Source organism: Lactuca virosa, chromosome 4 (assembly GCF_052849685.1).
Source record: "Lactuca virosa cultivar CGN04683 chromosome 4, Lactuca_virosa_CGN04683_v6, whole genome shotgun sequence".
NCBI classification, from domain to species: Eukaryota; Viridiplantae; Streptophyta; class Magnoliopsida; order Asterales; family Asteraceae; genus Lactuca; species Lactuca virosa.
The window spans coordinates 197,425,045-197,569,223 of NC_136429.1; the positions used below are offsets into that span (position 1 = coordinate 197,425,045).

At 37.0% G+C, this 144,179-nt stretch overlaps 10 protein-coding genes across 13 annotated transcripts; 7 read left to right on the forward strand and 3 right to left on the reverse strand.

Annotated features, from left to right (window-relative positions):
- Window positions 1–26,169: 26,169 nt before the first annotated feature.
- Window positions 26,170–29,810, forward strand: LOC145107877 (DEAD-box ATP-dependent RNA helicase 15-like). Of its 3 annotated transcripts, none has more exons than XM_079044830.1 (12): window positions 26,170–26,346; window positions 26,425–26,571; window positions 27,228–27,328; window positions 27,603–27,775; window positions 27,863–28,094; window positions 28,186–28,304; window positions 28,414–28,470; window positions 28,661–28,845; window positions 28,938–29,082; window positions 29,202–29,285; window positions 29,405–29,468; window positions 29,573–29,810. In XM_079044830.1, the coding sequence occupies exons 2-12, from the start codon at window positions 26,456–26,458 to the stop codon at window positions 29,581–29,583; spliced, it is 1,287 nt and encodes a 428-aa protein (XP_078900956.1). In that variant the 5' UTR covers window positions 26,170–26,346; window positions 26,425–26,455; the 3' UTR covers window positions 29,584–29,810. The 3 variants fall into 3 exon arrangements, with proteins under 3 accessions (XP_078900956.1, XP_078900957.1, XP_078900958.1); XM_079044831.1 differs by having other exon boundaries at window positions 26,446–26,571; XM_079044832.1 differs by lacking the exons at window positions 26,170–26,346; window positions 26,425–26,571 and having other exon boundaries at window positions 27,488–27,775.
- Window positions 29,811–39,204: 9,394 nt separating this feature from the next.
- LOC145107878 (uncharacterized) lies at window positions 39,205–41,456 on the forward strand. Its single transcript, XM_079044833.1, has 8 exons — window positions 39,205–39,440; window positions 40,198–40,310; window positions 40,404–40,475; window positions 40,591–40,626; window positions 40,701–40,746; window positions 40,824–40,911; window positions 41,038–41,095; window positions 41,236–41,456. The coding sequence occupies exons 1-8, from the start codon at window positions 39,362–39,364 to the stop codon at window positions 41,284–41,286; spliced, it is 543 nt and encodes a 180-aa protein (XP_078900959.1). The 5' UTR covers window positions 39,205–39,361; the 3' UTR covers window positions 41,287–41,456.
- Window positions 41,457–41,969: 513 nt separating this feature from the next.
- LOC145107879 (uncharacterized) lies at window positions 41,970–44,419 on the forward strand. The gene is made up of 8 exons (XM_079044834.1): window positions 41,970–42,472; window positions 42,948–43,060; window positions 43,234–43,305; window positions 43,412–43,447; window positions 43,551–43,596; window positions 43,675–43,762; window positions 43,914–43,971; window positions 44,113–44,419. The coding sequence occupies exons 1-8, from the start codon at window positions 42,394–42,396 to the stop codon at window positions 44,161–44,163; spliced, it is 543 nt and encodes a 180-aa protein (XP_078900960.1). The 5' UTR covers window positions 41,970–42,393; the 3' UTR covers window positions 44,164–44,419.
- A 12,551-nt stretch (window positions 44,420–56,970) lies between these two features.
- On the forward strand, window positions 56,971–62,457 carry LOC145107880 (V-type proton ATPase catalytic subunit A). The gene is made up of 20 exons (XM_079044835.1): window positions 56,971–57,297; window positions 58,158–58,284; window positions 58,405–58,460; window positions 58,542–58,598; window positions 58,727–58,838; window positions 58,927–58,964; window positions 59,070–59,171; window positions 59,271–59,327; window positions 59,428–59,499; window positions 59,585–59,686; window positions 59,804–59,866; window positions 59,965–60,097; window positions 60,174–60,280; window positions 60,352–60,546; window positions 60,632–60,718; window positions 60,816–60,920; window positions 61,017–61,114; window positions 61,723–61,801; window positions 61,881–61,969; window positions 62,113–62,457. The coding sequence occupies exons 1-20, from the start codon at window positions 57,220–57,222 to the stop codon at window positions 62,225–62,227; spliced, it is 1,872 nt and encodes a 623-aa protein (XP_078900961.1). The 5' UTR covers window positions 56,971–57,219; the 3' UTR covers window positions 62,228–62,457.
- A 27,256-nt stretch (window positions 62,458–89,713) lies between these two features.
- LOC145105478 (uncharacterized) lies at window positions 89,714–90,187 on the reverse strand. Its single transcript, XM_079042572.1, has one exon. It carries the CDS (start codon window positions 90,185–90,187, stop codon window positions 89,714–89,716), a length of 474 nt encoding a protein of 157 aa, XP_078898698.1.
- A 2,984-nt stretch (window positions 90,188–93,171) lies between these two features.
- LOC145105479 (uncharacterized) lies at window positions 93,172–93,795 on the reverse strand. The gene has a single exon (XM_079042573.1). The coding sequence runs from the start codon at window positions 93,793–93,795 to the stop codon at window positions 93,172–93,174; it is 624 nt and encodes a 207-aa protein (XP_078898699.1).
- An 8,984-nt stretch (window positions 93,796–102,779) lies between these two features.
- LOC145107882 (uncharacterized) lies at window positions 102,780–104,624 on the forward strand. Its single transcript, XM_079044836.1, has 5 exons — window positions 102,780–103,044; window positions 103,325–103,582; window positions 103,693–103,844; window positions 103,985–104,121; window positions 104,309–104,624. The coding sequence occupies exons 2-5, from the start codon at window positions 103,329–103,331 to the stop codon at window positions 104,477–104,479; spliced, it is 714 nt and encodes a 237-aa protein (XP_078900962.1). The 5' UTR covers window positions 102,780–103,044; window positions 103,325–103,328; the 3' UTR covers window positions 104,480–104,624.
- Window positions 104,625–105,295: 671 nt separating this feature from the next.
- Window positions 105,296–109,811, forward strand: LOC145107884 (uncharacterized). Its single transcript, XM_079044838.1, has 2 exons — window positions 105,296–105,717; window positions 109,565–109,811. Exon 1 carries the CDS (start codon window positions 105,427–105,429, stop codon window positions 105,697–105,699), a length of 273 nt encoding a protein of 90 aa, XP_078900964.1. The 5' UTR covers window positions 105,296–105,426; the 3' UTR covers window positions 105,700–105,717; window positions 109,565–109,811.
- A 45-nt stretch (window positions 109,812–109,856) lies between these two features.
- Window positions 109,857–110,500, reverse strand: LOC145107883 (uncharacterized). Its single transcript, XM_079044837.1, has 2 exons — window positions 110,240–110,500; window positions 109,857–110,143 (listed from the first exon to the last, which is right to left on the reverse strand). The coding sequence occupies exons 1-2, from the start codon at window positions 110,407–110,409 to the stop codon at window positions 109,936–109,938; spliced, it is 378 nt and encodes a 125-aa protein (XP_078900963.1). The 5' UTR covers window positions 110,410–110,500; the 3' UTR covers window positions 109,857–109,935.
- Window positions 110,501–111,830: 1,330 nt separating this feature from the next.
- Window positions 111,831–114,806, forward strand: LOC145107885 (protein SHOU4-like). 2 transcript variants are annotated; one of them, XM_079044841.1, is made up of 5 exons: window positions 111,831–112,112; window positions 112,842–113,741; window positions 113,823–113,978; window positions 114,064–114,275; window positions 114,361–114,806. In XM_079044841.1, exons 2-5 carry the CDS (start codon window positions 112,860–112,862, stop codon window positions 114,551–114,553), a joined length of 1,443 nt encoding a protein of 480 aa, XP_078900967.1. In that variant the 5' UTR covers window positions 111,831–112,112; window positions 112,842–112,859; the 3' UTR covers window positions 114,554–114,806. The 2 variants fall into 2 exon arrangements, with proteins under 2 accessions (XP_078900967.1, XP_078900966.1); XM_079044840.1 differs by having other exon boundaries at window positions 111,833–112,112; window positions 112,833–113,741.
- The last annotated feature ends 29,373 nt before the right edge of the window (window positions 114,807–144,179 follow it).

Sequence of the window (144,179 nt, forward strand, 5' to 3'; positions counted from 1 at the left end):
TGCAAAAGGGGTGACGTGGCACAATCTTGGCCATTGCTTTCTCCCCAAGGCTTGCCACTAGATGGTGACATGTGGCACCAACTTCAGCCATACTCCACCCTATAAATACAACCCCTTCCACCCTCATTTCTTCACACCTCCACCCTTCTCTCTCTACTCTCTCTCTAAACCTCCCAAAACTCCCCTAGCGCTAGAAGAAAGCCCTGGAGCGCTCGACGGCTTCGAGAAGAAGAGCTTTCAGCTCGGAAGTTCTGCCCCTGCAGAGCACGGCTTCTAGTCAAACCCCCTCGTAGGTAACATACGCCTACCTAATTTTTAATATAGCTATTTTTTAAATATAGTAACGTTATTATGACCTTATAATAATTATTTGAGCTATTATTATGGGTTATATAAGTGTCGTTATAATATCTTTTTAACCACTCGCGGTACGGGGAATCCAGTTTGAAGGGCCGCCTGGGTTGTTGGATTTCAAAACTGCTATATGCCAAAATGATCCTGCCCTCCGGTGTTTTATGTCTGGCCCCTGTCTGTACATAGTGGTTGAAAAATATTGTTTAAACGCTTATATAATAATAATAATAATAATAATAATAATAATAATAATAATAATAATAATAAGACTAATAATTAGTCACGGTAATTATTAGACTAAAATCTAGTGGTAATAATACTAGGTATTGTCGAAGGAAATTGTTTTAAGAGTAACGAAGTGTTGTCCAAGTTCGGAATCCCCACCTTAACAAGTGAGTGCATAGTTACTTTCATCTTACACATAGATATGAAGTATTTTATATAAATTACGTGCTATGTGTGCATATTATCTGTATACTTGTTATCTATGTTGGATGAACGATTTTATACATGTTTTAAATGATTTAAACTGTATATGTATTTTATATCTACAAAATATGTTGGGTAAAACATGGGTAGATGAATGATGAGGGATGAAATCTGATATAGAGGAACATTGGCAGTATGGACATAGTGCCCTATAGGTAAACATTGGCAGCAATGGACCTAGTACCCTATAGATGAGCATTGGCAGCGGCGCCACAACCTGTAGATGTTGTTGATCTACGGTAAACATCCTAGCAGTTGCGCTCTAAGGATAGTATCGGCAGTTGCGCCTAATAGATGGACTTCGTGCCGTTTCCTTAGGATGATCCTTAGGAATGAATGAACGAGGAGTAGCTGATTCTTAGGGTAAATCCTTAAGAAGATAATAGGGATGGGTAATTGGGTTGATTGTTTGATGTTTAAACATAATAATTATATTATTATGGGTTGAAAACCCTATGTACTCACCAGGTTTCCCAACCTGACCCACTCAGTTTATTTGTATCACAGGTGTCAATATGAGGTCACATTACACTGAGGGATTAAGGAGATATAAATAACTAGTGATAATTAATGTAAGTTCTGTTTATGCTTATGTTTCTGTATTGACGATGACATCCCAATATTTTAAAATGAATAAAAATACATTTCTTCGGAAATGCTTTGATAATGTATTTATCATGTTTTTCTGGGAACAAATTCCGCAACACTTTTCTTCAAAAGGATACTCTGATTTTTAAACAAAGCATAAGCAGAATCGGTCTTTTCTGGCCGTGAAAATGGGGATGTCACATTACCCCTTGTCAAGCATATCTGGGTGCTCGACCTACCCTGCCAGGCATATTTGGGTGCCCGACCTACCATCCGGTTATTTCAACCGGCTACGGGGACTATTTCACCCCTACCACTAACACATAATAACATAGCATATCATACTGTCAGACATATGTGGGTGCCCGAACTACCATGCCGGTATATCTCAACTGGGTCCGGGGACTAGTCCCCTCCTACCACTATCACATAACATCATAGCATACTAACTCAAATAGCATAACATATAGTGGCATCCCAGACAATTATCACAAAGACAATCATCTCTACTATACTCAATCTACTAGTGGGTCGGCATTGGTGCCTTAGACCCACTTCTACAGGAAGGTAACTCACCTCAATGTCGTGAAGTAGCTGAACTGTCCTCGGTGCTGGGATCAACTCCTCTCAAACTCCTACACATAACAATCTCCTTTAATTACCTTATCACACTCATAACCCTTTAAGGTTCAACTCTGGTCAATGGTCAAGTCAAAGGTCAACACTCTGGTCAAAGTCAACCTTCTGGTCTAAGTCAACATTCTGATTGACTCAACTCATTGAGTTGGTCCATCAACTCGTCGAGTTCCCGGGTCCATAGAACTCTGGAGTCTCGATCCTACTCGTCGAGTTCTTCCATGAACTCGTCGAGTTCCTTTTCATACAAGTCAGGGCATTTCACTCACAACTCGCCGAGTTCATCCTTGAACTCGTCGAGTTCTTCTTTATATCAGTTGGGACGTTTTGCTCTCAACTCGCCGAGTTCATCCTTGAACTCGTCGAGTTCCTCTTCATATCAGCGGGACATTTTGCTCTCAACTCGCCGAGTTCATCCTTGAACTCGTCGAGTTCTTTGATATTCAAGTCCATAAACACATCCAACTCGCTGAGTCATCTTCTAGACTCAACGGGTTTGCTCAGTAACAGAAAAGGTTGGGGAACCACGACCCAACTCGCTGAGTCGTATGAACGACTCGTCGAGTCCCCCAAAGTCCAAATCTATCCAGTCGATTTTAATCGGGCTTAATGCATCCAAAACGTAGATCTGGCCTCCTAAGGTCGATATAACATGTAAAGTTACAAACTTTACGTTCATGCATGAGTTATTTAGCTCAAAAGGCCCTAAAAAGTGGTTCGTATGATACATGGGACTCCCATGGCCATAAAGTTGGCACCTTTATGCCATGGAGTCCCTTAAAGACTCTGAATCTGAAGTTATTACCCCAAACATGCTTGCATCCATGAATGGTTCCATATTATGCTCCATATGTCCCTAAACTACCCCATGAAGAGATCTAGTAAACAAACAGACAAGGTACAAACTTTATACCTCTACTAAGTCAAAAAAGCAGCACAAACTTTGGATCTACTTGCCTCCTCTTGAATCCCCAAGCTTCCTCTTCCTTCTCAAGCTTCAAAATCACCAAGAACACACAACTATGGCTCAAGAACACTCAAAATGGATTAGGGTTTCGTGAATAAGGCTTGGAGGTGATGGAGGTTGAAGTTGAGGCCAGAGTTAAAGTGTTTAAATAGGGTGCAAGCCTTGAAAATTAGGGTTTCACTCTGGCAGCCCTACTCTTCGAGTCGAGGCTCTTGACTCGTCGAGTAGGCTTCTGTTAGAACAATGTTCTAGTAGGATCGATTGATTCTAAGCAGAAAAACAATAAATTACGTAATAAAGAACACAGGAATGGTTTACCTGATGTCGAATGATTAAGCTTTAACACCTCAGAAGAGCTCGATTAAGAACTTCGACTGTAGAGGTGTTTAGGGTTACAAAGCAATAATAATAATAATGACGACCGTATCTAAGGCATACATGCATGCACTATATATAGCTTAACCCTAATTAATAATCACGGATGGACAGGCCCAATCCGGATATACAAAAACTAAGGCCATGACGCAACACAAAATACCCAACAATCTCCCCCTTTGCGTCAATGGAGCTGAGAGCTCAGTTTGGTTGAGCTATAGAAGACTTCTTGACAGTCTTGAACACCTTCGGTATAATGGCCAGTAGAGAATGACGAAAAGTAATATACCACCGAAGCATGTCAGCGAAGTTCTTCTTGTATGACTCAGTGTTGTGCTTGCATCGATGGATAATATTGATTATATGCTCCAAGCAGTCAGTTGAGAACAGATGCTTATCAACAAGAGCGAAAAGAAATCTGTTAGCTTCGCCTCTTGTGAACATCACTGTGAGATGTGTAGAATCAATTTGACCCAGCTTCATCTTGTTCACATCTCCAGGCTTTGCGGTTGGCTTCACAGTTGGCTTCTTCTTCAAAACATTAGCAATCTCCTGATCCATTATAGCAACTTCATGGACATAGGAAGCCAACATCCTCTTCAGATGATCTAGGATCGGCTCATACTCCTTCGCATTAGTGAGCAAAATGTTGTACAATAAGATCCAATCATGAGGATTCAAGTTAGGAAGATCTGCCAGGGAAATCACTAAAACCGAGTTGTCTGAACCTCGGGTTATCTTGAAATTAACATTAACAAACTTCCCTGCAGGCGAAGGTTTCAACACCTTGACTGTTGTAATCTTTTGTGCACTCCAAGTCAGATACTGAGGCTGACCGAACTTGAGATAAAAATCGATAAGTTCACGATCAACTTGAGGATGAGGTGAGGGAACTTGAACTGTTGAATCAAAACAGTGAAAGGTAAATGCTTTTCGTGTTATAGGCATATCAAACTGTGAGTCCCTCGTATTCTCACAATCAAACGAAGCTACAGGTTCCAGCCAGAACGTGCTTGGAAACTCTATTGCTTCTTTGATCAGCGTTTCCCTAGTCCAAGGAGGAAACAAAGCCTTCTTGCAAATTAGAGCATCATGCTCTTCCTTCTTCTTTCGCTCCCTTTCTTCAGCTTCCTTTGCAACCCGAAGGGTTTCATCTAACTCTTGATCCCTTTTCTTCCGTTTCAGGGCATCAGTAATAGTTTCTTGATCTTCATCGCTATCACCAGCAATACCTTTCTTCTTTTCTTGATTGCCAGAACCCGAAGCTTCATTACCCTTCGGTTCTGTTTTGACAGTGACCTTCGGTTGAGTTTTCTGAGCACCTTCTCCCTCTTGTTTTGTAGGTACGAATCGCTCCGAAACACCCATCATCTCATGTAGAAGTTCAAGGGCAGGAAGAAGCTTGGAGGTCAGGTGATTCCGGATGGTCAGTGTAAGAATCGGATCATGAACATTAAGAACATTGTGCAGCATATTCTGAACGTCACCAGCACAACTCCGGAAAACAGCACGCTCAGTTTTCAACAATGAAATCTCCCACTCAGCTTGAACCAATTGAACCTTCTGGACTTCAATGGTAGATGTTCGACGAGCAAGATCCTCCCTTAATGCGCTGTCCTTTGCTAAATCAGCATGGAGCTTTTCAAGACGAGAATTCACTGAGCTAAGAAGAGAAGTGTTCTCAGCTTGAATTTCAGAACGAACAGTCTCGAACTTGGCTTGCTCCCCTTGTAGTGACTTTGAGAGAGAGTCAACTGAAGCATTCACTTTAGCTGCATTCGCATCAGCATGACCCTTAAGGGATTCAAGAAAGATCTGAGAACTGTGAATGAGTTCAGCAACATCTGTAGTAGCCTTCTGACATGAAGATGTAGATGCTTCAACCGCCTTTGTGGATTTATCAATTGCTCCTGTATACTGTTCAAAAGCAGTGTCCAGGAAAGCCTTCAGCACAACATCATTATACTTCGAAGAAGAAGCGAGCAATTGATCAAGATTTTCATCGAGACTTTGCACTTGTTGTCTGGTTACTGGAGCCTCTTCATCTTCATCAGTGGGAAGTCTATAAGGACTGTAATAGTTTGAGTCAAACTCAAGATTGTCACCACCGACAGTAGCACCAGAATCAGTTGAGGGTGAGGGTGAAAGAGGTTTGGATGTAACAGGGGTTTCGGTTTCAGTATTAGTCCCCGTATCAGATACGTTGACGTTTACTGGAGGTTCGGTTGGAGTGGTGGAAATAGGTGTAGTTGTGGTAGTTGCTTGTGAAAAGATGGGAGGGGGTAAAGGAGTTGTAGAGATTGGTACAGTACTAACCGGTGGTGGTGGTGGAATTGGAGCAACCGAAACTGGAACAGTAGTCTTCGGTGGAGATAGAGGAGGAGTTGGAATTTCGTCATTGAGTGGTTCAGTGGGAGTTGGAGAACGAGGAGGTGTATTACCTCTTGGTGAACCGTGATGCTGAACCTCTTCTTCCTCATCAGCCGATTTCTGCTCAGCATGATCTGAACTTGAAGGAGAAGGACTCTTTGATTTCCTTGCCATCTTCTTAACTTTCTTTGGAGCCGAAGAATTAGCCTTTTCAGCCTTTCGCTTTTTGGACTTGACAAGCTTAGAAGAAGGACCTTCGGTTTCCACCTTTTTAGGATCTGACCTCTTCCCTCGCTTTGCTGGCTTTTCCACAGCATCTAAGGCAACCTTCTGTTCAGGAGTCAGTTCTCTTGAGCCCTTGGGAGTAAGCTTCCGGTAGTCAGCCATCACATTACTTTCGCTCGACACACACCTGTACATTGGTTCAGGTATCGAACCAATGTGAGAAAACTTGGTAGCATCTGAGAAGATAATCTTCTTCGTATGAAAAGTAGCCACAGAGGAGACCAATGCATCTTTCATAACTGGAATCTGTAAGTTGTCAATGGCCCGTCGGGTGATGATGGTCCAGAAAGACCACAAGAAATCTCTGAATGTCTAGTTGAGGTGTTGAGACTTTGCACTAGTTGCGACCAAATAATTGAGCCATAATCCAGATTAATACCATTGTAGAGACCATAGAGAATGGTCAGAAAACCCTTACTCGTACCATCTTTCCCAGCTACCATTCCGCTAAACCTTTGTTGATAAGAGTAAGCAACCCATTCCATTGTGGCAGCAAACACGACTTCTTAAACTTCGTCACTGTGGTAAGAACATCAGTATACCCCATCTCATAAAGCATCATAAACAACTGGGTTGTAGTGATGAAATCAGGAGAGATGACAGAAGCATCGACGGCAAGCCTTAACAGGGAACAGAATCGACCTTTCGAAATTGATGTCTTGTGAGTGAAGATTTGAAAATAGATCCTCTCCTTGTTCTTGTCGTAAGACGCAGTAGAGTACACTTGAGACAACAGAGACATGGGAACAGATTCCACCTGCGTAAGAGCGATAACCAGTGGGGAGTACTTGAGACATTCAACAACGTGGAGCATGTATGAATCATACAAAAAGGGGTTCAGTTGAATGATCAAGTTCTGATTAGGTTTGATCACAAGCAATGACGATGAAGCAGTTTGATCTTGAAAAGATGATGATTCCGCCATTGTTGATGTAAGGAAGAAGATGAACAGTTGAAGATCACCTGTTGTATTTGAGAGAGTTTGAAGAGGGTAAGAAGGTACAATTGGTGTGAGAAACCCTTTATATACCATTGCCAGGAGAGAGAAAGAATCTTAGTGATGATGATACGGTCACTGAAACGTCGCCTGAAAAACCGCGATTTGACAGCGTGGTTTCCCTAGATAGACGTCATCAAGCGTGGGTCTAGAAACCGTTTCAAATTCACGCGCCCAATATGAATGATTATCCATTGACATGAGTCAAAATCTTATCCACATCGCGTCTTTTCAAATGCACTTTCGCTCTATATGTCAAAAGAACCACTTTCGCTCCAAAAGAAAACTTTAAACGGGCCACAAGGAACATTAACCAGAATTTTTGGAAAATCACAAATAATTTGCGTGTAAGAGTGTGCCAAAAATAAAGAAATAAAGCAAAATGTGTATAGGATGTGAGTGATGTCTGTAATAAGACATGAAGCAGATGATTCCGAGCAAGAATCTCTTCCTTCAAAGTCAAGAGAGACTTGAAGTGCTTGTGTGGTTCCCCGAAAAAATACAATCGAGTATTTGTAAAGAAACACCGAAAGGCTTCTTTTCAAATAATGGGTCTAAAGGGTGGCTTATCTTCAACCGAACATCGATACTTAACATAAGACCGAACGTTGGATGAAGTACTCGTGAGACCGATGTGGTCTGTTGAACAAGTAGGTTTGATAGAATTTGTTGTGACTAAAGATGTTAGAAAAATCTCAAAAACAAAAACCAAAATGGATCTTTATGGGAAGAAATGCCTTGGTGTTAGACAATTTCATAAAAGACCACTCAAAAATAAAATGAGATTTCGTTAGGTAACAAGTGAGATCTTGAATATAAATATTCACCGTCAATTCATTATTGGTGTTGGATTTTGGGTCTCACTTAGCACGTGGTGTACGCATCTAAGATCATAAACACAGATTTTGTGTAACCGTAAACCTCAGTGGTAATATCTGAGAGTCTCAAGGGTTACCTTGGTGAAACGAAAGTTGATGGAGAGTGTAGAGGAGGTGGTTAAGGAACCGAAAGTACCCCTGCTAGATAAAAGTGACAAAGCAGAAAAATCTGAACTCTTTTGAGAAGAGTAAGGTAGCTCATGACTTGAGTGGATTTAGCAGCCTGATTGGGAAGAAACGATAGGTATAGATCAAATCATTAAGGCCTGACTCATAGTCTTATAGGCTTCGGTCTACATGCAGCAGCATGCTTCTAGGGACACTTAACTAGTTCAAATTAAAATGGTCGTACATGCCCTAGCTCCAATTGATGTACCAACGATATACTTGGTACCTAAAGAGAATAGACAAAGACAAACAAACCACACACACAAACAAAACAAATAATAATAAAAGCAAAAGAGAAAATTAAAAGATAAAACCTTTTGGAATTTTGAATTTTCTGAAAAATAATAAAAATGAAATATTTTTGGATTTTTGATGTTTTCTGAAAAATAATAAAAACAGAAATAATATTTTTGAATTTTGAAATTTTCTGAAAAATAATAAAAACAGAAAAAGAAACGAGAATAAATGAAATGAATGTTAACAAAACTCTAGGAATAAAGATAAAACATAGCAATAAAAAGATTTAAAAGAGAGTTTACAAAGTATACAATCGAAATCAAACCTTAAAAGAATGAAGTGAAATAAGCCGAGCGATCGGTTCATTTCGGTCTCCAAAAATTCCGGAGCCGAAATAGACCGAGCGTTCGGTTCATTTCGGTTCCCTAAAATTCTGGAGCCGAAATAGACCGAGCGTTCGGTTCATTTCGGTTCCCGAAAATTATGGAGCCGAAATAGACCGAGCGTTCGGTTCATTTCGGTTCCCGAAAAATCCGGAACCGAAATAGACCGAGCGTTCGCTCTATTTCGCTTGTCTAATTTTTAGAGAGAGATTTGAGGGTTCGGTACCGACTCTGCTTCCATCATTCCCAAACCTTGTAGAATTTTATTGAAGCTTGCTTCTGGTAAGGCTTTAGTGAAGATGTCAGCCAGTTGATCGGAGGACCGAACGAAATGTACTTCCACGTTTCCATCTTCAACATGGTCCTTGATGAAATGGTATCTTAGTGCAATATGCTTTGTCTTTGAGTGTTGCACTGGATTGTGACATATTCTTATCGCGCTTTCAGAGTCACAATAGAGAGGTATTTTCTTCATACTCAGTCTGTAGTCTCTTAGTTGGCTTTGTATCCATATCACTTGTGAGGTACAAGATGTTGCAGCTATGTACTCAGCTTCGGCTGTTGAAAGAGACACACAGGTTTGCTTCTTGGACTACCAGCTAACAAGTTTACCGTCAAGGAATTGGCATCCTCCAGTTGTGGTTTTTCGGTCCAGACCGCATCCTCCAAGATCGGCGTCAGAAAAGACTTGAACAAAGAATCCGGATTTAGCAGGGTACCAAAGACCGAGAGAAGAGGTTCGCTTCAGATAACGGAAAATATTTTTCACTGCCACCATATGAGGTTCTCTTGGATTTGCTTGAAACCTGGCACAATAACAAACAGAGAACATAATGTCTGGTCTACTAGCTGTTAGATACATAAGAGACCCTATCATTTGACGATAGAGTGTTACGTCAACAACAGGTTTTTCCAGAGATGGTGTTAACTTTGTGCCAAACACCATGGGAACCTTCACCTTCGAATCTCCCATCATACCGAACTTCGCCAGCAAGTTCTTCGTGTAGGCCTCCTGGTTGATAAATATGCCTTCCGGTCCCTGTCTTATATTCAATCCAAGGAAAAAGTTAATTGGACCCATTACGCTCATTTCAAATTTAGTCTCCATCAACTTCCTGAATTCAGTCGTTAAGCTAGGATTCGTGGAGCCGAAGATGATGTCATCAACATAAATCTGAACTATCATTAGATGTTCGCCTTCTTTCTTTCGGAAGAAGGTTGGGTCAACCGAACCTTGCTTCAATTTCGACATTTTAAGAAAGCGAGTTAATGTTTCATACCAGGCTCTCGGTGCTTGCTTCAGACCATATACATCTTTATCCAACACATAGCAGTGATTAGGGTATTTCTCGTTCACGAACCCAGGTGGTTGCTCGACATACACCGTTTCTTCTAGTTCTCCATTTAAGAAAGCACATTTCACATCCATCTGGAAAACTTCGAAGTTTTTATGTGCAGCATATGCCAGAAAGATTCTAAAGGATTCCAACCATGCTACAGGAGCGAAGGTCTCCTCATAGTCTATCCCTTCTTCTTGGCAATATCCCTTTACCACCAACCGAGCTTTATTGTGAATTACGTTGCCCTCTTTATCCAACTTATTCCTGAATACCCATTTTAAGCCGATCACAGAAACATCCTTTGGAGTGGGAATCAGTCTCCAAAATCGATTACGTTCAAACTCATGGAGTTCATCTTGCATTGCTTGTACCCAATCAGCGTGATCAAGTGCAACATTAACCGTCTTTGGTTCGATTTTCGAGACAAACGAATTAAACATGCAGAATTCAACATGAGAGAATAAGGCAGTTTGTTTCACTTTCAATTGAGAACGTGTGAGAACTCGCTTAGATGATTCACCAATTATTTGTGTTTTGGGATGATCCTTAGTCCATTTCATTAGAGGAGGGTAATTTGGGTCATAGACAGGATCCAACTCTGCATTTACCTCTTCTTCAAATTCTGATTGATCACCTTCGTCATTTGTATTATCATTTAATCAGTCTCCAAACTCGATTACGTTCAAACTCATGGAGTTCATCTTGCATTGCTTGTACCCAATCAGCGTGATCAAGTGCAACATTAACCGTCTTTGGTTCGATTTTCGAGACAAACGAATTAAACATGCAGAATTCAACATGAGAGAATAAGGCAGTTTGTTTCGCTTTCAATTGAGAATGTGTGAGAACTCGCTCAGATGATTCACCAATTATTTGTGTTTTGGGATGATCCTTAGTCCATTTCATTAGAGGAGGGTAATTTGGGTCATAGACAGGATCCAACTCTGCATTTACCTCTTCTTCAAATTCTGATTGATCACCTTCGTCATTTGTATTCTCATTCTCCCCCTCAAATGGCGAAGCATATCCCATGTCAGGTTCAGGATTTTCACCATCGGTTGGAGTTGGATTCCCCCCCCCCCCTCGATTGGACTATTATGGGTTGAGGTCGGAGTTGGATTCTCCCCCTCGATTGGACTATTATGGGTTGGGGTTGGAGTTGGATTCTCCCCCTCGAAAGACAAATCGGTTGTTTTTGGTACAGATGAACCCTCCCCCTTGAATGTTGAGCTGTTGTTTGGAGGGTTAGTTGAGGGTTGACCACCAGTCGGTTTAGGAGGTTCATTTTCCATTTCATTTGCAGCTTCATCCATGATCTTTTTCAGATTGTCAATTTTGTTGTCTGCTGCTTTCGCTTCTGAGTGTATGGCCTTTTCTGGTTCATCAAATAGTCTTATGTACTCTTCAAACAAGTTGGAAATAGGAATTGAGACTTGTCCGGATTGTGGAAATATTTCCCCCATGGTACTTGTCACACCCCAAAACCAGAACGGCGGAAAAGTTCTGGGGCGGAGGACGTCATGCGTAGTATCACAACAATTGTATCATAGCAAGCATAGTAAACACAACCAGACATTGAATACATATGTGAAAAAGGTTTACATTGTTTATTACATAGTTTTGTTCATAGCAAAAGTACAATAGTAAAGACGTGACTCTAACACTCCAACTTTTCCGAACTTCTGGAAGTACCCGTCTACTAATGCCCTGAGAATACAAGCAGTTTAAAATATCAGCAAAAAGCTGGTGAGTTCATAAGCGTTTAATTTTTGGAGGAAAATGTTCTTTGATCCTTTGAAAAGTGCTTCTCAAGAAAATCCTATATTTTCTTATAAAAGATGTTTGATTATCCATTAGTTGTATGTTAAACAGTCTGTTTATGTAAGGTTGAGTTACTCCATGAAAATCCTATATTTTACTTAAAAGTTGATAGTTGGTTATCTGTTCTTGTCTGAGGTGTACAAGTATCTACCATACTTGCATCGTTAGACGTAGTTTTCTTGAAAACCCTGTTTGCTCCCTGTGAGGTGTATTAGCCTTATTACATAAATAAAACTAATAAATAAGTGGTGAACTAAGTCCTAAGGGTATTATTAATACTTTCTAGTAATCCAATCGGTTATTACTTTGCGGTTAATTCACTTGTTTCATTATTACACATGTATGTTGCTATTATCTAGGTTGTGAGTGTCATAACCGTACTTAGACTTGATATGGCACGTAACAGGGCTAGTATCTTTTTATGACTTTTGTCACCCTTGACCTGACGGTTCCACTGTAGCTAGCAGCGAGGTGCGGGATAGTCAGTCCCGTATAGATCTATACACAACAGTCACGCTCTCCCTACAAGAGATTCTGGTTACAAGTGGTAGTCCTACACTCTCAAATACGGGGGAGTGTTACCAAGGACGTGTCTCCAACTTTAGACTAACAATTTGCATGTAATATTACTAAAAATCCTGTTTACGTTTTGTATGAATCCTTTATAAAATAACACATTTTACGATATGATTCACAAATTTGTTGCTTTAGTTTTAAAAAACTGTTTCTACGAGTTGATTTCTTAATCGTTTGGTAAAACTATTTTCTGTGTTAAAAGCATACTGAACATATAATTATTTTAAACAAAATAATGTACTTTGAGCACAAGTTTCCTTGTACTTTTGCTTGTATTCCCCCTGAAAACATGAAAAACTTGGAAAAAGCGTAGGGGTACGAACTCACTGTTTGACGTGGGATTCGAGTGTAATTTGCTAGGAATTGATGAGTGTCAAATAAAGCCTCGAGCACAAACGGATCCTATTTAGCATGTAAAAGTACATATATGCATTAGGTGAGGGCTAACACTATTTGTTATGGAAGGAAATTATCCTAGGGACCAGGAAACACTTAAAACTAAGTGTTAGAATCGCATGTGATTTGAAAATGGGGAGTTTACGGTCGTAAAAGGAGTGTACGGTCAAGGGTTTGCGGCCCAATAGGGTTTTCGGCCCATATGTTTACGGCCCAAGCATTTGCGGTCCATGGGTTTACGGCCGTAAACACTTGGCGAAAAGTGCGATTTTCGGTGTTTCAAGGTCCTTTCTAGCCTTCTGGAAGTGTCCTAAGTCTCGTGCCCAGCTCAAGGAAGAGTTTAAAGGTCAATAATCGACCAAAAATGGAGTTTATGGTCATTGAAGGGAGTACGGCCGTAAACCCCTATGTTCATGCGTTTCAGGTCGATTTTTAGGCGAAAATCGATGGTTTCTAGTAGATAACAAGTACAGATGGTAGTTACTTACTGTTAAGAAGCTTGAAATAAGGTTTTTAGCCACTAAGAACTAGTGTGTGTTCTTGGTGAGAGAGAAAATCTAGAAAAAGATGAGATTTAGGAGATGAGACATGGATTCATCACTAGAATAAGGATAGAAACACAATCAAAGTGAAGAATCACTTACATTCTTGAGGATCCTTGAGCAAATTCGAAGTTTGTAGAGAGAGAGAGAGAGAGAGAGATAGTAGAGAGAGAAAGCTCCTGAGATGTGTAAAGTGAGAAATGAAGGCCACTCATCCCTTATATAGGGGTGAGTTTACGGCCAAGGGGTGGGGTGGAGGGTTTACGGCCGTGAACAGGGTTTACGGTCGTAAACTGAGTTTGCGGCCGTAAACTCCTCTCGAAGGGTTGTTTGGCCCGGATGCTATGCTTTGACTTAGAAAACCTCGTTTTTGAATCCAAAACTCGATTGAACTGAGCTTAGAATATTCCGTTAGTCCAAAAATAATACTAACGTGAACGAAAATAAATCCGAATTGATTTATTTAAAACGTGAAGTCCTTCCCAAATTAAGAAATTTGACGGAATTAAATAAAACCCAAGTTTTATTAACGGAAACTGGGTAAGGATAACGAAAAAGTTTCGGGTTGTCACAGTACTTTCGCTTGTTTGAACTTTCTTCATGTAATTGTCATCAAAGGTTACATAGTAGGATTCTTCAATACGTTTGGAGCGTTTATTCAAAATCCTATATGCCTTTGAATTGAGTGAATAACCAAGAAAAATTCCCTCATCGGCTTTGACGTCGAACTTGTTTCGGTTCTCTTTAGAATTGAAAATGAAGCATCTTGAACCAAACACGTGGAAAAATTTAACGTTGGGCTTTCGATTGTTCAGAATCTCATACGGAGTGATGGATAATCGTTTGTTAAGTAAGGATCGGTTATGAGTATAGCACGCGGTTACAACTGCATCGGCCTAGAAGTATAGCGGAAGAGAAGCGAAGCTTAGCATGGTTCGGGCTGCCTCACATAAGGGGGCCGAGAAGTTGCGATATCCTCTTTTCAGCTAGAAAATCTTCAAAATCTTTATTCTTGAATTCAAGCCCATTGTCGCTTCTAATATTCCTCACCAGCTTTCGCAGCTGCAGTTCCACTTGCTTGATAAACGCCTTCAACTTGGGAGTCGCTTCTGATTTCTGTTTAAGAAAGAAAACCCAGGTGAAGCGTGAAAAATCATCTACTATGACAAGAATGAACTTACTACCACCGATGCTTTCGATAGCAGAAGGTCCACATAAGTCAATATGCAGAAGTTCAAGAGCTTCAACAATCTTTGAATTGATACGTGTAGGATGGCTCTTTCTGCTTTGTTTGCCCATCTCACACGCTGCACACAGGTGTTCCTTATCAAACTTGAGAAGAGGAAGGCCTCGAACATGATCACCAAGCACCAACTTATTAATGTCTTTGAAGTTCAGGTGCGATAGGCGTCGATGCCATAACCAGCTTTCATCAGAGTTCGCCTTTGACAACAGCCATATTGCTGGTTTTCCTCGAATTGGGTTGAGATTTAAAGGATACATCTCTCCCTTGCGTTCAGACTTCAACAGAACTCTTTTGGATTGCTTTTCAATAATTTCTGATCCCTCATCATCGAATGAAACTTTCAAACCAGTTCCCACAACCAATTGAGATACACTGATGAGGTTGTGCTGCAATCCTTCCACGCAAGCCACTTTTCGAATTGTGAATTCTCCGTTGGTTATCATTCCATATCCTCTAATTGTGCCAAAAGAATTGTTTCCATACTTCACACATCCACCATCCTTAAGGGACCGAAACTCCCTCAGTTCTTCCCTCCTTCCTGTCATGTGACGAGAGCAGCCACTGTCAATGTACCATTCGTCATCGAACTGCTCGTCACTTATAACCTGCAAATTCAAGCAGATTTAGGAACCCAAAGTCTCTTGGGCCCTGGTGAGTCTTTTACAGAAAAAGGAATAGCAGCAGAAATATCAACCAAATAAGTTCTTTTTATTAGAGTGGTTTTGTCTTTTCTTTTGATGGTATACACCTTGATTTTGTTTTTATCTTGTTTAAATTGTGGTGTATCAGATGGTGTGTTGTTAGATGGTTTTGGAATATACCTTTGAATCCTAGGGTTAGCTGACATTTTCTTATTATTGATATCAGAATTCGAATCAAGCTTTCCCTTTCCTTTGATGTCCTTCATTGAATTCGGCTTTTGTTGGTAGCAAGAAGGACGGAAGCTTGACTTTCGGTTGTTAGCCTTGACGTTGTGACCGAAACTTTATGTTCGATTCTAAGATCTGGTATTGTAACCGAAACTGGATGTTCGGTTCTAAGCTTTGGTGTTGGAACCGAAACTGGATGTTCGATTCTGAGCTTTGGAATAATAGGAGCTTGGACTAAAACTATCCTTTCGGTTTGGCTTGTCATTTTCTTTGACGTTTGACTCTTTCTTGGAAGGAATGTAGTTAGGGTTTTGAGACTGCCAAAACCGTTTTCGCTCATTCAGATTCTTCATGTATCTCTGATTTCTTTGGCGTTTCTGTTCAGCCAGCTGTTTTTGAGACTTATGAATATTGAAGCTTGATTTTGGCTTCTCCTTTTGAGTTTCGGTTGTCTTGGAAGATACATTAGATAATTTTATTTGGTTCTTCTGGTATCTCTTTTGTTCCACTCGTGCTTGGTTTATCAAAACTTGAGGGCTTGTTGATGGATTCAGCAACGTATCTACCTCTTACCCTCCACGAGGTTCGCTCTGATAAGCCGACAGTTTCATCTGCATTATCGATAGGGGCAGACCAGAAGTAATCTTCGCATCCTTCAGCATTGTTTGTGTCGACCAAGATTTTCAATTCTGCTATTTGTTTTTCAGTGACCCTTGTAACAGCATATACTTGATTTGGCACTGTTTGAACTTTCTGATAGACCAATGCTTTCTTTTTGAGTTTCTGCGGCTTGTCCTTTGACAAGCGAACATATTCAACCGAGTTCTCAGATATGAGTGGTTTTTCATTCTCGGTTTCGCTCTTCATAAATTCAGAGCAATCAACCACATCTTCCACCGAGATTTCGCTCATCTCACTTTCCTCATCAAATTCAGACGTGTTTTCTATATTCAGTTTATGTTCTGAAATTAATTTGGCGTTAGATGAGTCAAATGTTTAAATGGTCTCGGACTTAATTTTCAACCTATCATTTTCATCTAAAATATTTTTGAGCATACATTTATGTTCCTTAGAGTCAATAAAGGTCTCTATCTTGTCCAGTCCGATTTTATAAGTGATGGAAGTCTCTTCTGAGGACATTATGGATTCACACTCAGCGATGACCTCATCCTCCTTAAATTCAAGGAAGGGTAAGATCATCTTGTAATTTTTTTTTTCCTATTTCACAATTTAAGTGCAACTGAGTAATATTCGTATATAAGCGTTTAGCAATCAAGCAAAAAACATTCCGTTGTTTCAAAAACTTTAAATTGTCTCGTTGCAAATAAATAATTTCATCCCTAGCCCTAGTTAACTCCGTCTCGTTCAGCTCAATCCACATCCTTCTCTCCTCACTCTTCGAAGACACCCTGCTGAGTTGGTTAGTTAGGTTAGAGTTCGCTAAGCGAGTTTGCATGAGACTACCACTTAAGTTAGAGAATTTAAATTTTAGTTCATTTAATTCTTCTTCATAATTTGTTACGGGAACTTTAAGTGATTCAAGGATGGATTGTACCTTTTTGATCAGCCGATCACAGTCGTTGATCTTCTCACTCACGGGCTTGGCTGCAAAGCACTTGTCCTCAGTCAGGTTCGACTCCTTAAGCTCACCTTCGGTTGGTCTTCCAGCAGTAACCATCAAACATTTTCCAGCCGAACCAGTATCTTTCGCCACGTAAGCTCTTCCATGTGTGGGTTTTCTCACTTCTTCATCCTCAGAATCGGTTGACCAGACTTCAACGCCACCGAACTCATCTTCATCCACATTTTCATGCACAATCAAGGCATTCATTGAACTATTAGTTGCCTTTTTTTTCTTTATTTCTTCCAACTTTCGCATGTAATACGTCTCATCATCTTCATCGTCCCTTTTCTCAGCCATCTTCCTCAACATGCAATCTTTGGCAAAGTGGTTCTTGCCATGACAGTAATTGCAGTCGAATCCAGAGTCTCCTGCAAGCTTGCTTTCTTTCTTGTCGTCATCCTTTTGAGAGGTGTTCTTCGTTTCTTCTTTCACCTTCTCAGAGTTGTAACTTCCTTGCCAGTTTCTGTTCTTATTGACAGGGAACTTCTTTCGTGCAAACTTCTTTGGGTTGGTGACCATCATTGCATATTCTTCGCCTGTAAGGTCACACTCAGACATATCTGAATCCTCCTCTTCTTCTGCAACATTTTTGCCTTTTGAGACAAGGGCCAGCGATCCCACACCCGAAACTATCTTCGCCTCCTTGGTTACCACGCTTTCATGGGATTTAAGATTACCCACCAGTTTCGCTAGCGAGTATGATTTAAATTGTTCATGAACTTTCACTGTTGAAACCACTGCCATCCATTCTGGTCTTAAACCATTCATGAAGGTCACCTTTTGCTCAATCAATTTTCTTTCAATACCATGCTTGATCATCTTGCTAAGGAGACGATTGAAGCGATCAAAGGTTTGTATCAGTTTCTCTTCAGGTTTCTGCTCGAAAACTCCAAATTCTGAGAGCAACAAGGTTTGGATCAAGTGTTATAGATCCTCATCGGTTGAGTACAGTTCTTTTAACCTATCCCAGATTTCTTTAGCCGTCGTGCATGAACCGACTAAACGAAAAGTGTCAGATTGCAATGCGAATCTGATCATTCTGATGGCTTTCACATTACATATCACCTTGTCCTTTTTATCCTGTGGCATCTTATCTACGTCCGCCACAAGCTGATTATATTCTTTTTGAGTCTTCACTGTCCTGTTCGTTCCAGAGTGAATAAACGACCCAATCGTGATAGCTTCCCAGATGAGATAACCATTATCTTCAGATCCAACTATGTAATCTTCAAAGTGATGCGCCCACACTTCATAGTCTTGAGTGTAAAGAATGGGAACCCTTGTAGTGGATCCAATGTTGTTGGAGATGTTGATGGGATTAGTTTGTGAATCGTCGTGAGACATGACGAGCCTTTCCTTGGAACTGCTAGAATCAGACCTGTAAACTTGAGATTAGGGTTTTATCAAACACAAGAGTTACCGTCGACAGGAAGAAGACGACTTCTTTATATTCGATAAAAGCGGAAACCCTTAAGAATTCTTCAAACAGAAGGAATGTGTACTGATTACACAGTCTCCTGCTCTGATACCAATTGTTAGAACAATGTTATAGTAGGATCGATTAATTCTAAGCAGAAAAGCAATAAATTACGTAATAAAGAACACAGGAATGGTTTAACTGATGTCGAATGATTAAGCTTTAACACCTCAGAAGAGCTCGATTAAGAACTTCGACTGTAGAGGTGTTTAGGGTTACAAAGCAATAATAATAATAATGACGACCGTATCTAAGGCATACATGCATGCACTATATATAGCTTAACCCTAATTAATAATCACGGATGGACAGGCCCAATCCGGATATACAAAAACTAAGCCCATGACGCAACACAAAATACCCAACAGCTTCAATTCCTGCGTCCAATCATTCGTTCCTACTCGACGAGTCTGGGGCCTCCGAATCGTCGAGTCCCTTTGCAAAAATGAATGTTTTAATTTAAAATACATACCGGGATCCGGGCGTTACATTTATGGGAGGAAGTGAATGACCCCTATATGTTGGGGTGAGGTCAGTCAGCGGGTCATGGGGAGTACCGAAATGGTACTCAAGACTACCGAGTTGATTCAATGGGTTCAAAATAGACTTCAGATAGCTCATAGTCGGCATAAGAGCTATGCTGACAAGCGTCGTTCATACCTAGAGTTTCAGGTTGGGGATATGGTTCTCCTAAAGGTGTCACCTTGGAAAGGTGTGATCCGATTCAGGAAGCGGGGCAAGCTGGGCCCCAGGTATATCGGTCCTTTCAGGGTTGTAGCTCGGGTGGGCAGGGTAGCGTATCGTTTGGATCTTCCGGAGGAACTCAGTTAGATTCACAGTACTTTTCACGTCTCTCAGATGCGGAAGTGTTTGGTTGATGATTCCGTAGTAGTTCCACTGGAGGATATTCAGGTGGATGACCGCCTGAGCTACATTGAGAAACCGGTAGCGATCCTCGACATGAAGACGAAAAACTTAAGGAACAAGGTTGAGGGGTTGGTGAAGGTGTAATGGCAGCATTCGAAAGGTTCAGAGTGGACTTGGGAGCCTGAGGATGAGATGATGGAGCATTACCTAGAGTTATTTACGACAATGGACTTCGAGGACGAATTCTGATTCAAGTGGGGTAGAATTATAATGTCCAGGTTTCCAGGTATGAGCTTTAGCCTTATTTCAATTAACCTTGGTCTAGGCATGAGTACGCTAGGCGTACACAAGGTACGCACGACATAATCCCCCTTGCATGAGTGTTTTAGACTACCCCTACGTACGTTGGCCGTAATCAAGCAGAACACAAACCCTAAATTTTAGGGTTGTTGCCCTATATAATCATCATTATGAGGATTGAGGCTGCTTCCTCATCGGCCCCCTTCCCTCTAACGGTTCCCCACGAAACCCTACCCTCCTATAGTGTGTTGTTGAGCTTTGGAAGTAAATTTGTGTTGTTTTTGTGTGCATTAAAGAATGTGGTGCTTGGTGATCAAGCTTTAGTTGGACTTGAGGTTGTAGATCCAGAATCTTCATCACATTTGCTAGCTCCTGAAGGTATAAAGTTCTCATCTCGATACCACTTTGTGTTAGATTTAAATTAGGGCTTGATTTTGAGCTTATTATGGTCTTATGAGTCTCCTTGTGAGTTTGAGCCACTCCAGGAGCTAGGAATGCTAGATCTTAACCCCTCTAATGTTCCTTGTGTAAAAAAATGTTATCTTGATGAATCTTAGTGGACCATGCATGAGTTAGAGCCCTTATTATGGGTCTTAATGGACAAAATCGGGTTTTAGGTCCCTTTAAGTCATGCAAAGTGATAAATTTTCCAACTTTATGTGTTAATACCTTGAAATGAAGTAGATATGAGGTTTGGACGTTAAGAGCTTAAGTGATTAAGACAAAAATTGGACAAATGGGACTCCATCCGGTATGCGGGGCGTAATTGCTAGTACGCTGCACGTACTGGGTCAACTGCCTGTTTTTGAGTCAACACTCGTATGCCACGCGTACGAGGAGTGCGTCGTGCGTACTCGGTGAAGTGGACATTCAACGTTTTGGGCCCTTTTTGGACTTGTGATTCTTTTGGGCTTTGGGCCTTAACTGGGTTTTGGGCCTTATATCTGTTGGGCCGTAGTTGGGCAGTAATTGGGTCGTAGTTGGGCCTTAGGTTTATGAGTTAGGCCATTTTGAGCCTTGGGTCATTATTGGATTTTTGGGCCAAGTTAGGTGGACCCAGTAAGGGTAGGGTAAAATAGTCTTTTACCCTAGGAGTGAAGTTGAGGAGCAGGGACCCCAGTTAGGTTTATTAACCTAATTATTAATTAGGGTTTTGTTTGCTTGGTTAGTGAAGTGATTACCAGTTGCAGCAGTCCGATATTTTATCAGAGAGATTCAACAGATTGAGGTGAGTTTCCTTCATTGTATCCGTGGGTCGAAGGCACTAATGTCGGCCCACTAGTTTATGATGTAGTATGATGATTGTCTTTGTGACAATTGTCAGTTATGCCTGTATTTTCTTGATGACTATGTAATTCTTTTGTTATGATGTTATGTGGTAGTGGTAGGGGTGAAATAGACACAATATCCGGTTGAAATAAACCGAAGGGGATTGCAAGCACCTAAATATTCTTGGTTGTATCCGATTGAAATAGACCGATGGGGATTGCAACCACCCATATATGTTTGGTTGTATCCGGTTGAAATAGACTGAAGGGAATGGCAAGCACCGATATATGCTTGACTGTATCCGGTTGAAATAGACCGAAGGGGACTGCAAGCACCCATATATGCTTGACTGTATGTTTGCATGGTATGGGGTATTTTAGGGGAACTCACTAAGCTTTATGCTTACGGTTTTTAGTTTATGTTTTAGGTATTTCCAACTCTAAGAGGAAGGGCCTGACCTGATTGCACTGCATCTACCTATGATTTTCCGCATTATAAGATTTTGGAGAATTTGTACTCTGATAAAATGTTGTTATGATACACTTTCGACTGTTTTGATATGAATATCATATGTTTTGAATGAATTTAAAAACAAAATTTTATTTGTATTTTTGAGATGTTACATTATCCATCTAAACATCATTTTGATTCATATCTAAAGGTTGGAAACCTGGACCTAATGGATTAAGTTGAAAAAAACGCACTTTTGGTCCCTTTGAGACTTAACGACTAGATCTTATTTGTTGGGACCATTCTAATGGATAAAGTTGGAAACTTTATCCTTTATGAAGCTATTAGGAACCATAAAAATGTGATCTTGGTCCTTTTATCCCCTCCCATGCAAGAGTTGTGATGTCTTAATGGATTAATAAGTTAGGGTTTTAGCTTTTGGATCTTCCCTAGCCATGGAGAGTCGTAAAGGTGAAAACTTTATGACTTAAGACAATGTTGTGAGGCTAGATTTGAGTTTGGGTGAAAAGTCCTTAAGGGATTAACTGCTTAATGAAGGAGTGGTATCAGGCTGCGTATGTTGGGCGTACTCAAGTGCCTTGGACTTTGACTTTTGTTGACTTCCGTTGACCATTGACTTTTTGACCAAGTTTGACATTGGGTCAAACTTGAGGATTTTGGGCTATTGATTAAGATTTTATCTGGTTTTGGTGTTAGTGGATTCGCGGGAGCAAGCAGTGCAGAAGGGATCATATCGCAGTGTTTCAAGGTTCTTCGATTCAGGTGAGTTTTGTCTCACTGTACCCGTGGGTCGAAGGCACCAATTTCGGCCCACTAGTTTTAGTTATCTTTAGTAGAAGGATGTCATAGGGACTGTATATAGTCATGTAGGATAGACCGAGGACTATTGATCTAGGCTATTTTACCTGCTCCTTGTTTGGTTGTGGTTCCAAAGTAGGATCACTTGTCCGTAGGGGTAAGCAAAAACCGCACCGCAACTAAAATTAACCGCATAAACCGCAACCGATTAACCGCAACCGCAATAAAAACTGATGGTGATGTTTTCTGTTTTTCAAAAACCGCAAATTTGCGGTGCGGTGCGGTTATTAGTTTTCAAAAAATCGCAAAAAAACCGCACCGCACCGCATATATTATATACAATTTTTTTATTAATTATTAATATATTAAATATTAAAAATAAGACAAGTTTCATGGATGAAAGATTGATATAATACTAGAAGACAAAAGTGTTGGTTTTTTGTGATGTTTAACTTTGAAAAACGGTGAAATTAGACAATTTTAAGATATTTACTGTTAATTACTATTGATTTGACGTTTTTAAGATATTAGTTGTTTGTGATTTAAGTTAATTGTCTTATACCTTATGATTTTTTTATTATTACAAGTAATATGTTTGAACTCTTAAAGCCGTTTGAGCTCCAAACTATGGTTAAAAACCATACAAAATAACCACACCAAATCCATGCGGTTAATAACCGCAACACAGTAAAAACAAATCCGCACCGCAAAAATAGCCGCCTAACCGCACCGTAAAAATAACCGCACCAAGCGGTTTTGAAAATGGATCAACCGCATTTGCGGTTAGTGGTGAGGTTTTGGCTAATAACCGCACCGCGCTCACCCCTACTTGTCCGGGTGTCTATCTCACCTCTGAGTATATATGGTTATGCATTCCTTGGATTGTTGGTATTTAGTATGTTGTTATGTTGTAGTGATATGTTAGATTTGTATCCTGGTATATAGGATGTTGTTATGCGGTAGTGATATGTAGATTTGTATGTTTACATGTACTTGATGTTTATCATCTAGTGGAGTTCCATAGGGACTGTATGTGGTCATGTAGGATTGCCTGAGAACTCTTGATCTAGGCTTTCTTGTCTGTTCCTTGTTTGGTTGTGACTCTAGAGTAGGATCATCTGTTCGGGTGGCTATCTCACCTCTGGTTACTTATGGTTATGCATCTCATGGAGGATAGCTGGTAGCGGGAGAGTGTGCGGTGTGAGGACCAGTATGTGGTAGTGTGCTGTATGATTGTTGTTTGCATGTTTTATGTGCCTACTTTATCCTGATTGTTTATATGCCGACATATGGTAGTAATGAGTTGAGGTGGTCCCACTTTGTGTTGTAGGCCAAGATACCCCGGTGCGGGTCGACTGTAAGTCGTAGGCACAGAGGCTCGAAAAAAGCGGTTGGGTTGAGGCGGTAGGCCAACAAACCTTGGGTATTCCAGCCCGATGGCTGAGTGGACCCAATGCATGCTTGTATGTTTATCGTATGGGGTATTTTGGGGGAACTCACTAAGCTTTGTGCTTACTTAGTTGTTTATTCATTCAGGTATCATCGGTCGTCATGGGAATGCGAAGGCGTGCCTTACACATTCATCAACAACAATGAAGATTCCACGCTTTAATATTACTCTGATTTCAATAAATGTTTTTGGAATAAACAGTTTCCTTCAAGATGGATTTATAAATGGTAAGCTCTACTTAAATAAAATGAAAATTTTTTGTTGTGAAAATGGGAGGTTACAAAAATGGTGATAGTTTAAGCTTGATTATGTCTCATGTTCATGTAAATAAGAGAGCTAGATCAAAGTCATATCGACAACATATAGTAGTACCAACATCACGTACATGTTCTCGTGAACAACCTAGGACCTTAGGGTTAAAATCCATCATCAACCTTCATTATTTGGGGTTCTTAGACCCAAATTCAATGTTGGATATTCGTAGGAGACACATCAGGTAGAATAAAACTAATTAAAGACGGTTTAACTATAAAAAATTCAAAAGAAGGTCCAAAAAAGAAGTACTTATGCATCAAGTGTGAGTCGCTTCATTGAATAAACATGCAGATGATAAGTTTTTGATAGCACGACAACCATGGCTAGCAATGTCGCGGCGGTTGTACATCGGAGTTGAGATCATCAATAACAAGATCAATCTCCACCGTCAGTTTCTCCTGCTGTCAATGATATGCTTCACCACACTAATTTCATAGTGGATGATTTAGTGCACTATATAGACGGTGACTGAAGAATCGTAATAGAGTTTCGAACAACAAGTTGCCTTCAAGATTTACATGAGGTGGTCAGTAGGTTAAGAAAGCGGAATAATAGATTATGATGATTGAGGGTTTGAAAGAGAAGAAGGGTTTGAGAGTGAGGTAGCATGAGGTGCCAATGACATTGTAAGAATCTGGAAGTCTGTTATAAGTGGGAGAATCGAGCTCACAACATAGTAAGGGGAGGTGATGGTGGATGAGCTCACGACGGAGGAAGGCGGTGGATTCCGGATTGAGGTCGGATCTATGGGATACTACAGTAAGTTTTGATGGATAGATTTGAGAATTAGATAGTGTACGTGGTGGTGTAGCTGTGTAGACACATAAACCCCATTATGCCCTTGGGGTTTGTGATTCCATGTTATGCATATGTAATTTTATCGCTACATCTTTTTTAATCAAATTAATTCCCATACCGATCCAAATGTTAAAATGTAGTTATTTGGTTATATATATATATATATATATATATATAACTTATTTTTTTTAGAACCGACAATAATTAGAGGGTAACCCGACCCGATGGATCAGGAATACCTCGCGGGCCACCAAGAGGGGCACCACTCATCTCAAGAGGGAACGAATGATCGAACCCACACCAATCTAGGGAAAATCCCACACATATGCTCAGCTAAGGAGTCGAACTCATGATGCATCACAAACAGCTAGGCTGGTGATCACTTGCAATTAATGACTTATTTATATATCATTTTTAATTTTTTACTTATAAAAATATAAAATTGAATCGGGTGACAAAAAATATATAAATAAAATACATTTCAATTTCAATACACTAAGGGGGTGTTTGGATTAGCTTATTAGCTTATTTGTGGTGGGAATAAGCAATAAGCAATAAGCATGTGAAGAGATGCTTATTAAAATTAGCTTATTTAACTTAATAAGCTGGATTTTATCCAAACACTCAAAGGGGCTGTTTTTTTTTTTGTGCAGATCTGCGCAACCACTTTTGTCTGCGCCGCGCAGACAACGCGCATACATATGTCCTCGCAGAGTGTTTGTTTTTTGGAAGTGCGCAGATCAAAAAACGTCTACGCAAGGTCTTCCTGGCGCAGACATGAGCCACTGTCTTCAAAGGTCTTCAGACCTCATTTTAACATAAACCAAAAAAAAAAACGTCGCCTATCTTTTTTACCTTTTTTTTTTTTTTTTTTTTTTTTTGCTGAAAATGCATTTTTTTATGTTTATGACATTAAATTAATTTGAAAAATCAGCTTATTTCAGTACCTACAGATGTTAAAAAACAAACAGACTTCTAATTGCAGACTGCAGACACTTGGTCCACCTCTTCTGCTGCAGAAGCTTGCAGATATGGTCCGCAGACTGCAGACATTTTGACTTCAGAAAACAAACATCACCGAAATTAGCTTATTATGGGAATAAGCAATAAGCACCTCTTTTTTTCCTATCCAAACACCCCCTAATATTGTCAGACAACGGTATAACCCTAGTTGGATTAGTTTTTGTACGAAGTATGATAGGTGTGACGGGAGCGGCCACTTTAAGGGCATGGATGTAATTTACCGGTACACGATAACTTGTCTATAAATTATTCACTGTAGCCGTTAACTGTATCTGCCTCTCTAGTCTTCGTCTCGTTCGAAAACCCTAGATTTTTGTTTAATCTCTTTCAGGTGTTCTACCCTCAATCTCTGCTCTTAACACAACGCTTGTTGTTTGATCTCGATCTGTTTCAACGCGCTTCAGCCGCAAGCGAGTTTAGTATTTGGTCGAAGAAAGGTAAACATAAACCCTAAATCGCAGATTTCTCTCTTTTATTTTGAACATGGATTGATTGATCTTTATAATTGATTATAGCAAAGTAGTATTGCTGTGCAGAGGAGTTGTCATGGGGGAAGTAAAGGATAACGACGCTTACGAGGAGGAGCTTCTCGATTATGAAGAGGAAGATGAAAAAGCCCCCGAGGCCATCAACGGGAAACCTGGTTCCGAGACCGTCAAAAAGTAAGCCGCAGTACTTTGATCTAGGTTTTGTTTTTTTTTTTTTTGTTTTTTTTGTTTTTTTTGTTTTTCAGAGTTTGTATGACGTCTTGTTACTTGTTAATTTAAATTGAATCCTTTGTTTGAACTCGAGGAACTGTTTAGCTGGTAATTCATTGCAGAATGACATTTAGGGGGGATTCTCATTAATTTAATCATATTTGACAGTGAGGGAAAAATATTGAGAGTATTATTATTTAACACTAATGATAACCGTACTTGGAGAAAGTGTTAAACATGCCATGTCTCACGTACATTACCTGTATAGTTATATGAGTTATTTACAAGTGAGTTTTATTGGCAAAAGTATAAAAATTGGTATTACTCTACAACATAGTTGAACACAAGATACACTTCCGTTATCTTAGATCCTTGCATCAAAGAAACTATTCATCACTTGATTGTGGATCTAGGTACCACCAAAAGAATTTCATTATGAAACTTAAACGTATCACTCTCACCTGTTCAAACAAAGAGAACTAGAACACGTCTATGTTCCTCTTATTTATACATGCTCAACAGTGTTGAGATTTTATACTATTTCATTAAGGCTTTAACCTTCTTCTATTTGATGTGGCCTTCCTATATGTGATTTTATACTACTTCACTTGATATTTCAGGGGCTATGTTGGAATTCACAGTTCCGGGTTCCGAGACTTCTTGCTGAAACCAGAGCTTCTTCGAGCCATTGTAGATTCTGGATTTGAACACCCTTCAGAAGGCAAAGTCTTATACTTCTGTTTGTTTTCATTCATTAGTAGTTATAGATTGTATACCAAATTACCAATATGCTCCTGTTACTTTTTCTCCCAAGTTTCTTTCCTTTATACATGTGTCTTTCAACTAATTATACTTTTTTTTATTCTTTCCTTCTTTTCAGGTAAATATTACTTCCATGCTCATCATTTCAGCCAGATATCTGGTTTGGTAAACCTTTCCATTTTCGGGAAGAAGCCGTGATTTTTACTTACGAAGGATTTCATTCGCTTCATCAGTGCAACATGAGTGCATACCACAGGCTATTTTAGGAATGGATGTCATCTGTCAAGCCAAGTCTGGAATGGGGAAAACTGCTGTTTTTGTTCTGTCTACACTTCAGCAAATTGAGCCTGTAGCAGGTCAAGTTGCTGCACTTGTCCTTTGCCACACCAGAGAACTAGCTTATCAGGTCAGATTTTCATTTGTAACCCTTCAACAATCTGAAAATGTTAATTTTCACCCATGTCTTACTTTTTTTTTGTTTGTGGTCATATAGATCTGCCATGAGTTTGAAAGGTTCAGTAGATACTTGCCTGACCTCAAAGTTGCTGTCTTTTATGGAGGAGTCAACATAAGGACCCATAAGGAGCTGCTAAAGAATGAATGTCCTCATATTGTTGTTGGAACACCTGGAAGAATACTAGGGCTTGCTAGAGATAAGGATCTTGGATTGAAGAATGTGAGGCATTTCATCCTTGATGAGTGTGACAAAATGCTTGAGTCACTTGGTAGGTTGTTTTTTTTATTGCTGTCTTATTACTTATAGTGTATGCTTTAGTTTTTGGCATGTATGTTTAATTCTGTTTTACTTGTGTACAGATATGAGAAAAGATGTGCAGGATATTTTCAAGATGACCCCTCATGACAAACAAGTGATGATGTTCTCTGCAACACTAAGCAAGGAGATTCGACCTGTTTGCAAGAAGTTTATGCAAGATGTATGTAATACAATACAAATACATTGTTGTTTGTTTCTTGTGTAATTGAACTCTTTGTGTTTTGTAATTTGCTTAACAGTTTCTTGATTCCTGTTTTTACCATTTTCAGCCGATGGAAATTTATGTTGATGATGAAGCCAAGTTAACTCTTCATGGATTGGTCCAGGTATACAACTCTATGAATCCAAGTTAACTAAAAGAGCTGACTCATGTTTTAACTTTTTCACTTACTTTTATTTCCTGAAAATGACATGATTGTATTTACATGAAAATGTAAATGATTTCATATGAAAAATCATTCAACCAAACCTCATTCCTCTCAATCTGTTATTTCCTGTGATGTGATGTGATGTCAGCATTATATAAAATTGGGTGAGATGGAGAAGAATCGGAAGCTGAATGACCTTCTAGATGCCTTGGATTTCAACCAAGTTGTCATTTTTGTCAAGAGTGTGAGTAGAGCAGCAGAGCTTAACAAATTACTTGTGGAATGCAACTTCCCATCTATATGCATCCATTCTGGAATGTCTCAAGAAGAAAGGCAACCAACTAAACTAACTCACTGGTTTTTATAATATGTTTTTTTTTTTTTTTTTTTTTTTGTTGGAGTTGACTTGACATTTTTTGTATTAGATTGACACGCTACAAGGGGTTCAAGGAAGGGCTGAAAAGAATCCTGGTGGCAACTGATTTAGTTGGAAGAGGGATAGACATTGAGCGTGTTAATATTGTCATTAATTATGATATGCCAGATTCTGCTGATACATATCTCCACAGGGTTCGTTTCTTTCATTTAATTTTATATAAAAACAAGTAAAGACTATTATTATTATTATTATTATTATTTAAATTAATGTAAACTGATTTCTTAATTGATGATGCTTTGTTTTGGCACAGGTGGGAAGAGCTGGCAGATTTGGTACAAAAGGTCTTGCTATCACTTTTGTATCATCTGCTTCAGACTCTGATGTTCTTAATCAGGTATTTATTTGTTGCACTTTTGCACCCTAACATAAAAAGTACATTTTTTATTATTATTTTGGTGGACTGAATATCTGTCTAATTTTATATCATAATTTTAATTTTTATGTTGCTTGCAGGTTCAGGAAAGGTTTGAGGTCGACATAAAGGAGCTTCCGGAACAAATCGATACTTCAACATACAGTATGGCCTTTTTTGCAATATTTATGATTATTATTTTTAATTGTTTTTGTTTTGGTGATTATGTTCTAAACAAGCTCTGTTTCTGAATCCTTGTTTTGTAACAGTGCCGGCATAAGAAGTGGTTGGTTAAGTATGCGGATGGTTATGAGAAAAATTTCACATTGTCTGAACGACTGGTATTTAATATTTTCTTGCAGACTTTGAGTTTTTGGATTGGAATTTTAAAAGCAGTTGAGATTTTGGAAGTTAGTTAGTTGTTTGTGCTTTCTCTTTCTCTTTCACTTTTCTCTTGTACAAGTGGTATTATTAGTTGGTAATTGAATTTTAAAATGGGGGCATCAACTTTGCATCTTTGTTTATGGGGTAAAAATTACAAGCAGGTGGAACATGATCTTGGTTCACGATCCAGATCATGTTGTTAAAACAAATGGTTGATCACATGTTAATGAGTTTTGGCCATAGAGTCATCTCATCTTATGAAAATTCTAATAGAGTGTTTGTATGGAAGTAGATATCATTGTGAGTTTATATTTTTGGTTGTATGACTTACAATATATGAATTCATTAATTTATTAGTTTTAGAAAACTTAAATATTCTCGTATCCCTTGTTCCTCCTTATATAACATTACGTCGTGTAGAATCCATTAGGTCTCTTTCTTAATTTATTATTTTGATTTTGATATTTGTCTAGATTTAGTTAGTAGGAAGAAATAGTAAAAAAATATTTGATTTTTCCTAAACCGGTGTGTGTGATACCACATTTTTGGCATGTCACGTCAGCAATACATCATTATTCCATATCTTTCTTTCACTACACAAAATTGATTATTCCATATCTTTCTTTCACTAGACAAAATTGATTAAAGATGGTCTTACCGCATCATCTTATTTTTTTAACATATATATATATATATATATATATATATATATATATATATATATATATATATATATATATATATATATATATTATGTTCAATTTGTAGGGAATTGAAAACCATAATATATATTGGCAGAATTTTATATATGCTTTTGCTAAACATCTAAATATCGTATTCTATCGTATTTACCCTTAATGTTATATATATATATATATATATATATATATATATATATATCTATTTTTTGATAATTTTTATTGATTTATAATATTTTTTACCATTTTAAAATTATTAAAACTTTAACAACCAAATGGACAATATTGCCCTTAGTTTTAAATTGCAATACAAGATCACGTGTTTGAAGTTAATTACGATTGCAGGGGCTTCTTTCCCATTGTAGTCTGCCTTCATCCCAATTGCAGCCTCTTAATACATTTAATTACATCATCCAATATAAGCTTGAATTTTCAGGAACAAAACCAGCCAAAGCTCCATAACTTCAAAAGTAAAACACATCAGCAATGAGTTGAAACTGTTGAAGGATACTCTAGGCATTTCAAGTTATTGGTTGATGGAAGTTATAATCAGTTAGTTAAGTTGGATATTAAAGTTAGTTAATTATGCTTAATAGGGGCAATTGGGTATAACAGTCAATTAGTGCATGAAACTTTGCAATGTTAGGGTGAGAAAAAACCGAACCGATAAAAGAAAAACCGCAAAAACCGCAACCGAAAACCGAAACCGACGCAAAAACCGATGGTGCGGATTTTATTTTTTTGAAAAACCGAATTTATTGGTGCGGTGCGGTTTTTATCTAGAAACCGGACCACCAAAACCGAACCGCACCAAGCTTATTAACAATAAAATAAACCACTAATTTATATTATACATTTATACACATTATTTAAAAAACTAATAAATTCTAATTTATACATATATTATATATTGAACTTGACGGTAATTAGTAATTAGATATTAGGTTTAGTATTTGAGTTTGTCACTTTGTGTTTGTGACTTAATGATTATGTGTAAGTGTAAACACTATGTGGGCTACAAGTTGCAAGCTTGTAACTTCTAAGCACAAATTGAATAAAAAAATTAGTTTGGGAATATGGGTTGCAAATGAAGCGATCAAGTAAACAACATAAAAAACTCAAAATTACAGCTTATAAATGTGAGGAAACGAAATGATAGCATGTCATACAATCATAAATCTTCACATGAACACCACGGTTCAAAAAATTGTACCAATGAACATAAAAAAACGCACCATATGTTTGAATCGGTTTAAAACCGACACCGAACCGGTACAAACCGAAACCGCACTCAAAAACCGCAAAACTGAACCATTAAAAAACCGCACCCAACGGTTTCTAGAATTTAAAAACCGCACCTTGCGGTTTGCGGTTCGGTTTGACCCTAAAACCGCACCAAACCGCACCATGCTCACCCTACCTTAGTATTCTCTTTGTAAAAAACTGATGGATGGTTAATAAAGTTTGCATATATGCTTCATCGTGTATATATGCCTTAAGTGTCTTGCATCAATTCATTTTGATCCAACAGAAACAAACATTAGAATTCAACTTTAAAGAGCAAACCAGAATTATCCATCTACTTTCAAGAATAAGCAAACACCAAAACCAACATTTTTGAAGATGATAACCAAAATTCCAAATCGATTTACCCCCCAAAATCCAATCGATTTATCCTAAATATCACTTTCAGATAAACACTTCCAAAAAGCAAAACCGATTTAGCCCTCAATCAATGCTATGAAACGAAGAAGAATCACATACCTTAGATTAGATTGTGGTGACGAACTGGTGTCACACCTGAATAAAGAGTGTGTTTGCGTTGGATGTGTGTGTAGAAGACGTCAACTAGATCAAAAGGGGGAATTGGAGGCTACACGTAAGTATTAAGAGATTGTGATTGGGAAGAAGACAGGTTGTGATAGGGAAGAAGCCTCTGCGATTGTAATTAAATTCAACACGTGATCTTGAACTGCAATTTAGAACTAAGGACAATATTGTCCATTTGTCCATTTGGTTATTTTTAGTTTTAGCGATTTTAAAATGGTAAAAAAAATTATAAATCAACAAAAATTATCAAATAAATATATTTGAATATATATGCTATTAAAAAACGTTGAAAATGACAAATACGATATTTAGATGTTTAACAAAGACATAGTGTATAAACAAATATTATCAAAATTATTATCAAATGTATACAGGACATTATCAATGATGATATGAAGACAAAAGACTTTAGAAGATGCTCTATGATTACATGAAAAATGATGGTAATTATAAATGACAATTTTTTCAATATATATCTCAACGATGCTTTTCTTTGGCTTGCTTTTCGAAATTTCATTTTGGCCTGCGGTAATGTAATCAGGATTTTCATAATTTTTTTCTATGAAAGCAAGAGATGGAAAGTTTTGTTTTAAATTATGCCTTATTCCATGAGATCTAGAAGCACTTTAACAACTTTATCTCTCTCTATTTCCGTAACTTTTTGTTACTTCTTTAAAAGGGGAACGAAGATCAAGATCTTTCTTAGAAGTCGGCAATATTTTCATGTGGCAAAAGATGACTTACTAAATAATGCAATTGGATGCAAATGGATAGTTGAGAATTGAGATTTTGTGAAATTTGAGACAAAAAGCTTTTTTATTTCATTAATCCTTGAATATCACATTAAATAGTTAAAACAACAAAAAAAACCATTATTTATATGTCTTATTTTGTTTTAACTTCTATTTTTTTATGAGACTAATATTATAAAAGCCCTAAATTTTTAAAGAGTAATTGAAAAAGCCCTAATATTTTTTTTACTATTGCTATGGTCACAACTTTCTTGCAGAATTATTACTCTAGCCCACTTAACGAGTTTCATGGTTAATTTTTTTGCAAAATCAGTCCTAAAAAGTTCAAATTTGGTCCCTGAGGTTTGCAAAAAATTACACCACATGGTTTTTTAACTTTATTTTTCGTTTTTTGTGTACTTTATTTATTTTCGGTTTTTTTATAAATATATATACATTTTTTATTTTCTTTTGTTATATATACTTTATTTATTTTTATTTTTTTTTTTAACTTTTCAACAATGTGGTTTTTTTACCTTTTGTTTTCTATTTTTTTAGTGTATATATAGAGTATATTAGAGTTTTTTTTTTCATTTTTCTTTTCGTATTATATTTTTAATTTTTTGTTTTCCAATTATTTGTTTTTATTTTTATTTTTTTGTATTTTTAACTTTTTATTGACCTTTTTCAAAAAATTTAAAATGTATTAATATATTAGAGTATATTAAAATTTTGATAATTTATAGTTTTTGTAATTTTTTTATTTTTATTCAAGTAAATAAAATAGTTATGTTTATATTTGTAATTTCGGTCCAACTTATTTTTTCTTTTTATTCTTTTTTTTTTCTTTAGAGCTATTATATTTATGTTACGAAATAATAAAAATTAAAAAAAATTAGCTTGTTTATTGAGAATTAGTGTTTCAATGTGTTATATAACTTGCAAATTAAATCATATTTCTATATGTGATATCAATAGTTAAAATTCAAGATAATATTTTTAAATTTGATAATAGACTAAAAGAAAGAAAAAAATATATAATAATAGTCGGTCTCTATAAAAAAATTTGTTATAGTAATTTAAATTGAATTAAAGTTTGTTTACTTGAATCAAAATAAATAAAAAACATTAGAAAAACAATAAATAACTAAAATAGAAAAAAAATAGAAAACAAAAGGTAAAAAAAAACAAATTGTTGAAAAATAAAGTTAAAAAAAAGAAAATAAAAAATGTATATATATTTATAAAAAAAACCGAAAATAAATAAAGTACACAAAAAACGAAAAATAAAGTTAAAAAACCATGTGGTGTAATTTTTTGCAAACCTCAGGGACCAAATTTGAACTTTTTAGGACTGATTTTGCAAAAAAATTAACCAAGTTAACCATGAAACTCGTTAAGTGGGCTAGAGTAATATTTCTGCAAGAAAGTTGTGGCCATAGCAATAGTAAAAAAAATATTAGGGCTTTTTCCAATTACGCTTTAAAAATTTAGGGCTTTTATGTCACACCCCCAAACCAAGGATGACGGAAACGTCCGGGGGTGGAGGACTTCATGTATAGTATCACAACAACGAATATAATAGTGCTCAAAGTAAATACAACCATCATAAATATAATTGAAAATGTTACACCATGGAATAAGTTTACATGTTTCAAAATCAATTACATTATGATGACAAAATGAAACGTTTGACGATTTATCGTCCCATCCTCAAAATGCTGTTGGTTTTCCTGTTTCACTGATTTCCTGAGAATACAAGTAGTTTTGAAAAAGTGTCAACAATTAAGTTGGTGAGTTCATAAGAGTTTTGTTTGAGAAAGAAACCGTTTTCCTTGTAAAAGCGACAAAGTATGTTTCCAGAAAATCCAATATTTTCTTTATTAAGTGAAATGAATGCTTCTATGTTATGCGATAATGAACCCTAGAGGGACCCATAGATTCATTCTATAATCGCCAAGTGTATATAAGTTATATAAAATTTAAGTTGAATAAACTATTGAATATAATGGGTCTGCCCTGGGTCCACAACCAAACAAGGAACAGGAGATGAGGCGGACCCACCAATTCTAAGTCGATTGTGACTAGATTCTTATATAACTCTATCATATACACTTAACAATTATAACTGAAGTCTAACAATTCTAGCTTTATGTAGTTTTAATAGAAATATGTTCCAAAGAAAATCCTATATTTTCCTTATAAAAGTTAGGTAGTCCTAAATCCCAGGACCGAAAATAAACAAGTATTTTTCCATACTTAAAGATATAAAAGCGATTTTAAATCGGCATAAACCCTTTTTAAAGTTTGGTAGTCCTAAATCCCAGGACCGAAAACAAGTATTTTTCCATACTTAAAGATATAAAAACGATTTTAAAGGTGGTCCTAAATCCCAGGACCGAAAACAAGTATATTTCCATACTTAAAGATATAAAAGCGATTTTAAATCGGCATAAAACCCTTTTTAAAGTTAGGTGGTCCTAAATCCCAGGACCGAAGATAAACAAGTATTTTTCCATACTTAAAGTATTTCCTGTGAGTTAAATCGACATAACTCGCTAATTTAAAAGTAAGAACCCGTAAATCTTATGATTTGTTAATACCACATGTGAGTTATTATAACCATACTATGACTCAGACGGCCTCGTAATACGACGTTCTTCAGGCGTCGCAAGTTAAATGACACTTGTCACCACAGACCTGCCGGTCTAGCTGTTGCATGCAGCTCAGGTGTGGGTTTGTCAAACCCAATATAGATCTATACACAACTATCACGTTCTCCCTACAAGAGACTCTGGTTACAATTTACCGGACTTTTGACTTTGTTACCATGAAGGTAACACGAAGCGAATGTCTCACAAATTTATTCATTAACAGATTTACGTGAACTTAACTGAAAACCTTTGGTAAATGAGTTTGAAATGTAAATGATACATAAACTATACCTATTATAGTTTATCCAAAACGTTTGTACTGAAAAAGAACTCTTTTATGAAAATACATTAGTGCTATGAATCCATAAACTATGCTTATTATAACTTATTATATGTGTTCGAAATGAATGAAGAATCTTATCATGAATGACTAAATTTCAGTTTATGATGATAAACTAACAAGAAATTACATTCAATATTTAGAACTTATTGTTATACACTTTGCTCAACATAATACAAAGTGTTATGAAAGTTAAAAGCTATTAACTAGTTTTTAAGCTTTCTGCACTGTTTTAGAAAAATCATATAAAAATCATACGAAGTCAAAAACTAAATCCGTAAATTCTGAGAGTTCATAAAATGTGTCTAGTTTATTCATAATTTTTATTATGATTTTTCTAAGTCTTTAACTTGTGTTAAAATGTTCATATTCACAGACTGGTCCGAATTTGTTTCTGAAATGATAGGCTGTTTTGTAAAAATCACCATAAATCATAGAAAAATCGTATGGTGATGAGCAAGTAGTCATTTTAAAGGTTTGAACCTGAACTATTTGCACCTAATACAGTTTTGAAAACTAAAATGTTTAAGTTGACCAAAACAGTCCGTGAATGGAGTTGAACTTTTCTGATGAAGGCTGTTAAATGAGTTTAGTTGTGTTCTTGGTGTTTTAACTTGTATTCCCCCCCTTAAAACTTAAGTAAAACATGAAAAGATAGGGGTATGAACTCACCTTGAGTGATTACAGTAGATGGATGATGAAGAAAAGAAGTGTTCAACTCAAGAACACTTAGATGATGCTTGAAGATTCGAAGATCTAACAACAAATATGACGATATTTGTGTAAGGAACTCACGATTTGAGTGAAGAAGTGTAAGGAAATCAAGTGTGGGGAGAGATTTACTTACCAAGGTAGGTGAAGAACTTCAAAATCAGCCTTGAATCTCGAAATCTAGAGAGAGAAGTGAGAGAGAATGAGTTTTTGCTTCTTAGTGAAGTGTGAGTGAATGGGAGGAGAGACAAGGGTTTTCTTACCCTTGAGTCAAAGTACTTGGCTGGAAAGAGGGGGAAAAAGGACAATGAAATGACCAGGTATGGTGGAAGGACAATGGCTGGTCATTGAGTGGGCATGGGTGGTTGCTTGTGTCATACATTAAAGCAAAGTCAACACTCCACCCAAAATATCCTACCCACTAATCTTGGATAAGATTTACACTAAAAAACGTGATTAATTATGAATTTAGGGGTCTTATATGTTAAAATATAATTTTGGGTGAAAATCCCGCGTTAAAATTATGTAAAACGGGCCTAAAATGAAGTCGTAGTCGAAAACCGGGAAGGAAAGGGCTATCTGCGAGACCTCTCGGTACTGGGCCGAGGTTCGGTCCTTGTTGCTGCTGGGCCCGAAGGCGAGGTGGAGCGAAATAGCCTAAAGGCGAAGGTCAGGAGCGAAAGCGAACTTTGGGTTCGGATCATCAGACTTCGGTTCGGTCCTAATGGTTTCGGTTCGGAAGGTTCGGTCCGAAGGGACCTTCGGGTTCGGTTCGCTGGCAGCTTCGGGTTCGGTCCGACTTAGTTCGGTTCTAAGCACTTTCGGTCCGAGAGGCTTCGGTCCTTAAAGGAGGGTTTCGGTTTGTTTAGGCTATTTTTCAAGAATTCTTCCCGTTTTGCGCCGTTTTTCACCAAGTTAAGTGTCGGGATGCCCGAAATGATTATAAGAAGTTAAAGGAACTTTTTGAGAGAGATTTGGGAGAGATCACACATACTTGGAGAGATTTGAGAGAGATTTCACATTCTTGGAGAGATTTCTCATATAGAGAGAGATTTGGGAGAGATTTCACATTCTTGGAGAGATTTCTCATACAGAGAGAGATTTGGGAGAGATTTCACATTCTTGGAGAGATTTCTCATACAGAGAGAGATTTGGGAGAGATTTCTCATTCAGAGAGAGATTTGGGAGAGATTTCTTTTGTGATTTTTTTGAGTGTTTGGCTCTGTAACGCAAGGTTTGTAAACCTCGTTAAGTCTTGTTATGATTGTTATATGCCCCCGAGGGTTAAGGAATAATGTTTTATCGAGTAGAGTCGTCACTTACCCTGATTAGGGTTTAGAATTTCCGAACACGTGAAAACTCTAAGTGATAATTTGTATGAGGATTGCGAGTTGTACAATAAGAAACATAATGGAAACCCTAATGTACAAGGGTTAGATGAGTTGACCGGTTTGACTTGTTGACTTTAGTTGACTTTGACTTAGCAAAAAATTGACGGTTGTCACATTTTATAATATTAGTCATTTTTTATGTCATTATATTTTGGATTTTTTTATTATTATTGGGTCATTGCCGTTAACCAACATGTTAGTTTATCCGTTCTTTTTTCATTTGATCTCAACATTTATGTCTCCATTTGTGTTTTGCCTAAACATTTTATTTGTTTCCTATATGCCATTATTTTTTAGAAAAAATTTCATTTTTAACCATAAATGTTTTAAAACTAATACCTAGAAAAAAAAAAGAAAAAAAGAAAAAAAAAGGAGATGAATATAAGAGTCAAAGTACAACTTTTTGAGCGGCGCAACATTTTAGTTAGTAAGCCATTAGCTCTTTTTCTTTGTATTATCATCGTTTGTTGTATTTAATTTGTTAATTCATTCGTAATTTGTCTAAGAAACAATTGACTACTTATAGTGATATATTTGTTGAGAAACCAAAAAATGAGATGGTGGTACGCATAATTTTAAGGGTTAAATGTAATAAATAAAATTATACATTTTTCATTTTTCCCTTTTTTTCCCATAATTATTAATTCTTAGATGTCATATTTGAGACTTACACTAGGGTATTGTTTGTTATTTAATAGGTAAAATATTTGGAGTCTGTAACTTATATTTGTAGACATATGCAGAAGAATATATGGATTAAACTTCTGTAGTAAAAAAAATATTGTTTTTTATAGTTTGCAAGTTGTTAAAATAAACTGATTATTTTGAACTTAAAAAAGTTTTTCTAACACTAAAATTTAAATAAAATATTTTTCCGTATATATGCTTTATTGATTATAAACTAAATAATCAGTAACCGACTTTTAATAAATGTTACTACTTTAATTTTGGTTAAAAGAACCATGACAAAAAAAGTAAAGTAGTTATTTTAACGATGTCAATATTTTTCTTTTTTAATTTGTAAATCTTTTTTAGAAACTGACATCTAAATATCAGGGTTAAATGCAAAAAAGATGTTAGAAACAAACAGCCCCACAAATATTATTTTTTTCCCAAAATATAGCAAGATATAAGGAAAAAAATGGGGTTGAAACAGAATAATAACTCTATAATCTAAATATTAAAAAGAACTGTTGGAAGTTTTGTTGAGAATTCGATAAACGTTCAATCACGCTCAGTCCCCTAGTTAAAGGTTGATTTTTGAAACCGGAGTCAAAGTGAAGTCGCAAGTAGATTAGAAAGATCGAAACTTTAGGACGATGGGTTTCATCGGAGATTCGATTGCTTCGTTGAAGTCCATTAAAGTCAGACAAGCCTTAGAGCAGGCCATCACTCTGGGTAAGCTACCTATCTCTGTCCATTAAATGTAACCTAGATGTATAGCTTTACTGTTTGATTTCTGCTGCATATGATATGAGAATTCTGTTATCCCCATTTTCATCATCTGGATTCTTCCGTTCTCAAAATATCGATCAGATTTTTTATACCCTTTGTTGTATCAGTGTAGAATGTTGCTTCCGAATTAGGGCTGGTTCTTATCATCCCGAAAATGTGCAAGGTTAATATGAAAGGGAACGTGGATGAAAACTTAACTTAGAAAGAATGTATCAAGAGGAAAGGATTTTAATTTGTTTTTTGCGTTGAATTGGGAAATGCAATCAACCCTAGTATCTTAATATATATCTGTGAAATGCAAATCCTTACAAGCAATCGACATTAGAAGTCAAGAAACCAAACTTTGGTTTCATCGACTAATTTCATTGAATCTGTTGTATCGACATCATCTGGTTTGAGCTCTTTGGTTTTCAAACTTATGGAGAAAACCTAAATTTGCATTAAAGGAGCAGTTTCAGAGCACTCTTTGTGTATAACTCACAACTTTAAGTTTTTATATTTGTGAGTGGGATTCTAGTTCCAATCAAGATTGTTTCTTGAAATAACTTGAATTACTATTAGTTGTTTTTATTAATATGGTGTAAGAAACGACCTATTAAGCTTAATGGTGACATGCCAATGTAAAATAAAAAATGTGACTTGATATATTGATTTTTTATCAGATTAGTTAAGTTAAGATACATTTTGGTTTTGACTTCAGGTATGATTGTTTCATCTGCACTAATTCTATGGAAGTTTTTGATATGTGTGACTGGTAGTGAATCACCTGTTGTAGTTGTTCTTTCTGAAAGCATGGAGCCTGCATTCCAAAGGGTAAGTTTGTCCAATTCACTTGGTAAGAATTCTTTAATTTCTTCTTCATATATTTTCTTGAAACTGATGTCCAATTATATTTTATATTATCAGGGAGATATTCTATTCTTACGAATGGGTGAAGACCCTATTCGAGCAGGTGAAATTGTTGTGTTCAACATTGATGTAAGACTTCCAATTTCTTTTTGTTACCCTAATATTTTATCACTCTTATCACTTTTTTTTTATTAATCTCTAAGCTTCTTCCTTTTTTTTTTTTTTTTAAATAAATTTCATTCAGCGTCGCGAGATTCCCATTGTTCATCGTGTGATCAAGGTATTACATTTTTATAAGTTTCCACCAAGTAACATGATGTTTCTTTAACTGTATATTATTGATTCTTTTTACAGGTTCATGAACGTAATGATACAACAGATATTGATGTACTTACAAAAGGTATTATTTTGTATAAATTTAGAACAATTTTCATGCAAGTGTTCTTTTATGACAATCTCTTTCTCAATCTTTCTCAGGGGATAATAATGATCAGGACGACCGAGTTCTATATGCGCCAGGTCAGCAATGGCTTCAAAGGCAGCATATCATGGGTAGAGCCATTGGGTAAGACCAACACGTTTAGATTCAGTAATATATTTGGAAGTCATACTATAAAGTCAACCAGTCAACTATCTTTTTGGCTTTTGATACTACTTTGTTTCAAAATCTAAAAGCACCATTTATTTGCAGGTTTTTACCTTATGTTGGTTATGTAACAATAATAATGACTGAAAACCCCATTTTAAAGGTATGTTATAGTAAAATGTTGTGACTTGTTATAGTAAAAAACGAGTGTATAACTACAATGCTATAAAATGGAGAAAATAGAAAGTCCATTGCTATTTCTTGGTTTTAGACCCAATTCTGATTGATGTTGGCTTCTTGCAGTATGTTCTTATTGGCGCTTTGGGTTTACTGGCGCTCACATCCAAAGATTGATAACCAAGATTCCGGAAGTTGCCAGAAACGATTCCTTTTATTCACACTTTTTTTTTTTTTTCCATACCCATATTTATCAGAGGTTAATTGTCAATTGAGAAATAGTGGTTCTGAATAGATTCAATCCTAACGTCATGAAAATAAAAATTGCAGCCATTTGATTTTGGACATCACCTACAGTGAAACCATTAAAAAATTACTGGTTACGATCAAAAGGGGGATGAATAGTTTACATTATGTCGATATAGTATAAAATAAAATTACAAAAATGGTCTTTAGATAATAGCAAGGAATATAAAAATTGCATAAATTAGCCATGTATAATAGTCAAATTATAGAAATGGTCCAAGTGTGTAAAATAAAATTATAAAATGGTCCATATGTAATAGTAAAACTACAGAAACTGTCCATATATCTTTAATCTTTGTAGGAAATAACATTTAGTATTAGTTAGTTAGTCAAAAATAACTTTTTGCACCTATAGAATTTATGAACTTCCACTCCAACATACATGTTTAAAACCCTTGTTTTGCATAAGATCCTACATCTCTTTTAAAACAAATAGCAAATAATTAATAATGAAAAAATAAAAATACTATTAATCTTTAATTAAAAATAGACAACTAATGGTTACTTGATTATTAATATTGAGTTCGACAATATACCAAACTGATAATAATTTATTATACGGTCATATTTAAAAAATACGAATTCTAAATAATAGCACAGTATTTTGAAAAATTGGCGAAGTGGGATGCCTAGTAGGCAAGCCCGTGAGCAGTACCTACACGTGGCAAGATATGACTTGCTGAATGATGCAACTGGATGGCAGCCCGGTTAAGGTTGAAAACTGAAGCAAATGGAAACTGTTGTGAAATCTTAGACAAAACTTTACTGTGACTTTTATAGTTTTATTGCATTAAGTCGTTTAACCCTTGATTATTATATTAAATAAAATGTGTAATTTAAATATTAATATTAAAAGAATTGTTAAGAATTCCATAGACGTTCAATCACCCAACCCTGTGAAAGGTTGATTTATGAAATCGGAGTCAAAGTGAAGTCGGAAGCAGATTAGAATTTAGAAAGATCGAAAGTTTAAAAACGATGGGTTTCATCGGAGATTCGATCGGTTCGTTGAAGTCCATTAATGTCAGACAAGCATTAGAGCAGGCCATCACCCTGGGTACGCTACCCTATCTCTTTCTACAACATGTAACCTAGATGTATACCTTCACTCATTCATTTCTGATTTCTGATTTCTGATTTCTGCATATGATACGAGAAATCTGTTATCCCCATTTTCATGTATTTCGATTCTTTTGTTCTCAGATTTTTTATACTTATGGAGAAAACCTAAATTTGCATTGAAGGAGAAGTTTCAGAGCATTCTTATTGTATACAATTAGGAAGATAAAGCATCAACACTCTTGTATAACTCATAATTTTAAGTTTTTATATCTGTGAATGAAACTCTGGTTCTAATCAAAATTGATTGTTAAAACAACTGAATAACTGTTGGTTGTTGTTTTTTTTAATGGTGTAAACAACAATCTAGATTTAAGCTTAATGGTGACATGCCAATGTAAAATGTGCCTTGATATATTGATTTTTTTTTATCAGATTACTTAAGTTAAGATACATTTTGGTTTTGACTTCAGGTATGATTGTTTCATCTGCACTAATTCTATGGAAATTTCTAATGTGTGTGACTGGTAGTGAATCACCTGTTGTGGTTGTTCTTTCTGAAAGCATGGAGCCTGCATTCCAAAGGGTAAGTTAGTCCAATTTATTAATCTTCTTTTTGACTTGTGGATGTACAATTTTTACAGAAATCTTTATAAGTTTCCACATCAAGCAACTAACTTGGTAAGATGTATGAATTCTTTAATTTCTGCTTCATATATTTTCTTGAAACTGATGACCAATTATATTTTATATTTTCAGGGAGATATTCTGTTCTTACGAATGGGTGAAGACCCTATTCGAGCAGGTGAAATTGTTGTGTTCAACATTGATGTAAGACTTCCAATTTCTTTTTGTTACCCTAATATTTTATTACTCTTATCACTTTTCTGATTAATCTCTAAACTGTTTCATTTTTTTTTAAATAAATTTCATTCAGCGTCGCGAGATTCCCATTGTTCATCGTGTAATCAAGGTATTACGTTTTATAACCCTTGAGTTTCCACCAAGTAACATGGAGTTTCTTTTTATTCATTTGCTAATTTGAAGTGTATATATATTATTGGTTCTTTGTACAGGTTCATCAACGTAATGATACATCAGATATTGATATTCTTACAAAAGGTATTATTTTGTATAAATTTAGACCAATTCTCATGCCAAGTCTTCTTTTATGACAATCTCTTTCTCAATCTCTCTCAGGGGATAATAATCCTACGAATGACCGAGGTCTATATGCGCCAGGTCAGCAATGGCTTCAAAGGCGCCATATCATGGGTAGAGCTGTTGGGTATGAGCAAAACATCTGTCACATGCTTTAGATTCAGTACTATTTGGAAGTCATACTATAAAGTCAACCAGTCAACTATCTTTTTGGCTTTTTAAATTATTTCCAATATATCTATTTTGTTTCAAGAACTAAAAACACCATTTATTTGCAGGTTTTTACCTTATGTTGGTTATATTACAATCGTAATGACTGAAAAACCCATTATAAAGGTATGTATACTTTCTGATTTTTGAAAGTATAAAGTTGTAATAATAAAAAATGAAAGTATAATGCTATAAGACATAGAAAATAGAAAATACATTGCTATTTCTTGCATTTAGTCAATTCTGATTGATGTTGGCATCTTGCAGTATGTTCTTATTGGTGCTTTGGGTTTTCTGGCTCTTACATCTAAAGATTGATAACCAAGATTCCAGAAGTTTCCATTTCTATACACATATTTATCAGAGGTTAATTGGCAGTTGAGAATAGTAGTTTTGAATAGATTCAATCTTAACATCAAGAAATAAAACCAGTCATTTGAGGTTGGATGTTATGTTATAGCTGCCCATTTTTTCATTCAGGTAGAAGAAAACTAAATTTGTTGGGTTTTAGGTGTCATTTATAAAGATTTTTTAAAGTTTTAGTTAACAATCAAATATTTTTATTCAAAAACAATTCCACTTGGCATTATAGTTTGTTCAGAATACATGTAAGAAGCGAGTTTCTATATGCTAAGACTACTTTTAGTGGTAGCTTTTGGCAAAACTTTTTACTATTTGAAAAAGTTTTTAGATAGTTTTTAACCATTGAAAATGAAAGCCTTTTTTAATAGGTCAGACCGTTTGGTAAAGTATTTCTTTTATAATTTTGTCTTTTTTGACTTTTACATTTAATAACATTTCATTTTCCACCTTACTTATAACCCGATACTAAGTTTTTTCTTAGTTAATCTATTTAATTAAATGAACAAACTAGAAATAAAAAATATTTATAAAAAGTTATATAATTAAAAAGTACTAGTCATAACTTTCAAAATAACACAAATAGAAAGATTAAAAAACATTGTGCTACATTGATTTTTACATTTATTTAGATATTAATGCCAATTAATATTATTTTTCGTATGTATAAAATGACAAATTATTTGAGAAACTTTATATAACATTTAAATAGATAATGATGAATAAGTTAATTTGTGAAAAAAAAAAAAAAAATTTGAAAAGGTGTAACCATTTGTGAAGGTTTGTGACAATATGTTTTTATTAAATAATCTTCTAAATATTTACAAATTACTCCGCCCTTTAATCTTAGAAAATGTAAAAGGATACTAATATAGCCTTAAAATGGGTGTTAAGCCCCAAACATGAAACCTTGATTTGCTCAACATCTAGTTACGATGTTCTTGAATCGAAACTTCAATGCATTTAAGTGGTTATTTTTTTTACCCATTAAGTTTTGTATTTAGCTGAATTAATAATGTTTGTCTGGTAAACATGTGATGTACATGATGTCTATTTCTTTTTCAGGCTAAATGAACTCAATTGTCAATATTTAAGTAAATGTTCATTTTACCATCGAATTTAAAAATAATGGTACATAAAAAATGACTTGCAAATAAACAATACACCATAACCTATTTACATATCGAAAAATACAAAATATCAAAATGTTAAAAAAAAAAAAAACTCATATCAAGTCATTACATGTGTCTAGTTATTTTAAATCAAATCATAAAAAGTAAAAAGTAATACATATGACGCTTCCTGAATTTGGATTTTTAGAAATGCATCAACATTGTAACATGTTATCATACAGTTTGGATTTCTTTAAAAGTAATTTATAAAATATTTGCTTTTCAAAAATGCATAAAAATATATTCATAAAACAAATCAAAATGTAAAAACAAAAAACCAATCTACACCAAATCAATCTATCCAAATGTGTATGCAATGAAAACGGTTTAATATGCTTTTGGTGAATGAAATATAATTATTAATAAATTAGTATATTATATATATTCATACTTTATGAAACAAACATACAGTTTAAAATATTATTTTTTAAATAATAAAATAAAAATCATAATTCAAAATTAAAATTGCACCATAAAATCGTTAGTATTGATCGCATGTTATATTGGATCAAGAAATTATATAATTAAATAAAAAATTTAAATAACATTAAATAGTATACATATATCTTTATATATGTTTTCACTTTTCGTATTAGTGATAGTGAATGCCTCCACCTATGATAGACCCGGTAAGTATAAATTTATAAACAAAACTGTAAAATTAATCATCATGGTTTGTAAAAAATTGTGGAAATAGACCCAAAAAGTTTTCAACTTGCATGAAAAGTCTAAAATCAGAAAATTATCATGATTTTGGTCCTAAAAACCTAAAAAGACTGTTTTAACCTTACTGTTGTTTTTACATTTTCTTTATGTATTTTAGTATTTATATACATATAAAAAAATAAAAACGAAAATACCACCCACCCTTCTCCATCTACCCCCTCCCCCGCCCCCATTCTCTTCCTTTTTTTCTTTTCTTTGACTCTCTCTCTCTCTCTCTCTCATCCTCTTTTTCCTCATCTTCTTACTTATTAATCAACATGCAAATCAAATGAAAAAATCCAGATCAAAGAGACAAACTCTTATAAAAAATGAATTCAGAATCAGGAAGCATCAACATCAAATTGCACATAGCGTACATGCAACTCGAAACCCGAATGAAGAAAAAACCCATATTGTATATGTGTTAAGCAACCTTCATGTGACATCTCCATTTTCACGGCCAGAAAAGACCGATTTTGTTTATGCTTTATAAAAATCAGAGTATATTTTTAAAGAAATATATTGCGGAATTTGTTCCCAGAAAAACATGATAAATATATTATCCAGTCATTTCCGAAGAAATGTATTTTTATTCATTTTAAAACTTTGGGATGTCATCGTCAATACTAAAACATAAGCATAAACAGACCTTACATTTATTTACACTAGCGATCTAGATCTCCTTTAATCTCTCAGTGTAAAGTAGCTTCGTATCGACACCTGTGATACAAATAAGTTTGAGTGGATCAGGTTGGGAAACCTGGTGACTACATAGGGTTTGCAACCCACAATAATATAATTATTATGTTTAATCATCAAACAATTAACCCAATTACCCATCCCCATTATCTTCTTTATTCCTAATTACTTTCCCTAAGGATTTATCCTAAGGGTCATCTCCTACATCCTATTTACCTCTCATCTCCTTACATCGCATTTCCTTATATGTTTGTTCCTAAGGACTTTTCCTAAGGATCATCGCCTACATCGTATAGACAGTACTGATTCGGGGATTACTCCCTCAATACGTGTCCAGTAAGGGTTAGGGTATCATCGCATGAATACGTAGTTACAACATCGCGTGAACTCGTAATTCATAGTAAGGGCTTAGAGTATCATCGCATGAATACGTAGTTACAACATCGCCTGAACTCGTAATTCATAGTAAGGGGTTAGAGTATCATCGCATGAATATGTAGTTACAACATCGCCTGAACTCGTAATTCATCACCTAAAGGTTATGACCCTGCTGGTGTTTCCACATGACTGTCTAGAATAGTCAGTGGTCGCCATCTATACTCTGGTAGATGACTACATCGCCGGTCAAGGTTATGGTATCTCCTCTCATCTCACATCACCTATTTATCATCACCTATCTATCATCACCTAATCATCATCACCTTTCTATCATCTCCTAATTATCATCACCTTTCTATCATCAACTAATTATTATCACCTTTCTATCATCACCTATCTATCATCACCCGTTGCTACCCAATATATATTTATAAGTATAAAAATACGTATACAGTTTAAATCATGTAAACATGTATAAATCGTTTATCCAGCATAGATATCAAGAACACAGATAATATGCACACATAACACGTAATTTATATTAAATACTTCATATCTATGCGTAAGATGAAAATAACTATGCACTCACCTTAATAGCGTGAGTCGATAGAATCTAACTAAAAACGGTCAGCGGTTCATAATCGTTGGGCTGGGGATGCGAAATGCCTTCAGCAAACGAGAGAGAGAGAGAGAAAAGAAATGGTGTAAGGAATGAAAGGACTGAACTTGCTATTTATAGGCAGTTCTGGGCCCATTCACGTCATGAACATGATAGGTTCATGTCGTGAACTTACATGAGTCACCCCGTAGCTTTAACACGTGTTTTCTAGCCTCGATTAGTGTCCTTGACACATTTCACGTAGTGAACTTCATGTTCACGTCGTGACTTAAGGCGACTAGGGTTTCAGCCACGTGTCATGTTCTCAACAAATGCATCTTCGGAAGGCCATAACTTTTGCATACGAGCTCCGTTTTTGACGTTCTTTATATCCACGCGAAGGTGGAGACGTAATCTACAACTTTTCTTTAGAACCCTAAGGCTAAAAAGTATTCTATCATAAACTCACTTTTTACGATTCCTGGTGTCGTGCCGGTTTTGGCGAAACTTCGACAGGTCATAACTTGTTCGTTAACTCGGATTTCGACGTTCTTTATATGTACGGAAACCTTATGACATATACTAAAACTTAGTTAAGATTATTTATTCTAAATAATCCTCTATCAAAAAGTCATTTTTGACGCTTATCGTCTCTAAATTGACTGCCGAATCTGCGGGCGTTATACTTCACCATCTTCAACCCATATTCTTAAACAAATTGTATACAAAACCAACAAACAGAAGGAGAAAGGTTTTAAACTTGCAAACAAAAGAATGAGATGGGGTTTTAATTTGAAGGAGGAGATGTGTTTCTCATTTAATCTCCATGAATTAGTAATTGATTTTTCTGGGTTGTTAATCCATTTTTTGAGTTTGTGATGAACGAGTAATGAAAGTACAACACCTTTATGCCAAAGCTTAGTGAGTTACCCAAAATACCACCACACAAACATATAACAACATGTGTATTGGGTCCACAACCATCAGGTTAGATTACCCTAAGCCTAAAACATGAGTCTGGATTGCCTTTTTGGCCCACAACTCATGTCTAGTTTGCTCCCGAGCCTACAACATAAGTCTTGCTTTCCCTTTCTGGACCACATCTTTTGTCTGGCTTGCTTTCGGGTTTGTTGGCTTCCGCACAGAGAAGTATTGCCTCAACCCAACTACATTATGTCAACATATGAAACAGATAAAACATATAACAACAAACAGATAATCATGTAACTCTTAACATATCACTATAGTATAACAACATCCTACACCAGGATACATAATCTACTGGGTTGACATTGGTGCCTTCAACCCACAAGTATAGTAAGGAAACTCACCTCACAGTCTGAAATGTAGCTGAACATATCATAGCTCTAACTGCTGACTCTACAAGTCACCTATACAACAAACAGTGACCTAATCTCAAATTACTGCTCAAAATACCCAAAATACCCCTATGTCAAACTTAGTCAAAATCCTGGTCAAAGTCAAGGTCAAAAAGTCAAAGATCCCACTTAGGTTGAGTACGCCCTGTGTACTCCCCTCTACGCCCAACGTAGTTGATGCCTTTCATGTTACGGGCTCCAAACCTAGTACGTGCAACGTACCTCCAGTTATGCCCAACGTACTAGCGTTGAATCCAAAACTCAACATTAAGTCCTTATTGCATAAAGCCAAAACACTAAACTTCAGATCCAGGTAAAAAGGGACGTCTTAATGGATAAAGTCTCCGACTTTACCCATTTGCATGCATACAAGAGGGTATAAACTCAAACCCTTGGTCCAAAAGTCGTCTAAAACTCCAAAACTCTTGCATGGCTTAATGAGAGTGTCCAAGCTCTCACTTTTATGAATCCATGAGCTCAAAACTAAAGAAACTACATTTCAAGGACCTGTAGTAGCTCATACTCCATTAGATCAAAACTATGGGACCAAAAATGTACACAAACTCTAGACTAGCAAGATCTAAGCAAATAACTCATCAAGTTCCAAGCTTTATACCTTCAAATGATGCTTGAGGGTGAGATACTCATGGATCTAGGTTGCCTTGAGCTTCCAAGATGATTCCACTTCTTTTCTCCTTCCTTCAAAAATACAAAAAATGCACTCTCAAGCTCAAAAAGGCTCATACAAAGGATTAGGGTTTGCAAGCGACGATTTGGGAGATGGAGGATGATGAGGAAAGAGGTCTTGAAGAGATAATGATGTTTAAATAGGGCTCAAACCCTAAAATTTAGGATTTGGACATCTGCCATGTACACCCAGCGTACGCATAAGTATGTCCATCGTACACGTAAAAATACGCGTCCCATATAAGGGAGCAATGGGACCAATTTGCAAGAAAATTTCACTTTGGGATAAAAATGTAAATTCACCTGAACAATGAATGTTACATGGAGTACCTTCGAAGGTATTTGTTGACTTTTAATCCAATGATGGCAGATCATGATGGGGTTCGTATTAGGAGATGTGGTGCAATGGAGGAAAATGGGTGGTGGTGGCTGCTGGTGTAACTGGAGTGTGTGAGAAAGGGAAAGTGAGAATCGACTCATGATGGGGGCTTTTTTCTTGTTTAGTGTGTGTGATGTCTGGTGGTGATGATGGAGGAAACTTAGGGTTAGTGGTACATGTGAACGGTGTGACGTTGGCGTTGATGGTGGCAGTGGGATGGGGTTAGGGTTTCTCGTCTCGATAGAAGGTAGAAATGGGGTGACATAGGGGTGATAGATGCCGGTGCCAATATAGGTAGACTTCCGGGGGGTCGATTATACAGTTGAAAGGGAAGAACACCTGGGTGAGTATGCAAGGGTTAATGGGGTACCCTCTTCTAGGTTGTAGTGACGTAAGGTGAGTGATGGTAACAGAGGGCTGTCGGAGGGTGGAGGTAGCGATGGTGTCAGGAGGGTGGAGATAGCGACAACTTCAGGAGGCTGGCGGTTACGGAGGTTTACCGGAGATTGAAGAGAGTAAGGAGGGAGACAGAAGATAAATGGGAGAAACGACGACTGAAAAATGTGTAGATGATTTTAGGGTTTTCACAAAAGGAAATCTACAATAAGCTACAAATGAAAAGCGTATATGATTTCAAGTAAGTAATAAGCATAACATGTTTGTATATGATGTATGAGTTTTGTACGTCTTAAATTTCAAGAAAAATGTAATATGTTTTATATAATAGTAGAGATTACTAGTGCTTATTCACCATCGTACTACGACCTTAATCTAATAATTACTCAAGATTTGGTGCTAAAGTTGTTGCAGATGAATGTGCATTTTCAAACAAAAGAATCATTAGAAGTCTTAGTGTCCTAAACAACCATAACAATCTCAACAACAACAATGTAATACACAAGTTTTATAAAGTTGGTGAATTTATATTTGGTTGATAGATATTGAATATTAATGGAGTTTCAAATCGGAGTTTAAATACAAGACCCTCTAAATGCTGACACACTTTGAATGCCTAGGTGTGTATGAATTTATAAGTATAAGTATACATGTGATGATATGAATATCAACTTGTAAGTGTTGGAACTCAATACAATGTAAAAACATATCAAATTGTACTATATCTTATGTGTATGTGTAGGATTATTAGGTTGTATACTAAATGTTTTAAAAAGATCCAGAATAATGGCGTGTTTGGAAAAAAAAACTAACTGGTAGCTGGTAGCTGGTAACAGTTAGCGGGTAGCAGGTAGCAGTTAGTGTTTTGTTAAACGCTACGTGAGGTAACTTTTAGATTTGGAGCGTTTTGTTTAAGTTAAACGCTAAAAACTTGTAATACCAAACGATGTTTTTTGTTCTAAACGAAACGTTTTGTCAAACGTTAGAAGCTAGAACCTCCCATATGTTCCGTGCCAAACAGGCCTAAATAATAAATATTTATTTGATAAAACTTATAATTTATCATATTTAAAACGCATAAAAAAATAAATGATTATTATTTTTTCAAAAAATTTAAATAAAAAAGTTATTTAATGATTAATACAAATATTTTGATTTTGGTTTTGGACTTATTATATATATATATATATATATATATATATATATATATATATATATATATATATATATATATATATTAAAGCGCATGACTCATTCGTCATTTCAACAGTAACATTTTCTAATTCATAATTTAGCCACTAACTTTTTCTAATTCATAATTTAGCCACTACACTTTTACTTCTTTACATTTTTGCTAAGTAACCTTTTCTAATTCATAATTTAGCCACTAACTTTTTCTAATTCATAATTTAGCCACTTTATTTTTATTTTTTTACATTTTTGCTACTAAAATTTTATTTTTATTTCTTTACACTGATTCTTTATATTACTGCCACTAAACTTTGACAATTTACAATGTTTGAACAATAACCTTCTTCATTTTTTACTTTACTCCCATGTTTTTTATATTTTCCCAAAAGTGCTTAAAACTTTTTAACATTCAGACTTTCACCACATGTTTTTTAAAAAGTTGTTAAATTCAACTCATTTTCTTTATCTTTTTTCATTTTCGCCTGCCATATTCTTCTGCCTTTTATTTTTTTTTTCTAAAAAGATTTATTTGTGACTTTTATCATATGTTTTTTACATTTTCCCAAAAATGCTTCGTTTCTTTAATCCATTTACAGTTTAGTCTCCCATTTTCCAACATTCTTTTATTTTGATATTTTTTCCATCTATTATCAACCCGAACTTTTTAACATTCAGACTTCCGCCACATGTTTTCTAAAAAGTTGCTAAATTCAACATCTTTTTCTTTATTCTTTGTCATTTTCGCCTAGCATATTCTTCTGTCCTTTATTTTTTTCCAAAAAGAATGACTCGTGCAACGCACGGGCCTGTTCCTAGTTATTATTATTTTTTTACTATTAAAATGCTTAATAAGTCTTGTCCAAACTAAAATTATATGTTAAAATAAATTAATAGTATCGATTCCATATTATATGAATTTTTTTTTATGGTGTTATTTTCGTTTCAATATTTCACAAAGACAAACATTAAAATTTGAGAAAATGACTTTGACTTTCACTTTCAGTCCCTAAAGTTTTTTTCGTGCCTTTTAAGGGAACAAACTGTTTTTTGTCGGGTCGATTTGGTCATTTTGTAAGAACTGGAGGGGTAAACCCGTTACTATCTGCCACATCATTAAATGAATTGCCAAATATGTTTTCCAGCTCATCATTACTTCTATTTCCTATCTTGAAAGATAATAAATACAAATATAAAAATAAAATGAATGAGTATAACTTTTCCAAGCGTAAACAAGCCATGAAAAAAGTAGGGCCTTTTAGTTCATTTACCATCATCTTTCAGATATGTTCAAGATACTCCTGTAAATCCAATTTATACTCCTCTTATATGCCATACGACAAGAGCAGCAAGATGTCAGAGGTTTTCAGTTGTCGTGAACGAAATAGAAGGAGGAGGATCGACCAAATACAAAGGATCTGCCGGTTCCTGGTTGGGATTGTGGGTGAAACATCCCAAAATACGACCCAAAAATTTTTGTTTTAATATTACTAAAATCACATCATCCAGTGTCATACATACTAAGAACCATAGAGTGAGTAACTCAAAAGTCAAGTAATTGTGTCAAAACAAATACTGTATCAATCATATCGAAATATCTGAATAAAACTCCCAGGATAAAACTGAAGCTGTGGTGTGTGCCATGCCATCATCCCGAGCTCTTCCCCTTACTTGCGGAAGTACCTGAAACCAAAAACTGAAACTGTAAGCACAAAGCTTAGTGAGTTCCCCAAACTATCACATACCATACAATGACATGCAAGCAAATACTGGGCCCCGCCCGACATCGCACTGAAATCCGGAACTAGCTTTGGGCCCCGCCCACTTCATCAGGCCCTGCCCGGCATCGGACCGAAGTCTGGAACTAACCTGGACCCCGCCCACTACATCGGGCCCCGCCCGGCATCGGACCGAAGTCCGGAACTAGCTTGGGCCCCGCCCACTACATCGGGCCCCGCCCGGCATCGGACCGAAGTCTGGAACTAACTGAGCATAGCATAGCATAATCATAACTACTGGCATAAACACATATACTACATACTGCATCGGACCGAAGTCCGAAACTCATATCACAAAAACATGCTTGAATCACAAAGACATCAAGCACACTGAACTACTGCATTGGACGAGGTCTGGAACTACTGCTAACTAAACGGGCCGGCATTGTGGCCGTAGACTCGTTCCTACTGGAAGGAAACTCACCTCGTAAGCTGGATGCTGAAAAAAGCTACTCGGGAACTGTCTGCTACTGCTCCGGTATCTCCTCGGCTACAATTCCCATAAATATACTCAATCAAATACTGATAACTAAACTGGGGGTGAAATGACTATTTTACCCCCGGTCAAAGTCAAACTTCCTGGTCAAAGTCAACCTCCAGTTGACCGGACTCGCCGAGTTGGGCCGCCAACTCGCCGAGTCCCTTTCATCCGTTCTAGTCCTCTACTCGCTTCTACTCGTCGAGTTTGGCGAAGACTCGACGAGTTCTTCTTCGATACATACATCGAGTCTAACTTCATCCGACTCGCCGAGTTGTATGAACACTCGTCGAGCCTGAAGAACAACTCGCCGAGTCCCAAGCATGCTATTACTATACAGTCGATTCTAATCGATTTCAGTGCTTCCAAATCATAGATCTAGGCTCTTAGGGTTGGTTTTACACGTAAAGTTTCCAACTTTACGTGCATGCATGAAGAGATGAGGCTAGAACATCAAAATAAGCTAACAATGGGGTCTTAGGGTTTGGAACTCGACCTTGGGTGCATAAAGGCAGCTACTTTGAGCTCCTACAGCTCAAATATACTCAGATTTATGATCTATTTCCTTATAGGAGTCCCAATCTCGAGTTTGGATCCAAAAAGTCCCAAAAAGAAGCACATCTAAGCATACAAGACTATCAAATGGAAATAACAAGCAAGGTACAAGCTTTAGTACCAGAATGTGAGGCTGATGATCAAGAGACTCTGGATCTTCTTATTCTCCTTTGGATCCTTCCTTCTTTCTTTCTCTTCCAAAACCTCCAAACTAGCACAAACACACTCAAGCTCAACAATGGGGGCTAGGGTTTACAGGGGAAATGCTCTAAAGGTGCTGGAGGCTGGGGTGGGAGGCTATAATGACGTTTATATAGGGTACAAACCCTTGAAATTAGGGCTTCATCCAGACAGGCAGACTCGCCGAGTCCTTTCATATGGACTCGCCGAGTAGCCAACTTAAAATGCGTGAACATCCCGTCTCTACTCGACGAGTTGGGCTACAGACTCGTCGAGTATCCCTTAAGAAAATGAAAATTACTTTATTTAAATCACATACCAGAAATGGGGCGTTACAGTGGGTACAGACGAAGCGAAACATGGTAGATCAAAAGCTTCCATTGTTTTTCTTCAGAACTATTGGGGATGAGTGAGGTGGGGACACCAAAGCACTGTTTGAGATTCAGAAAGGTGGTAGTGACGGCGAAATTGAGATGTGATGAGCTGAGGAAGGATGAAGATGACAGGCTGCGTATGAAGGGAACGACGATGACGGTGAACTTGGTTTCTAAGAAGAACACAACTTTGTTGACCAGCCACCGTGTTCGACGACTTCCTCATCCTTCCTCCGCCGCCGCTACCTTCCTCTGTCACCACAGATGACGACCCTCCTTCCCACATCACGATGAATTTGCCAGTCCTCCAACTTTTGTGTGTATGTGTGCGACTTCTATGTGTGTGAAATTTCAAATTGTATCATTGATTCATAATATTTGGTCCTCAAAACAATTTCGATAGGAAATACACAAAATTGATTAAACTATAAAAAATAGAAAACAATTTTAGGGTATAAAACCAGATTCAATCGATTTCATAAGGTTAGATTTGAGTGAAATGTGAAATATGAACCAATAACTCATCAATGGAGAAAACCCCAAAAACTAGGGGTGAGCAAAAACCGAACCGATAAAAGAAAAACCGCAATAAACCGACAACCGAAAAACCGAAACAGATGAAAAAAACCGATGGTGCGGATTTTATTTTTTTGAAAAACCGAATTTATTGGTGCGGTGCGGTTTTTATCTAGAAACTAAACCACCAAAACCGAACCGCACCGCAAACTTATTAACAATAAAATAAATCTCTAATTTATATTATACAATTATACATATTATTTAAAAAACTAATAAATTTTAATTTATACATATATTATATATTGAACTTGACGGTAATTAATAATTAGGTATTAGGTTTAATATGTGAGTTTGTCACTTTGTGTTTGTGACTTAATGATTATGTGTAAAGTGTAAACACTATGTGGGCTACAACTTGCAAGCTTGTAACTTCTAAGCACAAATTGAATAAAAAAATGAGCTTGGAAATATAGGTTGCAAATGAAGTGATCAATTAACAACATAAAAAACTCAAAATTACAACTTCTAAATTTGAGGAAACGAAATGACACCATGTCATACAATCTTTAATCTTCACATGAACATTACGGTTAAAAAAAACATACCGGTGAACATAAGAAACCGCACCATATGTTTGACTCGGTTTAAAACCGACACCGAACCGGTACAAACCGAAACCGCACTAAAAAACCGCAAAACCGAACCATTGAAAAACCGCATCCAATGGTTTCTAGAATTCGAAAACCGCACCTTGCGGTTTGCAGTTCGGTTTGGCCCTAAAACCGCACCAAACCGCACCATGCTCACCCCTACTAAAAACATGGGATTCTCATGAAGAGATGAGGTAACCTGGTATATTAGGTCGCACTGACAAAAAAAAAAAAAACAGATCCACATCAACTTTGTTCCCTTAAAGGATTTTAAGGATTGAAAGGGTAAAGTCGAAATATATAGTAGAGCCGTTGCGTTATTTTCCCTTAAAATTTAAAACGACATAATATATCAATTTTATATTCAATTTCTTTTTTCTTTTAAAATTTCGTTTCTATTTTACAAATACAAACATTTTAATGATTTAATCTAAAACGTTGGCGACCTTACCTTACTCATTAAGACAATATATTAATAATCAAACCAATCCCGTCATGTTTTTAGTTTCTTAACCGTTTAAAATATTAATAAGGTTAGAACGAGACGATCTTACAAAACTATAGGGGGGTGATTATTAATTATCAGTGATTCAGCAATTACGTCATTCGAAAATATGCTCCATGCGGCAGCGATTTAATCGCTACAGATCTCATATGGTAACTACCCCAGACCCAGAGACCCAAGCAAACAGAGCAGATTCATATCCATTCACAAATCACACCACACGTTCATCACGTTGTTCGTCGTCTTCTTTGCTGCTTCGCATACCTGAACCCCCTCTCTCTAACCCTAGTGCGTTTTTCTACCTGATTGGATTTGTCGTCAAAGATTTGGATTATACCCCCTGCATTCAACCAATCATAGTTCCTCTCATCTGTGATCGCAACCACGATCAAAGATGCCATCGGCGTATGGAGCTCGGTTGACCACCTTCGAAGATTCTGAGAAGGAGAGCGAGTGTGGTTACGTCCGCAAGGTGAGCCTTCGTTGATCTGTTATGTTTCCCCATCTCCCATTCAGTTAATTGTGGTCAAACCATTTATTAGTCTTTTTCCACTTCGATCGGATTGGCATGCTTTTTTCCTTACCATGTTTTATCTGCTCAGTTACTTGATGCCATCTAATTTGCTGGATTGGATATGTGGATTTGATTGTTCGCTAACTTATATGTACTCCGATTCTTCTTCACATTTCGCGTTCAAGCACTATCTGAATTCTAATTTTCTATGTTAAAACCTAACCCTTCAGACAATTAATCGTCTACTCCATCCCTCAGGATCTCTGCTGCCTCACCTGACATGATAATTTAGTACTTTTCTGTTATTATTCTTTTATCTCGAGTGGTTCTTATTAGTAACTGTATTTTCAAAGAACTACAGACCTAAAAGATAACTTAGTAAGGATTCTGTAGCCCGACTGTGTTTTTCTCCACGACATTTTGAAAAAGAAAATGCAAAACAACACTTATTTTTTGGAAAGCTATTTCTTTCTCGAGCAAATTTAGTGGTTACATATTTTAATTTGGTTGTATGCCTGAAGATAATCCACCTAGGCTTACACGAACTACCATATCCTAAAACAAAATAGTTTCACATATCAGTAAATCTTTACAATTCAAGGCTACCTTCCGTCAGTTAGGATCATTCTGGTGAGTTTTTCTTGTCATATCTGATTTTTGGAAGAGTGTGAAAATGGGCAATGGGCATGGTTATGTTCTTTATGCACAGTGCTTCTTACTTCAAAAACAATGCTATTACCAAGAGCAAAGATTGTCCATGTCATGTGCTTTGAGGAGTATCTGATAATCCTAATCTTAAGCTGGTTGCAATGTGACAGGTATCAGGACCAGTTGTCATTGCAGATGGAATGGCTGGTGCTGCTATGTATGAACTTGTTCGTGTTGGACATGACAACCTTATTGGAGAGATTATTCGTTTGGAAGGAGATTCTGCTACAATCCAAGGTATTTTGGTCTTCTCTCTCTCTCTCTCTCTCTCTCTCTCTCTCTCTCACACACACACACACAGCATGAAGGATCTTTAAGTGTCTACACATTGAGAATAAAGTGTCCATTGTATTTCAGTTTATGAAGAGACAGCTGGATTGACTGTGAATGATCCTGTTTTACGGACACACAAGGTATTTATTGCATATTGTAACTTGCTTAAAGATGTTGATAATCTGGAAATCAATTGCACTAACCTCTTCACTTACCTTCAGCCTCTGTCAGTGGAGTTGGGTCCTGGAATCTTGGGGAACATATTTGATGGTATTCAGGTTTGTAATAGTTGTTTGCTCTTGTTGATGATTTGAAAGTTGTTACACTTACTGCACAACAAATCTTTAATCTTTCAAACAGCTTTTAACTCTACTCATATATACCTTTTATCAACTCATATCTTCAGAGGCCCCTGAAGACTATTGCAAAAATATCAAATGATGTGTACATCCCACGTGGTGTATCTGTCCCAGCACTTGACAAGGACATCCTTTGGGAATTTCAACCCAAGAAATTAGGTAATTTACAGTTATAAAGTTTCCCAGAGGTTTCATGTTCATGTTCATGCAGATATTTATTAGTTATAATTTGATGTTTTGGTGCCAGGTGAGGGAGACCATGTGACAGGTGGCGATCTATATGCTGTAAGTCATTCAATATTCTTGATTGTTTATAGAAATGCAACAGTAATTGTATACATATACTCAAATCGTTGGGTGTTTACTTTCTTCTCATTTATTTATGTGCAGACTGTATTTGAGAACAGTCTAGTGGAACATCACATTGCTTTACCTCCTGGTGCTATGGGAAAGATAACCTACGTTGCACCAGCTGGTCATTATTCATTAAAGGTCTATACTTTACAACAAATAACATGATTTGATTTATCATCCAAATTCTATAAACTTGTCATCTTGAGACTTGTTTCAACTAACACATAACTTGTTCAGGACACTGTTTTGGAGCTTGAATTCCAAGGTGTCAAAAAGCAATTCACCATGCTCCAGGTTTTCTATTTCTCTTTCTTTTTTTTCTAATGATTAACATTTTCTTTTTAAAATATCAGTTGCCCTGTTTTTCTATACTTGATGCACCTTTTATTTGCAGACTTGGCCTGTACGTACTCCAAGGCCTGTTGCTTCCAAGCTTGCTGCTGATACCCCTCTTCTCACTGGACAGGTAAGTTTCAAATCTTTTATGTTATTGCAGATTAGTCCCTGGTGGCATCTTTTTGTAATTTTGTAATTTTTTTTTTTTATGTCAGCGTGTCCTTGATGCCCTTTTCCCTTCGGTGCTTGGTGGCACATGTGCCATTCCTGGTGCCTTTGGCTGTGGGAAAACTGTTATCAGTCAAGCTCTATCCAAGGTATATTATTTTTCCATTGCTCATTTTAAATATTATGTTCTGAAACTATTATTATTATTATTATTATTATTATTATTATTATTATTATATTCATTCCCACCATTAATTGTTATGCAGTACTCAAATTCGGACACTGTTGTTTACGTTGGTTGTGGAGAAAGAGGAAATGAAATGGCAGAAGTATGATTTCCATTTCCATTTTTCTTTTTTAGTGTTGTATATATATATATATGGTTTATGATGTTGAGAATTTTTATTATTTATACAAACTGGTGCAGGTTCTGATGGACTTTCCTCAATTGACAATGACATTACCTGATGGGCGTGAAGAGTCTGTGATGAAACGTACAACACTTGTGGCCAACACATCTAACATGCCTGTTGCTGCTCGTGAGGCTTCAATCTATACAGGTAAAATGAGTTCTTAGAGGTTAATTAGTTGTGAATTTGGTGTTTATGATTCTAATTAAGATAATGTTACTTTCAGGAATTACCATAGCTGAATACTTCAGAGACATGGGTTACAATGTGAGTATGATGGCAGATTCTACCTCTCGTTGGGCAGAAGCATTGCGTGAAATTTCCGGTCGATTGGTAAGTTTCCAGATAATATTTTAATTTTTATGAGTTTATCACAAATAAAGTAATATTGTTTTTATTTTTAGGCAGAAATGCCTGCTGACAGTGGGTATCCTGCTTACCTGGCTGCACGTCTGGCATCCTTTTATGAACGTGCTGGCAAAGTAAAATGTCTTGGTGGGCCCGAACGTACTGGCAGTGTCACAATTGTTGGTGCTGTGTCGCCTCCTGGAGGAGATTTCTCTGATCCTGTTACATCTGCCACCCTCAGCATTGTTCAGGTGCTTTCTAGATCCTTTTTTTTTTTTTTTTTTAAATAAATAAATAAATTTGTTTTCAACAATGCTAAGGTGAATGTTTTGTCAGGTTTTCTGGGGTCTTGATAAGAAACTTGCCCAGAGGAAACATTTTCCTTCTGTTAACTGGCTTATCTCCTATTCAAAATACTCAACGGTAAGCACCATATCTGCAAATATTGTCTCTCACTTGCTTTTTTTAAAGCTTAGTTGTATTTTTATATCTGCAAATAAAAAAACTGTTTCTTGTTTAGGCTCTGGAATCATTCTATGAGAAATTTGATTCGGATTTCATCAACATTAGGACAAAAGCTCGTGAGGTGTTGCAGAGAGAAGATGACCTGAATGAGATTGTCCAGGTATGACTATGTTCCTGCTTTTATTATATTACTAGTATATATGTATATGAATATATCATATGATGATGATGATGATGATGATGGTGGTGGTTGTAGCTGGTGGGTAAAGATGCATTGGCTGAAACGGATAAAATTACCTTAGAAACTGCTAAACTTTTGAGGGAAGACTATCTTGCTCAGAATGCTTTTACACCGTAAGTACTGTACCTTTCATAAACCATATCATATCATATGTTTGTTTGGTATGGTAAGATGGAATGGAATGTAATTAGTCATTCAAACATGTTGTTTGTTATAAAACAAAATGACATTAGTTTAATAAATAAAGAAAAATATTGGTATTGTTTAAAAATAAGCTTTTGATAAAATAAAGATATACCTATAGCCATATTTCATGTTGTTGGAAATATATACCCTGTATTTTAAATAGCCTAAGAAAGTTTATTCACTACTTTAAAAAGTTGTCTATAAAAAAAAGGCAAACACTTTGAAATCTTAAAACTGAGTTATAATATAAAAAAAAAAAATAACTATTTAATTGATGGTTTAAATCAATTGAAAAACATCCATCGAATAACTATTTATTATTTATTATGATATATGATTCCATTCCATGAAGTAACGAAAAAAACAGTTTCCCAATGGAATGAATGAAAATCAGCCTTGGAGAAGGAATGCATGATTTCATTCCTAATCCTATTCCTATGTGGCAAGCAAACATAGTTCCTTTAGGTTACTGGATATGAAACAGTAGGTAAGTGTTATATGATGAGATTGTTTTGGTTTGGTTTGGTGATGACAGATATGATAAATTCTGCCCATTCTACAAATCTGTGTGGATGATGCGCAACATAATCCATTTCTATAATCTGGCCAATCAGGTATATATATCTGCTACTAGTGTTATAATAATATCTAAATAATTATACTTATTTATTTCACATATAATATACAATACAGTCGGTGGAGAGAGGAGCTGGTATGGATGGGCAGAAGATCACATATACATTGATTAAGCATCGGTTGGGTGATTTGTTTTATCGTTTGGTGTAAGTCTCCTCCTCCTAATGGGTTTTTTTAAATAATATGTTTTTTTTTTTTTTTTGTTGTTAATAATATATTGTGTTTGTTTAACTTAATGGTGGGTGGGTGGGTTTGATATGGATATGAATATGAATATGAATATAAACAGGTCTCAGAAGTTTGAAGATCCGGCTGAAGGAGAGGATGTGCTAGTTGGGAAATTTAAGAAGCTATATGAGGATTTGACTGCTGGTTTCCGCAACTTAGAGGATGAGACCCGGTAAATGGACACATACACAGACACAACACAGACGCACACAAAATTTAAGTTATGTGAAGAGTAAAGCGGCATGGGAATGGGGTTGTGTTGAAATAAGCATAGAGCACATGTAGAAATTTGAATACGATTGTATTATTACTGCTACTACTACTTTTGCTAGTATTATTGTTACTATTATTTATTTTTATTTTGTATTTTATGTTAATGGAATAAGAATCGAGGCCTTTTGTTGGATGGGATGGGAATATGAGATTTCCACATCAGTTTCAACTTATTGGGTTTTGCTTAAGGTTATCGTCAATAACTGAACAATTTTTTTAGAAGGCGTTTGGCACATCTGGAACAAGAACAGAGTGGGGATTTGACCAAGTCCAATGGTACTAACTGTTGAATTTTTAGTCCCGTCCTTTTGGATGGAACACACCGGAACAAAAACGAAAATGACTAAAATACCCAAAGCCCCATTCATCTTCCCTGGTGACCCCGTCTCTTCCCCATGAAGCTTACTCATCCCCTTCCTCGATAAAACTAACCACCACCATCTCCGGTGACCGTTGTTTACCCTTTGCACCACCCACGAAATCCTTTCAAAATCCTGCTCCTGCATACTTATCACGAATCTGAATTAAAAAAGATATACAACTCTTTTTCTAGGCGTAAAATTAAGAACGAGATTTGTTTGTCTCCTGCAATATTCATCACTTATTATGAGCAACACTAGGAGGAGAAATTTTGATCTCGAATCATAGTGTTTTTCTTGTATAGTGTTTTTCTTGTTTTCTGCACCCGATTGTGTTCCCCCTTCGAGTAGAGTTTCTTTTCTGGATTGAACGATAGACACTTCAGTGGAGGATTTAGATGAGTATCAGGTTGAGAGGATGGAGTGGTTAAAGGTAGAGAGACGAGGATTCATGGGAAATTCTGTGTGGATAAAGTTTCAGACTTTCAGTCTATTGAATGAAAAAGAAATTAATCAAAAGGATGAAGGTTAGAGTACCTGTGGAGGAGTTTAGCCGGTGAGATAATATAGAAACAATAAAGTGGGTCTCTTCAATTTTTACTTTCCCCATGAAAGGTCACAAAATAATTCAATTTCCCAGAACTATATTTTATCCCATGATTTATTATTCTTATGTTTAATTTTTTATAAGACGCTTCTAGTTTTGATTTTGTATTGTTTTTGGATATTTTATACAAGATTCTTATTATTAGCTAATTATGTAGAATCATTAGATAAGCAAGATATTTTAAATTAATTTTTTTATCAAGGTTAATATGGTAATTTAATATTCTGTCCATGTTTGTTCTAGTTTTGCCAAACGTCAATTCCAATAATTTGTTTTATCCAGTCCTGTCCAGTTCAGTCCAGTCCATTACTGACTTACCGTTCAATCTTGTTCAGTTCTTATACCAAACGCTACCTAAACAATCAAGAGTCAAGACCCATCATTTTATGTTTTTAAACACTTTAAGCATCCACTATGGAGTTTTTAAGGTCCATAATTTTCTTAGGGAAAATGATCTATTAGGTAATCCCCTGTCATTTTTGTTCACATTTGGTTATATGTTCTTTTTTGTTATACATCATTTGCCATTGTACTATTTGATATGTGTTAAAAAATATCTTTATGACCGACAATAACCGTTATTGTCCATTTCACCTTCCGAAATCGAATAAAAGTATTACATGGATCATTATGTGGATCATTACGTGGAAAACAATCGTTGCAGCCAAACTCCTAATCCTTATGGCAGATTAGAGTTTAATTAAAGCTAAAATCCTAACTCGTAATGCTATCGATGGTACAAATCGTTAAGACTATGTTTGACATAGTAGCTAAAAAACTAGTTGTTAGCTGAAAAGTTAGCTGATAGCTAAAAAACTAGTTGTTAAATAAAAAGTTAGCTGACAAAAAATGACGTTTGGTAGAACTAGCTGAAAGATATAAAATGACATAACAGGATATTTAAAAGAATGTGTTTCTATAAGTAATTAAGGAGTATATTTGAAATTTTTTTAAAAAACTTCTAAAAAAAACTATTCTAAGTAGTTTTTTAAAAAGACAAAACTGCAAGAATGATCAATATAGTTAGCTGGAAATTGCCACTTTGGTCCAAAAAGGTTTGGACTAGCACTAGAGGTCCAAAACTTTTATTTTATTGTGGTTTTGGTCCATTTTTTTAATTAAATATTTAAATGACAAAATTGCAAAAATGGTCCCTATAGTATGCATTTTTTCCGGGTTTTAGTCCAAACCCCGACTTTTTTGGCGTTGTGGTCATTTTGGCCTAGTTTGTATGTGGAAATGGTCCCACGACTTAACTCCCGTTAAATTGTTGTTATTAACCCCCTCATGTGCCTCCCATGCGAGGGTATATTTGTTTGTTCACCTTTTAGGGACCATTTTCGCAGATGGAATGCCAATGCCTAATATAATATTTTAACCCTCATTACGATCCCAAACACACGTCAACTCCTCACCTCCCCCACTCTTTCTTTTGCTCCATTAGAACCTGCAAAAAATCCTAATCAAAGCAACAAAGAAAATGTGATTTCATACGTTTCAAGTCGAAATGGTGTATGTCAGGCCAAAAAATGAAGTTTTAGATGTATCATCCATAAATGGTAAGTTGCTATGTTTTCTTTAATTTTTCTATAAAGCATTTCCCATTGATTTTCAGACTCAAAAATGCAAAATTTGGACTTTGTTATCATGTATTGTTTATTGTAGCGTGTCCACCCACATGGTTTAGTATTAAGCTACATCACGGTGGGAAGTTTACTAAGTTACCTGATATAAAGTAAATTGGAGGTGAAGTGCATTATGTTGATTATGTAGATATAGATGAGTTGTTTGTACATGAACTTGATACCATAATGCTTGAGCTAGGTTACCCAGACCTACGGATGAATGAAGTTGATGTCTTGGACTCCCTAGTCATATACTACCATTTTAAGATACCCAATGGTGGCTTTCAATTTAGTCTTAGAGATTTAGGGAATGACCAGGATGTTATCAATCTATCTAAATACATTCCACATAAGAAGTTGATTGAGGTGTACTGTGACATCCCCAATTTTCTCGGCCAGAAAAGACTGTTTTATTTTATGCTTGTTTTAAAACATAGTTTATCTATAAATGCAGAATTTATCCATAAAAGTACTTTCGAAGAAATGTTTTTCATTAATTATTAAAAACTTGGTATGTCATCATCGATACGAAAACATAATCATAAACTTGACAAGCTTACAGTAATTAAACTAATGGCCTAAAACTCCTCGAATCTCTCAGCATATTGTCTCTTCGTACCGCTACCTGTGATATAAAGAAGTTGAGTGGGTCAGGTTGGGAAACATGGTGAGTACATAGGGTTTTCAACCCACAATATTATAAATAATTTGCTATAATTAGATAATTCACATCAAACAATTAACCCGGTTATCCATTCCCGTTATTCTCATTCCCTGATCCTAGACCGATGATCTCAAGGGATCTATCCTAAAGGATATATAAGTGAACAATACTACCTCGGGGATTCCTTAGAAATATAGGCTAATAAGATGGCCATAGGGTGAACAGAATACCCACATGAATAACTTATTCATATCTACAGGTCGTAATCTTGTCCGTATGTGGTTCTTTAACATTTACAGGTCGGGGACATGCCAATGTATAGTTCAATAACACCTACAGGTAGTAGACCTGCCCGTGTACAATTCATCAATGCCTACAGGTCGTAGACCTGACTACAAAACGATTTATTAGCACCTATAGGTTGTAAACTTGCTTGTGTATGATATACTGATACTTACATGTAGTATACCTGTCCATATATGGCTTATAAACATCTACATGTTGCAAGCCTGTCCATGTTTGACTCGACTTGTCTAGAATGGTCATCATCAATACCCTACTAGGTAACTACATTACTAGTCCGATAGTACTATAAAAGTATCGGCCTCTCATTATTATTTTCATCTCTTTTTACCCTTTACTACCCCATATATTGTAAGTATAAAAATACATATATGATTAAATAAAATCAACTCATATAATTTTTATTTAACACAAAAGGTCTTGATCATAGATAATAGGCACACATATCACTTAACTATCTAAATACTTTATATCTATGTGTAAATGAAAGTAACTATGCACTCACTTGTTAAAATTGGATGCCTCAGAATTTGAGCAACGTTTCGCCTTAGCACTTTGACGTTTCCCTTGACGTGACCTAGGTATGATTATTAATAAATATTAGTATGATATTCCTTATGACTAATGATAGTCTAGATTCTTCAACAATCCTAATGTCTACATCAAGATCTATCAAGTAAAGATAACCAAGTAGGAATATGGGAGGTAGGTCCGTTTGGTATACATAGTATACTGTTTGAAAATCCCACTTTAAACATATCACTAAATCCATCCTTAGACATTATCCCCGTTAGTAGATCAATCAGTATAATAACTTGGAGTCACTGATAAATCTTACTTATAGGTTCATAATAACGACTATGAACATAAATATAAGTTACACTTGAAATAAAATAAGTGTGTCTTAACTTACAGAGATTTTAGCGAAAACCGGAAAATTGTGCGGATAGAATCCCAACGTGAAAGCTTCTATTTGTCAGACTCCTAGATATGCTAGAGCCCTGCTAAAATTACCCAAGAAACCCAATAAAACCAGACTTAATAAACTGGGAGGTTTTAGAGAGTTTTAGGAAGTTTTGGTGTGGAAATGAAGTTAAATCGGAAGGGGTATTGAACTGCCAAAAGCGCGTCGCGCATGGCCAAGAGGCGTGTCGCACACTCGGGCCTTGTTGATTCCTCTCCCCCTTTCTCCACGTGTCCGGTTTCCATTGGACCACCTCCTATTCTTCTAGAACATGCCACATGTTAGCTTATTGTGGCGACATGTGTCATGCCCACGTCGTGCCACATCACTCGGTCTCAAGAAAGGGTCGGCTACTCGACATGGCCAGGTGGTGCACTCCGGTGTTGCCACGTCATCAACCTAGTGTATTTCTCGCAGATATTCAGACGCCCATAACTTTCACATACGAGCTTCGTTTTCGACGTTATTTATATCCCTAGAATCCTCTCGACGAGCTCTACAACTTTGATTAAGGTCTCAACTTCTAATTCTTGCTCTAACAAAAATTCATATTTATACCGGTTTAAATTGTTAAAGTCCATGCGAAATTCATAACTTCTTCATACGAACTCCGTTCTCAACTGTTTTTATATCGACGGGTTCATATTTACGAGATTTTCAATTCTCGTTTAGATTGTTTCGGCTAACAATCAACCGATTAGAATTTCGATTGAGAAATATGAGCCATTTAATGATGAGCCTATTGGTGAGTACATGTCTTTGATACTTTTTGGGAGTAAAATTGATGATTTGTCACCAGAGTATAGAACGGGTAGAATTAGGAACTCCAAAAATAGTGAAGGTTCTTGTAGCAAGAGGCTTAATTTAGATGATATTGATGAATTAAAGGAAAAGATTGTTGATCAGGATGCTACAACATGTGTTATGGATAATGAGGGTGTTGAAGGATGCTACAAGCCAAGTACTTCAAATATTGATAATATTGGGGAAAAGATGAATGGTGTTCAGGATAATGAGCATATTGAAGGATGCTACAACACCCCATGCTAATGATGATGAACAATTTATTGAGTTGTTTGATAACCTTATAGACAATTTAATTAGAAGTGAAGAGGATGATGCAAAGTATGAAGAGGATGATGTTGAGTATGAAGACCATGATTTTCTTTGATATTTCCTCCGAAAAGATAAGGTATGAACCCAAACATGCTCGATGGATCCCTTTCGTTGAGGGGTTCACCTTCATGGTGAAATATAAGGTCAGGATTGATGATGCATAGTATGAAGATGTGGTTTCAAACTCTAAAGATGATGAGGTTCCAGAGAAAGTGAAACAATCTAAAGATGAAGATCAAGTAGACTACATAATGGATGAGGAAAACAATATCCAAGATGTAGATGTGGACATGGAAGACTTCATTCTCAATGTTGACAGTTATGTGGAAGGAGGATGTATTAATGATGTTCATGATGGTGATGAACCTGAAGACATGGAAGTCATAAACAATGAGGATTTTGATTCTTTGGATGAAGGATCAGACCAAGATAGACAAAGAAGAGCTCTTAAAAAAAATTTGGGAAAAGAAAAAAGGTGCAGTCTTAGGGAAATACACAAGTTATCTTTCACGGTTGGTCAGAAATTTAAATGTAAAAAAGATTTGAAGGGGCAAATTTATGTCCATGCACTTGAAACAAGAAGGAATCTGTAACACCTGGATCATGGAGGTATTTAATTTCTTGAAGTTTTAGCTTTGGAAGAAGGTCACAACATGAGACATGGTGGTCACGTCGTGAGTGACCATTGACTAGTCGACCCGTGTTTTTGAGTCTCACGGCGTGAGACTTTGAATGCTCACGACGTGAGAATGGCCTGATGACCAAAACGCTAATATTTCGGGTATTTAATGGAATGAGAGGGCTAAGGTTTCCCATCCTTAGCCTCCTGAAAACCCTAATCTCGACCCACTTGAAGTCCTTATCCATTTTTGTGATATTTGAAGCATTCTTTGGTGGTTTTTGACTCATTGAAGTGGAAGAAGACCTTGGTGGAGTAACCTCTTGGCATTTCAGTTTTTACCTTACCTTCTTATTGAGCTTTTGGACCATTGCAAGTCATAAAGCTCATACTTTTTTACCTCTTGCATGCTATATCTAAGTTTTAAGCTCCTTTTTGCATGATTGTGATGGATTGCATGCATTGGATCCATAAAGTTGGCAACTTTATGGATCATTAAGTCATTCTATGTGATGTAGTCTTTAGATCTGAGTTTTGGCATAGTTTGAGACTCCAAGCATGAGTCTAGATCTCATTTTTCACACTTTTGATCTAGTGAGATTTTGATTCATGCATTATGCATGACTAAAAAGCTACAATTTTTATCATCCTTTGGGTGAGGGAAGACCCTCTGGAAAGTCCTAAGTTATGTCTGTAAGGAATAAGAGCTTAATGCTCAAAGCTGGTCAGTGCAGCTCTCACGATGTGAGGATTAAGCCTGTCACGTGGTGAGGATGCTGGCTATTCTGACTATTTTGTTCGGATTAGGTCACGACGTGACTCAGGGAGAGGTCACGACGTGACGATGACCTGAATCAAATTGATGGGTTGAGTTAACCCGCTGAGTAGGGACTGGGTCGAGTTGATACTCACACCATGACCATGAGCTAGTCACAACGTTAGGACCAGCTGTTGGAGCTTGGACTGTTGACTTTGGGCCCTTGTTGGTTCGAAAGCATTTCTGTGATGGGCCTTTAGGGCTTGGGCCCATTTTGGACATAGATTATCTTTTGGGCTTCGTAGCTAGTAGCATTTGGGCCTTGACGGGATAGGCCCAATAAGGCAAGGAATAAGTAAAATTTTCCCTTAAGGCCAAGATTTGGGGTTTGGACTCATGGGTTGGAGTACTGACCTAATTTCTTATTATGGTTTTATACTTGTGATCTAGTGTGAGGATTCCGCAAATCAGGAGCCAAGTGTGATATGATATCGTCAGTATGAGGTGAGTTTCCTTCATTGTATTTGTGAGTCGAAGGTACCAATGCCGAATCACTAGTTTATGCTTGTAGTATGATGATTGTCTTCGTGATGATTGTCTGTTATGCATGCATTTGCTTGATGTCTCTGTAACTCTTTCGTTATAATATTATGTGGTAGTGGTAGGGGTGAAATAGACCCGATACCGGTTGAAAGAGACCGAAGGGGTTGAAATATACTTAGTACCGATTGAAAGAGACCGAACGGGTTGAAATATACCCAGTACCGGTTGAAAGAGACTGGTGGTTGTCGAGGCCAACAAAATTAATAACCCTAAATCTTTTACACTAAAATAGTGTATAGTGGTAAAGGGATCGAATCCACGGAGATTGGTTCAATTTAATATCTCTATGAAAAATCTCTTTGTAAAAATACTTGGAAAATGAAAATAAATTAAAAATGGGGGTTTTGGTGTTTTGAAATACTTGAAACAAACTAGAATTAAACTATGATTCAAATGGACAATTTAACAAAAGCAAGATTTTGATGTAAAATCAATAAGAGAAAGATGATTGACTTTGGACTTTCATTACTTGAATATTTGGTTGAATAATCATGAGAATACCAAGGTGCAATACTTGTGTTTAAAATCTAACTTGGCTAATTTATAAGCATAACTTGCCTCAACTCTTCTTTTGTATTAAAATGACTAGAGAAGCTCATAGTACATTTCCTAAATCAAAGTCACAAAACTAATGAAGAATGTAATTTTGTGAAAATCAATTAGCATTAGGTTTTAAGAGTCACCAAATCCAAAGAGTAATCTATTGCTTTCATTACCACTATGGAGAAAATATTTTCTTAGTCTAAATGAAATGAAAACAAACATTTAAACTAATTGTTGCTTGTTAAATTGAAGATCCATTACTTAGCCAAGAATTTAACCAACAAAAATGACATTCACATATCAATATTCATGACTAGAGATATATAAACATGAAGGAAGTTTTCATAGAAAATATAATCATAGATATTCAACACAAATTCATGGAATTCTTCAAAATAACCAAAACATTCAAGCAATTACATCCAAGTCAACCAAATGAAAATCTAGCCAAGCATGGCCAAAATAAGAGAAATGCAAGATAGTTTAGTGGTACCAAACATTGTTCTAGTTGCAAGATGGAAAGAAATTACACTAATCTTCCAAAAATCTTCAAATCTTCCAAAACCTCCTTGAGAGAGAATTGTGTGTGTTCTTCAAGTGATAATCCTCTTCAATGCTCCCAAACTCCAGCAGATAAGGTTTAATTCCCGATTCAAAAATTTGCCCAAAAGCTACCTACCAACTTTGCACAAGTAGAGTCAACAAGTCAAAACTCGGAATCAAGTCAGCACATTTCACGCGGACCGCGTGGGTCACGCTGAATGTGTGACTTGGGCCATTTAACATGCAATCTAGCCCAATATTCTCATTCACACTTCAGACCACATGCATAATTCTTTAGAACCCATTTGTGCCATTCCAAAGCCTTCTTTGATTGATCCAATGCTCCTTAATCTTCCTCAACTCGAGTCTTCGTCCAATATAAAATCCAACGCACATCCCGCTTGTACTGACACCGAGCCCAATTGCCACACTTCAAGTTCACGAACAAATTGCAAGCCCCTTGATGAACCAAAGAATCGAGTAACGAATTAATCAGAGTATGAATTCAAGTAAGAGTGCGAGATTTGAACACGAAATGTAAATATGATCTGTTATGCTCTATTACGCTTTCGAATTCTTTACAGAGTGCAAAAGACAAGTCTGTAAAAGTTCTTATCTAACTCTAGTAAATAACCCTATTTATAGGGAACTGAAAGCGTACAAAAAATATACTAAGGCATAGACACTAAAGCTTCGAATATAAGTGCCCTAGTAAAATACATTACAAATATTCGAAGAGTCCAAAACATACTTCGACTAATTACAACAATTCGACCCTTACAATCTCCCGCTTTGTAATCATAGTCGAAGTCTTCAATTTGTAAGAAGCGTGATAGAATACAACAACACTCTTCGAATCTCCGTGTACCAGGAGATAATCTTCTTCAGCTCTTTCTTGTCACCTTCGTTATTCTTCTTGAAATGATTCATACGAACAATTAAGTTCGTATACTGTGACGTTGAATACCTCTCCACTTCACTTGCTTGGAATAGAAACCGTTTAGACTTTCCAGCTTTGTCTTTTCCTGCGAAGACCAAACCAAAAGACTTTAGGCAAATTTCACCATCAGCATACTTCTTCAAATCCGCCTGAGTCTTCGTAGGAGCCATCGGTGCTTTTATTTCCATTCCCTTGGCAGTAGCTAACTCCACATCTGTTAGTGCCAAGCACTCATAATAATTTTCGATAAAAATCTTGATGTGAGCAACTCCAAGCTTGAATTCATCCGGTTCAGTGTTTTGAAGGAATGAAAATGATTTGTCTTTTAAGAGCAAAGCAACTTGTATGAGATCATACAAGTTCATCAAAGGAAAATCAGCAATCGTAAATTCGCAAATCTTTCCATTTGCCCTGGCAACCACATACTTAACATTCTGGACTGTGTTTTCGAAAATCACATCCTTCTTCATACTGATTACTTTCTTGATTTTAATCAATGACCATACTTCCTCAGGGGCTTTTCCAAGAACAGCATGAAAACGAATTTTTATGTGTGAAGCTTCATCTTTATTTTTAAAATTCCCTTCTGCTTTGAACTGAGGCATGATAAACATCATTTCGTTTATAGGGAAATCCAGCTGGCTTGCATCAGTGTTTGTGATCAAATAGCTCTGCTTTCGTTTCTTTTCGAATGTATACATGTGATTGAACGCAACCTTGGCCTCGATTGTTTCGTAATTATAATGTTTGGCTGGATCACCTTTATCCCTTCCCTTCGGATCACTAGCTCGTTGAGTCATAATACTTTGGATAATCCTCAGTTTTTCAATTTCAGCTTCTGCTTCAGCTTTCTTTTCTTCTTTCGATTTTTCCACAAGAATTGATTTCCCTTTATCTTTCATGGCTGGATTATCAATTGTTTCTTTTGGATTCGAACCACTCCCACCAGTCTCCGAAGATTTACCAATCACAATTCCTTTCGAAATTGGTCTTGCAATTGGTATTGTTGTTACGACTGTTGAAGTCATCTGTTCAGCAGAAACAATTATTGGTTTTGTTGTAGGGATTTTTGAAGTAAAAACTTTTCCCACAACTTTCGCATCCTCACCACTAGCCTTCGACTCAGTAGTTTTTCTTTCTCCCCTTTGCACCCCTGTGAAAACAGGCGGGGCATTTGTTGTTGGAAGAAGGCTTGATATGCGAAAGAGATGAGCAAGTTGTTTGTTGAGAATGGCTTCGAATTGTACAAACTTCTGAGATAAGAATTCAGGAGTAATCAATGAAGAAGACATTGGCCTATCAGAAATCTCCTTTAACTCCTTGAGCAACTTAAGCACCTCCTCAAAGCTTGCATTTTCGAATGTTGAAATTTGAGTAATTTGAGGACTCAAATTTTCATACAACTTAACAAACCTAGTGACTGCATCACAAATGATATCAACTTTTTGATGCAATGATGCATAGTCATGTTGAACTGTTGCTATTTCTCTTTTCATATCTTCACGAAGTTCGTGAATTTACAAGTTTACATCCTCTCGAACTTTCTTCACATCTTGAATAAAAAGAACGTGTCTTTCCTTTGCAACATTCTTCAACTCTCTCAGATCACCAGTAAATTTTGAATTTTGAGAATTGATCCGAAGTTCATTGTTTTGATCATTATGATCAATCTTCTCCAAGACTCGAGATTCAGAATCTTTAAGCATCCCCGATACTTGACTGATGATTCTGGATTCAAACACCTTCAGCAATGAATCAACTTCAAGACTTGAAACAGACGAACCAACCCCTAGATCTGCTTGGGATTGAATGACAGAATTCAACTTTTGATTTAAAATCTTGAACTGCTTCATGGTCATCAGCATGTGATCTGGAAACTGCTCTTCTTCTTCCTGAAACTCCAAATCTTCAAACATTCCGCCAAACCTCTCATTATCAGTCTCTGTCTCCATGCCAACAGTTTCTTCAACAGGTGAAGTTGGTTTGGGTGGCTCAGTAGATTGAGAAGAAAAATAGAAGTAAAGGGTTGATCAAGAATGTGTTCGAATGTTGGGGAATTTGTTGTTGAAGTAGGAAGAGCAGAAGTAGATAGACATGTAGCTTCATTCTTCGAACCTCCTTCACCCATATTGACATGTGCATCCGTATCAAATACGTGTGCAGGGATGCCTGAAGTTCGAACCTCCTCAGGAACTGATTTGGCAATTGAAACTTCGGGTGGTATGACGACTGTCTTCTCAGGAGTAGAACTTTCTGTGATAAGAGTAAACTCTGGAGTTTCTGGAATTCTTTCACCTTCATCTTCGGTTGACTCAGTAGAAATCACAAGTTTGCGAGTCTTCTTCTTCTTCTTCTTCGACAAACGTTTTGCCATATCTTCAGTCCTTCGTTTCTTTGACACAGGAGAAACAGGTGCTGGCACTTCCCTAATTAAAACGCCTTGATGACTGATTTGAGGCTTTCGAATCATTTGTTGTGTGGGAGACTTGCGTTTATGGGAAGACTTCATTTTAATTCTTCGAAACATTCTAGTCTTCGAAGGAATGATAACATTTTCTTGTGTTTCCTCAAGAATGGACTCAACCACTTGAGTCTCAGCAACAGATACTTCAACAGTTTCAGACTTCTTCTTGGGAGATTTTGAAAATTTTGACTCAGTTTCATTCTTCTTCGTCTTCTTGGATTTCGTATCTTCTCTATCCAATAGTATGCCAGTTTCAATTGTTGTATCGATGGTCTGCAAATATGCCACCAAGACAGAGTTCGAAGGATCAACTCTTTTAAGCATTGCATCGGGAATACGAGCCACTGATGGAAAAATATCAGCATTGTCTGTAACATCCTTCGGATAGTGGTATGGTTGAAAAACTACTCTTTCTTCATCATCGGGTACTAAAATACCTTCCTTATTGTAGAAATGTTGCAAGATCAAGCTCCAATATCTTGCACACGAAATGTCATGAATAGCATTCGTATGTTCTACTCCCTTTTGAAATTCCTTCCATAATTGAGTAGAATAGTCCACTTGAATATCATAATATATGCCAGCAACCATGGCATAAACTTCCATCCTTCCTTTATCAAGACCAGCGGATCGCCCAGTCAAACATCTTAGAAAAATTCCAAATAAGAAATTTCAGATTCGTGGAAGTCTAGATTTCTTAAAATCACTAATCTTGGACAATGGTGGCTGATATCCCATCTCATTGAACATGTGAACGATTTGTGGAAAAGTACATGAAACATATGGAGGCGAATTCGGAATATCAAGAATTTGACATAATAGTTTCTTGGTTAGCCTGACCTTTTTATCGTTCACCAGATGAAACGTAATCGTATCAGATGCTTTGTTGTATGTTGCAGTCGATCCTGCTTGAGAAAGCCAGGACAATGGAACAAAGAAAGAGTTGAACATTGCTTTAGCCAAAACCGAGTTCTTCAAAGCAACTATGAGCATCTTTAATTCTTCCGGATACTGAGAAACTTCACCCTCCAAGTAGTAGTTTGTTGCTTGAATCTTCATTAATGGTAATGAAGAGGCATCTTCAGTTGTATGAGAATCAACATGAGCAGAAGTCGCCATTGTTAGGGTTTGAAGAAGATGATGAATAGAGAATTTTGGGAAATTTGCTTTTTGATCGCGTAAACGGACAATGAACCCCTGAATCCCCTTTTATATGTAACCCTGAAATTTGAATTTGAAGCGGGATGTGTATTTAATGAAATCCAACGTGGCATCTTGAAAGTCGGACCATTACTGCTGAAAAGTATCCATGCGTCAAAAAGTAGTTGTCACATCACCTTGAAAACCGGACAGAATACCATACGTCATATAAAAACAGTCTGTCTTGTGATCACCAATAGTATTGTAACCGTCAGAACCCTTCGAATGGAAGCAAGGCTCTTTCACTTTTGGGATGAAAAGCGAAGTCATACGCCAGAAGTTCGAAATCATCAGCCTGAGTTGGTATTACTCAGAACCTCAAGGATTTCGTGAGTGCTGTGTTCCAAAGAAAAGAGACGTGAAACAAATATAAGAAAAATATGGGATAGTGTGATGTCAAATTATTGACACAAAAGCAAATTCAATCCCGGGCAAAGATTACTTCATTAATCATTAAGAGAAATGATCAATAGCTTGTGTGGGTTCCCGTGAATTACAATCGAATACTTGTTGATAAGTATCGAAGGGCTTCTTTTATAATGCTTCGTGGGTAGTTCAAAAAATTTCGTTACATGTCAACCTAAACATAAGGTGAGAAATTGTAACAAAAATTACTTGTTTGACCAGTGTAGTCAGTGACAAGTTGGCTTTGAAAAATTTTGAAATGACTAGGACATTCGAATGAAACTCACACGAAAATCATATTCAAGAAAAAATTTATATGCTGGATCTTGTTGGGTAACAAACATCGTGGGTTTCGAATGTTTGATCAAGACCACTCATGCGAAATGAATATGATTTGGAGTTTCGAATCTTGGAACAGAAACAAAAGTTTCGTGAAAATCTGGAACTTAGTTCCCCGTCAACTCCTTAAAAGTTAATGAAAATTGGGTTTCACTTTCATCACGGTCTCATGATGTCAGATCATAAACACAGAGTTTTGATATATCTAAATCTCGATGGGTTTGATCAGAGACCTCTCGGACATATGTCTTCGTGTGTGATCGTGTAAGAACTTTATGGATGAAAAAGATTAATTTAAGACACGAAAAGTACCTCAGTTATGTTTGGACCAAACAGTAAACTCTTAACTCATTTTGAGAAGAGTAAGGTAGCTCAGAGACTAATGTGAATATAAGCCTGATTGGGAAGAAATTTTCGTATGAATAATTTTATTAAGGCTTTCGTACACACACATTGAGTCATGGAGGCTTTGGTCAACATGCAGCAGCATGCTTCTAGGGACAACCTAACTAGTTCGAATGATGAAAAATTTATCAATTCATACGAAAAATGTACCTTACCCTAGTACTGCAATCGTAATTCCTTCTGAATCTGCATGATAATCTACAACAACATACTAAAAAGAAATTAGAATCAAAATATTTTTGTTGTTTTAATTTTTCGAAAATAAAGACAAATCAAACGAAAATCTTTTTGTATTTTTGAATTTTCGAAAATAAAATGACAAAAATAAAAGAAAATCTTTTTGTATTTTTAAATTTTCGAAAATAAAATGACAAAAATAAAAGAAAATCTTTTTGGATTTTTGATTTTTCGAAAATAAACAGTAATTGTTGTAAAGATGCGAAATTTTATCATCCCCTTATAAGTAACAAATGTACGAATTCGAAGAGGTCGAAGCGTTGACTATGAACAGTAACAGCTGAATCAACCCTTAAAATAAGTAACAAATGTGCGAATTCGAAGGGGTCGAAGCGTTGACTATGAACAGTAACATCTGAATGCTGAATGACTTTGCCTTGTCTTTTATTAAGCGCCTCTGATTCATTCCTTATCGTGCATCATTCTTCTTTTTCGCATGGAACAGAATTTTCATCGATCATTCCAAGTCCCTCTATAATTCTTACAAATGATTTTTCATCTAAAGGTTTTGTGAAAATATCAGCTAACTGATCAGTTGTTTTCACGAAATGTACTTCAATATTCCCATCCTCCACGTGATCCTTGATAAAATGATAACGAAGAGCTATATGTTTAGTCTTCGAATGTTGCACAGGATTATGACAAATTCTTATCGCACTTTGAGAATCACAATATAATGGAATCTTTTTCATATTTATTGCATAATCATGCAATTGACTTTGGATCCATATTATTTGTGAAGTGCAAGCAGCAGCAGCCACATATTCTGCTTCAGCTGTTGAGATTGATACGCATGTTTGCTTTTTCGACTGCCAGCTCACCAATTTGCCATCGAGAAATTGACATCCACCACTTGTGCTTTTTCGATCAAGATTACAACCACCCAAGTCTGCATCCGAATATGCTTGGACAAAGAACCCAGTGTTCGAAGGATACCACAATCCTAACGAAATTGTTCCTTTGAGATAACGAAATATATTCTTCACAGCAGTGAGATGTGGTTCTCGTGGATTTGACTGATACCTTGCACAATTACACACAGAAAACACGATATCAGGTCTACTTGTAGTAAGATAAAGTAATGAACCAATCATGCTTCTGTAAAGAGTTAAGTCAACTGCAGGTTTATCTAACGAAGGTGTTAATTTTATGCCAGTTGCCATTGGAACTCGTAACTTCGTGCTATTCGTCAATCCAAACTTTTCCAGCAGATTCTTTGTATATTTTTCTTGATTGATAAAAATTCCTTCTCTATTTTGACGAATATTCAAACCAAGAAAATTATTGATTTTTCCCATCATGCTCATTTCGAACTTACTCTTCATCAAATCTTCGAATTCTCTAGACAAAGCAGGGTCAGTTGAGCCAAAAATAATATCATCAACATAAATTTGAACAAGCATTAGATGATTCCCCACTTTCTTTCGAAATAATGTGGGATCAACTGATCCTTGTTTAAATTTAGATTGTTTCAAGAATGAAGTAAGAGTTGCATACCATGCTCGTGGTGCTTGTTTCAAACCATAAACTGCCTTATCTAAAATATAAACATGACTTGGAAATTCTTCGTTAATAAAACCTGGGGGTTGTTCCACATATACTGTTTCTTCAAGCTCTCCATTTAGAAATGCACACTTCACGTCCATTTGATAAACATCAAAGTCCTTGTGAGCTGCATAAGCCAGAAATATACGAACCGCCTCGAGTCTTGCGACAGGGGCAAAAGTTTCTTCATAGTCGATTCCTTCTTGTTGTGAATATCCTTTGACAACAAGTCTGGCTTTGTTTCGAACAATATTTCCATCTTTGTCGGTTTTATTTTTGTAAATCCATTTTAACCCGACAATCGAAACATTTTCAGGTTTAGGAATTAATCTCCAAACCTTGTTTCGTTCGAATTCAGACAATTCAGATTGCATTGCAACAACCCAATCTGAGTGTTCCATTGCAATCTTAACTGTTTTTGGTTCAATTTTAGAGATGAAAACATTGAACATGCAAAATTCTTGATGAGTATTCAATACCTCATTCTTTGCACGAATTTGAGCTCTTGTTAAGACTCCCTCTTGTGGATTCCCAATTACTTGATCCTTCGGATGATCTTTTGTCCATTTTTCCATTGGTGGATATGCTGGATCAAATTCCAAAGGTGCATCTTCGTATATATCATCGTGTTCTGAGCCTACAATCGAACAAGCATCATCAAAATCATTATTATTTTCAATATTTTCTGAATGCTCCCCCTCAACATTATGCTCCCCCTCAACATTATGCTCCCCCTCAACATCATCATTCATCCTTTCTTTCTCCCCCTCGAAAGAATGCATGCTGTCATCTAATGTATTCGAATCCAAGTGCTCCCCCTCCACTGGATTGTTTTGCATACTTTCACTTTTCTCTTGAGAATTTGATGTTGAAGCATCATTAAGCTTTGTTAGTTCAGATATATGATTATCACTTGCATTTATTTCAGCATCAACAACATGATCTCAAATTCCAAAAATTAAATCATAATCAATATCTAATGGTTGTGTGGATTCAGATTCATCTTGTATGTTTTTCAGAATTGGATGATTTTCAAACTGAGTTGTTGTTTGTTTAATGTAGTAATCATCAAATGTAAGATTAAAAGTTTCTTCAACTTTTCGTGTTCTTTTATTCAACACACGATATGCGACTGAATTATGCGAATATCCCAAGAAAATTCCTTCTTCTGCTTTAGCTTGAAATTTCGTAAGATGATCCTTGAGATTCATAATGAAGCATCTGCATCCGAAAACATGGAAAAATTTGACATTAGGTTTTCGATTGTTGAGAATTTCATATGGTGTAATGTTAAAACGACGATGAATGAACGATCTGTTTCTAGTGAAACATGTAGTTGATACAGCTTCAGCCCAAAGATATTGTGGAAGATTCGCATATGCCAACATAGTCCTTGCCGCTTTGCATAGAGACCTATTTCTTCGTTCAACAACACCGTTTTGTTGTGGTGTGTATGGAGATGAAAAATTATGCGAAATTCGTTTGTCCACCAAAAACGAATCAAGAACATTGTTCTTAAATTCAGTTCCATGATCACTCTTAATTTTTCGAACAATTTTCTTCAATGTTGTCTCCATCTTTTTGATAAAATCGATCATGATTTGTGCAACTTCGGATTTAAGCCTGAGAAAATAAACCCACGTAAATCTGGAAAAATCATCAACAATAACTAAAATGTACCGTTTCTTGTTGAGAGTTGAAACAGTCGAAGGTCCACACAAATCAATATGTAAAAGCTCCAGTGGTGCAACAATTTTCGAATCTATTGTAATTGGATGACCTTGTTTATGTTGCTTGCCAACTTGACAAGCTGCACATAAAGAATCATTGTCAAATTTAAGTACAGGTAAACCTCTTACCAAATCTTGTACCACAAGTTTATTGATGTTTCGAAAATTGAGATGAGAAAGTCTTCGATGCTAAAGGCAACTTAGGTCTGATGTTGCCTTCGAAAGAAGACATATAGCAGGTTTCCCTACTATCAGATTGATGTCCAAAGTGAACATGTCACCTTTCCTTTTGGATTTCAGTAAAACTTCTTTTGTGTTGACATTTGAAATAACACTCCCTTCTTCGTTAAAAAGAACTTGATTGCCAGTGCCCACAACAAGTTGAGAAACACTTATCAAGTTATGTTGAAGACCTTCAACATATGCAACACGATTCACTGTGAATTTTCCATTCGTGATCTTTCCATATCCTTTGACTTGGCATTTTTGATTGTTCCCAAACTTCACTACTCCAGCATTTTTGAGACTTCGAAAATCTCGTAAATTCTCCTTCTTCCCAGTCATGTGACGAGAGCAACCACTATCGATGTACCATTTGTTATCATATTGCTCGTCACATAGTACCTACATTCAATTGAAAATTTTAGGTACCCAAGGCTTTTTGGGTCCTTGGAAATTAGATTTCAATTTCGAAGGCAATGAAGAACTTTTAACCCAATCACAAACTTTGGTTTTGAGACTATCAATTAAGTTTACTTCTTCATTAAAAGGAACCGAAACATAAGTTTTTGATGATTTCGAATGTTCACTGACATTATCCTTCGAATTCTGAGTTTGTGAATAAACATTCTTTGCTTTTATTACTGGTTTCCAAGCTTTGACTGAAATGTTCGAATCCTTAGAAGATGAACTGCCATTTGATGAAGTATTCACATATTTTTCATATGCATCGTGAATTTGCTCCTTTGAATATTGATTTGACTGATACATCTTTCCTTTGCCTTTAAGCCAATGATCAATGTTTTTCCTTGAAGTCATTCCTTTTTCCCGTGAAGTTTTCATTGTTTCTTTCTTCGTATGATTAGGAAAATTTGGCTTTTGAGGAACAAAATCAACTTTTGGATTTGATAAAAATGATTGAGCGTGTGATGAATCAACAGTTGATTTAAAATGTTGACGTTGAAAGAATTGTTGATTTGATTTAGATTTATTTGAAAATGCTCTTGATTTATTAGTAGCTTGAACTTTCGAAAACCTTGTGTGTTTATTCACTTCAGAGCTTGAATGATTTGTATGAGATGATTGTTGAGGTTTTGTTGAAAAAGAGGACTTTTTAGCGTTGAAAACACTTTTGGTTGATTGTGATTCAGACATCTTTTGAGACTCAACATGTTACCAAAATATTTTCTTTGTTGCTTGTCTTTTTGAAATGTTGTGTTCCTTCGAAATTTTTTCAATTTGATCGTTAAATTCCTTAGAATTGAGTTTGACAACCTTTTCATTTTCCTTTTCAACTTGATTTGAAAACACTTTTTCTATTTTTGATTTTTCAACCCATTGTCTTTTTGGTTTTTGACGTTGGAATTCATACGAATTTTTAGTTAAGTTGTTTTCAACAGTGCTTTGATTTGAGAAAAAACCTTCTTCAGTTGTTTTTGAATTATCCTCCTCAATTAACTTCTTAAATTCTGGTTTTATATTCTCAACATTTCCAGTGGTTACGAAAACTTGATTTGGAAAAATGACATCATCTGTACATTTGAAATTCGGATAAACCACTGTATTTGTTTCAAGATAGTGTTCTCCTTTTTCATTCATAACTTTTTCGAACTTTTGTGTATCACCATACACTTGATCAACCACTATTCGAGGAGTTTCTTCTTCTTTTGTAAATTTCTTTTCCTTTGAAATTTTCTCTTCATCTTCATTATCACTATCATCAGTTTGGTTGTCTTTGAGATCCACGAAGTTCATATCACAAACTTTCGAAGTTGAGGGTATATCAGTTTCATTTTCAACCATCAAATCCTTAATTTTTTCTTTCCCTTTAGATGTTAAAGCAACATTAACAACAGACAACTGAGAACAATCAACATCTTCTAGTTCACTAATTTCACTAATATTGTCAGAATTATCTTCAATATCAGCAAAATTAGATTGAGAATCAGATGTTGAATTCTCAGTCTTTTTCAAAATTCGAATTTGTTCATATTTAGTCAAAGTATCATTCACGATGTTAACTAATTCTTTCGCATCAAGACATTCATCAATATTGACAATTCCATATTTATATCTATCATCAGGAACTTTGTCAAAATCAGCTATTATCTGCTCACAATCATACGAAATATTATCTACCTTAGCTCTTTCGAATGCTAGAAAAGGTAGTAATTTTCTATGTTGCTCTTTACTTATGTCACTTGAATGATGTAAATCAGTTAATTTGCCATATAGTCTTTTCGCAGAATTACAGTAAATGTTTCTTTGTGCTAGTAAAAGTTTAACTTCACTCGTTAAAGAATCTCTATCACACACAATGTTTGTTATTTGTAATTCCATACATTCAATTTTGCTTATTTTCGAATCTAATCTCTTTTTGGTCTCTAACAACTCCATGGACAATTTGTTGGCCTCATTACTAGCAGACACAACAATTGAATCAAAATAAGTAACCATCTCATCAAAAGATATTAGTTCAGAATCATAAGCATGAGTAGGAATATTAAAAGATTCGAGAATTTTACGTACCTTTGTAGTCATTGGAGATTTGTCAGCAGCTTTGGATATGAAGCATCGTCCCCTCACTTCAAATTCCTCATCCTCTGAGTTTTCCTCCATTTTCGCATACAATGCTCCATGTGTCGGATCTCACATTTCTTCATCATCTGATCCAGATGACCAGATTTGATATGTTCCTTCTTCATCCTCATGCTCACCCTTTGCAACCAATGATAAATTCTTGGCTTTAGCACGAACCACCTCAAGCTTCTCTGCATAGTATGCCTCATCCTTGACTTTATTCTTCCTCTCATCCTTCTTTCGAAGCATACAGTCATTTGCAAGATGATTCGCACCGTTGCAATAATGACAATCTATTCCAGCATCACCTTTCAGCTTCTTCTCACCCTTTCCTTCAGCTATCTTTGAATCTTGCTTCTCAACTTTCTTTTTCTCCTCAACAACATTTTTACTCCCAGAACTTCCTTTCATCTCAGCAAGCTTAGTCTTCGAATTGAACGGCTTTTTGAAAATTTCTTGATACGATTATTCGAGTAAAATGCTATTGCTTCATCATCCGAATTCATGATGAATCCTTCTTCTTCCTCAGAATCACCATTCTCAGCTTCTTTCTCCGAAATCTTTGACACAAGAGCTAATGGACCTCCCAAATTCAACTTCGATTCCTCAGCAATTTCATTTACTTCAACTTCGTGTGTTTTCAACTGATTGTACAAATCATTGAGAGTTGATGTATCAAAACTTTGCTGATTCTTCACCATCATACTCACACTTCTCCATTCTTTTCGAAGCCCCATTACAAAGATGAGATTGAATTCCATTGAAGTCCTGGTAATTCCATAGCGATTGCATCGATAGATTAACTCATTCAGACAATCATAGTAAACTTCAATTGTTTCTCCTTCCTTTTGTTTGAAGTCTTTCAGCTCAACCAAACACTGTTTAACTGAATTGATTTTTGTCTTCTCACTTCCTTGAAATTTATCTTTCAGATTGTTCCAGATTTCCTTTGCAGTTGTACAACTCCTAACGTAATTGTACACAACTGGAGGTAAAGCACCTCGTAATTCCCTTATACACCTTTTCTCCAATTTCTTCAGACGATCACCTTGATTATCAACATCAGAATTGATTTTTATCTTCTCACTTCCTTGAAATTTATCTTTCAGATTGTTCTAGATTTCCTTTGCAGTTGTACAACTCCTAACGTAATTGTACACAACTGGAGGTAAAGCACCTCGTAATTCCCTTATACACCTTTTCTCCAATTTCTTCAGACGATCACCTTGATTATCAACATCAGAACTTGTGGAAGAAGATCCGATTGGTTGAACATTCACTGGAACATTAATACTTCCAGTGATACATGTCCATAATTCTTCATCAAGACCATTCAGATAATCCTGCATCCGATCAGCCCACTGATCATAGTATTCAGGGATTAGCATTGGAATTTTGGTTGATGAACCTAGCAGATGAGAAAACGAGGTCATCGAATTGAGATTGAAACTCGCCATTGTTGTACGGAAGAAGATTTTGAGAAGTTTGAAAAGATTTGAGAATTTGAAAACAAACTAGATGAATCAAATCGAATTGATGAGAATAACACTCGATTCAACAATTCAAATGCAGAATCGAATCACAGACTACGATCTAGACAAATTTTCACTTTCAAAAAGTGCGGAAACTTTTGAATCAAAAATTGATTCAAAAACTTTTTGAACAGCGTGAAAATCAGATCAGAGATATGATTCCTGCTCTGATACCAATTGATGAACCAAAGAATCGAGTAACGAATTAATCAGAGTATGAATTCAAGTAAGAGTGCGAGATTTGAACACGGAATGTAAATATGATATGTTATGCTCTATTACGCTTTCGAATTCTTTACAGAGTGCAAAAGACAAGTCTGTAAAAGTTCTTATCTAACTCTAGTAAATAACCCTATTTATAGGGAACTGAAAGCGTACAAAAAATATACTAAGGCATAGACACTAAAGCTTCGAATATAAGTGCCCTAGTAAAATACATTACAAAATATTCGAGGAGTCCAAAACATACTTCGACTAATTACAACAATTCGACCCTTACACCCCTAATAGTCCCGCACTCTTCCATACCTCCAATGACAAATTGTCTTCGATAAATCCTGCAAATAAGCTCAAAAGACTGGAAAGCACCCGGTAAAGGAGAAAAATAACAAAAAGAGAAAATATGCATGAAGATTAACTAAAATGAGATGGAATGTGCTAAAATAAACTATAAAAAGAAGTAAATAAAATGAAACTATCAAATCACCCCAAGCTTAAACCTTACTTGTCCTCAAGTAAGACAAGACTAAAATGACTTGGGATGAACTATCCTAGAAAGAAAAAAGAATGAACATCTTAGGTGGAAATTCACAACACGTCCTTAAAATAAAAACATATAATCCATTTTTAGGGGTAAGAATCACTTTGAGGGACGAGCCTTTGTTACCTTTCTAGCAAGGGATACATGTTGATCAAGATGCAAAACGAGCATGCATACTTCACTAGTATGGTTTATGTGACATTGTTTCGTGGTCCGATCTAGCCCACTAGCCATGCGAAAGTGTCCCTCGGTTAGAATGTTCCTCACTCCTCACAACTTCAACCCCACATCAAGAAATAAAAACTAGAGAAAGATAACTCGGGCCAAAAATGGCAAGAAGCGAGCTATGCACAAAAGTTGGCAAACTACAATCATCTAGAAGAGTAAGTGCTTCCACCAAAATATGATCCATGTAGAGCGAAGAGTCGAGCACGCGATGAGTGAAGGGCGCCATCGTAGTTGCCAACAAAAATGATATCTAACTAGAAAAAAATCAACTAGAAACTAATTACATGAGCTAGAATCCGAAAAACTAAACATTTACAAAAGCAAACAAATGAATACAACTCCGTGGCCCGACCTTTTTGTTTTTTTTAATTAATTAATTAATTAATTAATTTATTTATTTTTTGGACAACAAAACCCCAAAAACATGTTACAAAAACAAATACAAATACTTAAGACACAAAGAAGAAAATACTAAAAATATATAACTACACTCGCATTTTATGATTGCGATAATATCCGACTTTTCAAAACTAAATTTAAAATTAAATTAAATTTATTTTATTATATTTTATTATATATTTTTTTTAAAGACTAGAACCAACAAACATAAGGTTCAAACTCCACAAAATATCAAAAGTTTGACTTCTCCAAACAAATTGGTTACATATGAAATTTCAAGTGCACGAACTAAATACTAGACTTTATTGAACCCCTTTTATTTATTTATTTATTTTTAGTAAATTGACGCAAAACTTTTCGAACGATACTTTTGAAACAATTTACTTTTGACTCATAAAACAATAACAAAACAAAACTAGAAAAGGGGGTAGTTGTCTCTCCTTTTTTTTTTTATCTAGACTCACTCTTTTGGTTTACCACATGAGTTTTACAAGTAAAGCCTGAAAATAAAAATACAAAACTATATACAACTATAAGCAGAGTCTAAGTCTAACCCAAACGAGCACAACTACACTAAGGCTAATTCGAGATCAATTGGGAAAAATGTGTCTAAATCATAAAGTAGTGAGATATGATGTGAATTGTAGCAGTTAGACACTAAAGATCTCAAAATAGCACAATCTAGTTTTTATTCCTTTCCTTGGGGTTTGATTGTGGCTTGCACGGAGAATTCAGGTGAGGGATTGGTCGGCACGGGGCTAAGTTGTCCCCCTACTTATGCCACACTTGACATGGGTTGATTCATATGCACAACTACTTGCACTCTCTCCCCACGTATATATAAGAGAAGAAGCAACAACTGAAAGTCCCTAAGAGCGATTCTTATTTGTTATGTGAGTTTCCAAAAGAATTGTAATTAAGGTGCGTCGTGTCTTTCAAGTAAAGATGCTCGGAGATGAGAATAAAGAGATGACAAAAGTGCATGAATGCTTATGCCCTAGGCTAAATGCCATGCAAAAATAAAAGTGAAACAGAAGAAAAATAAAATCTTTTTGGAGGTTTTATATATATAAAAAAATGAATGCAATTTATACTAAAATGCTATGCAACCTAATTAAAATGCATGATAAATTAAAAAGAAAAGGAAATACCCCACCCCAAGCTTAGAAATAAGCCTTGTCCTCAATGCTTGGGGGTCGGGAGGAGGATATGGGTATTGGGGGTAGGGGTAAGGGTAAGGTGGAGGGGGATAAGGGTGGGTGGGTGGGGGGTATGGATAAGGAGGTGGAAGTGAGACGTTCTCAAAATGGTTTTGGGATTGGTGCCACCCCCACATATGGTGCATTTGCTGGGACATGATTTGGTTGGAGATGCAAAGAGTGTCGAACCGTTCGGCAAAATTGGGGGGAAGCGGGTAATATCCGGGAGGTGCTTGGGGTTGGGCGTGCTGTGGACCATGGGTGGGCTCATCGCCGGGCTCGTCATCCACATGCATCTCGTCATCATCTTGATCCTGGAGCACATCCTCATTGACTGATTGAGTGATGGTCCTCGCGAGTCTCCACTGAGTGCGATCGTGGAAGATGAAGTTGGTGACTCGAGGGTTGGGAAGAATGAGATATCCGACCCCTTGAGGACAATACCATGTGAAGCTGCTCATGTTCCTTCGGCGGATGTCGTGTATGTTTATGAGAGCGCGCTCATCCAAAAGATTTTTGTTGTCAACAGGCTGGTATTCGTCTGGGAGCTCGATGTCAAGACCGCGAGCCAAAAGTGTGACAAATCCCCCAATGCAAATATCACCGGACGTTTTGGTTCTCATGTGTGCGCATATGTGGAAAAAGAACGAAGCAAAGTCCGGGATTGGCGGGTTTGCACGCCGCGTCATACACCAAAGGAAGAAGAGCTCATTTTTTGTGACCTGGCCTGCTTCTTTGCGGGCAAAAAATGTACACACCAAGATGCGATGGGCAATGCGGAGGCACGGGTGAATGATGGATGTTGCTTTATCCCGACCGGCACATGAAAAGATACCCCCGGTGATCTCCGTCCAAAACGTCTCGTGGTTGAACTCAGCAGGCAAAACGTCGAAAATCGTGGATGTGCTCGAAGAAGGTAAGCCCAAGATGTCGTTTATTGTAGCAAAATCAATAAACCTTCGGTCCCCCAGAAGTTGGAATGCGGCTTTTTTTCTTTCGCTATCGTACCCGCAATCGGCCAGAAACTCTCTAGTAGGGAGCTCGTAAGTGTGTGCCATTAGATTGAGAAGGTTTTCCCACCCAATGTTACGGAACAATTGGGTGACCCCCTCAAGAACCCCTAATGAGATAAGCGTGAGTTTGCACACGAACTTGGTGGATGCAACCTTTCTAGGCAAGCTCTTCGTGTAATTTTCGGCCGCCTTGGCATCCCAAAATCTTGGAATATCGGGAGCATCATCTTGGTTTCTAGCCGGGGCTTTGCCTCGGGCAGTAGCCGGGTGCTTCCTAGATGTGGACATGGACTACCTGCACGAAAAATAACCACTACACGAACCACAATCTCAACAAACGATAATTCAATCCAAATCACCAACCGACTCCCTATGGACTTCTAAAGCAGTTCAGCAATCAAAGCAAGAAATAATTCCTAAACTCATTTGATGCAACAGCATATGAATTGTGGTTCAGAGACATGCATATTGATCAATTAAAATAAAGGAAAGAAAGTACCCGTCTTTGTTGAAAGTTCAAAATTTTCGCGCGAAAAAAAATCGGGATTTGAAAATCTTGCAACTCTCCACCCCAAGCTTAAAGCTTTGTTCAATATCCCGTGAGAAGCAATTTACTGCGAAAACCCGATGAATCCGGCAATGGCTTGAAATTCCGGCGAGCTTTGAGAGATATTTTTGGTGGGGTTTGTAGCCTTGTCCAAGAGGAGCACAATGGTGGTGTAAGTATCGCGAGAGGTGGCCGGAGTTGGTCGGAAAACGGCCAGAAAGTGGCGGTTGAGTGGTGGTGTCGCCCGGAGTTACAGCAACAGATCGGACCGGTTTTTTAGTGGGGTTTGTAGAGCTCGGAAATTGGTGAAGAATGGCGGTGGTCTCGCGGAATTCCGACCGGCGGTTTGACGGGAAACTGGATTTTAGTGGTGGAGATGGAGGTGCTCTAATGGAGGTTAAGGGGAGAAAGAATGGAGGAGAAGAAGGGTAGAAGGGCCGGCTGGTCAACAAGTCACGCGGACACGGACGCGGGTATACGCGGTCCGCGTGAATAAACCAAAAATTATTCTGACTTGCGAAAATGGACGCGGACAATAAGAAGCATCACACACGGTCCGTTTGTATAACCCACGCGGACAGGACCTGGAGTACACGCGGACCACGTGTATACCCGTGAATTCCTTCTGTCTTCTGAAAATGGACGCGGACAAGTTCGAAGAGGTCACGCGTTCCGTTTTAATAAACCACGCGGACGGTATTGCGAGTACACGCGGACCGCGTGAATTCTGTTGCCATTTTTCTGAATTTTTGCTCTTTGACCAATACGAACACCGGGGCTTCAAATCCAACATTCTTTTACCGTAAGAAGGAAGAAGAAGAGATGTTAAATGCAAAAATGGTCTATCTACGACATTTATTCGGAACTAGAAAAGATGAAAACTTTTAGTTTTCCAAAAATGCCCCTCTTTAACGTCTTTGGCGAGACGTGCTTCCCTTCCGATTTCAGTACACCGGGGCATCCAATTGGATGACATCTAGGACATTTGCGTTAAAACCTTCATAAAAAGGCTTCAAACGGTGCCCATTGACTTTAAAGATTTGCCCCGTTTCTTCACTTTGAATCTCAACCGCTCCATGCTCAAAGGCTTTTAGCACAACAAATGGACCCATCCATCTTGACCTCAACTTGCCAGGAAATAATTTCAATCGTGAATGGTAAAGCAAAACCCTATGTCCCGGTTCAAAATGCTTGCGGGTAATGGACTTGTCATGGAAAAGCTTTGTTCTCTCCTTGTAAATTCTTGAGTTTTCATATGAGTCATTTCTCAATTCCTCCAACTCTTGAAGTTGAAGCTTCCTTTGCCTACCCGCCTCATCAATATTGTAATTACATTGCTTGACCGCCCAAAATGCACGGTGCTCTAATTCGACAGGTAGATGACATGGCTTTCCGAAAACCAACCTAAAGGGCGACATTCCTATCGGGGTCTTGTAAGCAGTCCGATAGGCCCATAAGGCATCATCAAGCCTTAAACTCCAATCTTTCCTTGAGGGATTTACCGTCTTCTCAATAATACTCTTCACTTAGCGATTCGAAACTTCCGCTTGATCATTCGTTTGGGGATGGTAGGTGGTTGAGACACGATGGGTCACGTTGTACTTCTTCAATAAAGCCTCCATCACCTTGTGGCAGAAATGCGTCCCCTATCACTGATCAAGGCCCTAGGCACACCAAACCTCACAAAAACATTAGACTTCAAAAACTCGATAACCGTTTTGGCATCGTCCGATTGTGTAGCTTTGGCTTCAACCCACTTAGAAACATAGTCAACCGCGAGCAAGATGTAAACGTTGCCAAACGAAACGGGGAATGGACCCATGAAATCAATCCCCCACACGTCAAAAACTTCACAAACAAGGATGGGATTTTGTGGCATTTGATTCTTTTCTGAAATGTTCCCCGTCCTTTGGCACCGTTCACAACTTTTGCAAAACAAGTAACAATCGCGTGACATGGTTGGCCAAAATAGTCCACACTCAAGGACCTTTCTCAAGGTCCGACTAGGTCCGAAGTGTCCCCCACAAGCAAGTTCATGACAAAATTGTAAAATAGATTGATGCTCTTGTTGGGGCATACATCGCCTAATAATTTGATCGGGACAATGTTTCCACAAATAAGGTTCATCCCACACATAGTATTGTGCATCACTTTTGAGCTTGTCTTTTTGAGCACGTGTGAATGTGTCCGGATACCTTTTCGTGACCAAAAAGTTAACGATATCGGCATACCAAGGAGTAGATTGAGTAAGGGAAAAGAGATGCTCATCCGGAAACTCGTCCCGCAAAGGGAGAGGAGTTTCATTTGAGGTGATCCGGCTTAGGTGGTCGGCAACAAGGTTCTCGCATCCACTCTTGTCCCGGATTTCCAAATCAAATTCTTGTAACAATAAAATCCACCGGATGAGTCTAGGCTTTGCATCTTTCTTCGTCATCAAGTACTTAAGAGTTGCGTGATCCGAATACACAATGACCTTGGTACCAAGTAGGTATTGTCTAAATTTCTCCAAGGCGAACACTATGGCCAATAGCTCCTTCTCCGTAGTAGAGTAGTTGCTTTGAGCATTGTCTAGTGTTCTCGATGCATAGTAGATCACATGGGAGGCTCGTCCATTCTTTTGACCCAAAACGGCGCCTATTGCATAGTTGCTTGCATCACACATGATCTCAAAGGGGAGATCCCAATTTGGCGCTTGCATGATGGGGGCGGATGTAAGCAACTCCTTGAGCTTATCGAAAGCTTCTTTGCACGCCTCATTGAACTCGAAATCAACATCCTTTTGCAAGATTTGGCACAATGGTCTTGTTATCTTTGAAAAGTCCTTGATGAATCGTCGGTAGAAACCTGCATGGCCCAAAAAAGAACGAACTTCCCGAACACAAGTCGGGTAAGGTAAGCTTTGAATAACATCAATTTTGGCATTATCTACCTCAATTCCCTTCTTTGACACAATGTGACCCAAAATGAGACCTTGACTCACCATGAAATGACACTTCTCAAAATTTAAAACCAAATTTGTTTCAATACATCTTTTCAAAAATTTGGTGAGATTGGTCAAACACTCTTGAAAGGAATTTCCATATACCGTAAAATCGTCCATAAAAACCTCAATTATGTTTTCGACATATTCGGAAAAGATACTAATCATGCAACGTTGGAAAGTGGCCGGGGCGTTACATAATCCAAATGGCATTCTCCGGTATGCGAAAGTGCCAAATGGACATGTAAATGTTGTCTTTTCTTGGTCTTCCGGTGCCACCGGGATTTGGTGAAAACCGGAGTACCCGTCTAGACAACAATAATGTGATTTCCCGGCCAACCTTTCCAACATTTGGTCAATGAAAGGTAATGGGAAGTGATCTTTTCTTGTGCTTGCATTGAGTTTGCGGTATTCAATACATACTCTCCACCCGTTTTGCACACGGTTGGGGACCATCATACCTTTGTTGTTCTCGACTACCGTAATTCCCGTCTTCTTTGGAACGACTTGCACCGGGCTCACCCACTTGCTACCCGAGATTGGATAGATCATTCCCGCATCTAAGAGCTTCAAAATCTCTTTCTTGACCACTTCCATCATTGGCGGATTCAACCTTCTTTGCGCGTCTCTACTTGGCTTGCATTCATCCTCCATTAGAATTTTGTGCATGCAAGTGGAGGGGCTCAACCCTTTGATATCCGCAATCGTCCAACCCATGGCTTCTTTATGCTCCTTCAAAAACTTGAGGAGTTGCTCCTCTTCACATTCGGTTAAGTGAGTTGAAATGATGACCGGAAGAGTCTCGTTGTTTCCTAAGTACGCATACTTCAAATGTTGAGGAAGGACCTTCAATTCTAATTCCGGAGGTTGAACAAGGGAAGGTGGCAATCTTGTGTGAGTTTGAGGTAATTCAATTTGCTTCACACTAAATTGAGTGGTCTTCTTGATCTCCAAATTGTTAACCAATCTTTCAACTTCGGGGTCTAGTGAGTAGAGCTTCAACTTCTTGGCTAACTTTCCACAATCAAACCCTTTGCTCAAAACCTTCTCCAACGTGTCACCATTAGACAACTCGAACAACTCTTGGGTTAATGGTTCAATAACATCAACAAAACACAAGGATGAAACATCACTAGGATATCTCATAGCATCATAAATGTTAAAACTTATTGTTTCACCATCAAACTCCATTGTTAAGCTTCCCGCATACACATCAATCTTTGTTCTAGCCGTCTTCAAGAATGGTCTCCCAAGTAAAATTATACCCGACTTTGAGGACACTTGTTCATCTAGATCAATCACATAGAAATCTGCCGGGAAGACCAATTGGTTTACTTGCACTAGGACATCCTCCAAAACACCTCTAGGAAAGACACTTGATTTATCCGCAAGAGAGATTATGACACCGGTTTCACTTAAAGGTCAAACATTCAATGATTCATACACCGAATAGGGCATGGTGTTAATAGAAGCACCAAGGTCAAGCATGGCACTACTAAAAGTGACATCTCCTATCTTGCAAGGAACCGTAAACATTTTCGGATCTTTGCACTTGGGTGGAAGCTTCCTTTGTAAAACCGCGGATGCGTTTTCATTCATCGAAATTTTTTCATTTCCCTTCAACTTCCTCTTGTTGGTACAAAGTTCTTTCAAAAACTTTGCATATCTCGGGATTTGCTTGATTGCATCAAGTAGAGGGATGTTTACTTCCACCTTTCGGAAGGTGTCCAAAATCTCTTTCTCCTCCATTTTCTTCTTCGAAGTTGAAAGTCGGGAGGGGAATGGCGGTTGAGTGGCTATTGGAGTCACTAGAGGGGTTGTCTTCTTTGGGGCTCCGGCTTGTGCATCATTCTTGACCATAGGTTCTTCAAGGGGAATGACTTCTATTTCTTCCTCTTCATCCCTTGGCTTCTTCTTTGAACTACTTTCTCCGGTTTGTTTGCCACTTCTCAAGGTCACCACATTGACATTTGGATTCTTTTCGGTTTGAGAAGGGAGTTTACCGCGGGACTCCAACTTGCTTATGGATGTAACTATATCTCCCATTTGTGCTTCAAGGTTGGAGATACTAGTTCTTGTCTCTTTTTGGAATTGTTGGGTACTAGTGGCTAGGGATTTGACAATGTCTTCAAGGGACATTCTAGAGCAACTTGGTTGGGATTGAGGAGGTTGTTGGTGGTGCGGATGGTGTGGTTTGGATTGATAGTGTGGTTGTGGATGTTGGTAATGAGGTTATGGTGGTGGATAGGAAGGTCTAACCAATGCATTTTGAGGTAATGGTCTCGGGTTGTAGCTCATGTTGGGATTTGGCTTCCAACTTGAATTGTAAGCATTTTGGTAACCGGATGGCTTGTTGTGGTAATTTTGGAACTCTCCCGTGGCATTTACATGTTCCGCATCTTCTTGGAGAATTGGACACATATCTGTAGGATGTCCCATTGTTGCACATATCCCACAAACCATCACTTTTGGCGTTTGTCCCATGGCTAGCTTTTGGACAACGGAGGTTAGATCTTTGATTTGAGACTCGAGGTTCGATGTTCCCACTTCATTGACTTTTTGTGGAGTTTCTCTCTTCATATCTTATCGAGGGCCAAAATGTTGGGAATTCGCGGCTATGGTGTTGAAAAGTTGTCTTGTTTGTTGTGGAGTTTTACTAAAGACATCACCACCACTTGAGGCATCAACTAGTCTTCTCTCCATTGGTAACAATCCCTCGTAAAAGTGTTGAATGAGGAGTTGTTCCGGAATTTGGTGTTGTCGGCAACTATAGCACAAATTGTTGAACCTCTCCCAATAATCATGAAAAGTCTCATTTTGACCTTGGCGGATTCCACAAATCTCATTTCTAAGACTTGAGACTCTTGAAGCGGGATAGAACTTATCAAGAAAAGCTCTTGCCATGTCGGTCCATGAGTTGATCGACCCCGGGGGAAGATAGAATAACCAATCTTTTGCTCTATCGGCCAATGAAATGGGGAATGCCCTTAGCTTGATTTGGTCATCGGTTGACCCTTGTGGCTTCATACTAGTGCAAATAATGTGGAACATCTTCAAGTGCTTATGAGGGTCTTCATTCTCCAATCCATGAAAAGTTGGGAGGTGATGGACTAAACTTGACTTCAATTCCGAACCTCCTTCCAAAACCGGGTATTTGATACCGGTTGGAGTTTGTGTAACATCGGTTTCCATCATTCGCCTCAAAGTTCTTTCGGGAACTTCTCCTCCATCCGTGTGACATCCCCAATTTCATGGCCAGAAAAGACCGATTTCGTTTATGCTTTTTAAAATAAAATCAGATAAATCTTTTTAAAAGATGTTGCGGAATTGGTCCCCAAAACAAAACATGATAAAAGTTTGTCAAAACCTTTCTTTAAGAAATATATAATTTCCTTTTATATCAAAACCTCGGGATGTCATGTTCCGATACAGATCAAAAGCATAAACAAGACATTATAAGCCTTACATAGTTATTTACAACTACTGGCCTATAATCCAAAAATCACTCATTGTCATCATCCGACTATGATCGGGGTCCACTACCTGTAATATAAAAAGCTGAGTGGGTCAGGCTTGGAAGCCTGGTGAGCATATAGGGTTTTCAACCCACAATAAATAATAAACTCTTTAAGTTTATCAATCAACAAATAATTTATTAATTTCATCAACCAAAAACAACCCTATTTACCCATTCCCGTTATCCTCACCTTATGTCCCTAAAACGACTATCACAAGGGACCTAGCCTAAGGATTTTCATTAGGGTTGACAACATTGTTTTCCTCAACAATTTATGTCAAACAAGACAACCAATAAGGTGACAACTTTGCTTTCCTCAGCAAATTATGTCAAACAAGACAAACATCAGGGTGACAACCTTGCTTTCCCTCAACAATTTATGTCAAACAAAACAACCTAACATAAAACAACCAATAAGGTGACAACATTGCTTTCCTCAGCAATTTATGTCAAACAAGACAACCAATACGGTGACAACATTGCTTTCCTCTGCAATTTATGTCAAATAAAACAAACACCGGGGTGACAACATTGCTTTCCCTCAGCAATTTATGTCAAATAGGCACGAAGTCACATCGTCGCCAAGGTTTATACAACACGCACTACGTCACATAGTCGCCAGGGTTTATCTAATAGGCACGAAGTCATATCGTCGCCAAGGTTTATCTAATAGGCACTACGTCTCATAGTCGCCAGAGTTTATCTAATAGGCACTACGTCTCATAGTCGCCAGGGTTTATCTAATAGGCACTACGTCTCATAGTCGCCAGGGTTTATCTAATAGGCACTAACAACGTCGATCCCCACATACTGATCCTATACAGTGATCTTACTAGATCTAGCCTAAAGGATCGACATGAACAACCAACTAACGAAACTGCTTCGGAAATCCCCTAGCAGTAAACAAAGATTGATAAAGATATCGAATGAATGGAATAAGTTTAACCACGAACCTTTGTTCGTAAAAGAACCACAAGACAATTAAGTCAGGGGTAGTTATCAATGCCTAGGCTGTGGTCTGAATATCTTGAGGTATGTAACCCCCAGACGCACCCTATCCAGCATCGAACTTTGCCTAGGCTATGGTCTGAATATCGTGAGGTATATAACCCCCAGACGCACCCTATCCGACAATGGAAACGCTGACTAATGCCTAGGCTGTGGTCTGAATATCGTGAGGTATATAACCCCCAGACTCACCCCTATCCGGCATCGGAAATGAAAACACTGACTCATGAAGCTCGTCCGATCACTTCACAAAAGAAACGAAGACTCCAAATCTCTTCAAAATAAAAGCATAGGGAAAATACTAATAAAGTATTCCCGTACGCTCCCGTACCCCGACACGTAATAGTGTCAAAAAGAAGAACTAACGGATGAACACATAGTTCAAAAATACCTAATGAACATATAGTTCAAACATACGTACCGATTACAAGTCTACTAACGTTCCACTGGGCTATCTAAAATAGTATGTGGCCGTTGTCTACACTCTGCTAGATGACTAGATCATCTTAAACATCGATACCTCTCATCACTTTTATTTCATTACACATCATCTAATTCATCTACCCATGTTTTACCCAACATATTTGTAGATAAAAATATATATACAGTTTAAAACTTGTATAAAACATCAATTCAACAGTCACCTCAAATAAACAATTAATATATTTACACATAGCACGTATTTTAAGGTAAATACTTCATATCTATGTTTAAGGTGAAAGTGACTATACACTCACCTGATTTAATGGAAATCGGACAGCAATTCGTTTCCTAAAACGATCGTTTCTAATAAAACCGGGCTCTGCGAAGGGTCGGGCTTCAAAACCGAAAAAATAAATTTCCCGGGCTTCTCGGGCACTCTGGGACGTGTTCCGGGCATTGGAAATGATCTCGGGGCATCGGGGGATGTGAAAATAGCCAAAATATTGAAAAAGGGGTAAAGATGGGCAATTTCCCAAAATTACCCGAGAAGGCTCGCATGCCTTCTATTTATAGGCGAGATCCGAAGTCGGCCGAGAGAAGGGAGTCAGCACCGAGGACACGAGGCAGCAGGAGGCTCGGACACGTCTCGCATGCGAGGCCACGCGTCAAGCTTCGGACGAGCCTCATCACCGGTGACTAAGCTGCTCGGACACGGGGATGCACACGCGTCGGATGTGCGAGGGCCGAGACTTCGGTCGAATCCGGAAGCGACACGCGACTGCCAGCCGCTCGGATGACTCAGCCATTTCGGACACGTGGCGCGCTACGAGCGAAGGTGACGTGGCCGAAGTTGGGCCATGCGAAATTCCTCGGATTTTGTGCCTTTTCTCGGTTTTTGTGAAAAAACTTCTAAAATCCATAACTTTCGCATACGGGCTCCGTTTTTGACGTTCTTTATATGCACGCGTAGGTAAAATTACGCTCTACAACTTTCGTTCATACTTCCTCGGCTAATTTTGACTTTAATTTTTGTATTATTATTTTTAACAGACCGGGACAGGAAATCCGTTAAAAATTCATAACTTCTTCATCCGACGTCCGTTTTCGTCTGACTTTTTACCGTTATGCTACTATTTACGAGACCTTCGATTCTCGTTTAGGTTGTGTCGGCTAAAAATCACTCGATCTAAAATTCGAGTTTTTAGCTGTCTACTGCTAAGCTGAAACTTAAAAAAATCATAATTTCCTCATACGAAGTCAGATTTTGGCGTTCTTTTTATCGAACTTCTCGGTTTAACGAATACTACGAGTTTCGTTTAGATTACTAAGGCTAAAAAGTAGTTTATCAAAAACTCACTTTTTTACGACATTCGACACCGTGTCGGTTTTGTCGCGAAACTTCGACAAGTCATAACTTCTTCGTTATAACTCGGATTTCGGCGTTCTTTATATTTTCGGAAACCTCAAGACATATACTACAACTTGGTTAAGATTAATCCTTCTAATTAATCTTCCATCAAAAAGTCATTTTTGATGCTTATCGTCTCTAAATTGACTAGCCCGGATCTACGGGCGTTATAGTCCGCCATTGCAATTGGTTCAATAATGGGTGGATTTTGTTGTAGAGGTGGTGTTTCCGGAATTTCTTGGCGAGGGTCGGGACTAGAATCGGGTTCCGTGTCACTTGATGAAGCGGGTTCAACCTCCGGATCCCCGTGAGGATTAGAAGTTTGACCACGTTCAATTCGCTTTTCCTTCGCCAAACGCCTTGCTTCTTTTTCATTTTCTGGGTTGTAAATCAAGTCACCTGTACGCTGAGATCTGGGCATAGAGAAACAAATTGATTAAAAATAAACCAATCCCCGGCAACGGCGCCAAAATTTGGTGGTTGTCGAGGCCAACAAAATTAATAACCCTAAATCTTTTACACTAAAATAGTGTATAGTGGTAAAGGGATTGAATCCACGGAGATTGGTTCAATTTAATATCTCTATGAAAAATCTCTTTGTAAAAATACTTGGAAAATGACAATAAATTAAAAATGGGGGTTTTGGTGTTTTGAAATGCTTGAAACAAACTAGAATTAAACTATGATTCAAATGGACAATTTAACAAAAGCAAGATTTTGATGTAAAATCAATAAGAGAAAGATGATTGACTTTGGACTTTCATTACTTGAATATTTGGTTGAATAATCATGAGAATACCAAGGTGCAATACTTGTGTTTAAAATCTAACTTGGCTATAGCAATTTATAAGCATAACTTGCCTCAACTCTTCTTTTGTATTAAAATGACTAGAGAAGCTCATAGTACATTTCCTAAATCAAAGTCACAAAACTAATGAAACATGTAATTTTGTGAAAATCAATTAGCATTAGGTTTTAAGAGTCACCAAATCCAAAGAGTAATCTATTGCTTTCATTACCACTATGGAGAAAATATTTTCTTAGTCTAAATGAAATGAAAACAAACATTTAAACTAATTGTTGCTTGTTAAATTGAAGACCCATTACTTAGCCAAGAATTTAACCAACAAAAATGACATTCACATATCAATATTCATGACTAGAGATATATAAACATGAAGGAAGTTTTCATAGAAAATATAATCATAGATATTCAACACAAATTCATGGAATTCTTCAAAATAACCAAAACATTCAAGCAATTACATCCAAGTCAACCAAATGAAAATCTAGCCAAGCATGGCCAAAATAAGAGAAATGCAAGATAGTTTAGTGGTACCAAACATTGTTCTAGTTGCAAGATGGAAAGAAATTACACTAATCTTCCAAAAATCTTCAAATCTTCCAAAACCTCCTTGAGAGAGAATTGTGTGTGTTCTTCAAGTGATAATCCTCTTCAATGCTCCCAAACTCCAGCAGATAAGGTTTAATTCCCGATTCAAAAAGTTGCCCAAAAGCTACCCACCAACTTTCCACAAGTAGAGTCAACAAGTCAAAACTCGGAATCAAGTCAGCACATTTCACGCGGACCGCGTATGGGTCCACGCGTACCGCGTGGGTCATGCTGAATGTGGGACTTGGGCCATTTAACATGAAATCTAGCCCAATCTTCTCATTCACACTTCAGCCCACATGCATAATTCTTTAGAGCCCATTTGTGCCATTCCAAAGCCTTCTTTGATTGATCCAATGCTCCTTAATCTTCCTCAACTCGAGTCTTCGTCCAATATAAAATCCAACGCACATCCCGCTTGTACTGACACCGAGCCCAATCGCCACACTTCAAGTTCACGAACAAATTGCAAGCCCCTAATAGTCCCGCACTCCTTCCATACCTCCAATGACAAATTGTCTTCGATAAATCCTGCAAATAAGCTCAAAAGACTGGAAAGCACCCGGTAAAGGAGAAAAATAACAAAAAGAGAAAATATGCATGAAGATTAACTAAAATGAGATGGAATGTGCTAAAATAAACTATAAAAAGAAGTAAATAAAATGAAACTATTAGAGACCGAAGGGGTTGAAATATACCCAGTAGCGGTTGAAAGCACCCATATATGCTTGACTATTATATATGGTATGGGGTATTTTGGGGAAACTCACTAACCTTTGTGTTTATGGTTTTCAGTTTATGTTTCAGGTACTTCCAACTCGAAAGGGAAGGGTCTGGCCTGACCGCACTGCATCCTCACGTAATTTTGGGATTTTATACTCTGATAATATTTTATTATGATATACTCTTGACTGTTTTAGTATGATTATCGTACGATTGGAATGAATTTAAAAATAAAAATTTTATCTGAAAGTTTTGGGATGTTACAGAATCACTTATTTAAAAAAATGACAATCCAAGGCTTAGGGCACAGTATAGAGAAGTTGTACCTGTCAGCAATAAAGGCCAAGTTAGTAGTTAATCTACCAGTAAAGCCCTTGAGTTTTCAAAATTGTTTGTATTTACCTTTAAGTTTTACAAAATGTTCGGATTTATCCTTATTTTGATTATTTTGATTATTATTACTATTATTATTATTATTATTATTATTATTAATGTTATTATATATGTTTAATATGTTTTTGAATGTATAAAAATATTTTTATAGATTTAAAAATATATTTACTTGTATTTAGTATTTAAAAATATATTGACTTATATTTAGTATTTATATACATTTGAAAACTAATGTACGCCTTTAAAATCGTATTTATATATTAAAAATATATTTATTTTTATTTAGTAGGTATATATATATATATATATATATATATATATATATATATATATCGTATAAAAATATATTGTATACATATAATATAAAAATGTCTATTTATAAGGTTTATATTGTATAAAAGACATAATTATATGTATTTGTACATATTACTAAGTATAAATATGTATTTATTTCATATATATATATATATATATATATATATATATATATATGATATGTATTTATATGGTAAAATACATATAAACAAAATATTTTTTTTTAACTATTTTGGTGATTCATGAACCAAAACAAAAAAAAAAGTTTTGAGTGTTTGCTTACTAAGTATAAATATGTATTTATTTCGTATTTATATGCTTATGATAGTTTTTATACAAAATAAATACATATTTATATCTATTAAATACAATCAAATAAATATATCTATTAAATACAAAAAAAAACATATTTATACATTTAAAAATATTTTTATTTGTATTTAATAGATATAAATATGTATTTATTTTGTATAAAAATATGAAATAAATACATATTTATACTTAGTAATATGTACAAATATATATAATTATATATTTTATACAATATAAACCTTATAAATATGTATTTTTATATTTATATGTATACAATATATTTTTATATGAAATAAATATTTATTTATACCTACAATTACAAATAAAAATATAATAATAATAATAATCAAAATAATAATAACAATAATAATAATAATAATCAAAATAACAATCAAAATAAGGTTAAATCCGAACATTTTTGAGAACTTAAGGGTAAATACGAATAATTTTGAAAACTCAGGGACTTTACTGGTATCAGGTAACCGATAGGTTAACCGGAAACCGACTAAAAGGGTATAAATGAACAAATTAAACAAAATATCCAACTTTACTGGACCTAAAACACGTCTAAGGGTAAAACCGACATTTTTTTTGAAAACTTAACGGCTTTTATGTCATTTGCCAATGTATTTAATAGATATAAATATGTATTTATTTTGTATAAAAACTATCATATTCATATAAATATTCATATAAATATAAAAACTATATATATATATATATATATATATATATATATATATATATATATGAAATAAATACATATAATATGTACAAATACATATAATTATATCTTATATACTATACAAACCTTATAAATAGATATTTTTTATATTTATATGTATACAATATATTTTTATACGAAATATATATATATATATATATATATATATACTAAATAAAAATAAATATATTTTTAATATATAAATACGTTTTTAAAGACGTACATTGGTTTTCAAATGTATATAAATAGTAAATAGAATTAAATATATTTTTAAATTCTAAATATAAGTAAATATATTTTTAAATTTATGAAAATATTTTTATGCATTCAAGAACCTATTAAACATATATAATAATAATAATAATTATAATCAAAAATTCAAAATAAGGATAAATCCGAACAGTTTTGAAAACTTAAGGGTAAATACGAATAATTTTGAAAAAAACTCAAGGACTTTACTGGTATCAGGTAACGGGTTACCTGGAAACCAGCTAAAATGGTATAAATGAACAATTTAAACAAAACATCCGGCTTTATTGGACCTAAAACACGTGCAATTAGGCGGACGACTTATAGTATAGGTCGGATGTTTCCGTGAGCAGTAAGCAGCAGATCCCCCCTTATTTTGGGAAAGCTGGTGGCCACGTGTTAATTCTTTCAAGGCAAGGGGCGGCCTGATTCGACATTGTTGTTTACTCTGATATGGTCGAGGTGGTTTTCACCGGGGCGTAGGTGGTCTAAGTTCCTATGACCGAGGATAAAACAAATATTTTTTTAAAACTGTTTTTATGTCATTTTCCTAAAAATCTAATATTCCGACTTTTATGATGTAAGAAATAAGACATGACATCCCAGCCACCACCATCTCCTCTTCTCCATCTCTCACGTATCAATCGCTTCCTCCTTTACTGATCCATCTTCTTCATCCATCATCTCCTTTGCTGCTGGTGTTGTTTGTTGATCTCATCATCTGCTTCTCGATCCTCTTCTGTGACTTTTGTCGTTGATGAATGCGGAATCTTCAACAATCAGTTGAATATCTGCTGTAGATGCTTCCCCTGTCTCCTTTCAGCCACTAAGTAAGTAATTTCTGCTCCATATTATAAGATCCCTCATGTTCGTGCTTTAATTTTTAACCACAAGCCGAATAGATACTACAATTTAAATATTATCCTTTGCCCTTCCAGAAATTTAGCTTACTTAATAAGCAGAACAATCCATCTTAAGCAAGTAGAAGAACAAGGGGCGCTAACTGACTGTGACGAATTTGAAACTTTTATCTAGAAAAAATTGATAGTATCTCCTCTCAGAACTAGATACTTATACGATCCTTGCTTGGCTGATCATATGCTTCTCCAGGGTAATGGCGGATAAGAACAGAAGTGTCTGTTTACCTAATTCAGATGACCCTTTTGGTAAACTCCCTGATCATCTACTCGTTGAAATCTTTATCCGAGTTCCCATCATGGAGTGGGGAGTAGTATCTTGTGTATCAAGGCAATGGGCTCATCTCTTTCAAGAAGAATGCCTGTGGCATGCTGCTCTTATCAGAAGTTTTCCTTTAGTTTCCCAGGCTAAAAGGTGGCCTGGTCCAATTCCTCAAGGATCAAGCAAAAGGTACATGGCATAACCAAGTTCTTATAGTTGATAGAAACAGAATTATTATGAACAATATGGATTCTTTACTATACATCTTCAACAACAAATCAACAACCCTACTTTCTCAGGAGGTATGCTGCATTATATGTGAGCAAACATTTATTTTCACTGGATGGTGAAATGGATGAGCTTGTAGGTCATACTTATCTGTTTCTGAAAGATCAACTTGAGATTACAAAAATGCCGTGTTCATCTGGAATACTTCATGGAACCATAATAGGTGAGCTTGCATTTTTGTGTATTTCTTCCTGCCTGACTTACTTGATGAATTAATTTATACGGAATTTACCCTGACCAGTGTCTTTTCCTAGCTACTTCTTGATGCTTATGGTATTAATTATACTGGTGTTGTTTCTTTAGATCAATTTATAGCTTGTGGCATGTCAAGGGAGAAGGCTCATGACCTTGCTTCTAAAATTTGGTTGGCAGTAATTGAAAATTTGGAAGAAAGTGAGAAAACATTTCTGTTGCTCAAGCGCCTTGCACTTGAGGGAGATGTAAGTCGTCTACTCAACATATCTTTCACATTATAACCTATCCTGGTCTGTTCTGTCCTGTCCTGTGCTGTCAGTTCATGTCATGCCCTGTCTTGTCCAGATAGGACAGTCATGATGGAGAAGGTTTTAATTAGATTGAAGTTGCAAGTTATGAATATGATTAAGTTGATGTTGGTTGAATCTGCAGGCATTTCTTCCATTCCCATATTCAAGATCATATGAAGTCCTGTGGAAGGTATTTGAGAAGCTGTTTACGGATTTCAGGGATTGTTTTAGCCGAATGGAGGAATATTATGATGTACTTGGTTGTGCAAAGCAGAAGTTTCAGCCAATACCACCCACCTGGTTGGGGTATTAATGTGTCAATGTTGATGATATCATATGTTGTAACTTGTAATATATGAATAGGTGAGAAGAATTTAGTTTTCATGGTGTAAATAGAGTTGCAAGTCGTGTATGAATTTATATGTAATGTAATATATTTTTCTTAATTTAACTCAAAATTGAGTGGTTAATACATTTATTATTGCATATAAAACATGATCATTTTGTGACACAGGGCTTCCATTATTGTTCATTTAGTTATTATCTAAATAAAAATTGTATATAAACATGATATGTCTAAAAGAACATAAGAGGAATATGGTTAAGGAGGCACCCAAGGGTGTTTGAGATTATTACTTCATTACAGTTTGATGCTATTAATTACTATTTTTTGAGTGTTGGATACATAAGATGTTTATTGAACAATCTGTTATTTTAAAGCCTTATAACTTATTTAAAAATGTTTAGTATATGTGGAAATCAATTTACCGTTTTCGATTGTTTTAATCCTAGAAAACCTACCTCGTTTTCCTTTGTTTATCACCAACAACATGCATGCCATTTTACCCTTTTACCATTGTATTTTTGGTCATTTTAAATATACAAACAAAATTTATCAATCACTAAATAACGATGTATCAATTTATTGCGTTTTATTATCATATAAGTTAATTCAAGCGTATTTTAATATATTATAATACCGATTAAGCTAATTTTATATAAAAAACAAAAGTTTGTTTAAAACAACCAATGCTGGACACCCCCCTTGATTCTTATGGGTCTGATCTGTATTTCATCTAAAATGGGTATTACCCGACCCAATTGCCTATACAAGGAAATGCCAAAACTTAAAAATAAAAAAGGAAACGGGGATTTGTCAATAGTACCACAAAGTTGCTCGCCCAATTACCTCTTCAATCAACCAAGCTAAGGGTTAGGGTTTCGCAGATTCGATCTATCTTTCTCTCTCTCTATCTGGAAATGGCGATGAGGAAGTTTTTCAGCGAGATCAAGGGAATGAAAGTGAAAGACGTGCCGGCGCATGTGAAGCCGATGGTGACAACGAGCAACGCGAAAAATTTTATTCAGAGATCATTGGATAATTACCATGCCAAATACATCCTGACCGACTCGATCGCACCTCTCTATCATATCTGCTTTGGTGGCATGATCTTCTCTTACCTCGTCGCTCTTCCTGAGGAGCGACGTCACCTTGAGCATCAGCAACATGCCAAAGAGCACGGCGGCCACTAATTTGTTTATCCGGTCGAGGTAAATTCCTTTACTTTGCTCGATTTTTATTATAAAATTGTCGCGAATAAGATCTACCACACTTTTGAAATCGGTTAACATATGCTGTCATGAACGATTAAAGGAAACTTCTGTTTGTTGTTTGTCTTTTTCAATCCGAATTTATGTTTGGGATTGGTAGTTGCTGATGCGTAGCAATGAATCTAGATCACTTTACATTCTAACAAATGTTGACATTGATCCCCGTTTACATATTACGTTTAAAAATATGATTTTTATCTGATTCATGTCACGACCCTGATTGGCCGTCATCAATTTATTGCCATGAAATGCCGTTTCGTTCCGTCCTTGTGGAAATTAGTGATAGATGTTCCTTATCATACATCCTTATGGTAGGCTTTTGAAGCATGCGCTTTTCCTCCCAAATGTAATATGGGAAGATAAATAGCTCTATATAGGATACTAAAAAAAAATAGAAAGAGATGCTTGAAAAATTCCCAAGCAGATTTAGATGCAATACTTGTGAAAGATGACTACTTACTTGATATGTGAGTATGTGTTGTGCTTTATGTGGTGGTTAATGTAAATGTACTAAGTTGATAGAGTGTGCAATACCTTAATAAGATTAAAGCATATTCTTCCTGGAATAACACATATTACTGGAAGAAGGGACCAAAATAAGGCTGGAGGACAAAAGAATAAAATTACTATAATTATCGAGGTTGTACCTGCATATATGCTGTCTGTATTTATAGTTGGTTTGAGTTATTGCTGCTAACGTATAGGTAGTTTGCTTTGCACACTGGATGTGGTGTTGACCGTATTCCTGAATTGCTAGGTCATAAATACAAGCATACAAATTTGCCCCTTTAAGTGGAGAGATTTGAATATCACAAATTATGAAACTAGAGATTAACTAAAGAATTATAAAATCAAATATACATGTTATGCTTTTGTAGAGGAGGTGACGCAACAAATTTTTGTTGTTTTATATATACAACTGATACGAGAACGCCGAATAAGCAAAAAAACATGAATAGATTTAAGCTTGAGCATGTGTTCTTTTAGTACTTAGTTTATTCATTGTGTAGTTCTTTTGTTGGATTAGGCTTTGTGTGTGTATGTAATGTATGCATACACACATATTGTAACACCCCATCCGCATTCATCTTCAGTATCTTGCAACCTGTATACAAACTAGAAAGTTCTATAGCTCAGATTATCTTTCGTTACATCATCGTGGTTTGATACAACAATATTAACAACAGGTTGAATTTTCTTAAACCAAAACTAGCCAGAGAAACACAACATTCAAAATTCAAAGAATCAAGCAATGGATTTTGAATCTTCTGGCCCCACTGGACTAAACTTTTACTTGTAGCCGAAATCCATAAGTAAAGTTCCTTCATTGGCCCCTTCAAAATATTTAAGTCATTCATAAGGTAGTCACAGGTCATAACCACAATATCTAAATATTTTCTATTCCTTACATTCTCTGAGATGACTTCACTATGTTGGACAAGGATTGTTGATTCAAAGGAACTTGGATTAACCTATTTTCTATTCCTTACACTCCCACTCCCACATAACACGAAGCAACCTTTCCAAATCATACAATCATAAAAACCAAGTAGCCAACTTATGATCAACTTTGCGTGTCATGCCTATACACCATTGTTTACAATTCGGCTTTGAGTCATAAAAGAAGCCATATCCAAATTATGATCAACTGAACCATTAATGTTTTTAACCAAATGCACTCACGGAGCCTTCAATGTTTCTTCTACAACCGGTTTGAAATAACTCGTAATCCTTGTGAATATTTTTAATCCACTCAATCCATAAAGAATTGTGTGCATTGAAAAAACATCATCGTCATGTAGTTAATAAAGTCGGTTTGGTAGCAAAAAAGATTACCAATTCTCAATCATCTTATTTGTTTAGATTCGAGAATCTTCTTCCAATTAACCCACCCACTGCACTTTTTGATCTCCCATCTCACCTTCCCAAAAAATGTACTGACCCATTTTTTTCAAGATCATTCAAAACCCTAGTTGGAGATCTAAACATTGAGAGAAGATAAGACCCAAACTTCCAAACATGGGTTTAACCAAAGTTGATCTACTTCCCATCAACAAAGTATTCAACCATTTCTTTCCAAACTTTTCATAAGTTGTACACGAATTAACTTTCTATATACACATGTATGGAAAATGTAACCTTTAAGCTTTGTGAATAGTTATGGTTCTGTGATTTAGCATTTTTCCTAAGCATCTTATCGAATTTGGTTCAAGAATAATAGTTAATGTCTTCCTTCTTCTAAATGTCTTCCATGAGCTTATAGTAGCCCGGGGTCAATTTACAGCTGTCTTATAAGTTACGCCATATCCTGTCCGACTTTCAATACCAAGTGTCCTAACATCATTTTAATTTTAATATGCAATAAAACATATATCTTTGCTATATAATCGTAACATCATTTTGTGCAAAGAAAAACATGACAATGTGTTATATAATTTCTTCTTTCATGCATAAAACAAATATATCTATCATCATGTATCATGTATGTACCAGTAAATTACACAACATACTCGACTTGCTTTAACCCTGATTTAGAACTCATAAGTTTCTTCTAGATCTTGTTGAAGTGCAGTGCTACTAGCTTTATCACCAAAGTTTGATACCACATGCTCATGCCATATGCCTCTAGGCTCTGATTTATCATGCTTAATGACAACATTTTTTATTAGATAATAATTTTTTTTCCATATTCATCAGCCCTCATGTGGACCCTACTAGTGTGCATAACCTTCTTTAGTATAAAACAAGATATCTGTTTAATCATCCTTGAGCCCATAAATGGAATCATAAAATAGAGACGGACTTATAGGAACGGATAAAGAGACATACTAAAGTAGGGTGTAGGCCTTAAGTTTGATATTTTGACTTTTATTTCTCCTTTGTGTGGTATAGTATATAGTAATGATAATGATGTTTTAATCGGGTAGGTTGGTTGGTTTCTGTTTTAAAGTAAAAGGGCGTAAAGTCCCAAAAAGTTAACGACATACAAAAACCGAGGTGCATCCCCCGATGAAAGGCGATAGATAACCCTCAATCTCATCCAAGTTGATGGAAAGCTGTTTATAACCTAATCAAAGTTTCAACTATCACCTTTCACAAAGGGGTGCTGCTAATAAGACACCCTATCATCATTTTTATAAAAAGTCAACCTATAATCAACTACTTGTAATCAGTTTTTTCGGAAAACAAGGCAATTTCAACCAATAAAAATACTTCAAAAATTAATTAGGGTTGTCTAAATGGTAAATTGGGGTGTCTTTTTAGCCAACCCCTTGACAAAAGCTTCCACTCCACCCTACACTGTAGTGAACACTTTAGAACAGGAAGGAAGCTTTTAGGCAATGTCATGGAACATGTGAAAAGTATCTTACAATTTAGAATATTTTGAAGTTGTGTAGAAACAATTTGTAAATCAATATGTTGCACTTTCTGTTCGGTAATGAAATTAAAAAAAAAAAAACAAAAAAAGAATGATGAGGAGCGTGAATGTGTGTGATAAGTAGTCCTGTATAAATACGTCCTACTACCCTTGTATGTTAAGTATGATGATTACCCGGCCTGGCCTTTATTTAATTGTGTATTTTGGTAGTGGGAAATTCGCTTTTCCATGCTTTAGAATACAATAATAATTATACCCCATAGGACATAATAATTTTACTGGATATCTAATAATCTGTTTTCTGGCCTACTACTCAATTATCTCACTCACTTACATATAACTAACCTTCTTACTACTTACACATCTTACTATTTTAATTTTAAAATTTCATTATTTTGTTTTTGGCAGTGGCGCTCGGTTTTGGGAGTATCAGAATAATTGAAGTCCTCCGCTTTTTCCGTCGTTTCTTGTTTGGTTCTCAAAGGTGGAGGATGATTACAAGGAACTGCCCCAAAATAAACAATTATCTTTTTTTTTTTTTTTTTTTTTTGGTTGCGTGAGGAAAACACACATGATTCATTAAACCTCTCTCTGTCTGTTGTTGCTGGTATTGCTTGCTTTATTATATCCAGAATATTGTGTTCACACTTTCCAATGCGCGTGAGCGGAGCCATTTGGGACGTATTCAAAAACGGCAAAATCAAAGAAAAAAAAATGTTTACTTAATAAAACAAAACCGATTACAAGAAAAAAAAAAGATGTTTTCTACATTATAGTGATCAGAGGTCTTCTTGGGGATCATGATGGGAAGAAAAGGTGTCCTTGAGCTTTTGTGCGGCGGTTTTGGCAGTTTCCTCAACGGTTGCTTTCCCTTCACCTAGACTCTTGGCGACAGCCTCTTTAAACTTGTCCCCAGCGCCGCCTTCTGTTTCACTTGCACCGGTCACACTGGGTTCATCTTTGCTAACACTAACGCTTCCTCTGAAACTAAACCAATTCGTAAAAATTACATGTTAGCTGTTTGTTTTTAGCTTTTACCTACAAATGAATAAACAAAAAATAAAATAAAAGGGAATAACTTACTCCAGGTTGGGAGGAAATAGGTAGGATTGGATATTGGTGAGGAGAGTCTTCATTTTCATATGAAGAGGAAGAGGTTGTTGTTGCTGCTGTTCTTGAATAGAGTCTGATGTAAAAAGGAAGAACATGAGTAACGAAAGAAGCAAGACGATGAAAGAAGTCTTCATTCTCATGTTGGCAAAGGCGGTTTGATTTTGAGATATGAACCGGATGTGGGTGGGTTCTTGTGTTTTATTAGCCTTTCGCGGATGGCGGTGGGGGTTAAGTCGACACTCACGTGGCGTTTTAAGCGGTGCTTCTAATTCTAATAAAATAATTAATATTTTAAAAACAAGACTATATTTTCTAGATAAACGTTACGTTGCATTTTGCATTTTTATTTATTTATTTCCTTTTCTTTTAGATATACACGACATATTTTATCTTATAGTTTCAGTTGGATTTAATAATTTAACGTTATTAGAGTTGGCAGTATTTGTGTAAGTATGTCGACAAATAAATATATGGTGATGGCCATGATGTTTCTTCAACCGTCAATTCAAAACCAATTTCAAGAATGACGTATCAAAACTTAAATGTGTGGATTTGCTTCATTTGTCAACTTCCACAACAAACAAGTACATGTCTACGATTTTTCTACATTTTTACCATTACACTTGGCCTACTTGAATTTATTGATGAGGGGAGTTCATTGGGTTTTCCATTGTGTGTGTGTATATATATATATATATATATATATATATATATATATATATATATATATATATATATATATATATATATATATATATATATATATATAATGTATAGGTAATACTAGGTGGTAATATTTCCTTATCAATTTCTGTTGAGCACAGCACAGCCCCCACCAAATCACCAACTCCTCTATCCTCCGTTTCATCATCATCGTCTCATTCAACTTATACATACATACCTCATACCTTCACCTTGTATTTATTACCTTACTTTCATTTTAATTCAAATGTTGCTTATAGTACCTATCAAACTCATCAACCAACATAATTGGGCATTTTCGATCACCTCCATGTGGTGTTCTTCATTATTTATGTAGCTAAATTGTTTTGTATCACAATATTTAATACTTATGGAGAGTCTTGCCGTACATAACTAATACGACAAAAGTAAAAATGACAAAAACCAATAGCATACATATACAAGTAACACATCACGCCTAATGACTCTTTTGTTTGGGAGTGAAAGAGTAGTTTTTGGCCTTTTTCAAAATTAGTGTCATCCAGACCAGATGTTTGCTTGTTGTTTATGTTTCATTAATTACACAACCACTTTATTTTAAAAAACAATAAATTGTTGAGACTTCAGTTGTTTGAGTCGGGTCGACCCACCACAGGCCACACCACACTTCTCCCCTAGACACGAATACGCAAAGATGGGAAGAGGATTTCCATCCATCAATGTCTTTTGTTTCCACCTTTTTTATTTTTTTATTTAAATATTTTTGGAGGGTTTTTTCTTCATCTAATAATTTATTATTAATTACAATTACAATATACAGATACCTCTCTCTCTCTCTCCTAGTTGTATGTATATCAGGTAGTACTGTACTGGCCACTTCAATTTTTTTATATATTTTTATCTCGTGTGTGTGTGTGTGTGTGTGTTTGAGGGTATTTGGGGGCGACGAGACAACCCACCAATTGTTGCTGCTCTCTCACGACTGAAAGGAAAAGAGAAAAGATTAGATTTTTTTCATACCGATATCATATGTCGATGGGATCACATCAAAACCCCTCGATTCTTAACTGCTCGCTAGTCATCTGCCTCTTCTTCTGACCCCTATTGTTCACTACATGTTCCCCTATCCCCTTCAGATTTGATTTCTTCACTTCAGACCCAGGTACCCTCTTCACCCTTCACCCCTCACCCTTTTTTGATTTTACTCAATTCTGTTGTTTCGGATGAAAATGGCGACATGGGTAATGTATGTTTACTTTTTTCTATTTGGGGGTTGTTAGATCTTTTTTCTACTTGTTTCTTCCTCATGTATTTGGGCTAACCCCTTATGAACCAACACAAATCTCGAAAATGAAGTAAATCGGCCATGAATGCACTTTTCATGAAATCCCTTTTAATGTCTTTCACTTTGTGCCCTTGTATTCTTTTTTGGGTTTGAAATGTCGAATATCATAGATTTAAGTATCACTTCTGCCTCTCAACTTTTGCAATTGTTATCTGTTGTTGTTTCGATGTCTACAAGCATCTAAACTCCCCGGATCTACTCTTGTAGGCATGCTATGTGGATAGTGAAAGGGTGTGTTCGTGCTTATGTGCCTTCTTTTTAACCCTTTTTCTGGGATCTAGCTTTTTGTTGGACCAACTATCTGTTGCTTATACGCTATTTCTAGGATGGTCCGGTTTTGAATTACGTTTTATACTTGTAAAATCGTACAATCTGAGGTCCATTTAAATTAAAACTATCGGCTTTCTTTATTTCTACCACTTGAAGATGTAGTCTGGTATGAAGAACATGCTATGTATCTCTGATCTATAACGATTTGTTCATTTATTTATCTGAAATCTTAAGCCATTTGTTTAATCGACTTATCTTTGTCTTCAGGGTGTTTAGTAACTACAAGAAAAGCCGATGGGTTCAAGATTCCCATCTCATCAGCTCAGTAATGGGCTGTATGTGTCAGGGCGGCCGGAGCAGCCAAAAGAAAGAGCTCCGACCATGAGCTCTTCAGCCATGGTTTACACAGGTGGTGACATCAAGAAATCCGGTGAGCTAGGAAAGATGTTTGATATTAACACTGACGGCTCAAAATCAAGAAAATCCGGCCCAATAACCGGTCCTTCAAGAACCGGATCTTTCACAGGAGTCGCTTCACATTCAGGACCAATCATGTCAAACGCCGCCAGGTCTAGCTACTCCACATCAGGCCCTGTGTCAACCGGCGGCGTTCCTGTATCTGTCAAAAAGTCAAACTCAGGGCCACTAAATAAACACGGCGAGCCTATAAAAAAGTCTTCCGGTCCTCAATCTGGCGGAGTGACGCCGGTGAACCGCCAAAATTCAGGCCCTCTGCCGCCGGTCCTCCCTGCAACCGGCCTAATCACATCCGGCCCAATCTCTTCCGGCCCATTAACTTCATCCGGAGCTCCCCGGAAATTTTCTGGCCCTCTGGACTCTAAGGGCTCGATGAAAGTACACGGCGTTGTTAACAATCAGGCTGTGACTACTCTTACTAAAGACGATGATTACTCATTCAAGAAGGGTTTCCCGAAGATAATATTATGGTCCATGATTCTGTTGTTTGTGATGGGATTCATTGCTGGTGGGTTTATTCTTGGAGCTGTGCACAATGGTATTCTCCTTGTGATTGTGGTGGTTCTTTTCATCATTGTTGCAGCGTTGTTCACCTGGAATACTTGTTATGGTAGACAATCCATCATTGGATTCATTGCTCGTTATCCTGATGCTGAACTTAGAACTGCAAAAGATGGTCAATATGTCAAGGTTTCAGGGGTATGTAATCTTCATTCTTCAACTTACAACTCTTAAATCAAATCATATTACTTTTCTAAACTTTATTTATGAATTATGAAGGTGGTGACATGTGGAAACGTGCCACTTGAATCAGCCTTCCAGAAGGTTCCAAGATGCGTGTATACTTCCACAAGTTTATATGAATACAGAGGATGGGATTCAAAAGCAGCCAACCCTACACATAGGAAGTTTACATGGGGGCTGAGGTCATCAGAAGTGAGTAGCTTTTGTGTTTGTGTTTGTGTTTGTGATTGTGTCATCATGTGAATGATTAATTAATAATTTTTTTTAAAAATGACAGAGGCATGTGGTGGATTTTTACATATCTGATTTCCAATCTGGATTAAGGGCATTGGTAAAGACTGGATATGGAGCAAGGGTGACACCTTATGTGGATGAATCGGTAGTTGTTGATGTGAATCCTTTGAATAAAGATTTGTCTCCAGAGTTTGTGAGGTGGTTGGGTGAGAGAAACCTGTCGAGTGATGATCGTGTGATGAGATTGAAAGAAGGGTAAGTGTTTGATTGATTATGTGGAAATGAATATTAATAATTTAATATGTTGGTTTTTTTTTTTTTTTTTTTTTGGGTGATATAGGTATATCAAGGAAGGGAGCACAGTAAGTGTGATGGGAGTAGTGCAGAGGAATGAGAATGTGCTGATGATAGTTCCACCAGGGGATGCATTCACAACAGGGTGTCAATGGGCAAAGTGTATGCTGCCAGGAAGCTTGGAGGGCATAGTGTTGAGATGTGAAGATGCATCAAAGGTGGATGTCATACCTGTGTAGCTATGTAGAAGATGCATCAAAAGTGGAGTTTGAAGGTTGCAGTTTTAATTTTTTTTTTCTTTTTTATTATGATTTTCAAGATATATAGTAGGTAGATACTAGTGGGGTTGTATGTTATTGTGAATAGGTTTTTGATGGAAAAGATGGTGGGTGGGTGGGTGGATGGGTGGGTTTTCCAAGTTTCTTTGAGTAAAACGATATGTTTGATTCTGTTTTCAGTTTCAACTGTTGGTGGTGGGTGGTGTTGCTTTCAGCATTGTCTTTCCTTTGCACTTCTCTTTGTTTTGTTATTTCTTCATCACAAAACAGAAGAAAACAAAAGTTTGCGGATCTACTTGTTTTAGTGAAATACACCCACAAATTGATAGGATAAGTTCTCTAGGAAATTAGATCGAACCGATTGGTTTTGTTAAATACTTGAAGCCCCGTTTAATACAATGGTATTGTATCATGTTTGTTGGGAATAGGATTGTAATAAATATGACAAAGATAACAATTCGTTGTTCCACCCAAAAAGGTGGGATATAAATTCACTTTGGGTCGTTCGTTTATGCAAAGGATGGATTAAGTTTTGGAAATATCTTGTGTATTTGCCTTGTATTGAGCAATGAGCATAACGTAAGAAATGATATATTAAAATGCTTCACATTAATCCTAGCCAAGTTCTAAATAATGTAAGGCGTGACTTGTTGGCAATGTCAAACCTCAAGCTTTTCCAAGTTTTGGCGAGCCACGACGTTTGAAAGACGTGACTTAAGGCGAAAATTTTGTATATAATTAATATTTTTATATGTATTTTAAACTATTATTCTATTTTATATACATATATGAGTTAAGACGACGTTTTGGTAAAAAAAGCTTGGCGGCAGGTACAAGTCTCAGAACCATGACGCGCAATGACAGAGCCATGACGAACTTTTTAGAACATTGATCCTAGCCCTAGAGATCCAACTATATAGTACATTTAGCCCAAATATACTAGGTTTGGTATGCTCCTACAAGCGGATGACGAGTAACAGTCTGAAGCAACAAAGAAAAACAAATGAAGGAGTATGTGATTGATTGCTAAAGGTATCATCAAGTCGATCATGTGTAGAGATAAACTAATATTAAGGAGTATGAGATTGATTGCTAAAGGTATCATCAAGTCGATCATGTGTAGAGATCAACTAATATTAATCCTTTTGTGTGACTTTCTCACTTCTCAGAGTGGAAGTTGACATCAATATGTTTTGTGTGAGTATGAAACACCGCGTTAGAGGAGAAAAAGGTGGCTCCAAGATATCGCACCGCAATCATGAAGGAAAGCAGAGAAGAAACGTAATTATGATATAAGAGATAAAACCTAGGTAATTTTGGTGTGGATTACCAAAATTACCTAGGTTCTATCTCTTATATATAATTACGTTTTCTTCTCTGCTTTCCTTCATGATTGCAGTGCACCTCGGAGGATCGAAAAAAATCCCGTGGATTTTCGGTAATCCACACAAACCGTCTAAATGTATGAATGCAATGAGTCTAGTTAGAGATGGCAAAAAAAACCCGTACCCGATGGGTACCCGAAACCCTAACACAAGTTGACCGGGTAAATCCCCTATTTGACCGGGGTTGGGGACAGGGATGGGTATTATACCCGAATGTAAAAATCGGGGATGGGGATGGGGATGGTTCTACCTGTCGGGTACCCATACCCGTACCCAAAACCGACCCCGATAGGTACCCGATATATATATATATATATATATATATATATATATATATATATATATATATATATATATATAGTATTATTTATGTTTTTCTTTTTAATCAATACATAAATCATAATGCATAAGCGAAAGTAAGTCAGTAGTCATAGTAAGGTTTTTCAACAATCAAACGTGTAATTTTTGAAAGACATTTTTTTTTTTGCAAAAAATGGTATAATTTGTAAACTTGAATGTTATTGTTCATGTTTGAATAGATTCGGTGATTATAGTGTTTTATATTAAATCTATTAGTTTTTGTTTTGTTGGTTAATATATAACTATGCGTTATTTTTCATAAATGTTCAAAACTTTGTAATGGGGAAAAATATCCGATTACCCATTGGGGATCCCCGTTCCCCATTGGGGATGAGGATGGGATAGATTTTTAATCCCCGATGGGGATGGGCTTGGGTATGGGGATAGGGATTCGGGTATGGGGATGGGGAACACGATATACCCGTACCCGTTGCCATCCCTAAGTCTAGTCGAAGGGGAGATGAAAGTTAAGACGAAAGAAAAACCCATGAGTACCAAAGTCTTGAAGGTGGCAAATAATATGTATGACAATTGCCAATTGATAAGTGGTACCTATATGTTTACTGTTTAGCATGGATGTACAAACTTTTTTAAATGCAAATGAAAGATTTGGTTGAGTCAGTGTCGCGTATTAAACGGATCTCATGATTTGAATATATCAAGTGGGTCCAATAAGTGGCTAAGTAGACTTCTTGGATTGGTGTGGAGTCGATGAGAGATGAGACGGGATATGATTGGCATCAAGGAATCCAAATTTCCGGACAAGTTACAAAATATGTTGCTCTTAAGAAGAAGACATGCCATAATGAAAAACTTAAATAAATAAGAAATGAAAGATCTAAATGTCCAATAATCATTATAGAATGATATTTTCTAATAACATATGATCTTATAGAGTCACACATTATAGCAAGTTGTCACTTATTGATTATATATTAGAATTTGATTATTAATAAACATTAATAAAACTTGTATTTAATTGGAGAATTATTGTTTTATGAAAACAACAATAAGAGAGAGTATAAATAGTTATTTATATCACATGGTATGATTAAATAAGTTGTGTACAACTTTTTGGACTTATAGAAGTTCATTAGTTTATTACATGTACATTATAATAATGAGATGAAGTGTTCAACACTTCTTCCCTTTCTTTCTCTTGTAAACCGTCCATATATATGAAGGTATGGTGGATTACTTGCTTTGATCATTCTTACACATAGCACCTTACTTGCAAGTCGTGGTCTTCATTTAATGAAAGCATAGGCTTGCATTTGTGAGCATAAATATATAAAGAAGAGTAAGGACCATAAATAGTTTATTTTTTCTTCTTCTTTTGAGCCAAAAGCTGAGAACATATCTAAAAGAGAAGTATAAACTCACCTTGGGCTGAAGAATAACAACCTACTTCCAACTCTTCCAAAGCTTCACTTGAGAGACTTCCAATCCCTCCTTGCTACCACCTAGTCCATATACAACACATTAAGCCTTTCATACATGTCTTAATCCGTTAAGACAACACTTGTAATTTTAGCCAAAAACTCATATTTTGGACAAAACCCTAACTTGACCATTCTTTGATCAAATGTTTGTCAAACCATTCTAATCAAGATAACAAACACTTATCCTAACTAGATTAAGCTATACAATCATCATCTTCTTCATTTCCATTTCTAGGGTTTCAACCCCTAGAATCAAATCATGGATTTCAACCATGAAAAATTCATATAAACCATGGATTAATTTTCTAGACACTTAATCAAACATTATTAGTAAGATTACTTGGAAGAATCTAACATCAAAACCCTAAAATCGAATTTCACATTAACACCTTCAAAAGCTTGAAAATAGAGAAACTAACCACTACAAGGGTTTGAGATGGTCTTACCTAGTCCCAAGCAAGTGAAATCGCCACTTGAACTTTCTTGAAGCTTGAAATCGTCGGAGGAAAGCTTTGGAGAGAAAAATGGGCTGGTAAAGAACAAATAACCCTAACTCTTGGATTTAAATCTATTCAAAATCGCGTCATGTCAAGGTGTTTACCGCGCTACGGAAATCATTAACGAGTCATGGTCATCTCTTATTCCACGCCATGACGACCAAACTGCATAGCAATGTACTTCGAACTCCGCGCCACGAAAATCCTTCTACCGCTGCGGGATTGCCTGATTCCTTATTTCTATTCCTTTTTTCAACCTCATTCCATTCCATACTTGCATTTACCAATTCCATTCCATTTTACGCCATAATACTACATTCTAATAACTTTATAATACTTGATAATGGAATAAAACATAAACAAAGCATTCCACAAGTTTTAATATCATAAAAAGGACCAAAATTCCCTTAGCATCAAAATGACATTTTGTAACATAATTAACCTAAATCTTGGTTCTTAAATTATAGCACATGATTCTTCAAGTTTTCTTCAATTTTGGTCCAATTCACCTCCACTTAGTCATCCAAAGCTCGAATACCCACTCGACCAATCAAATCTGCAAGCTCAAATATTTCTTCCATCTTTTTTTAAGTTCAAGGCCCATACTTCTTGAATCTTCCATTCATCCCTATAAGTGTCACCAAGCCCACGATTCCTTAATCCTCAAGCCTAATGGATTCTTGCGATCCCCGAACATATCTGCTCCATATTAGTCTTCTAAAAATCTGAAATTATACTCAAAGATATAGATATAAAATAACAAAAAGGAAAGTGAAAATTAACTAAATGAAATGAAATATGTTAAAATAAACTATAAAAAGAAGTAAATATAATAAAACAATCAAGAAGTAATTATTGTTAGTTGGATTCTGGAGAAGTGGAAGCATTGTCGATACATTTAGAGTTTCCATAGAAACTGTTTATAAGACTTAAAAATCGGAATTCACATTGCACGCTTGACACACCATATATTCTCACTCCCATTTCATTAGTTTATCTGGCGTGTGACAATATTAACATTGGCCCTTGAATTAGTGGAATGGGCTAACTTAATACAACTAGTATAAAATGTAACATCTCGATTTCCAGGTATTTACCTTAACCCCCTTAGTATGAAAATTGTTTACAATTTGGTCTTCAAGGGGAATTTTTGTAATTTTGGGATCTGTGTATGTACGTTGGGCGTACACGGGATATAGTGAGTACGATGGGTATACGTGGCCAGGGTACAAACCCTAATTTTTAGGGTTTGGACCCTATGAAACATCCTTAACCCTAAGACTCGTTCCTCTCATCAAACTCCAACCCTCATTTCGGCCCCTTTTCAAACCCTAATCTATTTGAGAACATTTTTTAGCTTGGTGTGTGTGTTTTGGTGAACTTGAAGGAGAAGAAAGAAGAGGAGGTCATTCTAGAAGTATGGAGCACCTTGGATCCAAAAACACATCATCTTTGGACATTATTTGAAGGTAAAAAGCTATAAACTTGATGAAGTTATGCTTAGATCTAGTTTGGCCATGAAATTTGTGTTCTTTTGGTCCCATTAGTTTGGTATTTTGAGTATGGGGTACTTTAATCCATCTAAGTTGTCCTTTCAGACATTTTGGAGTGTCTAGAAGCATAAAAATCTGGTCTTGATCATTGTTTCCTTTCCATGCATGAATTTGGATGTCTTAATGGAATAATAAGCTAGGGTTTTAGCCTTTGGGCACTTTCTAGCCATGAAATACCATAAAGTTAGAAACTTTATGGTTAAGGACGTGAGTTGAAGTCTAAATCTGGAATATGGGCAAAAGAGCTTAAGGATTAAGCTCTTAATAAGAAGGAAAGGAGGCCATGCACATATGCTGAGCATACCAAATGGTACGCTATGCGTACGCAGTCAATGCCCCGATTACCTGGTCAAGCCTGAGTACGCCCCACATACAGCTGAGTACGCCCAGCGTACTCAACTAAGTTGACTCGACTAGACTTATGCTCAGGGGCATAACATTACCACATCAAAAACAGATTTATAAGTTCAAAAACAGCTTAGGGTAATGTTCCTAGTCCAATTCCAGCCAAAACACTCGAAGATATGCTGTCAGGGGGTCCAACTCGCCGAGTGCAAGAACAAACTCGACGAGTTGGATGAGTTTTTTCATGGACTCGTCGAGTCCCTCAATGGACTCGTCAAGTCCCCTGTCCAGACAGCAAAAAACTTCGATTTTCAGCCTTTTGCATCAAGTATAATTGAAAACAAGTCTTGGCTCTGATACCACTGATGAGTTTTGGTATACTACAACATCCTATGGTGCACATACAACCCTAAATACCTTGGATCTATGTTTTCACTAATTATACATGCAAATGGTTTCCAAGGCATTAAACCTATAACTAGCATGCAATTTGTCATAAACAATACAAGATACTAGTTAGAGTAACATACCTTTTATGTGGCTTGAAGTCTTGATGTATTTGGTGTTGCTTGAAAGACTTTTGGATTTAAGAACTTAGTGCCCCGAGTGTTGCACCTCAAATGGTTCACAAACACCATGAACAAAAGATGACTTTTTGAGAGAAGCTTCTTGTCACACAAAATCGGCTATCTCCTCCTTAGAATGCATAGGTGCCGATTTTGGTGACTATGGGTCCTTTTTATAGTGTGACAAGGTCTAGGGTTTCATCCATGCAAAACCCTAATGCCCATGACCTTTCATTTCCTTAGGCTCCAGGGTTAAACCTACATGGACTATCCATGGACCACCATATTGGTTTAGCCCATAACAATTGGCCCACACTACAAGAATTATTGATTTACCAAATCAATCCCCATATATCTAATTAGTCTCTTTTGATCACAAAATTAATTCCAAATTAATTCTTGATCAGTACTAATTAAATTATATGATTATTAATATATTATAACTTATAATATATTAACACATCATAATAAGCTCTTCTCAAAAATCCATCAAATTGTCTTGGTGAAGGCAACCCAAATGGACCATGCTACTCTCGGGTCAAGTACATACCAATTATAGTTATGGGCTTAGACACCTAATCCAACACATTCATGTGAGTCCAGACTCAAACTAAGGAACTGAAAAAGGTTTTCAAAAAAATTGTTTTTAAAAGTAACCAAGGAGGATGCGATGTGTACGATCAACAAGAGCAAGAAGTATACCCCAAGTTACCACACTGTTATTTGTTATTGATGATTATGATAGAACTACATGCTAGTGATAGGACAGGGATCTTCAGGGATTGCATGATAGAATTGCTTGATATATGATGCATGATAGACTAGGAGGACTTTTTGTATGTTAGATGAAATTGACATCATTACTGTAGTTGCTTAGTGTGTGCATCATAATTATACATAACTAAGATCTTCTAGCCTGAGAATGTTTGACTTAGCCTTATTTCCTATTCTTGTTTGATGAAGGGCTTAGGGTAGGGTCAAGTATTCGGTTGTCTATAGGATCCAATGTTATGTATGATTAGCATACACATGTGGCTACAGGGTTGGTGAAAGTTTCATGAGTGAGTATGTGTAGGTAGAAATCATGTTAAGGAATGATTATCTATTCTCGAGATAGCGAGGATAGGATGTATGCGTATCCTAGTTGTGAATTTGTTGCCGGGTAGTTTGTGATGATACTTGGAACAAATACGGGTAGGTGTGGAAGGTAGTATGGGCCCGTAATACTGGAAGCACAAGATCCCTACGCGTAACAAGGGAGTCACAAACCCCAAGGGTTTAGCCTCTCTGTGATGATTATATTGTATGAATGGTGGCATTTTATGATGTAACTATTGGTTCTTTTTCAGTATGGTGTTCATGAGAGGATCTGGATCAGGATATGGAGATAGTGACCAGGATAGATCGTGGTTGACTGAGGATTAGATTCATGAGATGATTGTTGCTGAGGTGGCTACTGCGATCCAGAGTTCTATCTCAGAGTTGTTTGGGTATATCAAGACTACCATGATTGAGCTATTTGATGAGCGTTATGTTGCATTGACTGAGGCTGCTACTTCTGCAGCCACCGCAGTTGTTGCATCGGCAAGGGTTCGAAGGGAGAGAGCTTTTCAGTATCAGGACTTTGGAAATACGAAGCCCCCGAAGTTCGATGGGGTCATGGACCCAATTGCGGCGATGAGATGGTTGTCTGATGTGGAGGGATTGTGGCACCCTAAACCTTCTCAAGTTGGGGGCAAAGGATTGGTGGAGATTGGTGACTGGTACTTACACTCCTGAGCAGAGAGTTGTTGTTACTTGGGAGCAGTCCTCAGAGATGTATCGTGTGAGACACGTTCCCTTGGTTGATAGAGAGGGAGAGGTTAGCTCAGGAGTACTTGGATCTGAGACAAATGATTGAGACGGTGACGAAGATCACCAATATGTTTACCAAGAGGGCTCTTTTTTGTCCTGGGTTTGCTGCTTTGAAGCAGGATCATATGACTTGGTACTTGGGCATGATCAAGACGGATATCCAACAGTTCGTGTCCACCCAGTGTTATGTCACCCTCGTTGAGCTTCAGGATGCCGCGAGGAGGCAGGAGATTGAGATAGAGATTCAGGCGAAAGAGTTGAGGTAGGCTCCTGTTCAATCTTATCCTATAGCAAATCAATTCAATCCCGCTGAGTCTAAATCTGGGGGACAGAGGGGTCGCACTTGTGGCAAGTGCGACAAGGTTCATGATGGTGTTTGTCGATCTTCATATAGATGCCACAAATGTGACTAAGAGGGGCATTATGCCAAGGACTGTCGTCAGCAGGCCCCAGTACCGAGTGCCAGGATTTGCTATCACTCTGATCATGTGGGCCATATGAAGGCTCAGTGTCCATTGCTCGCGGTTAGGCCGACGTAGGCTCTAGTGCAAGCCACTCTGAGGATCACTAATGGACGGCAGGGTAGGACAAAGCCCCCGAGGGCTTGAGGTCGTGCTTTCCAGCTCACTGCAGAGGAGGCCAAGGTGGCACCGAACGTCGTTACTGGTATGTTTCTATTTATTATTATGTTAGATATTTTATGGTATGCTTATGTTTTTGGTTCTGCTAGGTACCTTCTTTGTGAACTCTTTGATGGGTTTTGAGCATTCTAACACTTCCTAAGTATACATGCAACCCTAATAACCTTGAATCTATGTTTTCTCTATATACATGCAAATTTCTTTTTCAAGGTTATTTCCTAACTAGCATGGCATGGGGATTACATAAAACATAAAAACTAGTAGAAATACATACCTTGTTGTTGCTTGGATTCCTTCAAGACTTTGTGAGCCTAGCACCCCAAATGTTGTGCCTCAAATGCTTCACACAACACCACAAGACTTGGAATAACTTGAGAGAATACTTCTAGCACTCAAAATCGGTTATGCCCTCTCTAGTAACACTAGGTCTACTCGGTCTCGATTTTGCTAGCCATAGGGTTCCTTTTATAGTGTTGTCACAATTAGGGTTTACACATGAATGCCCTTAATTGTCATGACTCTTGATTTCTCATGACCCATGGGTTTGTAACTCCCATGGACTATCCATGGAGCTCCATATGGTTATAACCAAACCCATAAACCATGGATCATTAATCCACCATAAAAGAATTGATGATTGTCATAATCAACCCTATATATTTAATTAGTCTCACTTTGATCACCAAATTAATACTAGATTAATACTTGACCAATACTAATTAAATAATACTATTATTAATATATTAGAACTTATAATATATTAATAATCATAAGTGCCTTATTCTCTCATTTAGTCTATCCAAGTATTGCAATGCCATGCAACCCAAATGGACCATGCCGGGTCGGGTCAAGTACATACCAAATAAAGTTATGGACTTAGACACTATATCCAACAGTCTCCCACTTAGATAAGTCTAATAACTATATTTGCAAATATGACTTCAAAATCCGACTAGCAATCGTAGCTCTTTCAAAGTCTCTCGGAACTGAGATGATGATGATACGCCATTTAAGATAAGTGATCATATAATCCTCTGTTCTCATGATATCAGCCGGACAAACACATGGAACATGGTCTTACTTATTGTCCAACATTTGTTTCTCGATCTCTGATTTGTTTCGACATAGAACTAAATTGAACACATCAATTAGGTTCTGACCGGGCCCGGTACATAGGTCAAAACCAAATCATCGAGGGGCCCAGATATCGCTTCTATTTCTAGAAGGAACAGATAAACTTCGACTGATATGCTTGTACTAACTACTTGTTGAATTACTCACAAAGGCATGTTTTATGACATCGAGTTACCAATGCGTTTTCGTGCAATTAATGAATAACCAACTCATAGTCAACAACTCATATCTCTAGGTTTGAAGATTTATATGATATTACCGTCTCACGATCACTCGAGATAAATTCCATGAAGTGATGCAAGTGAGCGTGGGTTGGATCCAATACTCAGCCCTTATGAGTACTCATGAATGTTGTAGCAACCATTGCATTGTCCAAAGCACTTTTAGACAAATCATACAAGCCAAATTCATGACAGTCTTAAATCAATACTTACTTCCAAAGTTTGACTGACTGTGGATGGTTTGAATAATAACATAATTATTCTGGAAGTAAAAAACATGCAAAATTGAAACATAGTAAACAATCAACACATGATAGTAACACCTTACTCATAAATAAATAACAACTTTTATTTATCATCAAATGTCAATTACATTTTACAAGTTTCAGGAATCTAATTATTGAAACTAATATCATCCTTCAGCCCAATGCGCCTCGCATGCTGTAAATGCTTAACCCTGCTCAGTCCCTTCGTGAGGGGATCTGTCGGGTTCTCATCTGATGATACCCTCTTAGCCACGAGGAGTCCTTCTTCTATTCGATGTCTGATGAAATGGTATTTTCTGTCAATGTGCCTAGATCTCCCGTGATCTCTCGGTTCCTTAGCCAAAGCAACCGCACTTTCATTGTCACATAAAATTTCCATTGGCTCCTTTATAGCTGGTACAACTCCAAGGTCTCCGATGAAGTTCTTTAGCCATATCGCCTCCTTAGCTGCTTCACTTGCTGCTATGTACTCTGATTTACAAGTAGAATCAGCTACTGTCTCCTGCTTGGAACTTTTCCAAGTAATTGCCCCTCCATTTAGGATAAAGACCCAGCCTGACTGAGAGTGGAAATTATCCCTATCAGTCTGGAAGCTAGCATCGCTATATCCTTCCACTCTCAAGTCATCACTGCCTTCGAGGGTAAGGACCCAATCCTTAGTCCTCCGCAGATACTTGAGAATGTTCTTTACCGCTGTCCAGTGTGCCTTGCCAGGGTTCCCTTGATATCTACTGACCATGCTCAAAGCAAAGGCCACATCAGGGCGAGTACAAGTCATAGCATACATGATCGAGCCCACAGCGGAAGCATATGGTATTTGACTCATCTCAGCTATCTCAGCCTCTGTACTCGGACTCTGAGTCTTACTCAGCTTGGCATTACTCTGGACGGGTAATTCCCCTTTCTTGGATTCTTGCATGCTGAACCTCTTTAGCACCTTATCCAAGTAAGTACTTTGACTAAGTCCAATTAGTCTCTTACTCCTATCTCTCAATATCCTTATCCCTAGGATATAGGGAGCTTCTCCAAGGTCCTTCATAGCGAAACACTTCCCAAGCCAGGATTTAACCTCCTGCAAGGTTGGGACGTCGTTTCCTATGAGAAGTATGTCATCCACATACAACACCAAGAAGCAAACTATGCTCCCACTAGCCCTGACATACACACAAGACTCATCCTCACTCCTAGAAAAGCCAAACTCTTTGACTTTCTCATCAAAGCAAAGATTCCATCTGCGAGATGCTTGTTTCAATCCATAAATGGATTTATCAAGCTTACACACTCTATTAGGGTATCTTGTATCGACAAAACCCTCTGGTTGAGCCATGTAAACATCCTCAGCCAACTTTCCATTAAGGAAATCGGTTTTGACATCCATTTGCCATATTTCATAATCATAAAATGCAGCTATGGCTAACAATACTCTAATAGACTTAATCTTAGCTACTGGTGAGAAGGTCTCATCATAGTCAACTCCCGGAGTTTGAGTAAAGCCCTTCGCAACCAGTCGCGCTTTGTAAGTATGTACCTTCCCATCCATGTCGGTCTTCTTCTTGAAGATCCATTTGCACCCAACTGTCTTACGACCTGGTACATTGTCAACCAAGTTCCAAACTTGATTGTCATACATGGACTGAATCTCGCTGTCCATAGCCTCCTTCCATTTAGCAGACTCAGGGCCTGTCATGGCTTCCCTGTAATTATTAGGATCATCCAAATCTATTAGTGTACTATCACTAATAAATGTATCACCTTCAGTGGTGATGTGATAACCATAATAAAAATCAGGTGTGTTCCTCACCCTAGTGGAACGTCTTGGAGGTACAGACTCATCTATCGGATCAACAGGAGTTTCCTCCTCAGGTTGGTCGATAGCATTTGAGGTTCCTTCACCACTTGACTCTTGAAGCTCTTCAAGGTCAATTTGCCTCCCACGGTCCCCTTGGCTTATGAATTCTCTCTCACGAAAGACTCCTCTTCTTGCTACAAAGACCACATTATCACTGGGTCTGTAGAAGAGGTAACCAAAGGATCTTTGTGGGTAGTCGATGAAAATACACATCTCACTTCGAGGTTCAAGCTTATCATGAGTCTCACGCCTCACGAAAGCTTCACAACCCCAAATTTTGATGTGGTCCAAATTGGGAACTTTCCCAGTCCACATCTCGTGAGGTGTTTTGGCAACCTTTTTAGTAGGGACTAGATTAAGGATATGGGCGGCAGTCTCTAAGGCATACCCCCAGAAAGAGATTGGTAACGAAGCTCGACTCATCATGGAACGAACCATATCCAACAAGGTTCGATTGCGCCTCTCAGCTACACCATTCAACTGTGGTGTTCTGGGAGGTGTCAATTGTGAGACAATCCCACATTCCTTAAGATAGTCAAGGAACTCAATGCTAAGATACTCTCCTCCCCGATCGGATCGGAGCATCTTGATGTTCCTGCCCAATTGATTCTCCACTTCCTGCTTAAACTCTTTGAACTTTTCAAAGGTTTCTGACTTATGCTTGATTAAGTAAATATATCCATATCTACTGTAATCATCAGTGAAAGTCACATAATAGCGATTAGCATCCCTTGTAGCAACTCTGAAGGGCCCACACACATCCGTGTGTACAAGGTCCAACAAACCTTCACCCCTATCACAAGTACCTGTGAAGGGTGACTTTGTCATTTTTCCAAGTAAACAAGACTCGCAACTATCATCTGACTTGAGGTCAAATGATTCCAAGACTCCAGCCTTTTGGAGTTGGCCTATGCGCTTCTTGTTAACATGTCCAAGACGACAATGCCACAAGGATGCTTTATCCAAGCTATCTGAAGAATCAATATACAACACATTATTTCCTAGATTGTCTACAACATTCACAGCTTCATATACACCATCACAAGGTAATGCTTTAAAGTAAAATACATCATTGTAATAAACATTAATAGCACCATTTTTATTATCAAATGAAAATGAAAAACCTTGTTTGTACAAGCCATGAAAAGAAATAATATTTCTCGCCATTTCGGGCGAGTAACAACACTTATTCAAATCTAAAATTAACCCATTATTAAGCAATAAAGAATAAACTCCTATCTTGGTAACAGGTGATGCTTTCCTGTTGCCCATGACTAAGTTTATCTTCCCGTGCTCCACTTGCTCACTTCTTCTTAGTGCCTGCAAATCAGTACAGATGTGAATACCACAACCTGTATCAAGCACCCAAGAATTAGCATTAGATGAGTTATTAGACAATATTGTGTAAATACCTGCATGGGTGGGTTTAACCTTCCCATCCTTTACATCTTGCAGATATTTAGGGCAGCTTCGCTTGAAGTGTCCCTTATCCTGGCAATAGAAGCACTGTGCTTCCTTTGGGTTTGAAGAAGGAGTAATGGGACCTTTCTTTGTCCCACTTGAAGAGGAACCATCAAGAGTCTTACCCTTGGTACCCTTCGAAGGGCTTTTCCTCTTCTTACCCTTTCCCTGCCCAATAGCCAGAACAGGGGCTATTAAAGGAGTAGAAGTAGCAACCGCTTTACCCTTAAGGCTATTCTCAGCTGTCCTTAAGAGTCCTTGAAGTTTGCTAAGTGTGACTTCCTCCTTGTTCATATGATAAGTCATACGAAACTGATCATAACTTGGAGGTAAGGAATGGAGAATGATGTCAATCGCCATTTCCTCAGGAAAGTCAACATTTAGCTTCAGCAACCGGTCAACGAACCTTTGCATCTTCTGCAAGTGACCGGTGATGGGTTCACCATCCTTCATCCTTGCGGTTATCATGGAGGAGATGATTTCATACCTCTCCTGACGCGCGCTCTGATGGTACCTTTCCATCAGATCCAGGTGCATCTCATAGGGGTAGAAATCTTCATAGGATTTTTGAAGTTCAGGAGTCATGGTGGCCATCATGATGCATGCTACTTTAGTAGCATCCTTTTCATGTGCAACAAACTCCGCAAACTTTTCAGGAGTAGCAGTGGCTTCATTCACAACCTTAAGCTCCTTATCGAGGACATATTCTTTGTCCTCATAGCGGGTAATCATTCTGATGTTTCTGATCCACTCATTGAAATTGGATCCATCAAAGATGACCTTACCACACAAGTTCATAAGAGAAAAGGAGCCCGTTGGGTTTGAGCCAGAAGCATTGTTGGAAGACATCTGAAAGGAAAGAAAGACAAGTTTCATTAGATTAGGAATCCTTAATAATTCACCCAAATGAAATATTAAGGCTAGGATCCAACAAACTATTTATAGTTGGAAGAGGGATGCCGTAATCCATACTATAAAATATTTGAAGGTAGGTAAATGACGATTTACCAATTTCCACCATAAGAACGAAATATTTTATTATTAGGTTTTATTGGTTTTGAAACTCCAAGATCTTTTGAGATACATTGAACTTTTCAATGGCATGTTTGAATCTCAATTGTGCCCTCTCAAGTTTGTGACTGGGATGCCGAGGATCATAAACAAGGTGTGAATAACCATACAAATTGACTTGGTACCCTCAACAATATTACCTAATCGATGTGCCGGTTAACCACACACGCTCCACCGATCTATAATAAAGTCAAGTTACCCTTTGCGACTCTTACTAGTCCAGGTTAGTGTGCCGGTTAACCACACACGCTCCACTAACGACTTGGTAAGGTACAAAGTGTAATTTTATGGGCTAGCACCAATTTCACATTTTCCTAAAGTAACTAAGATTGGAAATTTATAATGTATAGTTACTTTATAATTCATTATACTTTTAACGAGTATTTAAAGTCGTATCCTACCCGTTCGGCTAACGACCCTCCACCGATCAAGGAAGCGGTGGGTGAGAGTGGACACCCATTAAGTCGCCATTTTATAGGCAACAACCTTATACCCCCCTTATAGACCGGCTTCGTGAATGAGGCCTACTAACGGTAAGAATGACATATTCTTATACATATCTATATAATAAAATTATAATAATAGTATAAGTGTTGATTTTTAAACCATTTAAAAATCTAAGGTTTAATTTGGAATTAAAGTATTAAAGTGTAAGACTTTTCAAATTCCAAAACTTGAGGGCAAGATTTAAAACTATTCCAAGTCTCTTCAATTTGTAACTTATGAGTTTTAATGATTCATAAAAATGAAGACTCTTCATTTTATGAAACCTCTTTAGTTCTTTAATCATAACTAAAAGAAGTGACTTTTGGTTGTCCATAACTTGAGGACAAGTTATGGACACCATCATAGCCATTAAGATCATGAATTAAACACACATGGAGGTTACATATAATTCTTATGATCTTCTAAAAACTCATAAGAACACAAATTCATGTCAAGCAATTTCAAGAAATCATATAACTATATACAATACTCGAAAATTGATAAAAGTCATGCAAAAATGGGTTAACATAATCATTATCATTTTGAAAAACAGATTTTACAAGTCCAAAACAGATTGGGATAATGATCTTAATCCATTTTCAGCATCAAAACTCGAAAAAACTGCCCAGCACGCTCCTACTCGCCGAGTGCATTATTCTACTCGACGAGTAGAATGAATTTGTTCATGGACTCGGCGAGTCCTCCCCATGGACTCGGCGAGTCCAGTCGTCAGAATGCAGAATTTTCGATTTTTAAGCAGTTTTGCATCAAGTATACAGAAAACAATCCTAGGCTCTGATACCACTGATGGGTTTTGAGCATTCTAACACTTCCTAAGTGTACATGCAACCCTAATAACCTTGAATCTATGTTTTCTCTATATACATGCAAATTTCTTTTTCAAGGTTATTTCCTAACTAGCATGGCATGGGGATTACATAAAACATAAAAACTAGTAGAAATACATACCTTGTTGTTGCTTGGATTCCTTCAAGACTTTGTGAGCCTAGCACCCCAAATGTTGTGCCTCAAATGCTTCACACAACACCACAAGACTTGGAATAACTTGAGAGAATACTTCTAGCACTCAAAATCGATTATGCCCTCTCTAGTAACACTAGGTCTACTAGGTCTCGATTTTGCTAGCCATAGGGTTCCTTTTATAGTGTTGTCACAATTAGGGTTTACACATGAATGCTCTTAATTGTCATGACTCTTGATTTCTCATGACCCATGGGTTTGTAACTCCCATGGACTATCCATGGAGCTCCATATGGTTATAACCAAACCCATAAACCATGGATCATTAATCCACCATAAAAGAATTGATGATTGTCATAATCAACCCTATATATTTAATTAGTCTCACTTTGATCACCAAATTAATACTAGATTAATACTTGACCAATACTAATTAAATAATACTATTATTAATATATTAGAACTTATAATATATTAATAATCATAAGTGCCTTATTCTCTCATTTAGTCTATCCAAGTATTGCAATGCCATGCAACCCAAATGGACCATGCCGGGTCGGGTCAAGTACATACCAAATAAAGTTATGGACTTAGACACTATATCCAACACTCTTTGCCTGCTCTTGTGTTTTTTGAATCGAGTGCGAGTCGGGCCTTGGTATCTCAGTCCTTAAATAGGAGTTTTGATATGGATCTTAGAGAGTTGGATTGTCCATTGCGGGTTTCTATCGCCAATGAACACGAGATTTCTGCATCGAGTGTTTATTAGATTTGTGTCTTGGATATTTTTGGGGTGCCTTATCCGATCTATCTGATTCCTATTCTCATGGGATATGTGTGTGTGATTGTAGGGATGGACTGGCTGAGTAGATTTGGGGCTATGATTGACTATGAGGGTCAGCGGTTGGTAGCTCGAACCCCAAGTGGGGGAGAACTGGTTAATTATGAAGAGGGTACCAGGATTGAGTCAACCTTTTGTTCTGCTGCCAGGTTTCGACAGAATATTCAACATGGTTGTATAGGTTATCTTGCATATGTGGTTGATACTCGAGTTGGGAAGCAGATTTCGGTTTCAGATGTGCCTATGGTGAGAGAGTTCATAGATGTGTTTCCGGAGGAGTTACCCGATGTGCCTCCTGAGAGACAAGTTGAGTTCATGATCGATTTGGTACCGGGTGCGGCTCCGAATGCTAAGGTGTCATACCGATTGGCACCACCTGAGATGCAACAAGTTGTCCTCTCAGCTTCAGGAGCTGTTGAGAAAGCAGTTCATTAGACCGAGCAGTTCGCCATGGGGAGCACTGATTTTGTTTGTCAAGAAGAAGGATGGTTCACACCGGATGTGCATTCATTACTAGGAGTTGAACAAGTTGACGGTGAATAACCGATACCCACTTCCGCAGATTGGTGACCTTTTTGATCAGTTGCAGGGTGCATCTTGGTTCTCCAAGATCGATTTGAGGTCGGGGTATCATCAGATGATGATTAGAGAGGAGGACGTGGAGAAGACCGTGTTTCGGACTTGTTATGGTCATTATGAGTTCATAGTGTCACACCCCCAGCCATCGGCGGAAACACCGGGTAGTGTAACGTTACTCTTCGTATCACAGTTATATAACATACATTGAACAGTACTAAAGAAAATACATACCTTTATTGATAACTGAAAGTTACATAACTGTTTTTCTAGAACCTATTACATATTATCCGACTATGGCATACTTCTTAATGAACAGAAAGGTAATAGTAAAACTTCTTCTGTTCGAATACATACCAACTTTTCAAGTTCCTGAAAACACATGCATTTTAAAATACGTCAACATAAAGTTGGTGAGTCCACAGGTTTTGACTCCATAAAATAACACATTTTCCACATTCAAGTATAGTTTTTGAAAGTATCATGTTGACTCTCCATCATTTAGTATGTATATTAGGTATAATAGTTTACTTATCAATTAAGTGTTATACCTAAACATTCCTTAATCCTAAGGTATAAGTAGGGGAAACTTATACTTAACATTACTACTTGTATACGACAAAGTATAATGTTTCTAACAATTTGCTACCATGAGCCTGTAACCGCTGCTATGACATAATACCTCTGATAGAACACACTCATGATTTACCATGAGAAACAAACACACTCATGATTTACCATGAGAAACAACACCGTACGCTTCATCGACGCCGGAACAATAACAAATAAAAGGATAGTTCATCACTTGCTTTTGGTTGACTGTAGCTAACAGTCACAAGTGGGGTGGTCAACCCGTATACTAATTATACACGACTTCCTCGCTCACACGGGATTAACGGTTACAGTTCAGAGGATTTCCACTAAGATCCCCAATCTTAGTTGATGAATACAATTACTCATGTAGACTTTGATGGATTCCTATAGCTCTAACAACAAAAGCATCTTTATGTCTAAAACCCTAAGTTACTAGACTATGCTTTTAAACATTACTCCTAACTTCATAATATTTAGGCAGTATAACAGCTATATCTTGAAGTAAAACCAGGTTTTATCTTGACCTAAAACCAATAATAACAACATATAACGTTCCTAGTTTTATCTTGACATAAAACTATCAATAACAATACCAAGTTTTATCTTAACATAAAACTAACAATAACAACGTATAACATATCCAGTTTTATCTTGCCATAAAACTATTAATAGCAACATACTTTATAACTTAACATATAAATCTTCCGAATATAACTTCGGAACTATATCGCACACAACATATATATAGAATCTTAAATATAACTCAAGATCTACATTAGTAAATTAACATACTGATAAGTTGATAATAGTTGTATATATTCAAAATATTATATTTAGAACAACTATACCCCGGCTATTATAACTATATACTATCATATAGACATAATAATAACATATATATAATATCTAGCATGCGTTTTCCCCCTAAATATTAGAAAGTGGGGCCGTGAAACTCACCCTAGTAGCGTGATTTTATGTTATCTAAGCAAAACGGTCAGCGTACGAGGTCGTCGGGACTCGGGATGCAAAATGGCCTCCAAAAACGAGATAGAGAGAAGAGTTTAGGTGTGAGAAGTGTTAAGGTCGAATTTGCTATTTATAGGCTGATTTTTGGCCATTCACGACGTGAACCAAGCATGCTCACGTCGTGAGCTCGATCCTGCTCACTTCGTAGACCCGCCATTTGGTCCCTAGCTTCGGATGGTGTCCCTTTGACTCCTCACGTCGTGAAAAACTCCTTGTTCACGTCGTGAGTTTGGATCTTATCCCCTCGCAGCCTCGTCACACCTTCTAGATCCGAAATGTGGCGGTTTGAGTCCTCACGTCGTGAGTTTTTATGCTCACGTCCTGAGTTCAGTCAAATTAGGGTTTCTGACAGCGATATCTTCGGAAGGCCATAACTTTTGCATACGAACTCCGTTTTTGACGTTCTTTATATCCACGTGTAGGTATTTATGAGTACTACAACTCTCTTTTAGACTTAAATAGCTAATTCTAAGTCTATTTTAAATTCCTCTTATTATAGAGATTTATAGTGTTCGGTTTATCATAACTTCTTCATGCGAAGTCAGATTCAAACATTCTCTATATTTTTGGGATCGTATGGACGTATAATTTGAGTTGTATTATAAAGAAGATTCATATTTGTATTATAATTTATCATGAACTACATAACACTCTTACCACATTACTAGGTTAACATAATCACATTACATGATTGGCATAATCACATGTGATTGTCTATTGACCTATTTTGACTAGTGTTACACATAGTGATGTCGTTTGGGATCACCATTGCGCCTGCGGCATTTATGAATTTGATGAATCGGATATGCAGGCCGATGCTCGATCGATTAGTCATTGTTTTTATTGATGATATCTTAGTGTATTCCAAGACCAGAGAGCAGCATGCGGAGCACGTTTGAGAGCTCCTGGGAGTTTTGAGGCGAGAATGACTGTATGCCAAGTTCTCGAAGTGTGAGTTTTGGTTACGAGAGGTCCAATTCTTGGGGCATCTCATTAACCAGAACAATATTTTGGTCGATGCGGCCAAGATTGAGGCCATGATGTAGTGGGAGGTCCCGAAGTCTCCCTCGGAGATCAGAAGTTTCTTGGGATTAGCAGGGTATTATCGGAGATTTATTCAGGACTTCTCCAAAATTTTTGTACCCCATCACTCGTATGAAGAGGAAGGACGTGGATTTCCGCTGGTGGGCATGGAGATTCATAAAGTTGATTATAATTTAGATCCAAGACACTAAATGCTCTATTTGACTTGGAGATTCATAAAGTTGCAAAATTTATGAGATCCCATCACTTAAGTCCATCAAAACATGGAAAAAGGGGCAAAAACAAGAGATATAGAAAAATGGAAAGAAAATTTTGAGTATTGGGCACTCACTGTCACACCCCCAAACCGGAACGGCGGAAACGTTCGGGGGTGGTTGACGTCATGTATAGTATCACAACAATTGTATCATAGCAAGCATAGTAAACACAACCAAACACTAAATACATATATGAAAAAGGTTTACATTTGTCTTAATACATAATTTCGTTCATATCAAAAGTAAAATGGAAGGACGTGACTCTAACGCTCCGACTGCTCCAAATTATTGATAGTACCTGGCTACTAATTCCCTGAGAATACAAGCAGTTTTGAAAAAATATCAGCATAAAGCTGGTGAGTTCATAAGCATTTAGTTTTGGTGGAAAAATGTTCTTTGATTCTTTTGAAGAGTGTTTCTCAAGAAAATCCTATATTTTCTTATTAAAGCATGTTTGAAAAATCCATTCCTTCCATGACTTCCCGGTTCGTACTAAATACGCACAATCCAAGGAGTCATGGAATGAATACGAACGTCCATTAGTAGAAAATAAACCATCAGTTTTAGAAATGTCAGTGTTATCCTGGGAAAATCCTATATTTTCCCTAAAAGCAGGTTATCTGTTCTAGAGGTAGAGATGCCAGTTTAGAAATCCCCGATTACTATTAGCATATATAAAAGTAGTTTTATTAATCAAAATAAAACAAATGAAGATTAGAGTCCGTAAACCAAAGTTAGTTTATACTTATTTGCGAGTCGTATAACCATACTTGATATGACCTAGAGACCTTTATAACGTTCTTCAGGCGTTTATGCTAAATGACATTTGTCCACCACAGGCATGCCTGTCACACCCCCAAACCAAGGATGGCGGAAACGTCCGGGGGTGGAGGACTTCATGTATAGTATCACAACAACGAGTATAATAGTGCTCAAAGTAAATGCAACCATCATAAATATAATTGAAAAGGTTACACCATAGTATATGTTTACATGTTTCAAAATCAATTACATTATGATGACAAAATGAACTGTTTGACGACTTAACGTCCCATCCTCAAAATGCTGATGTTTTCCTGTTTCACTGATTTCCTGAGAATACAAGTAGTTTTGAAAGAGTGTCAACAATTAAGTTGGTGAGTTCATAAGAGTTTTGTTTGAGAAAGAAACTATTTTCCTTGTAAAAGCGACAGTGTATGTTTCCAGAAAACCCAATATTTTCTTTATTAAAGTCATGTAGTTCTAAATCCCAGGACCGAGAATGTGTGTGTGTGATTTGTACTTAAAATGTTCATACTAGTAATGTGTTTCCAAAGAAAATCCAATATTTTCCTTATAAAAGTTATGTAGTCCTAAATCCCAGGACCGAGAATGTGTGTGTGTGATTTGTACTTAAAATGTTCATACTAGTAATGTGTTTCCAAAGAAAATCCAATATTTTCCTTATAAAAGTTATGTAGTCCTAAATCCCAGGACCGAGAATGTGTGTGTGTGATTTGTACTTAAAATGTTCATACTAGTAATGTGTTTCCAAAGAAATCCAATATTTTTCTTATAAAAGTTATGTAGTCCTAAATCCCAGGACCGAGAATAAACAAGTATTTTACCATACTTGAAGTAATTCATGCAAGTTTAAATCGACATAAACTCGTTTAGTTTAGAAGTAAAACCCCTTTTCAAAGTAGAATTTTCCATGTAAACTTGAAAGATTGTTAACTACCTATGTGAGTCGCTATAACCATACTATGACGAGAAATAACCTGCACAACGTTTTTCAGACGTTAAGATACTATGACTCTTGTCACCCGCAGACCTGCCGGTCCGGCTGTAGCTAGCAGCGAGGTGTGGGGTGTCAATCCCAATATAGATCTATACACAATTATCACGCTCTCCCTACAAGAGACTCTGGTTATAACTTACAGGAATTGGGATCCCGCACTCGAACGTACGGGGAGAGAATTGCCTCACAACCTAAGTTAACTAGTTTACACATAGTTTGATATTAAACCTCTTCCGTGGAGGAAGTAAAATCACCTTTTATGAATAGATTAGTGATATGAAATCTTTAAACTATTACTATTATAGTTTATCATGTAGTATATGAAAACCCCATTTGTTTTGAGAGTAAAACCTTTTTCATGTAGTAAAAATCCATAAACTATGCTTCTTGTAGTTTATTATATGTGTTCGAAATGAATGAAGAAACCTTATCATGAATGACTAATTTTCAGTTTATGATGATAAACTAACAGGAAAATACATTCAATATTTAGAACTTACTGTTATACACTTTGCTCAACATAATACAAAGTGTTATGAAAGTTATAGGCTGTTAACTAGATTTAGCCTTTCAACACTGTTTTAGAAAAGTCATAGAAAAATCATACGAAGTCGAAAACTGAATCCGTAAATTCTGAGAATTCACAAAATGTGTCTAGTTTATTCATAATTATTATTATTATTTTTAGAAGTCTTTAACTTGTGATAAAATGTTCATATTCACAGACTGGTCCGAATTCGTTTCTGAAATGATAGACAGTTTTGTAAAAATCACCATAAATCGTAGAAAAATCGTATGGAGATGTACAAGTAGTCATTTTAAAGGTATGAGCCTGAAATATTTTCACCTAATACAGTTTTGAAAACTAAAATGTTTAAGTTGGCCAAAACAGTCCGTGAATGGAGTTAAACTTTTCTGATGAAGGCTGCTAAATGAGTTTAGTTGTGTTCTTGGTGTTTTAACTTGTATTCCCCCCCCCTTAAAACTTAAGAAAAACATGAAAAGATAGGGGTATGAACTCACCTTGTGTGTTCTTAGTGGATGGATGTTGAAGAAAAGGAAGTGTTCAACTTAAGAACACTTAGAAGATGCCTTGAAGGTTCGAAGATCTAACACAAATATGATGGAATTTGTGTAAGTAATCTATGATTTGGGTAGAAGGAAGTGAAATAATCATAAGGAGGATAATATTACTTACCAAAAGTGAAAGAAAACTTGATGATCAGCCCTTGAATCTCGAATTTGAGAGACAGAGAAGTGAGAGAGAAAGGTGTTTGTTCTTTGGTGGAAATGAGAGAAATGAGAGAGGAGATATAATGATTCTACCTTTTGTTCAAGTGTATGGCTGGAAGAAAATGATGGGAAGGACGGTGGAAGTGACTAGGTATGGTGGAAGGACAATGGTTGGTCATGGAGTGGGCATGGGGTGGTTGCTTGTGTCATACACTAAGGCAAAGTCAACACTCCACCACAAGATCTAACTTAATAGATTTTTATTCTTAAATAAGGATTTCCCTAAAAATATGCTTAATTTATGAATATATGGGGTCTTATATGTCAAAATATAAGTTTGGATGAAAATTCTTCGTTAAAATAATTAAAAACGGGCTTAAAACGGAGTCGTGGTCGAAAACCGGGTGGAAAATGGGAAAATCCGCAGTCAGGGGCGAGGTTCCGGTCTTAGCAGCCTTAGACCGGAGGGGGAGGGACTTCGATCCGAGCAGGTACCGCAGGCGATCTCATCAGAAGGAACCGAAGGCGGGGGTCAGGTCCGGTGCTCCAGTTTCGGGTTTGGTTCAGCGCTGCGGTCTTCATCAGCCTCGGTCCTCAGCAGTTCCGGTCCTTAGCCGTTCCGGTCCGATGGCTGCGGTTCCTTAAGGGGACTTCGGTTTTGGTTCTTGGAGCTTCGGCTCAAGGAGGGTTTGGTCCCTATAGAGAGACTTCGGCCCTAAAAGGTTGTTTTTCGCGTAGACTTCTGTTTTCGAGCGGTTTTCGACTAAATCGAGGGTCGGGATGCCCCAAGTGATTATAAGAAGTTGAGAGAGATTTCGAGAGAGATTTGGGAGAAATTTGACATACTTGGAAAGATTTGACATACTTGGAGAGATTTGGGAGATATTTGACATACTTGGAGAGATTTGACATACTTGGAGAGATTTGGGAGAGATTTCTCATACTTGGAGAGATTTCTCGTACAGAGAGAGATTTGGGAGAGATTCACATTCTTGGAGATATTTCTCATACAGAGAGAGATTTGGGAGAGGTTTCACATTCTTGGAGAGATTTCTCATACAGAGAGAGATTTGGGAGAGATTTCACACACTTGGAGAGATTTCTCATTCAGAGAGAGATTTGGGAGAGATTTCACATACTTGGAGAGATTTCTCCTACTTAGAGAGTGTTGGGAGAGACTTCTTTTGTGACCTTTTTGAGTGTTTGGCTTCGCAACGCAAGGTTCTTACACTCTGTTAAGCCTTGTTATGAATGTTATACGCTCTCGAGGGGTATGGAATAATGTTTTATCGAGTAGATTCATCACTTACCCTGATTAGGGTTTAGAATTTCCGAACACATGAAAACTCTAAGTGATACTTTGTATTAAGATTGCGAGTAGTACAATACGAATCATAATGGAAACCCTAATATACAAGGGTTAGATGAGTTGACCGGTTTGACTTGTTGACTTTAGTTGACTTTGACTTGGCCAAAAATTGACGGTTGTCACAATGCCTGCCTAACTGTAGCTAGCAGTTCTGGTGTGGGATTGTCAGTCCCGAATAGATCTATTCACAAATCTCACGCTCTTCCTCCAGGAGACTTTGGTTATACTATGATAGGATTTAGTTCAGTACCCTAAAGGGTACAGTTTTGAAGTAGAGCTTTACAATTCTGTATAATCTAGTTTACTAGCGATAAACAGTATAAAACAATGATTAACCTTGAATAATAGTACTTTATACTCCCGAGAAAATATATAACATAAACTAAATCTGCCATAGTTTATACATATTTATTCATGAAATCTGATTTGGTGAAAACTGCCTAGAGGGTTATCCCAAACTATACCCATTATAGTTTAATAGAATTGATATGAAAATGCTTTGTAAAAACCTTTCTGAAAGCTATGAAATTAGATTTCCAATATAAAAGTTTCCTTTATGCTCAACATATTAAAAAAAGGGATAAAATATTCGAATATGTTATTAAACGTAGAAATCGTTGGATTGTATTAATAAGTTTAAAACTTAATAAAATACTTTGAGTTTGGCTTGTATTCCCCCCCCCCCCCCCCCGAAAACATTAAAAACACGGAAAATGTAGGGGTATGAACTCACCTGTATTGAGTGGTTCTGACGTGTGGTTGGAAGAGGAGTGCAGAGTGTCAGGTGTAACCTTGAGCACACAACGATCCTAATAGACACATATAGACATGTATGTGTATGAATTTAGTGTATAGACGACTAAATAAGAAGGGTAACACCCTTATTGGCTAGGAAACTCTAAGATTTATGGGATACAATCACATATGATTGCATAATTAGGGTATATGGCCACCCTATAGAGTTTACGGTCAAAGAGGTATGACCATTGGAGTTCACGGTCCAAGTGTTAACGGCCTTAGTGTTTACGGTTTTAGTGTTTACAGTCCAATGACCTTACGGTCATGGAGTTCACGGTCTAATGACCTTACGGTCATAAGGTTTACGGTTCCATGGGTTCACGGCCCGTGGGTTTACGGTCATTGAAGGGTGTACGGTCTAAGGAGATACAACCGTAAACTCATCAATCTTGCACAAATGATGGTTTTTCAAGGGCTTCATTCAAAGGCATCGGATTCTGGGGACCATGCTTAGCCTTAGGAAGGGTAAAGGCTATAAGAACACCCTTTATAAGGGTTTACGGTCTATGAAGATTCATAGGACCGTAAACTCTTTTGTTCCAGCAAAGAGTGATGATCTTAAGTCCAAAATGAAGGATTTTTAACTCGATTCATGAAGGGGGAGATGATACTTATGGTTTTTGAAGGCAAAGAAGGTGTTTTCGGTCCAAAACACAACCGTGTTCTTGAGGATTCTTGAATATAGCTTGAACCCGATGAAGGTAGAGAGAGAGTAGAGATAGAAAGCCTTTGTAGTGTTTAAAGTGTGAAATGAAGGCCAAATACTCTATATATAGGGTAGAGTTCTCGGTCAAAAGAAGGGGAGTCCACCTGACCGTAAACGGGTTTACGGTCTACACGAGTTTACGGTCGTAAACTCGTCCTAACCGTGAACTTGGTGATTTTCGAGGAAGTTTCAAGTTTTTCGCGTGATTCCCGGTTTATTCCGAATCGTATAAAATACATATTATTTATTTAAAACTTAAGGTCCTTCCCAAATTAAGAAATTTGACGGAATTAAATAAAAACCCAAATTTTATTAACGGAAACTGGGTAAGGATAACGGGAAAAGTTTCGGGTTGTCACACTCACCAAGGTCCAAGAGATAAGCTTAACTGAAGAAATGATGCTTGCCAAGTAACCACCTATCCAAAAGCTTCCTTCTCCTTCTATAATCAACAAAAAGCACCAAGAATGAGCTCACAACTTCAATGGAGGCTAGAGTTAGAGTTTTTTAGGTTGGGAGGAAGATGGAGGCTGAAACCCTAGCCTTAATGTTCCTTATAAAAGGGTCCAAAATGTGACAACCCGTAAATTTCTATCTTGTAAAGTCAATCCAATCAACCAAAAGTCAGATTTATTTCTATTGCCTTTTAGCCTTGTTAAGGGTCATTCTAATGAGTTCTAAGCCTAGTACACTTAAGGATTGAGTGTTTTGAAGTATTGGCTCGAGATCAAAAGGTTGCTGTAACACCCCAAGTTCAAAAGTGCAAATGGAGGTTTGGACTCGGCGAATTGGAGGGGTAACTCGGCGAGTCGAGTCGTGAGTGGACCGCGTGAATAAGTGACCCGACTCGGCGAGTCGGGGGTGGACTCGGCGAGTCCGTGCTGGAATATGAAACCCTATTTTCAGGGTTTGCACCCTATTTAAAGAACAATATGCCTTCATTTCAGCCTCTATCTTCCCTGAGTGTTCCAGAGAAACCCTAAATCGTGAGAGACTCCATTGTTGAGAAGAGTGAAGATTGGGAGAAGAAATTGGTGAAGAAAAGTTGGAGGAAGTTGAGGATAGCATCAAGAGAGCTTGTGGATCTGAAGTCTACATCAGTTTAGACTCATCCTTGGGGTAAGAAGTCACCTCCTTAAGTCTTTTTCCTTATTGTCATCCATGGTGGTTGTTTTGGGGATTCTTTAGCATGGTTTGGACCCATTTCGGGTTTAGAGGTTAGATCTGAAGTTGCAACTTCAGATCTAGGTTGTATTGGAGCCATGAGGGCAGAAAGCATCAGCCTTGGGGCTTGATTGAGAGTGTCCTTGCCTTAAAACTTCATTTTGAGCTTATTGGAGCTTGTTTAGCCTTGCATGCACGTAAAGTTGGAAACTTTACATGTGAATCTGGCCCTAGGAGTCCAGATCTATGTATTGGAAGCAATGAAATGGCCTGAAATCGTCTGAATGAAGATGTCACGTTTGGACTCGGCGAGTCACATGGGTGCACTCGACGAGTTGTATGAATATGTGCATGGACTCGACGAGTTGGGAGAACAACTCGGCGAGTCTGTTGAAGATTGCCTTGGACTCGGCGAGTCTGGTTGTGGAACCCTAGCCTTTTCTGGTTGAGCTGAGAATCGGTGAGTCGAGGGATGACTCGGTGAGTTGAGCAAGAAGGGACTCGGAACTGGTTGGACTCGGCGAGTCTTGGGGCGACTCGGCGAGTTGAGTCGTGGCTTTGGAGTTTCTGAGCATAGGGACTCGACGAGTCAACGGGTTGACTCGGCGAGTAGGGTCAACCAAGAAGGTTGACTTTGACTGAGGACTTTGACTTTGACCAAGAGTTAACCAGTTGACTTCCGGGGGTATTTTGGTAATTATTGGTATTTATTGGATTTGGTTTTTTGGTAGTGTTCAGTGGTGGAGTTCGTGTCGGAGGTCGGAGCAGCGTGATCTTATCTTTTCAGTCAGCTATAGAAGGTGAGTTATCCTCACTATATCGACAGGGTCTACGGCACCAAGGCCGGCCCTTTATCGGATGGAAATCCGGGTAGTTGTTGTTGTGTTATTGCTCTGCTATGTTTGCATCATGGTAGTTAGGATGGTATGTGTTAGAGACCTGGTTAAGGTCGGTACCCGGGATATAGGGTAATGTTATGCTAGTGACCGGTTAGGTCGGAATCCTGGTTAGGATATTGATATGCTATGTGATCTGTTAGACTGTTTGTCTGGTTGAGGATTGTATATGATTATATGTTTACGTGCACATGGTTGTTGGAATGGGGTTGGGTTGAGGCGGGTCCTGCTTTGTGCTGTAGGCCAACATACCCAGGGCGGACCGGACATTCCGAAGGCCCAGCGAGCGGTCTGGATAGACTGAAGGCCCCGAGAGGGCGGACCAGACGTGCCGAGACTCGGAGAGTGGACCAGGCCGACTGAAGGCCCGGTGCGAGCGGACCAGTCATACTGTAGACTCAGAGAGTGGACCAGGTGGATTGAAGGCCCGGTGCGGGCGGACCAATCACACTGTAGACTCGATGTACATGGTTAGACTCGGAGGGTGGACCAGGTGGACTGAAGGCCCGGTGCGGGTGGACCAGTCACACAGTAGACCCGATGTGCGTGGTTGTTCTATTTGTGATATGTTATGAGTATGTTTATGTGTGGTTGGTATTTTGGGGGTAACTCACTAAGCTTGCGGGCTTACAGTTGTAGTTTTATGTTTCAGGTATTTCAGGAGATCGTGGCAAGGCGAAGGCGTGATCGTACCGCTCCTCATGTTTTGTGATTTATGAGATATGGTTCTGGGGAAAACTCTGATAATAAACTATTTTGAAAACGAGATGTATGAACTTAATGGTTTTGAAATGAATTAAAATGTTTTAATTTGGCTCAATTTTTATGGGTGTTACAAGTTGGTATCAGAGCCTTGGTTTGAGTGAATTGGAGAAACATTCGTGTGAATCCAATCTCAAATCAAGGAGAGTTTTTAAAAAAGTGAAACTAAAATGGTTTTCAAAAAAATAAGTAGAGGAGGATGCGGAGGTACGATCAGCCAGAGCCAGTAAGTAGACCCCAAAATACCATACAAGTTATTTGATTATGTGATGTGTTAGAACAGCATGCTAGTACTAGGCTAGGGATCTTCAGGAATTGCATGATAGAATTGCCTGATTATATGATGCCTGCTAGCCTAGGGTTCCCTGCTATGTGAGGTAGTTAGCAGTTCCTCTAGAGGTGAGGATTGAGTGTTGCCAGGTATATGTT

What these genes read in the sequence shown, in the direction of transcription:
- LOC145107877 (XM_079044830.1), top strand. Translation starts at nt 26,456, where the DNA reads ATGGGGGAAGTAAAGGATAACGACGCTTACGAGGAGGAGCTTCTCGAT. An exon ending in GCAAGAAGTTTATGCAAGAT is followed by an intron (nt 28,305 to 28,413) that starts GTATGTAATACA and finishes TACCATTTTCAG; the next exon opens with CCGATGGAAATTTATGTTGA. An exon ending in CTGATACATATCTCCACAGG is followed by an intron (nt 29,083 to 29,201) that starts GTTCGTTTCTTT and finishes GTTTTGGCACAG; the next exon opens with GTGGGAAGAGCTGGCAGATT.
- LOC145107878 (XM_079044833.1), top strand. Translation starts at nt 39,362, where the DNA reads ATGGGTTTCATCGGAGATTCGATTGCTTCGTTGAAGTCCATTAAAGTC. An exon ending in TTGTTGTGTTCAACATTGAT is followed by an intron (nt 40,476 to 40,590) that starts GTAAGACTTCCA and finishes AATTTCATTCAG; the next exon opens with CGTCGCGAGATTCCCATTGT. An exon ending in CTGAAAACCCCATTTTAAAG is followed by an intron (nt 41,096 to 41,235) that starts GTATGTTATAGT and finishes GGCTTCTTGCAG; the next exon opens with TATGTTCTTATTGGCGCTTT.
- LOC145107879 (XM_079044834.1), top strand. Translation starts at nt 42,394, where the DNA reads ATGGGTTTCATCGGAGATTCGATCGGTTCGTTGAAGTCCATTAATGTC. An exon ending in TGGAGCCTGCATTCCAAAGG is followed by an intron (nt 43,061 to 43,233) that starts GTAAGTTAGTCC and finishes TTATATTTTCAG; the next exon opens with GGAGATATTCTGTTCTTACG. An exon ending in ATCATGGGTAGAGCTGTTGG is followed by an intron (nt 43,763 to 43,913) that starts GTATGAGCAAAA and finishes ATTTATTTGCAG; the next exon opens with GTTTTTACCTTATGTTGGTT.
- LOC145107880 (XM_079044835.1), top strand. Translation starts at nt 57,220, where the DNA reads ATGCCATCGGCGTATGGAGCTCGGTTGACCACCTTCGAAGATTCTGAG. An exon ending in AGCAATTCACCATGCTCCAG is followed by an intron (nt 59,328 to 59,427) that starts GTTTTCTATTTC and finishes TTTTATTTGCAG; the next exon opens with ACTTGGCCTGTACGTACTCC. An exon ending in ACCTGAATGAGATTGTCCAG is followed by an intron (nt 60,921 to 61,016) that starts GTATGACTATGT and finishes TGGTGGTTGTAG; the next exon opens with CTGGTGGGTAAAGATGCATT.
- LOC145105478 (XM_079042572.1), bottom strand. Translation starts at nt 90,187, where the DNA reads ATGTCGCCCTTTAGGTTGGTTTTCGGAAAGCCATGTCATCTACCTGTC.
- LOC145105479 (XM_079042573.1), bottom strand. Translation starts at nt 93,795, where the DNA reads ATGGGAGATATAGTTACATCCATAAGCAAGTTGGAGTCCCGCGGTAAA.
- LOC145107882 (XM_079044836.1), top strand. Translation starts at nt 103,329, where the DNA reads ATGGCGGATAAGAACAGAAGTGTCTGTTTACCTAATTCAGATGACCCT. An exon ending in CCTCAAGGATCAAGCAAAAG is followed by an intron (nt 103,583 to 103,692) that starts GTACATGGCATA and finishes CTACTTTCTCAG; the next exon opens with GAGGTATGCTGCATTATATG. An exon ending in GCCTTGCACTTGAGGGAGAT is followed by an intron (nt 104,122 to 104,308) that starts GTAAGTCGTCTA and finishes TTGAATCTGCAG; the next exon opens with GCATTTCTTCCATTCCCATA.
- LOC145107884 (XM_079044838.1), top strand. Translation starts at nt 105,427, where the DNA reads ATGGCGATGAGGAAGTTTTTCAGCGAGATCAAGGGAATGAAAGTGAAA.
- LOC145107883 (XM_079044837.1), bottom strand. Translation starts at nt 110,409, where the DNA reads ATGAGAATGAAGACTTCTTTCATCGTCTTGCTTCTTTCGTTACTCATG. An exon ending in CTATTTCCTCCCAACCTGGA is followed by an intron (nt 110,144 to 110,239) that starts GTAAGTTATTCC and finishes GAATTGGTTTAG; the next exon opens with TTTCAGAGGAAGCGTTAGTG.
- LOC145107885 (XM_079044841.1), top strand. Translation starts at nt 112,860, where the DNA reads ATGGGTTCAAGATTCCCATCTCATCAGCTCAGTAATGGGCTGTATGTG. An exon ending in AATATGTCAAGGTTTCAGGG is followed by an intron (nt 113,742 to 113,822) that starts GTATGTAATCTT and finishes TGAATTATGAAG; the next exon opens with GTGGTGACATGTGGAAACGT. An exon ending in GGGGGCTGAGGTCATCAGAA is followed by an intron (nt 113,979 to 114,063) that starts GTGAGTAGCTTT and finishes TAAAAATGACAG; the next exon opens with AGGCATGTGGTGGATTTTTA.